The sequence below is a fragment of the Patiria miniata genome, unplaced genomic scaffold, assembly GCF_015706575.1.
Source record: "Patiria miniata isolate m_02_andy unplaced genomic scaffold, ASM1570657v1 HiC_scaffold_1, whole genome shotgun sequence".
NCBI lineage: Eukaryota > Metazoa > Echinodermata > Asteroidea > Valvatida > Asterinidae > Patiria > Patiria miniata.
The window spans coordinates 5,548,254-5,692,432 of NW_024037047.1; the positions used below are offsets into that span (position 1 = coordinate 5,548,254).

Here is a 144,179-nt window from a genome sequence, read left to right on the forward strand (position 1 = left end):
TTTTACCCAATACTGGTTAAATATCCGAATTTAACCATCCTTGGGTAAATTGACTACTTTTAACCAACTGTTGCTTAACAGGTGAACAGCCCAACGGTTGGTTAAAGAAATTAACCGTTGGGCAAAATATGCACAACGTTGGGCAAACGTTGGGCAAAATTGGACAGTTTTACACAACGTTGGTTAAAATTGTAAGCAACTTTTGTAACCAACAGAATTTTAACCAGCGTTTTGAGAGTGTTGTGCAAAATGGTCGCATTAGTTCCTTGTTGCAATTCGTTTGACCTGTGTTCGAAAGTAGGACTACTCATTCCATAACACTGTTAGTGTACGCCTATACTTAGTGCAGATTGGTTTTCAAACAATAATGCCAAATTGCCAGTAAGTCAAGTGTCGTGTGAGCCTAAGTTCACGTAAGATTTATTTTCACTTTCAAGTAGGCCTAACTGAGAATCGGTTTCAGATTTGTGAAATTGAAGGTGCTATCAAAGCATGCAATATTTTTTTTAAAGAGATGATTTCATGGGTATAGAGGTGTGGGGTTTTTTTGGGGGATAAAAAAGGGATGTAAAGAAAGACACATTATTTTATTTTACACATTTCCGAAAGATAACCTAAAATAGTGCTACCAAATGGGGGGGGGGGGGGAACATGACAAAAGAATAAGCCTATACGCCAGGAGGAAATTGACTTTGACAATAAAGTATCAACTAAAGGAACGCTATAGGCCTATTAGGCCTAATTGATTAATTGTAACACTAAACGAATTTTATAAAATCATAACGAGTTAATAAACAATGCACAAGTGTCTCAGGTGGTACATGCACACCCCCATTTCTCCACCCTCATTTCTCCAGCCTCAAAACCTTCCGAAAAAAAAAATGATCAGTCGTAAACTTAGTACAGAAGAGGAATGTACGAAAGCCCATTAGCGCTACTGCAAGTATATATGTTACAGATTGTGTAATTCGTTATTACGGATTATTAATTCGTTATAACGGATTATTTAATTCGTTATTACGGATTACTAATTCGTTATAACGGATTATTTAATTCGTTATTACGGATTATTAATTCGTTATTACGGATTATTAATTCGTTATTACGGATTATTTAATTCGTTATTACGGATTATTTAATTCGTTATTACGGATTATTAATTCGTTATTACGAATTAGGTCTGATGTTCTCACACGTGGAGAGCACGTGACCAGGGGCCTGTGTATATAGGGCCACTTTTGAAATTTATATGTTGCTGCCAATTGATTTTTTCCGGATTCAAATCAATGTAACCAAAGCGAGGCTGGAGGGGAAAATATTTGGTTCCTTTTTGTACAAAAACGTTTTTATTCCAGTACTGTTATTGCGGCAGCGTGAGAGTGCACACCGGTAAATAGGCTTAAAGGGAATATACATCATTTGCTTTTGCTGTAATTTTCAGAAATGGATGGAATTGGGGGGTTGGAAATATAAAGCAAATATAGTTACACTGACTTTTTGGAGGTTTTGGGTTCGAAAATACTATAAAAACCAAGAAAAACGATCATTTTCCTGTAGTCTGGTTCCCTGACTCCATATAAGAAGAAACAGAGCAGTTTACATACATTGGGGAATTGTAAGGTCAGGGAACCAGTCTAGCTGGCTCGTACCCGTTCATAGGTTTGTAATCGATTGCAAACAAGTACAATGGTCACTTGGGGCCAGTATTTGAAAAAAAGCCAGTTGTTTCCAACGCTGATCGGCCGATCAGCGTTGGAAATTGATAGAAAAATACCACTTTTCTTGAAAATGACAGTATACCAGGTGCCATAATTTTACAGGATGCTTTAGACTGTCATTTACCAACATCCTATTAAGGTATTTCGCAAAAACTTGGTAGTTTTATTTTTCGATGTTTGCAAATGTTGTATATTCCCTTTAAATCCACCCGCCGAGCTCATGAATAAAACTTATACCGTCCCTCAAGTTTAGACTAGAGAATTCTGAGAGCCATGAAATTGGGGAATTGAAGAGATATGGCAATGAACCTCTGAGCATTTTGGATGCAATTGTGCTCGAAAGTGGTGCTATTTTGCCATGTGGTGGAGGATTTTAATTTTCAATAGGCCTATGGCTTCTTTTCCGCTTTGGGGAAAAAGGGGTCGCGACGTCTTCTTTGGGTGCATGAGAATATCTCGAAAAGTCAATGGTCAACCCACCAAAAAATGAAAAGAAAATGAAGATGACATGTTGATCATCGTTTTTCTGTGCAGCTGAAAATACCTGTATTGAGTATTTTAAAAAGAATGTTGAAGTTTGGGCATTTAGCACTAGCGTCTATGGGAATTTTAATACAAGCTAGGTTGCATCCATGAAAAGTCCCGAACTCATGATCAGTCGTGAGTCGACATGCAGGTAAAATTCAAGGGACGGTTATTGTTAAGGGCGCCACCAATGGGCAAAGCTTGGATAGGCTGATTGTTTTGTAATTGCACAAAGCTAGCTGACGAAGGTACGGTACAGTACGGGTGGACGCGCACTTCCGTGGGACAGGTAAATTAAATGTCATTGGTTTACTACTTAAACTTACATTTGATGATTATGCTATGTTGGTATGCAGACCCCGTTGTGATGATTTGTTTTGTTCAGATCTATGGTATGGGGAGAAGTGTAAATTATGAAATGTAATTATGTATGTTTCACCTTCCTATGGATAATGGACGTAGGTTTCACCACACTGTCATGAATGTGGCTGTGTGACTGCTGCAATGCTGGTGGAGTGTCGAACATTGCCTAGGCCTACTAATAATAAGCCCCATAAATGTGGCCAATTTACTGCTGGACTACATGTACCTCCGTAAATAAAGGCCACACTTCCACCATGTACAAAAACATGTCGAACTTTGTCAAATTTTGATTTTCAATTTCACATTTAGGCTTATTTTGTAGTTTATTTTTGCTTTAGAAGCATACTCACCCTCTTTATAGTTTATTAGGCCTTTATTTACCGAGGTAGTCCAGTAAATTGGCCACATTTATGGGGCTAATAGCGTAACAACCTAACATTACAACACGTTTTGCATTCACCATTGTTCATGACGGCACTTCATAACTTGCCCTGGCATGCCTGGCATAAAGGCCATTTCACTCAGTCGTACAATGTGAATATGTGTCCTAACTAAGCTAAGTTGAAAAGAACGTTGCATCCTGACGCCAGTTTTATTTCATCATACATGTATATTAATCTCAATGAAGGTCAGTCAATGTGAGAAAAAAAATGTTGAAAAGACTTGAATCTTGGATTGAGAAACATTTCCAACTTTGTTAGAAAATACTTTGAGAAAAATGTGTGCACTATTAAACCTCTCCATAGACTTGGTACACAGCCAAGAAGTGGCATCTGGATACCACATTCTTTCCCCCAAGGGTTTGAGAAAAGAAATATTTTAGCAGAATGTACATGTAGCTTGAGTAACTCCAGCTGACATGCTCATATTCATTCACATGTAGCATGTGAAGGAATATGAGCATGTCAGCTGGAGTTACTCAAGCTAAGCAGAATGGACAACAGCCATTGTTACAATCATGACAGTAGGGCCTACACATCAATATAATCATAAAGACCCGTTTGTTTAAACTTAGAATGACTGATATGTCAGAGTGTAACGAAGATGTTGCCAGCACGCAACTTGGGCCACACGAAGTTCCTAATCCTGAAGGATCTCCAAATGCTCAAGATGTCTATGGAAATGTGCCTAAAAGGCAAAGAATGGTAAAGAATTCTTGTGATATTTTAAACTATTTCTCAACACTGCCCATTCCAAGGAACTGTGAGCAGATATCTTCTGTCATGTCTGTTTGTATGATTTCTTGTGTTCTCTTCTGTATCTGTAGGCCTATATCATTATACTTTCATAGTCGGTAAAGCATCCATGGGGAAACAGCACACCAACTTAGAAGACAATGAGAAGAAATTACAGTTTTAGAGGTTGGCATGGTGGGAGGAAAAGCCCAGAAGATATTCTGGGGAAAACCCACGGAATCAGTTAGGGACTGAAAACCCAATCCACATAAATGACCCAGGCGGGATTCGAACCTGGGTCACAGTGGTGGAAGGCGAGAAAAGTACCGCTACGCCAACCTGACTCCCCTTACTTCTCTTCTGTTCTTTCTAGTTTGTAGCCGGTAGCCCTCAAAATCACAGTGAGTGGCCCGTGACCTTGTGCTCAAGTGGCTGACACCTGTTACAAATTTTTTTTTAACACTATAGGGCCTAACATTGAAGGACCCACAGACTTTAGGCCAAATAACGACCGGCCGGGCTATTTTTCAAGGTACATGTAGCCGCCAGCTTTTTTTTTTTAATTGCCGCCACTTGGACTCAGGAAATGACATAACCAGCTTTATATGGGCTAGATTCAACAGACAAAGAGGCCAAAATGATGTCACTGTTTAAAATTTATCATTTTTGTGTTTTTGGTTTTTTTGAAAAAAAAATAAAAGGAGGCGGTCTCCAAAAAGGAAGCAGGTGGGACGTTAAACATGTTTTTATTTTTTTTATTTAGCCTGAACCCCTTGCACTACATTGCATTAGGCAGGGTTAGGATTAGTGAATGGAATTTCTTTTGTTTTCAATTACAGGATGGTAATGAATCAAACTCAAGCGAGCAAAACTCACAGTTTGTGTCTAGCAGCAATGCGCAGCTTTCCACGGACGCTGAGCAGACCTCATCCCAAGCTAGTTCCCAGTGGCAACAATGGCGGTCCCTCTTCAAGGACATTTTCATTGAGACTCAGAAGCCTACGCAGACGCAGTGTCTCGCGTGCGGGGACGGTGAAGGAGACTTGGTCCGATGTCTGGACTGTGGTCCCGGAGTGACGCGATGCATCGACTGCACGCTAAGCTACCACAAGGAGAGTCATCTGCTTCACAAACCAGAACTTGTCCTGGTAAAGATTTGTCTTTAAAGGGTTCATGCAATGCATTCCTTGGAAATGCACCTTTGTCTACCACTGAACCCTATTTTCAGTTTACTTTTTGCCATTTTCAAGGGTATTTTGGTGCCTGTTTGGTTTTTATGCTAATGCAAATTTCAATATATTCATGAGCAAATGTGTGATTTTATTTCAGGCAGAAACCTCTATGTTACAGCAGGTCCATGCAATGCATTCCTTGGAAATGCACCTTTGTCTACCACTGAACCCTATTTTCAGTTTACTTTTTGCCATTTTCAAGGGTATTTAGGTGCCTTTTTGGTTTTTATGCTGATGCAAATTTCAATATTCATGAGCAAATGTGTGATTTCACTTCAGGCAGAAACCTCTATGTTACAGCTATTTCAGCACCAATAGATAGATAACCCTTTAGTCACTGAAGTGCCTGAAACCGCCCTGCCTATTACTCACTGTTTGGCCTGAAACAATGCAAGCACTTTTTTATTGATTTTTCAGTGAATAAACTCAAGGTAATACAATGAAGTTCAGGGGCTAATGTTTCATGTACAATACATGTATGTTAACAGGCATGAAACTATTCCTCGGGTAGGCTGATTTCCTCATTTTTTACTCCTCATGAATGCGGAAACAAATTTAAAAAAATACTGTACAAACATGACAAAAGCTTGCGTGGCTTGCAGTTTCCTCATTTTTTTTCTAAATTCCCAGTTGCATGCTTGATATTACAGTGTTTTGTAGAATTTTATTCTGACTTTCACTACTTGGTTTCAATTATTTTAATTCCAGTGATCGACGTCAATTTTTTTTTCCACCCTCACAGGAGACCGGGGTCAGCCCTTTCCCTCTTCGCTCGCGTTTTGAAAGGAAAAACCATCAGTGTTTCACTACTCACACTAAATCCATACAAATCTTCGATGAAAAAGGTAAGCCAGTTGATTGTTGGTGAAAGGTTACAGGAATTAGATTTGAAAGTTTTGTTACTTTTGTGATATCATGCTTTCCTCTTTTTTCCAGAAATCCGTTTTTTAGGGGGCCTCAGAAGTCAACAAATGTAAATCCGTTGAGAAAATAGGGGGGGGGGTGTAGAGTGTACTAATTGATTATTCATATCGAGTTCTGTGTGCCAAAACTTACTTACGTGATGTTTTAATGCACGGACGAATTCAATGTCCAAGTACATTGTACTTGTCTCATTGAGAACATGGTTTAAGTAGCCCAATGGAGACTAAATATTTACACACACGTAGCGCGATCGTGTACTATGAACGCTTGGGTCTGAGGATGTGATTCTGAAAGTCTAGCTCCTGTGTCGGTAACCCACAGTTCACGCATGGCGCTGGTCAGAGGTCACTAGTTACGAACTCGGACTTCTTAATGGTGCCCGCTTTTGTTCAACATCGTACAGTCATGCGTTCCAGTAATAGTACAGTGCCATCCTCACTACACAGTTCAAAATGCACTGTCAAGATTCTAGGCTTGCGAACGTCGTTAGAACCGTGCTATTTACGTTAACCTCGCATTGACAAACTTTCCAGATTTTGACACCAAAAGCCACATTTTTAAAACGCCTTTGGACATAAAGAAGTGTTGTGTTGGTAAGTCAGGTGTAAGTAGTAGATTTTATGCGACAGCGATATAAAAAGATGACTTACGGGGTTGTTTTTTGCTTCAAGAAGAGAGGGAGGGTTTTCTGTGTTCTACATGCATGGGGTGTGTTTTGTAATTTCAGCTAGACAATTCACTAAATTTCGAGCATCGTGTAGATAGCAAGATTCGCTCTGGAAAATGCCAGATCGGGGGAAAACTTGGTAGAAAAGAACAAGAAGAGGGTGCTCTGGGAGATTTTGACACACCATCCAGTTCAGTATGTTTAGAGAAGGTACGGTAGCTAGTTTGAAGGGACGAATTGGAAGTCTTGAAGCAGAAATCAAATGACTTATGAAATTTGAGAAACATGTCAGTGAACAACTCGGGGTGGATGGTTCCATTGAGGTGCAACTGAAAAGTGTGGCCCGTCATCACATTGTCAAACATTCACAAAGTCAGAATGCAGACATACTCAAAGTTCAGGGCACAACCGTGTGCGTGGGAGTTTATGTTCGGGTTCCTGTAGCTGAGGTAGGAAGTTCTACTTGTAGTGAGAGAACACTCAGGAAGAGAAGCCAGATCATAGAGACGTTGGGTTCAGGTGGCAAATCTCTAAAACCGATAAAGTCTACTGCTTCCAAAGATGGAATGTGTTAATTGCTAATAGATTAAGCAATTTAACCAAAATTGTTAGAGTAGAATAATCTCAAATATTTCATTTCTTCATGATTCTACAGTGGTGATGGTACTATTGCATTTATTGCAAATGAGTAGCAAATCAATGATGATGCTGATGAACGGAAATAGAATACAGCAAAAGTTTAAAAAGAAATTAAAAAACTGGCAAAATATGGTTGCTCAAAAGATGTCCTGGAAAGGCCCTGATTGCACCACAGAGCATCTACATTTCAAAAATGTCCTTCCTCTAAGACTATTCGTCAGCTCTTGTCTTACATACATGTACATAGGTTTCTTCAGGCTTGCAAGCTGCAGTTATTTGGGTAGCCTTTACAGGTAGCCTTGGTTTGAACACGATCAAAGAAAGTTTATGAAAACGAAAACCACGCCATATTCTGCCCTTTTTATTTCATGGTCTCAGGCCGTTTACACAATTGCTGGTTCACCTCCTGTGCCTGCGAAGCCCCAAGTGCCACATTATTACGATGGAATCTGTGGCCGGCCACACCGGAGAAGCCTAGGCTGGCCTTCCACGAAGAGTTGCTGAGATGGTTCGAATCCCTTCTGGCGGAAGGCTTGTCTCTGAGAGCGGCCTCCGAGGCTGTGCGCAGGAGAAATTCACTCAAAACTCAAGAGGTGAGGGATAAGTACGGGTACTTATGATGGTTCACAAGTCACCACAAGTCATCATCCAGTCCCAAGTCACCACAAGTCATCATCCAGTCCCAAGACAACTCAAAAGTCATCATCCAGTCCTAAGTCAACTCCCAAGTCATCCAGTCCCAAGTCAACTCCCAAGTCATCCAGTTTCAAGTCAACTCACAAGTTATCCAGTCCCAAGTCAACTCCCAAGTTTTCCAGTTTCAAGTCACCACAAGTCATCATCCAGTCCCAAGTCACCACAAGTCATCATCCAGTCCCAAGACAACTCAAAAGTCATCCAGTCCTAAGTCAACTCCCAAGTCATCCAGTCCCAAGTCAACTCCCAAGTCATCCAGTTTCAAGTCAACTCACAAGTTTTCCAGTTTCAAGTCAACTCCCAAGTTTTCCAGTTTCAAGTCAACTCACAAGTCATCCAGTCCCAAATCAACTCCCAAGTTTTCCAGTTTCAAGTCAACTCACAAGTTTTCCAGTTTCAAGTCAACTCACAAGTTATCCAGTCCCAAGTCAACTCACAAGTCATCCAGTCCCAAATCAACTCCCAAGTTTTCCAGTTTCAAGTCAACTCACAAGTTTTCCAGTTTCAAGTCAACTCACAAGTTATCCAGTCCCAAATCAACTCACAAGTCATCCAGTCCCAAGTCATCTCACAAGTTTTCCAGTTTCAAGTCAACTCACAAGTTATCCAGTTTCAAGTCAACTCACAAGTTATCATGTCCCAAGTCTACTCCCAAGTTTTCCAGTTTCAAGTCAACTCACAAGTTATCCAGTCCCAAGTCAACTCCCAAGTTTTCCAGTTTCAAGTCAACTCCCAAGTTATCCAGTCCCAAATCAACTCACAAGTCATCCAGTCCCAAGTCAACTCCCAAGTTTTCCAGTTTCAAGTCATCTCACAAGTTTTCCAGTTTCAAGTCAACTCACAAGTTATCCAGTCCCAAGTCAACTCCCAAGTTATCCAGTGCCAAGTCAACTCCCAAGTTTTCCAGTTTCAAGTCAACTCACAAGTTATCCAGTCCCAAGTCAACTCACAAGTCATCCAGTCCCAAGTCAACTCCCAAGTTTTCCAGTTTCAAGTCAACTCACAAGTCATCCAGTCCCAAGTCAACTCCCAATTTTTCCAGTTTCAAGTCATCTCACAAGTTTTCCAGTTTCAAGTCAACTCACAAGTTATCATGTCCCAAGTCGACTCCCAACTTATTCAGTCGCAAGTCAATCACAAGTTATCCAGTCCTAAGTCAACTCACAAGTCATCCAGTCCCAAGTCATCCAGTCACAAGTCAATCACAAGTCAACTCACAAGACATCCAGCATTTAGTCAACTCACAAGCTTTTCAAAAATGAACTATGACAAAGGCATTCATTTGTTATTATTGTCCCGATACTTTTAATTGGACTTTTGTATTGACTTGTGATTTAGTTGCAACAGTACGTTTTAGTCCCTACCTGATGGTTGGGTTTGCTGGATAGTGTCTATTATCCATTCTCCTAGTCAGTGTGGTGGGAGTGCCACCATTAGGTACACCTGGTGATACCACTCACTGATCCTCCGAGTTTGTCTAATCTCCAAAAGTGATGTTCTCTTTCTCAAAGTTGGGACCAGAGAGAAAAAGTCAAGCTTTCTTTCTGATTCCGTCAAGCATTTTCATGCCAGTTACTACACTGTACCTAACCCTGCCTTTCATCTCTCCAAAGTATCTCCATTGCCGCTCAGTAATACTTAAGCCATAAAGAGTGCCCTCTGGAAAAGACCATGCACAGAGCTATTAAGGTCTCGTAACTTTTCATACATAATATAAATTATTTTATGTTCAACAGGCTGACATCCTCTATAGAAATCTAAAAAGTGGATGTTTTGAAGAGTACAAGTTCTTCAGGCGCCACTGTGCCAACCTCGGCTCTGAACCCTCCACGGTGAAAAATGGCTCCATGTATGTTGCCTCACCAAAGGTTTGTACATGTTTGTATACATGTATCTTTGTTTTAGTCTAAACGTTTTGGGGGTTATAGAATCACTGTTTGGTGGTGTTAAGAAGTGAGAAAGGACTATTTCAAGAAGAGAACAAACTTGGTATTACTGGTGACCATCATGTCATTATTTTTTTGTTAAATGTGTAGAGTTCAGTCAGTGAGTTGAGGCGAGAATCACATGTACCAAGCTCCGAGTCCATGAATGAGGATAGGATGACCCGCTCAGACTCCCATACCACTTTGCAAGGTCCCATCTCTACTGTCACGGGGATAGAACCACAGTTCCGTGTAGGATCTCCTGGTTCTTCCGATCCTAGTTCTATTGAGGAAGCGGTCAGGTCGGGAGTCTCGGTAGACCAGAACTGCCAAGAATGGAAAGTTGAACCATTGGATGGGGATGATGATTCGGAAGCCGAATACATCTTAGTCCCGGTGAATGAAGCTTCTGCTCCCAATCAAAATGGCTTGGATGTCAAACCAATCTTGTTTCCTGCTTATGGGAACGGGAGCAACCAGGCCGGACAAATAATCCCGTTTCCAGGAATGCCACCAAGAGCAGATCAGGATCTGAATCATTTTGATAATCTCGGCAGCAGCGACGTCGCAGTCATGCCCACAGCCAACATTGGCAAAACACGAGTCTGGGACAAGAGGCAGTACTGCTTGTACTGCCGCGAGTCCTTCGCTAAGCTGCCAAGACACTTGCGGCATGCACACCGAGACGAGCCCGACGTTATTTTCCTGAGTAGAACCCAGTGCCCGATCACCCAGCGTCGCTTGCTGTCCAAGCTTCGCAACCTGGGCAACCACTTGCAGAACTCAGACGTGCTTCGTCAGGGGACGGGCAAACTCATTGTGGTCAAACGGCCCAGCCCCGGCGAAACTGTTGCTCGGACCGCGGCCGACTACCAACCATGCCCATACTGCTTTGGATACTATGTCCTAAGGGATCAAACGAAACACAACTGCCATTTGAAGAATTTCAGGGCCGAGTCAGCTTTGTGGCTTAACTTGACTTTACAGCACTAAAACAACTCACTCCTTACTCACAGAGGGCACTCTTGATTATTAACTGTACTCTGAATCACATCAAGACCGACAACTAGTACTTTATAAAAATTAACCCAAGTCCCTTCTTCAGTACTAAACAAGACTTGCTGATAATGCCCAGTGCATTGAAGAGGAAGCTGTCTACTATCCTGGGTCGCCCTTAACAAACACGCAGTATATACAAGTTTGTTATGCGTAGTTGGTATATCGTATTTCTTCATGGTATCAAAAATGTACCTATTTGTAGGACAGGCCAAAATCCAATGATGACTTGATTATTGGGGTAGTCCTTTTGTTTTAAGTGAAAAAAAATACCCCAAGTGCAGACTGATGTTCGTTTCAAGTCCTGGCATGACGTTTTGGTAATCCAAGATGGCGGATCAGGTGCTTCATGGTGCATTTGCCAATTGGAGTGCATGTAGCATCCCAGACTGGGACCTTTAGTGCTGAAAAACATGCAAAACGAAATCAGGCCAACTTCATTCTTTGGCTGACACAGTTTTCCAAACTTTTCAAGAGGCAAATACAAGGTCCTTGGTATTTCACCAACCAAGTTTGAAGTCTCCATTCAATTTTTAAAGGAGACTTTACTGCAATATTTCGCACATGAGAGGGAAGTCTATTGAAATCAATTTGAGGCCAAAGCCTAGACTGGTGCATGTCCAACTGTTTGAAAAGACTGACTTCGTTAGGCTGTCATTAGTCTGGTGGCTGACTATGGAAAATATGCAGAAATCAAGACCAGTACCAGACATGCCAGATGTTTCTTTTGGCGCAGTTCATTGATGTAGTACTGAAAGGTTGTTGGACTGGTCGTTTCAGGTTGCCAAATCTGTTTTCTTTTGTTGCATGTTTTCAAAACCTTATGTTTTGGGACCCTCATACACAGTATTGACAGTCCCAAATTTTTGGACTAGTAGCATCCAGTACAGTTTAGACATGATGGACGAATCCATATAATGGATAATTGTAAACTCAGGAGGCCCCCTTCAATGGAGAAACCATTGTGCAAGCTATTGTACAAAGCAACTGCCTCATGGTGGATTATCTGAAAAGGATACTAGACTAGCACGAGCGGATTGGTCTATAGTGGTTTTGAGGTATTATGGCCTGAATAGCAAGGCCCTATTTGGTTTTATCAAACTCTTTTTTATTCACCTTTTGATACTTTTGTATTAAACCGAGCCGAATATTGCTCCCTCTATTTGCAGTTACGTGTACCATATCTCAAAAAGGCTAATGATGTATAACAATCAAAAGATTTAAATATTTTCTTTCTGATGATAACTCCCATTTCACGTTTAATTAAGACTTTAAATACTTGGCTTTGCAACTAGTATCATCATGTTTTGTAAAAATTCGGTTTTGTGTTTGCTTTTTTTTTTCTTTCTTCATTTAAATAAGGTAAAGGATATTTTACAAGTTTTATATTTGTACATTATGTACGATTTATTTTCCACTTTGTCGTTTCACAGGTATGATCGGTGGTAATCATAGTTTTTACCTATTTATACATATCTTTCAGTTTCAGTTAGTTTATTTATAACTTCATGTTATCGTTTATCTATTTCAGAAGTTTTTATTTTGTTTTAGATAGGTACTTAGGCCAAGTAAAAAACAAAAAACTTGATCGTCTCTGCCCGCCTGCATCCTTTTATGAAGCCGCATTCATTTTGAAAAAAAAAAATCCCCTCACCTCAATTGAAGGTAAATCGAGCATTTCAATTGCACAGGTTTTAATTTAAATACCGAACAGTAATTTCTCTCTCTTTATTGATATTTGCCAGAGACACTTTCGAAATCGGAAAAAAAAACGAAGCTCCGAATTGTACATTGGCGCGGCCTATATACATTGTACATGTATTACCATTTTGCAATAGGCTGGTTGCGGGCAAACATTAGTTACCGCTGTGAGTGTGATTTTCAATTCAGGAGGCGGGATTCAGACCTGTAGACGTCATGCATATCATTTGCATTCATCAGGGGGGGGGGATGCCTCTTGATTTATGCAAGATTTACCGCTAGCTACGTGTCCCCATAATATTTGAAGTCCGAAGGACAATGGGGACAGGGAACCAGATTTGGCCTACACCAAAGGTGGCACGTGCCTGATGAGTAGGCCTAATAGACCGCTTGCAGATGCGTTCGATAATCGACGCGCGAAGGCGCGCGACGCCATGTTGTGGGACAGGCGTATATCTATCCATGCACATTTTGTCCCATAACGTATAACATGGCGTCGTGCACCTTCGCGCGTCAATTATCGATCGCGTCTGCAAGCGGTCTATTATCCATTTGTGCATTTAGCTTTTCCAGCAAAATAAAAAAAGCAGATTTCACACACGCACACAAAAGCAAATATCCTACGGAGAGAGTTACGGCTTAAAAGCGAAAAATATTATTCGACCCCCCCCCCCATAAAAAATATCATTGCGAAGAAAAATGTGGAAATAGGCTTATTGTATCGCGGAAACGTTCAGCGAAAAAAAAAAACACGAAGGGAAGTAGGCATATACGGAGAGAGAAAAATGTGCGAGAAACTTAATTTTTATCCTAGAATACCATTGAAAAGTTCGTAACGACGTAATCAAAGTCAAAGGAGATTAAAAAGGCTTAGGGACCTAGGGCCTATCTGTTAAATTATAACTGCTGAACTTAAGAAGATCATGACGCAAATAACTTCAAGATGCCTTAGTGACTGCCAGAACGGAATTTGCATCTGTGTGGACAATTTTACAGATGCTTTATAATATATATACCAATCTCTTGACGTACGTTGTCGAAACAAATTTACATCCTTACCGGCGGATCGCGGGTTTTCTCCACTTCTTCGTTCGTATGATTATTCATTATGCGGGACTCACATGGGAATATGTCCGTTATGGGCCTTATTCACGAGTTGGCCATTTTTGTCGAGTTTCCTGAATGTATTTCATAAATTGTTATCTGTTGAATGGGATGGCGGCAGACTATTTATGCAGGCACAATTTTACTGTCAGGTTTTGTTTTAATATGGCTTATAAACATTGGGGAATTTAATTACAAATTTAAACTTATTTATTTGAGGCAGACTGGAATTGATTATAAATTAAGTTGCTTTCATTTCTCTTCGCAAGTTCAAAAAATTAAGATTTTACCTAACTCTCAATCCAATATGGCCGAATCGTGAATAATGCCATACAGCCAGCCACGTGGTGGTGTCTTCGTCGATTTCGGCGATGCCTTTGGCGGCACGATCGAGGAGCCTTAGAGTAAGTGTTTCCCGACCAAGCGCTGTCCCAAAGTTACATTTTTTTACCAGCTCAATGCATGCAGCAGTTCTTCATTTTCGTTTATAGGTATTTTACAACATTGTACATGATAACTGATTTTCATAGGCCTACTTTGCTTTCGATCGAGTGAAAATTCAGATAAAGCTTGAGTCGCTAAAAACCTATTTCCCAAAGTTCTTCGTTTCCGATCAAGCTTAGTTCTCAGTGATTTAATTTCCTAGGTATACAGCATTTAATACCTTAATTAAAAACGGCATTATTTGGCAAATTGTGAAATTGCAATTGTCGCGCCAACTGAACAAATTATTTGTGGCTGCATGTACAATACCTTGCTCAAAGATCGATGGACAGTTGTATACCCGCGTCCGTAATGTACTGATAAAACGACACGATATATTTTCAATTCAGTGGTTAAAGCAAGAAGTCCCGGTGGCCTGGCGGTAAGACACATAACTTCTGTTCCCGAGAGACCCGGGTTCGAAACCTGGAGGCGGTTTTTATCTTTTATTTCCTTAGTCGATTCTATAAGTTAAATATATGAAACGAGCGTTTTTCACTGGGGGACCCAGGTAGCGCACCCGGTAGAGAGTGCGGCGCAGAGGTGGGTGGACCGGGTTCGAATCCCGGCCAGAGAAAAGTCGATTGGCAGCAGGGAAACCTGCGGCGGGTCTGAGTTCCGTGGCGCTCGTCTACTCCAACTAGATAAAATAAAATAAAATAAAATATAATTTTGCTCTATTTTACAGTGAATAAGTTGAAGTAAAAATGTGTAAAATGCTCAAGTTGGTCCGAGCGGGAATCGAACCCACGATCTCCGGCATGAGCGTCAGAGTGCCTACCACTAGGCCAACACGCTCTCCTTACTTGGATGTGTTTGGAAGTAATATATAAATTTTCGATTTGAATTATCAATGCGAAAAAGAACTAAGTCGGCGCGCATGCGCACTGCTTGCATCTCAAAGCATAATTGCCTAGTTTTAATAAAGACTTCTCAATAGTTAAGTTTCTAATGTTTTCAGTCGTATCTTGATGAAGGCAAGGGAAAACTTCCCTAATTTGGTTCCGAACACTTGAGCATATATGTCGAACAAACTTTATTTTACACCTGTTCTAATAAATTACACAAAGAAAATGCAAAATCTCATGTCCATGTTTCATTTTCTTTCTTGAGGTAGGCACATTTATTCACTTGTTCAAACAAAATGCCAGTTAACAAAAAAAGTTAACAAAAGCTGCCTCGATTAACGAACAAATGTGAACAGTGAAACAGTACAATTATAAAATGCACACACAAACTTGACAAAAAATCAGTTACACAGATTTGTAAACCAAGATGTGACAATGAAACTAAAAACTCGTATAATTAGTTTCAAATTGCAAGATGAATCATAGAATCAAGCAATCTACTCTATTGACTCATGGTGCACAGGAACCCGCTCATAGTGACAAAGAGAGCATATATTGCCGCAATATAATGCTGGTAGTCATACACAAAGGCAATATAGTCTAGGCGATATTTCAAAAAGGGCTCATTTAGGGCCAGAAGAGGCATTTTGTTTAGTAGAGGTTGGTAACATAGCTATTTTACCTAATCTGCATGGGTAACTGTACCAATAAGCAACATGGTGAATTTGAAGTTCATCAATACTGAGGTTTGGCAAGACTGCTTCATGATATCTGGAGACAAGGTAAATGCGCGCAACTTTAGGGTATAATAATAGCCGTTCTGGAATGTGACTATGTCCTCATAAGTATTCAGTCACTTATATGCTTTAGAAAATGTTATTGAAGTAAGGAAGTGTATAAAGTAGAATCCCCAAAATAAACTTTTCAAAATAAAATAATAAAAACAATATACCCAAATATGGGAACAAATATATTACACGACAGGTATTAAAGATTTATGAAAATTAGGCATAAATGTATTTCCACTAAAAATCCAGCTTGGTAACCATCATTTTCGGATTCAGCACCCCACAATTAGGTAAAATAGCTATATTTATGTTGCCAACTTCTGCTCGGAAATGCCTCTTCGTGTAACACTTTTTGAAATATCGCCTAGACTAACATGACTAATGCAGGTTTGTTCAAAAATACAAATAAATTTCGTGTAATTCATGTAATGAGCCTGTGTACGTGCACTACATACACCCCGCCGAGGTCAGACCACTGATCTCTATATAAAGACTGGATAGCGGATATGCATACAACATTCACACAGTAGACTTCGCACATTGACCAATTCGCCCCCGGTCTCACGAAGATGGCCGCGTATAATACGAACGTTCTACGCGTAAATACGCGCGCGTTGTATCAACAGTTGACGCGCATTTTGGTCACGTACACATATTATGATGTTCTAAAAGGGACACATTTCCGTAGTGATTATTATTTCAAAACGCCGAAAAAGTTATATTTGCGGCATTTTAGTAACCACGACGTTAGAAAAATTGTAGTTAACCTTGATCAGTGATGGTGGTCAAAATATAAGTCAAGTGAACCGCGACGTTACAAAAGAAATCATGCTGTCTATAAAAACGGCAACATGTCCTTTGTAGATCACCAGCCGGTCTCACCAATATGGCGTCAAATTCGTACATTGTGCGGCTCTGTATTAGCTATCCAGTCTTTATATAGAGATCAGTGGGTCAGACAGACAAAGGGAGAGCAGCTTCTTTGTTGTCCTCGAGTGTTCAGCTTTTGTTGAAAACGGTCATTGATCGATCGTGCATTTGTGTGCTTGGTCAATAGGAGAGTGTTATATTACAGGACAAAGGGAACACAATGCCTTGTCCTCGGGAGTAAAAGTATGCCCTTGAAACCAATATAGGCTGGCTGTCCAGTACACGCAGCTCTATTACCAGTGATCACAAAGGGCCCTTTTTCTAGCTGTATCCGAGTCCATAGTGTCTAAAAATGCATCATATACAGTCTAACACCTTTATAACAATGTCCTTGGGACTTTGAGAATTACCTCGTATAACAGGTACCTTGTATTAACAGTGATGGAAAACAAAGAAAAACAAATACTTGGGATCTAAAATTGTTCTTGTTATAAGCAGTATCTTGTATTAACAGTGCTCTTCTGATCAGTGTTTGACTGTTACAATCTGTGTCCAACATCAATTTGTTTTCCTTTTTTTTCCCAAACATAATTATATACTTTACAAACTGTACATAACTGACGTGCTTATAGTTTTTCCATTTCAAAAAGGTGTGCAGCTGTGATTAAGCACAACGTGCAAGTATAAGAATAGCATATGAAGTCAAAAAACATTGCGTACAGGTAGAGCAAGGAATGCACAAAAAAATGGCAGGACACTGATTTGTTTTCTTCTAAAACAATTGAGGGCGCTGTACCATTTAGGTGTGTAAACTGACATGAATCAGTAACCTTTGAAAGGTTACTGATGTACCTTTAAATATTGCTACACCTCAAAAATTAGACTATAGTTTACCTTCCTTATTTTTTAGTCTTTTTATTAAAACTACATGTACTTCAATAAATATGATACCCACAAAATGCCGTCATCGCAGCACCGTCATTGTATTCCTTCACAAATGTGGCCTATTCGTTACTTCATGGTGTAAACATGCTCTTTTTTTCAGATTTTAGATATTCTAAGAATTTCCTGACTGTTATTTTTCTGCCCCCAATTTTTTTTTAATTGAAAACTTTTTTTATAAAGCAAAAGAAATAATACAATGTCACAAAAGGTACAGACATTTCTTGCTTTTAAGAAAAAACGTCAGAAACTTTAATTCTGTATAATTTCAATAAGTCAGGGTGTAGTAGTGTCGGGAGATCAGTGTGTCAAATATAGCATTGTGCTGACCAAACAAATAATGGGTTTACAGTAAACTTCAGCAATGCATGCTGGGAAGGGATATCATGACCTTTGACCTGCATTCTTGGCTTGCCAGGAGTTGAACTTGGTGTAGGCGGTGGTCAGCAGTTCCTCCATGTGTATGGTCATCTGGAAATTAATTTTACAAAAAGATAAACAGTTGAAAAAAAAGTAAAAGTTTTGGACTGGTATAGACTATAGAGGGCGCTTTGCAGCTTAGCAACATGAGCGAGTGATGATATTTGAAGGTTTGCATGGTGGAAAGATACTAAGACAAGATAAGTTTGCGGTAGCACCATGTTAATAAATCTCTATTTTGTGAGTATGAGCGAGTGAAAAAAAACGATGTTCACTGGTCGATCAACATACGCTTTTCACCCATTTACATTTGGAATCAATGTGCGCACACCGGGGAAGGCAAAATTTTAAGTTTCTACAGCTATTATAATTATTGTAATCCTATAGGTGTGCCTCAGCAGGTGAAACATCTATTCATTTGTGCACCTGTTTTCACCGGTGCCAGTGTTGCTATTCAGCACTCCAGACTCCAGAGCCATTGAGTTTCAAGAAAATTGGTTTGGGAGCTAGATAAGCCAATGTAAAATAATTCCCCGATGTCCGCGCTCAGCCATTGTGTTTACAATTTGGTTTAAAGGGAAAATACAACATTTGCAAACATCAAAAAATAAAACTACCAAATCATTTTGAAATACCTTGCTGGACTTTAGTGAATGACAGTGTAAAGCATCCTGTAAAATCATGGCACCTGGTATACTGTCATTTTCAAGAAAAGTGGTGTTTTTGTATCAATTTCCAACGCTGATCGGCCGATCAGTGTTGGAAAAAACTGGCTTTTTTTTCAAATACTGGCCCCAGTTGACCATCGCACTTGTTTGCAATCGATTACACACCTATGAACCGGTACGAGCCAGCTAGACTGGTTCCCTGACCTTACAATTCCCCAATATATGTAAACTGCTCTGTTTCTTCTTAAATGGAGTCAGGGAACCAGACTACAGGAAAATGATTGTTTTTCTTGGTTTTTATAGCATTTTCGAACCCAAAACCTCAAAAAAGTCAGTGTAACTATATTTGCTATATATTTCCAACCCCCCAATTCCATCCATTTCTGAAAATTACAGCAAAAGCAAATGATGTATATTCCCTTTAATGGTAACCATTTACTGACCGGAAAAGTCAACTCTGAATGGGTAGAGTTTCCTGACAAATTTTGGTTAAACGACTAACTGACACAAAAACTGATGAATAACCAGTTTTTAAATTAACCATAAACAAAAACCGATAAATAACCAGTTTTTAAATTAACTGTAAACTCCCAGCTCTAACGTGGACTCACATTAGCACCTATGTGCTGCTTCGCGAGCGACTCGCGGAACGGCTGCAGTTTCTTGGCTTGGAATTGCTCCAGCGTTCCCTTCATGCGCATCAGTTTTTCCTCAACGGATTTGTTGGCGACGGGGAAGCAGGACCAAAAGTGGCGGAGGATTTCCGCGAGAGCTGCGTAGAGACGTTTCAGCTCCTCATGGACTTCTTTGTTATAGAGAGCTAAAATGAAGAAAAGTAAGCCCATTAGTCCCTGTACTGTAGTGCCCAAACCTGCCCTCAGCACACTTTGGTTTTATGGATCCATCAGTGATCAAAGGCCATAAATTCGTTAAAAGCCATTTTCCCTTGAAATAAACTAAATTTTCACATATTTTCTAACATATTAAGCCACATTAGGTGCCCGTGAAAACACCCTTAAAAAAGTCCTTTGTTTACCCATGGAGATTTAATGACCCAGTGTACCGTTATGTATAACCAATGATAATCCTCAGTGGCCAGGGTCATTATAAAAAAGTGAAAATACCCTTACAGAATTAGTCCTATATAAACCCCATGTAAATATCCGTGAAACATCTCTTGAAGATTCTTTTCAAGGAGAAGTGGACTTTTAAGGAAAATTTAAGGGATCAGATGTTCATATCAGATCCCGTTCCATTGTAAGCAGCTCATTCTCATTTACATAACCGCAAACCCGGAAGTTACAGTTTAATCAAGGCCTTGCTCCTTCGGAGCACAGGTTTTGACTCCCACAACGGGAAATGCGCATGCATGTACAGTACAGTGTACACATACAGTATAATGTGGTCCAATTTGATCGACTATGTGATTACCTATGTGTATGGCTAGCAATGCGCAAACACTGATACAGCACATGCACAGCCTTGCATTCAAGGCGAGTGCTTAAGTCAAATCAATGAAATATAGGTTCAGTTTGTATGAGAAAGATTGTGAATTTTAATTTGCAAGCTTTTGTTGAATTCTGAGCATACTATCTTTAAAATTATGTCTTGAAATGATGCTACGAATATATTTTAACAACCAATTGCCAACTGTTAAGACCAATTAAACAGCCAAACTATTACACACAGATGCAAATTGCAGACCAATGCATGAAAATGTATTACTTAAAATTCACTGTTTTTTTTAAGTACAAAGATACATCATTATGAAGCTGCAAGATAGCTAATGCGATAACATGTTACATGTACTCACTGTGCAGGGGCTGTGTGGTATTGCGGCCCATTAGGGCGCCCCCTGGTGTCAGTTCATTGGTGACTGATCGCGCAACACCACCTCGCAATACCTGTGAATCAACCAAAAAAAATCCTTACAGCATGAACTAGCACCAAAAACTCATGCAGCTGGTAAATATACCAAATATCCAAATGTTGGATCATCCACCTAATATACAAAAAGCTTTGTATTAAATAGAACATTGGAAAAAAGGCAGTTGTAACAACATGACCAAGAAAATTAATCTGTGATGTAGCCTTATTCATATAAGTTCAGCAGTTTTATTCTTTGTCAAGTGCTAGATTTTTGTGAACAGCCACTTTAAATACATATTTTGAGAGCTTCGGTGAGGAATATTGACCCTAATTCAAATCTTAAATAACTGTCAAATATCATATACAGGTAGTCTGCTTCCTCAAATAAATACATCAATACATGCATAATACTTTTTTATCTCAATGTCAATGTTCAAATTTTTTAATATTCAATCAAATCCAAAAATAAATAAATAAATAAATTGTAATGCTTATAAAGCGCTTTCCATCGTATCAACAATCTCAAAGCACTTTACAATTATTCCCCCGTTCTTCAGGCCACAAGACCACGCAGCAGCCGATATCAGTGCGCATTACGAACTCCACCCTTACAGGTACCCATTTATACTCCTGGGTTGAGAGAAGCAATAGTAGTTAAGTGTGTTGCCCAAGGACACAAACACCATGTTCCTGGCAGGGTTCAACTCTACGTACCATCGTTCATAAGTCAAACACCATAACCAATGGACCATGGCATTCTACAAGTAATCAAAATAATCAATTATTTGAAAATGCACAGCACTCTGTTTCATGCGTTGCCTGCAACACCTCATCTACCGCCCCCTCCTTGAAAAGTCAACCACTAGCTAATCAATACTTTTTATTGCGGCTCGGTGAAATTGGGCCCTGATTCGAATCCAAAACTTGCCATAATATTCGTCAAAAGTTTTTGTTGCAATCCATGGGCTTCGTGCGCCAACGAAAAAGGGCGCCTATTTACCTAGCAACGAAGTCCCATGGGCGGGACTTTTAGCCGGTTGACGCGCACCGTTCCTTCTGTGTGCTGAGCGTACACCAGGCGATTTGTACTATGTACACGCAGTGGTACAGCCGCGCGTTGCGGCAAAATTGCAGTCAGGCAAGATGGCGTCGGTCGGTCACCCCCAACTGTACTTTCTTTGCCGGTGAGGGGGTACTTGTGAACGGAGCGGATAACAAAAATCACTACTTTTTATCTCTACCTTGGTCAAACTGGTCTGTTGTGCGCTAAGCTGCTGTTCCAATCGCTCCACTGCACCGACCACCTCACTGGATGAGCTGTACTTGGATAAGTTGACTGGCGTGGGTCCGTGGTAATACCTGAAGAAAATATTGAAATTTGAGGAAATTTGCTTCATGACCACTTTGTGAAGGCCCAGTCAGTGGATGGGACAGACCGTACATACACATGTTTCCTTATGGGGCAGTAAACACAATTAACCCTTACTCTCTGAGGGTAGTTTACTGCATGTCAGTTGGTTATGCCAATGCCCTCCAGCTGCAGTTTATTGGCAGATAGTTTGTCTTAACAGTGAAGGCTCCAATTGGCAGGAGTTGGAGGCCCTGGAGGGTGCCTGATACTGACCAGCTGGGGGCACTCACTTTGTTATCAGAGGACTCTCATGGTTCTCTGTGGCATGTATTGGAGTGCCTGTCCAGTTACCCTTGAAATGACATGGCAGATATTGGAGGGCCATGCAAAAAACATAGGAGATTTTCTTGAGGCACATATTGGCATGCGTTGGAGGGTCTAGTAGGGTAAGGGTTAACCTATCGCCGTTTGCGAGTTAGCCACGCCCCTTAGACAACCCTATGGAATTTTGTGTGTTAAATTTTGTTTGTCTCAGATTATGCGCGTTCTGCGTCCATTTGTACATCATGTAATTGGACATTATTTCACAAGCTGCGTTGACGTGATTCTACCGCGATAAGTTAACGGAACAAGCTCAAAATGATCTCGGAAGCTGCGGGCCAATGAGTTTGTGATATGTGTACCTTCTGCCCAGTCTGTATGAGATAGATGGCGCTCTTACATGTTTCTGGCATTGAAATAAAGGATTTCCCATTTGTTGAACGTCACAATGCAAACTTGACGTCAATAATGCAAGTCTGTCTGCCCTTCCTTGAGGGCCATAAAACTGGCACAGGGCCTCAAGCAGGAGCTGGGTAAAGTGAGTTATAGTCCACAGGTGCGCATTCCAACGTTTGTTACTTACTAACTAACCTACGGAGTAACGGAGAGACATGAGTACTTGTACAGCTGCTATCCGCAGCTAAAGGAAGTCTTTAGAAATCTATCTGCCCCATAAGAGAAACGCTAGGGAGTTTGGGATTTCAACAGGAACAAAAGAAGGGAAACAAAGGTCTTCCCACAGGTATATGAATGTAAGGCTGGGTGTGTGTACGTGTTCTACATAACCACCGAGGACCGATACACAAAGGGAGAACACAGATCCTTTCAGTCCTCGGGCGTTGGGTCCTTTGTTGAAAACGGTCCTCTATCATACGGTTGTGTGCTTAGTCTATGGGAGAGTGTTATATTACAGGGACAAAGGGAAACACAAAGCATTGTCCTCGAGAGTATAGTAAAACACGACTGTGTGCACATACAGGCTCATGCGTATGGCGCTACTAGCGTACTTAAAGTATACATGACTTATTTTATTCTGAATGTACACAGAGCTATAATAGCATCTATGCGTGAGCATCAAGTGTGTTGGGAACGTGTTGATTGTTCCTCCCAGTGGTCTCCCCAACCTCTGAAATCGTTGAGGGGGGTACTTGTGCATAGTGTCCATAACGCAAATTATGTGTATGTAAGATTAACAGGCAGGACACTTTTGGACAGAACACAGACTAATGGGTTAATTCTATTCTTAACCCTTACCCTACTAAAATGCAACAGAAAGCAACAAAGGGAAAAAAAGTTGTTGCATACTTTGGCAGGCAACTCAAGTTCCCGTGATTATTGCATCTTGTTGCAGTTAACAGGGGAATTGCTCATAGTGCCAAGGCAATACAAGAGAATCCACTGTTGCATTTGGTTGCATTTAGCACGGTAACTAACTGCTTGGTGCAAAGGCTTGTATGCACTGGGTTCACTGCACAATGCAACAGAATCCACTGTTGCAATTTGTTGCATTTAGCAGGGGTTCTATTTCAACCAAGTTGCATTTTGTTGCATTTGGCAGGGTGCCTAGAGAAAACCTGTTGGAGGTTAGAGTTAATGTGCATAAACCCATATCATCTTCACGTTAGTGCCAGGCATACAGCGACAATATATTCGAGTCCCTCCCAACAATCTCTGTGACTGGACTACAACACAAGAATTGAACATTCCCTTCCTAAACATGAACAGGTTTGTTCCACATGCCTACCTGTCTGTTCTCTCCAGTCTTAAGGTCACGGGCGTCGTGCTCGTGGAGGGAGCCAAGTCTTCGATCTCGATGGCTTCCTTGAGACGCGTCCGTTTTGCCGGCCGCTCATCGCTCTGAGTCGCTTCTCGGTGGTTGTTGGACGGTGCGGTTGAAGAGGATGATGGGATACCAGGTGGAAGACCGTTAGAGGAAGGTCCGCTTGAAATAAGAAAAAAGAGAGACAATTTTAATGGATGTTGTATATAAAGGGATTTGGGGAAATTGATTGCTTAAAGGGATCATCTTGATTTGTTTTTTTTTGTACGATCTATTGTAGCTGATTTTTCATCAAATCATCACAAGTTAATCACAAAGTAACACAAGTCATCACAAGTTAATTTCAAGTCTTCACATGTCATCACAAGTTAATCACAAGTCAATCAAGTCAATCAAGTGTCAATCGTAAGACATCGCAAGTGAATCACAAGTCATCACGGCTCAATCACATGCCATCACAAGTCAATCAAGTGTCAATCATACATACATTAAAGGGATCAACTTGATTGGTTTTTTTTGTTCGATCTATTGTAGCAGATTTTTTTATCAAATCATCACAAGTTAATCACAAAGTAACACAAGTCATCACAAGTTCATCACAAGTCAATCAAGTCAATCAAGTGTCAATCATAAGTCATTGCTAGTGAATCACAAGTCATCACAGGTCAATTACATGCCATCACAAGTCAATCAAGTCAATCATGTGTCAATCGTAAGACATCGCAAGTGAATCACAAGTCATCACAGCTCAATCACATACCATCACAAGTCAATCAAGTCAATCAAGTGTCAATCGTAAGACATCGCAAGTTAATCACAAGTCATCACAGCTCAATCACATGCCATCACAAGTCAATCAAGTGTCAATCATACATTGTAAGTCATGGCAAGTGCATCACAAGTCATCATAGGTCAATCACATGCCATCACAAGGTTTCACAAGTCATACGTCTTCATAAGTCAATCGATAGTAATCCAGTCTCAAGTCAAGTGACAAGATTATCAAAGGTGTTTCTCCAATTGTGAGAAACGCAAAGGGAATTCTCATTATGCTCCCCGAATTACATGTATTCTGACTTGTGATTTGACTTATGATTCGACATACATGTATGGATTGATTTTTGATCTGACGAGATTTACTTGGGAATTGACTTGTAATTTGATTTGTGATTGACTGAATAGCAGTCCATATTTCATAACAGTAGATAATGACTGAAAACTGTCAAAGAAACTGAGGTTTATTATATACAGTCGAACCCTGATAAGAAGGGCACTGTTAATACAACATCCTGCTCATAACAAGAAAACTGTTAGGCCCCAAGTCTTTGTTTTCCTTTGTTTTCCATTACTGATAATACAAGGTACCTGTTATAACAAGGTAATTTGTAAAGTCCCAAGGACGTTGTTATCAAGGTGTTTGACTGTAGTCTGGAAAACATTATCAACATTAAATACACCAGCTTGATACTTCTTTGTCTTCCAAATACCAGACCAAGATGGCCGATTTTATCTAAAGAACTCACCCTTCTTGTTGTGAGATACTCAAGACTCTGGCGTTGTGATGGTTGAATCTTTTGATGATTGACGCATTGACAAGGTGGTTGTTGGACTGCGATCTGGGACCATCTTTTTTTGAACCGTATCCCTGGAATTGTATATAAAAGATTCACTTTTTATGGGCAATAAGCCAAGGAATTTGGATAAATATCATCAGAAATAAGTTTTCATGAAGCTGCTAAACAGATATTAACCCTTACCTACCCAGCTCCATCAAAATCTATCTAACCCTCCTCCATTTTGGTAGGCAAGCCATGAGTACCAAATCCATCAAAATCCACCTGTAGTAGTGGTGGTCTTGTGGTGGATATCAGTGGATTTGGTACTAAAGCATTTTGTGAAGCAGGGTCAGTGATGGATTTTGGCGGACTTGGTCCAATACTCACTAAAAGACACTAGGGAGTTAGGGTTAATGAGCACATTGATGAACTATAAGCTCTGGACTATGGTGTCCAAATGAGATGGGATAGAGACTATTGTGGAGAGTATTTACTACACCTTCAGACTCTATACATAAGTTTTGCAAAAAGAGTGTGTTAGTATATTTAATATCAATGGATTAACAGCTACATTTTTATTTTGGAGACACCCTGTAGATCACCTGACATTGTGGCTAGCACCCTGTTTTTGCTGCCAGTGAATAGTTTTTGGTGTTAGCAATTTCTGTGTGTGTGTGGTTGTGTTTTAGTATTTGTGTAATTTTACTCTTTATGCCAAATTTCTAGCCATTTTGTGCATCTGTTTATTTGCTAGGGCTGTTTGTCAGTTTGCGGTAAGTAAATTTCTGTGCTTTTTGTGTGTGTTTTACAATTTGTGAAATTTTCTCTATTTATTTCTTGCCATTCTGTGAGTCTGTTTGTTTGCTAGGGCTATCTGTCTGTTTGCGGTTAGCAAACTTCTGTGCTTTTTGTATAGTGTGTTTTAATATTTGTGTAATTTTACTCTATGCAAAATTTCTTGCCATTTTGTGAATCAGTTTGTTTGCTTGTTTGGCTGTCTGTCTGTCACCGTGTGGGTCTGTTTGTCTGTTTAATTTTCGTGATTGTTTTTCGTGAGAGGTTTTGTAGATTTGATGTGTTTGTCTGTTTTGCCGGTGTTTATTTTGTTTTTGTCAAGTAGCACTAGAAGATCAACTAGACAGTAGTTTAGTTTGCTTTTTTTGTTTTCCTGCAAGGGTGCTTTTTGTGCAATTTGTGTGTGATTCTGCTTTTTTAATTATTATTGTAGTTTTAATGTATATGTAATTTTTGTGATTTTCTATGTCTTTTTTCTTGCAAAATAACTAAATGACAAATGAAATAAAATAAAATGCTTAGCAGCCTTGTAAAATTGTGCCCAGCTAGCTTTTGCATTGTATGGAAACATTAAGATGCTTACTTTTTTCTATAACAATAAAAATAATAATAATACTTATATAGTCTTATATAGCACACGTATCTACCAACAATTAGGTACTCAAGGCGCTGGTAATTATGTCTATCTTTTTAAAGACAGGTAAATGAAATTTATGAGAAATATGAGACCCATTATGAAGCACCTTTTTATATTGACTTGGTCAACTCACCTCGCCCAAAGTGTTGTCTGACATGGCTTCCATGTTCAACAGAGGATCGCGATTGTTAGCTTCATTCTTCATTTCTGTATCAAGATTAAAAAAAAAAACAAGGAAACAAAACTAAGTATGGAAGTATTACGGTAACACCATGTGAAGTTTACTTCTTTTGAGTTGAGTCTCCGGATGACGAACCGAGCAAACTATTCGAAGCGTCGAGTTAAAACAACTGGTTCTTCTCAGAACCACACAACTCAAAAGAGATAAACTTCACATGTGGTGTTACCATAGACCTTTCGTACTTAGTTCATGTCCACCATGCAAACCTACAAGTTTCAGGAAAAAAAAAAATGTTAGGCACAGTTTTATAGAGTGTTGTTTAGAAGTCATTTATATACGGTTGTTTATTAGGGGTGAGAAGCCGTCTTCAAAGCTGAGAGGATACAACCTCTAACGGAAAGCGTGGGTCTGCCTCAACTGCCCTAGCACCGTCTGGGGCAAGACGCGCTGCTTTCTGCACAAAATCGGAGCTGCAGACTCGGATAAAAGCTTGTGTCGCAGCCTGCAAATTGTTCACCACATTGCAGCTGACTGCCCGGTATTCAGCCCTCTGAATGGCATACAGGGACGTGTGGACCTCAACGATGCCACCCTCAACAGGTTGCTGACAGTGGACTTACTATTGTAAGGCCCCCCCCCCCCCCAAAAAGTCGGTCTCTGGTCAGCGCGCGCGTCGATTTTAACAATGCGCGGCAATTTTTTTTTTTCCAAAATGTTCCGCGGTAGCTCCAACAGCGCCCTCTATTGTCGCACCTCCTCAATTTTTTTTACCAAAGAGCACCAAGGAATGGAAAATTGCACCAAGGCAAATGATTGAGGGCACTAAGGCAAATTATGCAGGACACCAATGTAAATGAGGACACCAAAAAAAGCAAAATAATACCCAACCTTGTCTGTACAATCCAAGCTTGAAAAAAAAAAAAAAGCCCCCCCCCCCAAAAAAAAGCCGCGTCGCATCAATTCCGGAACTTTGGTCTGACCAGAGACCGAGTATTTTTTTTTTTTGGCCTAATGATCACAATCTTGATTCATATGAAAGCCGAAGATACATGGGTACTTCTCACTGCTGCAACATAGCCCTAACAGTCCTGAATCCTCCAAATTCAATATGATTTTGCACACCCCCTAGGGAGTTAGGGTACTATACCCTGCCTAATTAGGACTTGAAGCTTTGCATGGCGAAAGACATACAAAAGGGCAATTCCACGGTTACTCACGTTACATTTTCGTAACGTGAGTAACCGATTTTGTGCGTCTTGTTTATCATACATAACACATTTTTCTGGATGTCATCTTTGGTGCTTAGGTAGGTCTAGGTCCACTCTATCTACCATGGGGATAACAGTTACTAAACCTTTCCAGTGAGGTAATTACAGCCTAAGGAAACTCAAAAGTACATCAAAAATGTAACGTGAGTAACCGTGGAATTGTCCAAAAGACAAAATTGCGGGTAACACCATGTGGAAAAAAATCTCTTCTTGGAAGAAGTGTGGTTCTGAAAAGAATCGGTTGGTCGAGTGTAGAACTCTGCCTTGCCTATTTATTACTCATTGTAGTGCCTGCATGAAACTGCCAAGCATTCTATGGTTTTATTGATTCTTCAGTGAATAAACACGATGCAACACAATGCAGTACAGGTGCTAATAGGTCTCATTCAAATGACATCATTTTCTACAGACCATCCACGTGCATCAGCATTTTGAGCGTCAACTTGTATAACGCGCATCGGCTGCGTCGTATTTCGAACACATTTTGAGCAACAAGCGCGCGTGTTTGGAACATTTTCAACACTGCGCAATGCGTGCTTGGTTGCGTAAAATACGCAGTTGCAGTTCTCCTACAGAGTTGGCTGTCATTGAGCGAGCCCTATTGGTTAAGTGCTGTTAGCATCACAATGCTATTTTCTGTGTGAATTCGAATGATACACAATGCAGTGCGCCACCAAGAGTTTGCCATGGAGAGTCAACTTTTCAAGTTAACGGTCGACAAAACATGGCCCATTTGAATGAGTGTCAGTAAACACTTGAGCTAATTTGTTATAGATTGAGGCATAGCGTTCTGCCGCCTCACCAAAAATCACCATAGTGACACGAAGAAAAGAAAAGGGCAAACATATACTCGAATCATATTCTTACGAAACTACTGACCGGAAAAGACGAACATTTTCAAATGTCCCGCGGTGCAAATTTGTCGACCATCTCCCACAATGCACTGGGAAAAATGAACTCTCTGCGACAAACTATTGGTGGCGCTCTATATTGTGAATCGCCTGAATTGCATGTTGTTCAAAATGGTGACGTTCCAAACTGAACATTTCAAGAGTTTCAAGCTTTCTGACCTTTTTCGTCATCCTTGGCACATTCGGTGAAGATGTCTTTATTGTTGAGGTGGATCCTGTCCCGGTGGAAGTACTGCGACTGAAAGAATCGCGTCCAGAACTCCTTCTCCGTCATGTTCTGCGGAACGTTCTCAGCGTGCTTCTTCCTTACTGGAAAAAAATGAACGCAGAAAAAAAGCCTACATTTTGAAAAAGAATGGACCGCTCAGGTTTGGGCTACATGTACAGGCATGCAACTGGGAAGTCACAAAAAAAGAGGAAATTCTAATCTTTCCCAGACTTTGTACAGTGTTTTTCTATTTTCAATGGCACACATGGAAAAATGAAAAAAGAGGAAATCAGCTGATCCGAGGAAAAGTTGCATGCCTGCATGTATAAGGGCCCATGGGCAATTCCGTAAATTTGGACGTACATGTCAGACACTTTAAGGTAGCTGTTGTAAAAGTGAATGTGATACATCGCTAATTAATATGACGTCTAATAAGTAGAAACAATTACACACCAAACTAAGGCACTACCCCCTTAATGACCTTGTACATGAACATCATGTGGTCGGACGTACGTTGGATTTTACGGAATTGCCCCCTCCCCCTCCCCCTCCCCGCCCCTCTCAATTCATATCTGGAACCAGCCAGTTCCGGACAAGTTGCGGACATTGTATCGGTATATAAGTTGCAGGATTCTAAAGAACTTCCGAATACTCTTTCCATAATGAAGTTATCAGTATTGGTGAGCCAAGAAGTTGCTAATGAAAATGTCCATGGAACATGTCCACAACAAATGCAGAGCTTCATCTGTACAAAATGAATGATTTTACCCGCAACTTGTCGGAACTCATCCCGGATATGACTTGAGACGGGCCCTAAGTCTTGTTGGTTTGTGTGCATTTCACAAAGTACTTGTGACCATGTTTGACCAAGATGCCATGTTCACCTGACCAAAAGTCTGGATCTAATTGGTCAATACGTAATGTTTGATAAACAGCCAGGAAGGGTCAGTGAAAGATTATTGTCCCAATGTTGGATTATCTGAACAAAAGCTGACACAATGCTGTTGCCATTTAAGGCGGCATCCGTGAAAATGCAGTGATAGTGTGCTTCTGCTTGGATTGATCTAAAAAGTATGAGAAGCAGCAAATCTGGTAGAGTGAATATAGTTTCAAAATCGAAATATAAAATGAATAACCAGGGTTCCTGCATCTTTAGGACAAAAACATTTCTTGACTCTTCCACCACTTTTCCATGACCAAATTATGAAAATCCATGACCTAGTTCATCAAAATGCTGATCAAACTGTAACAATTGCAAAACAATTGAAATTAAAATGCTTGTATCAGCAAAATTTTGTCACATTAGGTCGGGTATAAAATCAGTTTTCCAATGCTAAATTTTGAATACAAAGTTTAAAATTTAAAACAAAATAGGTCCTCCAGGCATGCAACTTGGAAGAAACAAAAAACGAGGAAACTCCAATCTTTACAAGACTTTGTACAGTGTTTTTCAATTTTTAATGGCATGAGTGTGACGTGAAAAAGGAGGAAATCAGCTGATCCGAGGAAAAGTTGCTTGCCTGGTCCTCACAAAATTCTATGACTTTTCCATGTCTTCTGTCATTTTTACAAATTTCTGTGACTTTTACAGACCTGGACATAGAAAATAAAATTTCACGACTTCCAAGTCCAAACCACGGGAAGCCTGAATAACTTATCTACCTGTTGGGTATATTCTGAAGATGGCTTCGATGATGTCCGCCGTCAGGTTGTACTTCACTCCATTACACCCGTCTGTCTGAGGTTTGATGTCTGACAGGAAGGCCGCTGACACGCCAACATCCTGCTTGGCCTTGGAGTTGCTGATGCTGGGTTCTTTGGGAACAACCTGAAAAACAGAAGATCCAAGGAAGGAGTATAGGCCACAGGAGATGTTACATAGGGATGATGCTTGTGGGGTTTTTTGCTCCAGGGCCAAAAAAAAATGGATATGATCGCACTGCACCATACTTCTATAGCCCCGGTTCGATTCCTACCTGGGTCCATTTCTGGATTGGGTTTTCAGTCCCTTCTTGATTCCATGGTTTTATATTAACCCTAACTCCCTAGCGGTTTTACGGTTAACTCTCTAGCATCTTTTACTAGGAACTCGACCAAGTCCATCAAAATTCATCAATCACTGTGCGTCCAATACAAAACTGTACATGACATAATGGAATCCACCTCTGACGCACTGGTTGACATTCATGGACTTGCTACACATGGCTGTTATCAAAATAGCAGTACAGGAAGCAATAGGCAAAGTCAATCGGATACCCCTCGCACTGCTTCAGGCCATTAGGCCCAAGTCCATCATACTCCATCAATATTAAGTCACGCCAGGCCTTCTGGATCAAGTCCCCCAAAATCCACCAAAATGGGGGGATGGATTTTGATGGAGTTGGGGTGGTTTGGGTTAATAATAATAATAATATCGGTGCTTATATAGCGCAGTTCCAACTTAATGATCAATGCACTTTACGAAATAATTACAAAAGTAACAAACACAAACAATTACACTGCAAGCAAAAACTAGCGAGGAAAAGCAAAAACAAAAAACATACGAGATCAAGCAAACAGGTTTGTTTGGAGGAGACTTTTGAAAGTTTGTGGGCTAGGAGCCAGTCAGATGGTTGATGGGATGTCATTCCACAAGCTAGGGGGCACAGATAGAGAATGACCTCTCCGCAACCACCCCTTGACCTCTAGGCACCTCGAGCCGTAGATTGTCTGTGGCTGAGCGTTATCCATGTCGTGAAGACTTGTACGATGTAATGCTACCAGAGAGGTATATGGGAGTGAAACCATGGATTGATTTGTATACATAAAGGAGGATACAGGAGGATTTTGAAAATAATGCGTTTTCCCAGAATATTCTTCTTGGGTTTACCTCTGGCTTCTAAAACAACATTTCTTCAGTGTCTTCTCCCTATTGACTCCGGGCACAAATAGTAGATGGCGCTTTGTGTCTGGGCACTGGTTTTGTGCACTTATGGCACGTTAGTATTTAACTAATTTTATTCTGAATGTGCACAAACACATGATATATTTGCGCGAGTATCAGGAATCACCGGTATTGCATTTGAATGTCCCTTCTAGTGGTCTTCCCTAACTCTCCCTTTGTAACCGTTGAGGGAGTACTTGTGCATGGAGTTCGTATACGTTTCTTCAGGGTTGCAAGCTACAGTGCATGGGACATCTTTGAGGAATCCATGTTTTTTTCACCAGAAATTAAAGTACTTTTAACACTCACTGTTGCCTTTCTGTTAGCCCAGAACTCGTCGGCGGTCATGACCTTACTGATGACCAGGTCCTTGTAGAGTTGGAAGAGTTCCGGATCCTCCTGCAGGATTCGGTTCTTCTCCTCCAACTCCTTGTTCACCATCAGCCTGAAGCGGGGCAGCAGCTGCTGAAGGAGCTCCTTAGCGGTGGCCCGGTCCCGCATCTGAGCGGCATGGCCTTCTCGGCTGGCGAAGTGGAACTTGGAGTTGCGGCCGTCGTGAAGGACCACCTGGAGCTGGACTTTGATGCTGGTGTCCTGGCTGATCTTTTGCTCTGCAAAACCGATCGAAAACGAAAGACATCAATCGAAGTTCCCTTGCCCACAACAGGGAAGTACTACTCAAGACCTTTTTCTTTTGTGGCCTTACACAAGAGATCGTATACTGAAACATCAGACATGTCAGATTTGTGTTTAAAAAGTCAAAAGTGAATTTGCAAAGACTCGAAATGGTTTGACTTTCATTATTTGATCCAGTTTGGGTCTTGAGGAGGTCTTGGTTAGATTGCGGCTCTGGAACTCCCATTTTACATGTACATGCACCTTGCAATGAATGTTGAAACAAATGTCAAGTGTCAGTTACAAGTGATAAATATCACATGCAGTGAAGCATTTTCGGCAAATATATGTACATTGGTTTGTTAGCTTAATTTAGCAAATATTTTCTGTGCTGAGCAAAATTATTTTGATTAGCAGCTCAGTAGCAACTAACTGTGGCTACTTTCACAAAATGAGTTACAAATATCAAGTACTGGGTGGCATGGGTGGCTCGTGCGTAAAGCACTCGCCTCTCACCACTATGGCCCTGGTTTGAATCCCGTCCACAGACCACACATGCCATGCATGTACGTCAGTAGAGTTGTGCGTTGATTCTCTCCAGTGCCACGAGGGTTTCGTTTCTCTCTGGGCCCTCCAGTTTTCCTCCCTCCGGAAAAATAACACACTTTCGATCACTGGCTGTGCTCCGTGATCATATACATGTATGGGTCGATGTGGCTGGCTGCCATAGGTGCCTTTACATGCCAGCAGCTCGACCACGTTGTAGCCGCGTCCTTCGCAATTTAGCTTCTCAGCTGCCAGTAAGGATGATTAGCCTCCCAAATTATTATTATCATTATTATTATTAAATATCATTGAATGGAACAGTAAAAACAAAAACCTTTTTCAGTTCGTGTATCATTCTAACTAGTAATCTTACGTTTGATGTCCCTGTAATGCTGACTGACAGTGAAGTGATCTTTATTATCATCCTGCCAGGCCAGACGTTCAGTCATGAAATACAAAGAGCCGTCACTCTTGTGCAGACGAACCTGGTTGATAATTAACAGCACTTCCTCCGAGGATGTCGCCATTTTCCCTGCCATTTGAGAGAATAAAATATGACTGTTAGTGTTACCGATTATTTTCAAAAATTCAAATTCAAAGGCACCATTTATTTTCGTACTTTCCACAAATAAGTCAAACTAAGTTTCAAATAAAAAGATGGTACATTTTCGCCACAAACACATAGAAAGACAACATATATTGCAACTGTTAGATAAAAAAGGGAGAAGGGTGGGCCGAGAACTGAAAAGGAATTGGGCTGGTACAAAAAAAATGGTTTATTTTATTATTTTTTGGCTTTATTATTTAATATTTAGGAAAGAATTCCATACACGGCCTCCACTCAGACCTCCTACACAAAGTCTATGGGCCATGACAGAAAAAGTTTAAAGTATTATCACAAAAATATCAAAGAATTTTTGCACTCCTAAAATAGTGTGTCTTCATCAGATGTACAACTTTAGGTACTCTTCAGGTCATATTAAGGAATATTAGTGGAGGCTACTCCTAGAAGTAGAACTATGGTACGTGGAGCCTCATAGTTCTAGGAGTAAGTGGAGGCCACGTATGGAACTCTTTCCAATATCAAAATTAAATGAAAGAATGCAGAATTGTTGTATTGGCCGCAAGGATCGCTTTACCTCACGTCGGGGTGTGTCTCGATCGTGCACAATAACATGACAGGACAGAACGGAAACGTCTTCACTGAATGATTTATTACACAACACATTACAATATTCAGACGCCACTTCGTGTGTCATACTCATGTTGTGTACAAAATCACCATAGATGGAATAGGACTTTGTCTATGTCTTTAATACTACATGTACTAACTCAGGAGTCGAGTGATTTTCAAAGTATTTTCTAACATAACAAAAATTGGAAATGTTTCTCAGTCCCAGATTCATGTCTTGTCAACATTTTTGCGATGACTGACCTTCACTGAGATAATATATATCATGAAAAAAGTGGCATCAGGATGCAACATTCTTTTCAAATTAAATTTGCCCTAGCTAGGGCTAGGGGGTAGGGGCTAGGCCTACACTACACAAAAACAAATTCTCTGAAATATTTGTAGCCGGGCATAGGCCCTATACATGCTATAATGCTATATTGTTTAGCATGTTACTGTTAGTACTTTTTCAATGTTGTAATCAATAGTATGTTTTTCACCAAGTTCCCCTTACTAAAATTTGAAGAAATGGCCTCCCCCCCTCCCAACCAACCCAGGCCCGCCCACCCCCGGCCATGCCGGTGCGTGATGACCACACTGCCACTGCACTGCGTGCAAGTGTAATGTCAGTCATGAACGTGGCACTGCCACTGCACTAGCGGCAGACGTGAAAGAGTTGCAAAGCGCCTATAACATTTTAAACACGGCACATACTCGTCCGATTCACTATGATTCAGATTTCGCCTTCCAGGAAACGGAAACGTGGGAATAATCATGTGAATAATGACGTATACTAGTGCAGTGTTCACGCAGGTGATACGAAACGTCGACGACATGTCTAAATTGTAGCGCCCTCCTTCGGCCGGCTGGAGTTCACGCAGACTACTATGGATCGCCCTCTATTTATGTAAAATGACAGGAACCTTTGTGAAAATGTTAATAAAATGTATGTCTTACGGATTTATGATATCATAATCAATGTAATTTGGTATAAGAATCACTAAGTGTATATCGATCAAGCTTATTTGGATTGTAAACGTTCAAAAAAGTAGCAATACTGGAAACTTTATGGCACTTTTGTTGTCTCCATGACAACACCATAAACTCACCATGCATGCCATGTGTATGTAAACGACGAACGGGCCATACATATCGAAGAACACGAAGCGAAGAACTGTATCACGAATTGTTGAACTGTTTATTCCCTGTTTTAAAACATTTGATGAAGATTTATTAGCGATTGGAATTGTCTCTCCCCGTCAGTATGACAACCACATTGCCATCGTTAGACGGTAAGTACAATTCTAGCCTTATTTTCTACTCCGTTTTGCCTGGTGAGTGAGTGACATCGACACAGTCAGCAATCGCCACATCTGCACATGCAGCGGCCTGCCGCGCCGCGGGCAATTGGTCTCGCGCCGCGCAGTAAATGGCCCCGCACTGTAGGTGGAGTAGACTTTGTGCCATAGTGAGTCTACTCCATGTAGGGCCATAGACTAGGGCTACTCTCGCAGCTGCCGCGCAAAAATTTTCAGTAGCAGTTGGACTCGGAGGTATATAGGCCTAACTAACTGTCCTAGCTAGGTGACGAACATGACACCGACAGTTATAAAGTTTTTAAGTGGCACAAAATAACATTTCAAAACACAGAAAATGAAAGAAAAATTGGAAAAATGTTGCAACCTAACGCCACTTTTTTCTTCATGTACTCTCAATGAAGGTCATTCGTTGCAAAAATTATGACATTAATCTGGGACTGAAAAACATTTTTCAATTTTGTTAGGAAATAGGCCTAGGCCTACTTAAAAAAAAATTCTTGACTCTCCATAGACAAAGTCTAAATCCTTATGTTACAGACTTTGTACACAATCGCGGAAGTGGCGTCAGGTTGCAACATTTTTCGGAAAACATATATATAGTTTAATTTTCAATAGATAACTTACTGTTTTTGATTTCATTATTCTGTTTAGTGTTTAGGCCTACTCAACATGCTTGATCAAATTGAAATTCTTTTTCAAATTAATTTTTTTTTTCTTCCATAGCTCTCCTCGGTAAAGAGAAAAAGAGCAATGTCTCGTTTGGGACGACTAAAGACAGACCACTCTTCCCCGGAAAACTCCCACAGAACCGGATGGGTGCCGGAATGGGACTGGAAAATGCCCCCCACAGAGCGCCATGTAGCTATGACAACGATGAGGTCAGAATCCACACCCTGGTGTCGCTCATGGCTAAGGGTGTTTTTGAAATCTTGATTTTGTATATATGGTTTTGGCTTCATATTTTTTTAGGCCCCTGACTTGAGGACTGTGGCTCAGTGTTGGTCAAACTTTTAATCCTCGTGTAATGCGCCTATCAATTGTATCAAAAGTAGTGGGGTTTGTATTTTTTGAGGGAGTACGATATTTTAGTTTTTGGTAGAGGTACGATAAAAAGTATGAAAATGATACTTTGCAATTTTGCTTTATTTTGATTTAACTTGATTTTTACTTGTTTCATTAATATTAATTTTGGCTCAGATTTAAATATGGATCACTATCCAATATTGCTTCTTTTTGTAATGTCATTTATTTTACTCTAACAGAAAACCACATTCCTGTATAGTATCGACAAGCAAGTGACAAGCAAAAATGGGTACACTATGGGGGCGAGGACAGGACCACGATTCAGAAAAGAGTTTGCGGTAAGTTCTCGGGCAGATCTCTTTAAATTCTCACTTTCAAGGTTGGTTTACTTTAAAGTAATTTACGCAGAAAGCAAATCACAAACCCTTTTCTTTGTGATAAGTGTTACTGGGTTCTTTTACGTGCGTTGCATTACACAACACACGGGACCTATGGCTTTACGTCCCATCCGAAGGCCAAAGCAGATATGTGCCTTGCTTACGGGCACAAGTGTCCTGACCCAGGCTCAAATCCACATTCTGCTGCCTCTGAAACACCAGAGCACGAGTCTGGTGCGGTCATGACACTCCTTTGCTGGGTTCGAACCCGCATCCAACACTCTTAAACATTTCAAATCTTACTGATTATCTTTCCTACAGACTGTGACACCGTGCCCGAGCGCCTACCAGACCAGACACACAGAACCTACCACCTTCGAAACTAGCAAGAAACCATTCCATGTTGGTGCCAACAGATTCTACCGAAACACGGTTGATCCCGAGCTAACACCTGGGTAAGTCAAAGCTTTTTTCTGCAGTTTGTTTTCATTTATGAAATTATAAGTGTTGTAAAAGGGGTCACAGAAGGTTGGTGTGCACATCCAGGAACTTCTGAAATTTCCTTATCCTGTTCGCAGACTTATTTTTCTGTAAACTGAATGGCTCTTTAATGCTGAATGGCAACACAGCATCTGATGAAGACTGTTGGGGAAACTAGACCATCGGTCCTATCTTAAAGCTGGGATCGTCCAACTGAAGAGTTCCACTTGAAACACTTTAGTTGGGACCGTCTTAACTTACGTTGGACCGATGGTCTAGTAGAGGTATAACAAATACCAAAATGTTTTTTTATTCTCACGAAAGAAGTGTTTTTTTTTACTGTATATCCTATTCTTCCACTACCCCCAGTGCTGGAACCTACGAGCATAACGTGCCCAGAAACCGCAAAGTAGCCTTCCATGGGACCTTCGGGGGTCCCCAGCTCCTCAAGATCCAGCCTGATGAATCGGTCCTCCTCCCTGAAGACTGCAAAGGAACGACCACCAAGAGCCGCCTCATGACGTACAAGGACAAGAGGAAGTTTGCTATACGAGAGGCCTACTTAAGTCTTTACTATTAAAAAAAAAAAAAAAAATCCATCAAAAAAAACCCAAAACTAGAAAATGGTTCTTCACACAGGCATGCAACTTGGAAGTCACAACAACTAAAGAGACAATTCCGAGCTTGATATACAAGACTTGCTACATTATTTTTGCAGTTCAAAGGGTATACAGGAGGAGTTAAAAAAAAAAGAACTAGGCTGATCCAAAGAAAAGTTGCATGCCTGACTGTTTGATAAAGGTTCGTGCTTTTTTTTTGTATCTTAAAAGTGTTGTCGTCCAGAATGGATGAAAAGTATAATCTATATGGCATGGGAACAGACCAATCCATATCCGGTTGTTAGTTAACATGTCATACACGCGCACACCACTGATTACTAGCGTCCATTGGATATGCACTCAAGTTGCATTAGCATCCGGTTCCAATGCTACTTAATTGCCAGTGGGCGTGGTTTAAAATGAACCGACGTCACACTAACGAACCGGATGGTGTTTTGACCAATCACAGCTGTGCTTGATGTCCTACATGTATGCACAAAAGTCTTATAAGTGTGCGAAACACGCACTGATGTCCTCTGTTAAAGTTTGTGTGCTTAGTCTATGGGAGAGTGTTATAATACAGGGACAAAGGGAAACACAAAGCATTGTCCTCAAGAGTAAAGTTAAACAGGAGTGCGTGGATCATGCAGTGTGGTATAGGCGAGCCGCATGTGGTGTTGCAGTGGTGTGGTCTTATGGATCGGTCTGTTCTATTGAGGCACATTACAACGTCCACATTTTGAGATTTTTTTTTTTTTTTAAGGGGGTCTGAATTTCAAAATTCAAATTTTCAAGAAATTCTGGGATATTTTGGTACATTAGAGAAACTCGTGAATGGAAAACAAAACTGTACATACATAAAATGGATGAAATTATGGTGAAACTGGCTTCCATCTTTTGTAAATCCTGAGGTGAACTAAGATGAACAATGCATCATGATAGAAATTGTAACCGAGTTTCCGATAAAGCCAAACTTAATTTTCTTCATCAAATATTGGAATGCTTGAAACATTCAGATTTGAGCTTGAGAAATTCAAGCTTGGTTCTTATTACAATATTTTTTGGTAACATGCACCTCCTGTAAGCAGCATTTCAAAGAAAAGGTGCCGACTTTCCGTCCATTTCTAAATTTACATGTAAATTATGAATTTTTGCTTCAAATAATGTGTACAAAATTTGTGTAAATAAGTGGAAAAAAAAGCATGTCAATAAATCAAATAAAAAAGAGACCAAATGTGTACAAGTGTTTCGTTTTATTGAATGACTGGATTTCTACATTTGTCAGATACATTGAATAAGAGGTTTATGCTTTCTGCTATGTTGAACAACCAAGCTTGACATCACCAATAGTTCATGTGAGCTTAAAAAACTTGTGAGATAATGTGTGAAATGAAATGGTTGAGGATACACCAGGAGATAAGGTATTTTAAAGCTATAGTCCATCATTTGTAATTAGTGCATTTTGTTCGTTTGAAGCAACAAAAGTGTTCAAAATCTAATGAAGGGTGCTGAACAACTTACTTGATGAAGTATCGGCTCAGCTTCAGCTTTATATTCCGAGAAAAACAGCATTCTAGGATCTCAATTTCAAATCAAAAGTTGCTAAATCATGTTTCGAATTGTTTTGAATTGCAGCTTTATGCGATGTCGCGCACTGATCCGACGAATTATAGCAACCGCGCGTGCCTGTGCGTCGTTCCAATGCTTGTGCGCGCTGCGCCGAATAACACAGCGAACTACTAATTTAAATTTTCCTACGGTGCTTCTGAAGACGCACCGTTGGAAATGCCTTCTTTCGTTGATTTCTTCAAAATGAGAGGTTGCCAGAAAGGATAATTTCACAGGGAGTTTAGTCCCCTTACTATCTTTCAACCAGTATGTTTTTCAACAATAATTACGCCAGTTACTTTTTTTGATAGCTGCAAATGATGGACTCGGGCTTTCATACATGTAGTTCTATTTCCTGCAAGGTTCTGCAGACGCAACTCAAAAGTTGATACTATGGGTAAGACTGCCCACACCTTGGGTAGGAGGCACTTGAGAAAATATTGAAAAGTACTGAACCTCCAAGTTTTTGTTTATCAGGGGCAACAAATAAACAGGTTTAAATGGTTCAATAACTGAAAACAGCTGTCATCAGAGAAGTGCTTAACCTCACAGTATATATGATGGAAAACAAAGTGAGACTGTAGAATGAAGGGAAGGCCTTAAAAATATAAAGAGTTAAACAGTGACCGGGAAAATAACAAACAAGGTTTCAATAGGGTTACACAAATCAAGAATTTAGAGCTGTTTGATGTGTGAGGTACTGTACCTCACAAGTTTGATATCTATTTGCAAGAGGCTTGAGTAAGGATTGGTATTTAATCAGTGAGAGGTCATAACCTCACAAATGCCTTTGTGAGGTTTTGAGTGATATCTGTGAAGTTTTGCACCTTGCAGATGATACACCTGTACTGATCCATTAAGCCCCGCCCACGGTCTGTATTGACCAATCACAGCCTTGGGGCCTAATGGATTGGTCTATTAAATAATGGGTAGGATAGGATTGAACCATTCATGGAATAGGGATGGGCACAATGTTCTCCATCCGTGATTGGACGAGGCCGAGGTTCTCCTGCCAGTCGACGAGGTGCTCCCTCAACTGCTGCCACTGCTGCTTACCGAAGGTACGTAATGTCACATAGCTGGCAATACAAAAGGAACATGTCAACATTGAAAGGTTTTAACCTATAGGAAACTCATCTTTAGTATTGATGCTGAACCTTAAAAAACCTCAGAGGTAAGGTTTAACTGGTTCCCTTCTGCAATTTGGATGACTGTTTTTCTCAAGAACTGATGGGTACCAGTGCAGCATCATTCCTCAACACCAACTGGAAATGTTTTGATCGCAGGAGGGCCACAATATGCACAATGGGGATATCAATTGATTTTTTTTACAGTCTGAAAATTGATGAAATGTCTGAAAGATGCATTTGTTTCTTTTACTAATGTCTTTCTCTAAGATTCAAAAAGTCTGATTTCAGACAATAGTCTGAAAAATCTCAAGCCTGACAATAGCTGACGCAGATACTGAAATGATGCCCATAAATCCAAAAGTCCCTTTTTTAAAAGCTGGCTCATTTTGACTACTTCCAATAAATGCATGCATAGCAAAAGCAGCCTTTCCATGTGCCAATGTTCAGTTCATCTTTAGTCTGTAGTTTAAATATTGGCAAACGTGCAATGAACACAAAACATGTACTTAAAATGAAAGGTGGCTTATTAACATATCCCTTAAAATTATCTTCATTATTTTAGTCTCATTTCATCCTCTCTTTTTGGTTTCAATTCAATTAATAGTTGTGAAACAAAGTGCACAAGAATGAAGGAGTAATTCAGAAAAAAATATCATGAACATAAACTTTCTAGGTAAACTTACTTGATGGTGACTTTTTTCTGCAACTGATCGATCCGTGCTCTAACCATTTTGGTTTTAACAACTGTAAAGAAGAAACAAAATTGAAAGATAATGCTCACTATTGAACTCCCCCTACTACTGGTCATATATTTGGTTGAATTTCATCACAAAAAGTTACCAAATTTGGCCAATTCACTAGCTCTCCCTTATAAACTAAAGTGAAATAGAAATATATATGTACATGACATTTGCATCAAGTGTGAACTAGATAGGAACAGGTATTGTGTGCATGCCAGTCAGACACTATACTATTCAAGGATCACCAAAACATTAATTAACATGGTTTTGTGGATTACGGTGTGCTGTATAAAATATATTGACTGGCATATCAGTCACTAGTCCACAACTATGCCACTCGGGCCTGTGGGTTACTACAAAAGGGTCCTACTTCCCTAGGCCTTTAGTCTTGGGAAATAGAAGCCTTTTATGGTCACTGACAATCCCTTGGGTGTACAGTATACACCTGGCACAAAAAGAAACTAAATAGTTTTTATAATCATCCTTGTTTGGACATTTCTCGGTCATCAAAAAATCCGGAAATTTTCCGGTTCAATTTGATACCTCATTACCTTGCACTCTCATTATTTCTTTAAATAATAATAAGTGAGGAATCAAATTTAACCGGAAATTTCTGTGACAAAACGTTTAATACTTCAGAATTTTTTTACTGAGAAATGTCCAAACAAGGACGATTACAAAAACTGCTTAGTTTCTTTTTGTGCCAGGTGTAGATACATATATGCACTACTGACCTCATTGCCAGTCAATATTTGTATACTATAACATGCCAATACATCAACCCCATAAGTAAGGTTTATTTTTAGAGTAGGAGGCAAAATAAGGCCAATAACAAACAATAGTTCTTACCGTTAATAATAAATCCTTCGACCTGATCCGACGTGATATGGAGTTCATTCTCGATTGTTGCGAATGGGATTTCCTTCTGTTCAATAGCCATGCTCACAAACGTCAACACACGCATTTTCTGCATGTTCTGATCATGTGACAGTCCTGTGTGCATAAATTAAAATAACGACTATGATATCATGGCATGCAAACACTGAGAATAAGTAAAAATTGAGGTTTGGTTTAAGTGGATCTGAATATGTCTTTGCATTTTCTAGCAGGTTTTTAATGTGTACATTAACATTTAAGAACATGTATACCTGACACGAAGCTTTGCATGACGGATGGTATAAAATAAACACAATTTTGGGTAACACCATGTGGAAAGAAATCTCTTTTTGGAAGAAGTGTGGTTCTGAAAAGTGTAGAATCCGTACAGTTCTACACTCAACCAACCGGTTCTTTTCAGAACCACACTTCTTCCAAGAAGAAATTTCTTTCCACATGGTGTTACCCGCAATTTTATCTATCATGTAGTTCACATCACAATCATCTGCATTGTGTGGTACAAAATTTTATTAGCGTTTCCTCAACATGAACTACATGTAGTTTGACAAGTGTAACTTTTATACAGACTTGGCCACTATCTGCCGTGACTTTTATGGGTCAAGGCCCAGTCTCCGGTGGCACAAATCAGCAATAAACCACAAGGCTCAAAAACAAAAAAGCTTACACGATAACCTGTTGGTACCTCTAGTTCCCCCTTTCCCTTAACTTGTCCCTCTCAACACCAGTAACATAAATCTTACCCAGTGTCTTGATGAAATCTTGATTACTCTTGAAGAAGTTTATGTAGCCTTCCAGTTTCCCCGACACAAAGATGTTCAAGAGCTGAAAAATAAAACAGGGAGGGGAATCGAGGAATCAGCAACAATCTGACGCTCTGTGTTATTGTGTAACAAACTTCGTTGATCTACACAGGCAATTATAAGAACCAGGACAAAGGAAGCCTAGGAATGCCGGTCACAGATTGTACAAAATTCTCATCAGTTCGGGCGATTCACAATGCAGTGCGCCACCAAGACTTTGACATGGAGAGTCCATTTTTCAAGTTTACGGTCGACAAAACATGGCCCATTTGAATGAGTGTCAGCAGACAACTTGAGCTACTTCTTTATAGATTGGGGCATACCATTCTGCCGCCTTACAAAAAACACCATATTAGGAAAAGGAAAAGAAATTGGCAAACATGTACTCGAACCATACGCCTATGAAACTACTGACCGGAAAAAAGTAACAATTTCAAATGTCCCGCGCTGCGAATTTTTTGACCATCTCCCACAATGCAATGGGAAAAATTAACTCTCCATGGCAAACTCTTGGTGGCGCACTGCATTGTGAATCGCCCGAATTGATTCAGAATGGCTATTCACTGGAAGTATTTCCATGCATAAGGCCTACACAATGAGCCGGAGTAATCCCATTCATTAGGGCAATTCCACGGTTACTTACGTTACATTTTTGAAGTACTTTTGAGTTTCCTTGGGCTGTAATTACCTTACTGAAAAGGTTTAATAACTTATCCCCATGGTAGATAGAGTAGACCTAGACCTACCCAAGCACCAAAGATGACATCCAGAAAAATGTGTTATCACTGTTATGTATGATAAACAAGACGCACAAAATTTGTTACTCACGTTACATTTTCGTAACATGATTAACTGATTTTGTGCGTCTTGTTTATCATACATAACACATTTTTCTGGATGTCATCTTTGGTGCTTAGGTAGGTCTAGGTCTACTCTATCTACCATGGGGATAAGTTATTAAACCTTTTCAGTACGGTAATTACAGCCCAAGGAAACTCAAAAGTACATCAAAAATGTAACATGAGTAACCGTGGAATTGCCCATTAGCGTTACAGGGTAATGAAAATGACAGACTGAACCTCTGAACCCCTGAAACCCCCCCCCCCCCTTCTCTCTCTCTGGTCCAAGTTTCACAGATTCTATTCTTTCTACCTCATGGATCAATTCTCCTTCCAGAAACCGGACAGGCCTGAGGGTGAGCAAGTGATCAAACAGAAAGGCCTTGGGGTCGGCCAGGGTGTTGACGATACATCTCTGGGCTTCGTCGCGCGCCTGGGAAGCGTTGTCCTCCGTGTAGGTCCCCAGAAGCTCCACCATGACTTTGTTGGAGGCCTCGCTGTACGGAAACCGAAACAGAAAGGGTGCACTTTTCCTCAGAGAGCACCAACATTTTAAGGTTTCATATTGGGAACTAGCCATATTTAAAAGATCGTGGTCACAGAATATCTGCATAATCAGCCATGTGGTTGCGAAGGCCAAAGCATCGCCGTTGTTCAACAAAGTTAACCCGATGTACTAGGATGCTATAACAGCGCAGCGAAATTCATGCACCCCCAAAAACATGGCTTTTTGAACGTTGTGTTTCAAATCAAACTTTGATTTTCAAACATTTAGCCCGCGAACATCTACATGTCTGTGTGCATTGTTGTTTCATTCAAAATAAAGTATTACGTAGCCTTTAGAAATCGGCCTTCGCATCCACATAGCTGTAATGTCTTATATTTTACATTTATGGAGAAAATTTTGAAAAAAAAAAAACCTGTTTGTTTACATCTAACATGGCAGTAAGTTTTTTTTTACATTGCCAACAGTGTTTTAGCTAGCGAGCCGTGCAGCCGTGATTTGCACGGCACAATGTCTGGAAAACACGTCCAATTTTTCCAAGCAAGATCCAAGGCATCTGCAAGATTCTTTGCTGTTGAGTAAGAAATTGAGTGAGGAATTGTGAAAAAAAATGCAAATAGGCCTAAATTTGACCTATCGCCGTTTGTGAGTTAGCCACGCCCCTTAGACAACTCTATGGAATTTATGTACACTAAGTTTTGTTTGTCTCAGATTTTGCGTGTTCCGTGTCCATTTGTATATCATGTGATTGGACAATATTTCACTAGCTGTGTTGACGCGATTCTACCGCCATAGGTCAATTAAAATCATTGTCAAGGCATCATGATAACGCCAAAGGTTTATCGCGTTTAGTATTTTGTCTTCAAGTAGTACCTCATTTTGCTTTCTTTGAGTGCGTCGTAGAGCAGCCTCAGCACAATGATCATCTGGTCCCTGTTCAACTCCCACTTCTTGGTCCATTTCTTCACCTGAAAGAAAGGAAGAACACAAATCAGAAATCAGTGTAAGTTTAAATGTTTGCTTTTAATTATTTAGTTGAAAAAAAAATAAAAAGTAATTGGAGCAGGATTGTGAACCTGCAACGTCCGGTTTACCGTACCAACATTCTACCAACTGAGCTATCCAGCCCTACATGTATGTTGGTGCATGGTTTAAAACTGCCATTTGTACATCAGTCAGCCATGTTTAAGACCAGTCATGATACGCTGCACTCCGCGCCACATGCGCGTAGTACACGACATGCGCAACTTCAACAAGCCGCAGGTGCTTGTATGCTTGAGAATCACTGACTGTGATCTCCAAATTGTTGAGCGAAACACCAGCATGATGCACCATAGAAGTGGTCTGAACATGGAGTAAACTAGTTGAACAAAACATCGTCGGAATTTCATCAACTTTTCAACGTTTCACTTTTTGACTGAAAAGGTATTTATGAATGGAAATAAACACGGTGTTAAACTGGTTTTAAGCCAGACGTTTAAAACTGCTCTGCCAGATTATTATTCCCTGAACCCTAACCCTGCTAAATGCAACAGAATGCACCAGTGGTAAAAAGTTGTTGCAAGTTGTTGCATTTTAGCATTCTCCCGATCTGTTGCATTCCAAGCCTGCATTCCGTTGCATTTGGCAGGTTTAAAACTGTAGTTTAAAACTGCTCTCCCAGATTATTATTCCCTGAACCCTAACCCTGCTAAATGCAACAGAATGTACCAGTGGTAAAAAGTTGTTGCAAGTTGTTGCATTTCAGCATTCTCCCAATCTGTTGCATTCCAACCCTGCATTCCGTTGTATTTGGCAGGGTAGGTACTTGCTACCAAGGCATTAGTTCACTGCGTTCTGTTGTATTTGGCAGGGTGCCTAGAGAATACCCCGTGGGGGGTTAGGGTTAATAATAAGATTCCAAGTGGTTTCCTCCAACTCTTTGTAACTGACTGGGGGAGCAATTGTGCACAGACTCCACTGATTCATCAGGTACAAAATGTAGTTAAGGGAAGTGTGGCCTAGCGGATAGGGTTCGTGACTCATGATCAGAGGGTCAGGGGTTCGAATCCAGCTGCTGGCCATACATTGTGTCCTTGGACAAGCCACTTCATCCCCACTTGCCTCTCCACCCAGGAGTATAAATGGGTACTGACATTAGCTGGGGAGTAATCCTGCGATGGACTGGCATCCCATTCAGGGGGAACAGAAATATTCTGAGTCGTTTCATGCCACTGAAACCGGAGATAAACGCCGGCCTGATGGGCCATATTGGCTCAGGACAGACTTTACTAGGAGCTGATGGGTTAAAAAAATCCAGAAATTGATAAAAAAATTGTCTTACGACTTCTAGGTCTGTCTCGACGTTTTCCGTGTTCTTGCCCTGGGCGGCTACTTTCAGCATGCAGGTGTAGATGTGATGACACAGGATGTTCTCCACGCCGACTCCGTACAATAAATTACTGAGACTGTGAGGATAAAGCACCAAAATTATATGGCTCATACTTTTTTGGAATTACATTTTTTTTTTAAATGTCAACGGATCCATTACATTAAATTTTTTTAATATTTACATAGAAAAAAACATAAAAATAATGTGTCCTTATAAAGTGCATGTACATGTATCCACCAGTATTAGTTCTTAAGGCGCTACATCATTATTACCCTGCTCATTGGGCCAATGAAACATTCTAAAGACAAAGAGAAGCAACAAACATGACAGAACGTTAACCCTAACAGAACTCAACCCATCAAACCCCAACGGCACGTTTTATTTGAATCTGTCAGGATGGGTACAGTACCCCTAAACTGACAGTCTTTTACATTGGGTAGGCACAACCCCACAACCAAAGTCAGAAATATGTGTGTGCAGTTTCCCATATGGTGTTGGAATTTGCCAGGATGGGTATGGTTCCTAGTAAATCATGCTAGGGAGTTAGGGTTAATAGAAGGAGGTTCTAGGAATGTTGCCAGGTCCAGTCCTACCAAATTAATAGCCCGTTGATGGATCCTATCAGGAACGGACAAGTAGCAGACCGAAGCACTAGCCCAGATATGACAGCAGTATTCCATGACTGGTCGTACAGTGGTATTGTACAGTTGGAGCATGGCAGTTGGTGGAAGATATCGACGTACACGATACTGAGACACTGAGATGGTCTTATTGAAAATAATCCTACATTCATAAATACCTAAGACAGTTTACCCATTTCTATTGGTCGAGAGCCCGTCACATGCCCGGTCTTAAACGGATGATAAAGACATGGCTAGCTGGTCTTAAACACTTTTCCAGTGTCACATGAAATTTGGATTCCTAAAAATCCAGTGCCTCTTACCGTTTTATTGGTTGAACGTTCACAATCCTCACGTAGGCATGCACAATACTACCAGTGAGTCAGAATTTTATAACCCTAAATTCATAACGCAATGCCCCAGGTGCATTCTGCACGACATCGCGCAGTACGCGCCACGCGCGCGCCAATCTATATAAAAGGAGTTGTTTACATCTTACTCGCCAGCTGGACACTCCATTATTTAGCTAGAGGGGTGTTTAAAAAAAAACATGAAGTGAACTTGTTGAACAAAATTGGGTTTTTTTACCTTTGTCTCGGGTAATTATAAGCACACAGACTCCAAGCGGTCTTAAATAGAGTGATTAAAACCTGCCGAGCACACATGTATACCCTTAATCAAATATGGACTCCATGAGTCTGAAGGGACTCTTGAATGCATTGCTACCATACAACAGGTGGATACAGCGTACTTAGTGCTACATGTATGCACACCTGCGAATTGCGCATCAGTGCACAATTGTAGTGTGTTTGGTAATCCTGATCGTTAGGGCACCTATATTTTTTAAGAGTTCTGTTCAAAACTGACTTTTGCAGACGACTGTCCAGTACCAAAGTGACTTTTGCAGGCTGAAGCAGTCTTTTTTCTTCAGATGAACTCATGTTTGTTGTAATATTGAAAGCACTTTCAAAGTAAATGTGACTTTCCTACCTTTTTTTCACGTTTGCCATCTTAGTCAGGTTGCTTTTTGAGTCGTTTTCTGGTTGTTATCATCGTCTTTTACTCCTTAATTTCCCTCATAAACCTAGCCCTGCCCTCTTTCCACAAAATGAAACCTGCTGATATCCAAGAAGGTGTCATTACCAGCTGTTCAGATATATCAAGAAATATCAGAATGTCCTTTTTGAGTGTTATTTAGTCAGCTGTTTTGGTGAATCTTTTAACCTTATATAGGAACGGGGCCCTAAAGATAAGGATTACAGTATATTCTGCACATGGAGCTCTCATGTCGTTGCGTCAGTGCAACAAGGTCGTACATGTATCTCCTAAAATGGCATGAATGACGCAAAACGCAAGTTTTAGAATGTCAAAAGGTCGTATCTCGCTTAAAATAACCCGGATGTACACGCGAAGTCAATGGACGTCGAGATACGACCTTGTTGCACGGAGCGTATTCGCGCGAGATACGACTTTGTTGCAGAATGGAGATATGAACGCAAAACGCAAGTTTTAGAATGTCAAAAGGTCGCATCTCGCTTAAAATAACCCGGATGTACACGCAAAGTCAATGGACGTTGAGATACGACCTTGTTGCACGGAGCGTATTCGCGCGAGATACGATTTTGTTGCAGAATGGAGTTACGACCTTGTTGCACTGACGCAACGATGTTTGATCACAGCGCGCCATCTAGTGCTCATGCAATGAGTCCCTGCGTCCCTGCAGAGCATTTCACGTGCGCAGACTTACACGCGTATCTTGAGTGGGGCGTGTTCTTCCTTCCCCGCTGACACTAAGAGGTTGCTGAGCATCTTAGCCAGGTTGTCCAAGCATTCCGGAGGCTGGTAGATGAGGAGGGAAAGGATGCTGTTGAGGATGCCTTCAATCTCTGAAAACATCAAGGAGAAAATTAGGTTTACAACAGTTGTTTTGTAGAGCGCTGTGGTCCAATGGTTACTATGAACATAGTATTCCTGTATTGTATTACGCTCGAGGACAGACAACGCCGGTTTGTGCACTAAGTCTATGGGAAAGGTTTAGATCAGGGAATAAAGGAAAACACAAAGCCAATCCTCGGAAGCATAGCAAAAAACGACCGTGTGCTTGTGTTCTTGAGCAAGACACTTTACTACATTTACCTCTCTCCACCCAGGTGTATAAATGGGTACCTGAGAAGGTAGAGACCAGAATGCGCTGATCACGAGCTGCTACAAATAATGGTCTCATAGCCTGATGAACAGGGGTAATAATTGTGAAGCGCTCTGAGACCTTGGGTATAAAACGCTATATAAGCACCAAATTATTGTTGTTATTATCTCATTGACACCTTGTTGTTGGCCCCTTTTTTATAATGAAAAGAACAACAGTTGCCAAATTTTGTTTGTCAATTCAATTAAATGTCAATGAAAGACCACCGCATTCCAGAAATTTAACCCTAACCCCATTGAGTTGAGTGATTTACTCGGAACCTTCCTCAAATTGTGCAAAATCCAACACCATGTGGTAACTCAACACCCTAACTGTTGGACTCCGATTATGGTGGCATGCCTAACCCCTTGTAAAGCAGTCAGTTTACTAAAGCAGTACTCACTCCAACAGAATCAAGCAAAACATGCAGTTGGATTTTGAAGGGTTGGAGCTGGTTTAAAGGGATTTCGAGAACTCGGGTTGCCAAAAGTTGAGTAAAGTGGACTGAAATCTAGTAGGGCTGTCCCGAATCTACTAGGCCATCAGCTTGGGGGTTTGGTCAGTATCAAATCAGGGCATTAACCCTAACCCACCTCACTCCTCCAAAATCCTCCTGGCGGTTTTGGAGGATTCTAGAGGATTGAGGATGAATGGTGATTGAATCAAATGAGGATTCTGGAGGATTGAGGATGAATGGTGATTGAAGCACATGAGGATTTTGGAGGATTGAGGATGAATGGTGATTGAAGCACAAGAGGATTTTGGAGGATTGAGGATGAATGCATTTTGAGGCAGGACTGTCTGATGATTTTGAAGGATTTGGCGTTGGTTATCCTTCATTTAAACACGAGTGCAAAGTTTTGGGATGAGGAGGATTTTGGAGGATTGAGGATGAATGCATTTTGAGGCAGGACTGTCTGACAATTTTGAAAAATTTAGGCGGAGTTGCCAAAAATCGCGATGACGATTATTCCCCTCATTTGATGCCAGGTGCCAAAATTTTAGACTGAGGCTGATGGCCTATACCAAGTATTCGATCATCATCCAAATATTCATAGCTGTTTGCCGGTTTGAATATTTGAAAACAAAAAAAATGTGCACATACATGTACACATACGACTATCCATGTTACTTTATCGTAAAGTTGCGGTGCTTTATTGTCAGGTGCCACTTTTTTTGTCGACGGGGGTTCAATGTCCACATCCTTTTAGCAGCTTAACCCTCCTTCTATAAGAGGTCACCAATGGTCAAAATATTTGTATCTCACCTCCTGGCATGATGTGTGCAAACCAATGGGGGGCTGGACTCTTGACCAATATTGACCCAAGTAATAACCAGGCTGATAATGCATGTTTCCATAGGAGGGTTAATTGCCTTTACAGTTATAAAATACTTACTGCAAAACACTCCAGCGCCCTATATCGATCACTGTAGGGTTCAAATTCTATTTCCCCACATTTTGCCACAGGCCGCCGATTTCCAATAATGCGATCTCAATCGGACCTATAGTTTCTAGAATTATCGATGCTAGAAACCTGTCTATATGAGTAACAGTTGGTTTATTGTTCATACTGCAGGTGTCATTACATACCTCAGAACAAGCATCACAGATGTACATGTAGATTCAACTTAGAAAATAACAACTCAATGAAAATGAGAGAGAACAATAGAGAACGGTAAAAGAAAATTGTTGTCTAGCTGGCCGTGGCGAACGAACTGAAACAAGTAGTTGCCACGCGTAACATTTGAAACTGATTAAGAATGCGTAAGTGCGCGCAGTACGCAAACCAGAAGCGCGCAGAAGACTGGCCTCAACAATCGCTGTACGCATATTTCAACTGGCGCACTTTTTGTGCAACTTTGTACTCGCGCATCACGCAGTTGCAGCTGGCAGTTTCGAATATCCAAATATTCGGTCAAATCCAGTTTCGAGTAATCCAATACTAAATTATTCGAAAAATGGACAGCTCTAAAATCGTCAGGTGCCCGGAAGAAGGGCATATGAGCGTTCCGACGCAAAAATCATTTTCAAGAAAATTGCATTGAAAGGTTTCATTGTTCCCCTGCGCGCATTTTGAATCATATGTTTAAATTTCATTAAAATGGATGCAGTTTTCTGCATATATATGCCCTTTTGCTGGGAAATTTTGGTCATTACGCACTATTGCATAAGGGTATATGCACATATTCATGTATGCCCTTCTGCCGGGCGCACGACCATATATAGCTATTTTCATAATGATATGTATTAATGTCTTCTCTACCTGCTGGATCTGAGAGATCCCAGATGACTTTTGCCGCCCGGATAATCTTCTCCAGGTCATCATGGATGCCTTGTTCTGAGTTTTCCTCGGATATCTCAGCTCCTCGAGACTTCAGGAATCCCCTAAGCTCACTGGCCTAAAAATATTTTTAAAATAAAATAAAAATACGACAATACAGATGTAACTGACTGCAATAAAAAGATGGTTATTCATGGTTATCTTTAAATTTCAATTTAGAATGTGAAGATTTAAAAGACACTTTGTAGGCCTCTTTTTAATTATTAGGCCTACTAACATGTAGGCTAACTACCAAAGTTATTCAAATCAAAGACAAGGGTGCTGTTCATGTGATGACAAATGTTCTGCTTAATACTGCAAATTGTGATTAACATTTCGCTTTTTAACCCTAACCCTGCCAGACGCAGCACAGTGCATCAGGTGGAAAAGTCTGCTGCACTTTGATGGAAAATGCTACCAACACCAGTGCATAAACCGGCCACTTCTGAGACACTTGAGGGCTAGTCCCATAGAACAATGCCCGAGTTGTATCCTGCTGCGTTGGGGGACCACAGACTCTGAGGCAGTTTGGCCTTGAGACTTTTGACCTGATGGATCTTGCTACACTGGGCAGGCTTGTCACTTAGACAAGTGTTGCATGTTGCTGCGTTTGGCAGGGTTTCTAGCCAAAATACCCTGGAGGGTTAGGGTTAATTAAAGCTCATGTTTAGTGTTCCATACACTGTGCACTAAATTCAAATATCAGAATTTTTGATGATTGACGTCTTAGTGTCTACCTTTTATTCATTTAAATGATAAGGCATGAATAAAGTTGAAAGATTTGGAGAAAGTGTGAGATTTACAATGATTTTCATGTACATGTTATTGTAAGTATTTATTTAGTCTTAATAATCTGCATTCTAAAAGTCCAATTTATATGCAAAATAATCACACTTGACTCTGCATTAACCCTAACGATCCCCATCCAGCCCAACTCCAACACAAGGGTTTGGTGCTTAGTATTCTTATTAACTACAAAACTTAACTATTATACTTACATGACTTACAAAACATGTTAACTTAAACTACGGCCCCTGAACTTGTAACTTAGCTCTAGCATATTGACAAATGTTTTGATCATGTTCATATCAATGATCATCATTGCTTTTCCTTTGCATTTAATATCAGCATGAATATCAGCCAACACAGACAGATCTCCTCTGTTATAATTACTAAAGACAGACAGAAACAGATTGTAACCGACTAGGCCTACATCATAGATGAAAGCTGTAGCCCCATAAGTGTGGCCAATTTACTGGACTACCTCCGTAAAGGCCACTCTTGGAACATGTACCCGAATATGTAGAACTTTATCAAGTTTTATTTTCACATTTACTATTTAGACTTTTGTTTGTAGTTTATTTATGCTTAAGAAACACACTCCACCTCTTTAAAGCGATAGAAAATTATTCCCCCCTTTTTCAGACGTCTCCATTTCGTGTAATTTCCAGGTTCATTTGCACACGTTAGCGTATCTAAATTCCAACACGAAAAATAGACGTCTGAAAAAAGGGCGGAATGTCTAATTCTAAATGTGAAAATGAAAACTTGACAAACATGACAAAGTTCTACACATTCGGATACATGTTCCAAGTGTGGCCTTTATTTACGGAGCCGGAGGTAGTCCAATATTAAATAATTAGACACATGGTGCTAATGAACATGATGAAAGCTGATTATGATGTTGCATTTATTTCGTGAGAAACATTTCAAGTGCCCTAGAGTAAACCCGCTGTTCGATTGTAAAACATTTTTGTGACATTTCTGTCATTTAATTCAAATGAGAACACGGTAAATTCTCACCTGTTCAGACTCAGCAACATCAATAAACGCCGGAAGACTCATTTTCGGCACACAATCTTGGAGAAATTTCGGCAGAGTAAGGCAACACGAGGGATTCCTGTTCTAAACAGCGCCCTCTATTAACTGAGAAAAATAATCGCCTTCTTGCTTAACTTTTTTTAACTGCATTGTGTGACGTCAAAGAGATCAGAAATGCTGATTATGACGTCACAATTAGTTTTTTATAAATTAATTTTTTTCTGTTTCAATCAAACATAAAATCATAACTACATTACTACATTCTGAAACTACCAGGAATTATTTTGTCTTAAAAAAAGCAACAGTTTTCCACGGTGTTAATTATTTCTGTGAACTTCATTTCAATAAATTAAAAATGTCCGCTTTCAGTGCTACGTTTTGTAATGATTTTCGCAAGTGAATAATGTCAAATAACTTTGAGGATTATAACATAGTTGCAATTGGAGATAGTGATGCCTGGCAGAAGTTAGGATGTGAAGTGTCGAAGATAAGAAACTGCAGACTTCTACAAGTAAGCGTACAATATTTGTCCTATATTAATTCGCCCTTGCCCCACTGTACAAACATGGAATCGGTAGTTCATCTCTAATATTTTACAAGTTCCGTTCATAAATCAAAACCCTGCCCCTTTCCACAAAATTCTCTTTGCGAACTACATATTTAAACCTTCCTCCATGCATGGAGTGACTAAATTCCTGCTTCTCAGCTCATCGCGCCACTGGTGTTTATTGTTTAGGTACGTGCGGTCCGGCCGGCCCATAACAAAACATTAATGTCTTTTCATTCCTTTTGGGACGGGCATGACGGGGTCCTAAACTACACGATGACCACATGTATATAAACTAGACATTAAAGGTCTTTTTGCTGGTCCCGGCCGCGACCTCTTAAATCTGAGTGACTTACTTAACTGACCAAGGGCGGATCCAGAACACAATTTTTTGGGGGGCCAAAAAAAATTTTGGTCCCCCAAAAAGTGGGTCAAACAAATTACGGCGTTTTTGGATTCTAGATGCTCTGTGGTGCGATCTGAGGCAATTTCTGATCACTTTAACCAATGTTTTTTGAGGAAAAGATTGTGGTGTACTCATTGCCTGCCTTTATTGCGATGTCACATAAAAAAAAGAAAAAATTGGTTTCGTTTTTTTTTGGGGGGGGGGGGGGCATGGCCCCCTTTGCCCCCCCCCCCCTGGATCCGCCCTTGTAACTGACTGACTGAGAGGATAGCCAGAAAGTGCTATCGTCAGGATCGTATGATGATTATAATACAAAATGGGTTGAATCTGGCCCACTTATTATGTATGGCCTACAACAGATGCATATCACATGAACAAATCGACTGCCATGTAGACTAGCCATCATGTTTGTTAGCCTTTATAGTCGAGGAGCTATACCCGGACACGTGGGACCCTGGATGTTACAGCACGAAAAGACCACGCACGCGTGGTGTCATGTCGTTGGTACCCGCAAACCACCGTTAGATTGGTATGGTTAAAATATATCTCCGTAATTATATGCATGATTTATGGTACTTGGATATTAATGAATAAGTGATTACTCACGAGATAGTAAAGGCGCAATTCGCCACTCGCATCTTTTTTTTTTTGTGCCAGCATCCGGGGCGCCACGCGTTCGGGTAGCCACGCGCGCCTTAACTAAAGGCTATCATGTTTGAAGAAATTAAACACTAAAATACACTACTTTTTTGTCTCGTGTTTTTTTTTTTCTTTTTCCTTGACCGTATGTTTTCATGTTTATTCTTACTGTCTGTGTATACTGTACTGTATTGTCCGTTTATGTGTTAGGTTGTCCTCTACAAGCCTCGGTTTATATGAACAGTCCACTAGGCCTATACTTTTCACCCTCCTTTAATATAATTATTTAGTCGTTTGTAATTTCAGATAATTTTTATGTACTATTATTATTTATACACTTAATATAATACCTTCTTTTATTTGAAAACTTAAGTTGACTTTACTTGTGGAAAGTGTGGAAATAAATGTTGCCTTTCAATTGAATTGAACTACTCGCATATCACGGGCGCCATGTTTTTGTTCTTCATAAATACATTGATTTCAATGATTTTTACAGTCAGTTGTGTTTTTTTTACCAGTCTTGAATTTCCCCCTAATTCGGGTTTATCATCATCTTGTCTTGCTGATACCATTTCTATATTGCAGATACCAACCTTACAAAACCCGTACAGTGTTACCGACAATTATATGCTAAGGACTATTTTTCTTCTTCCGGATGCGATCACTGTATACCAAGGAGCCTGTAACGCATGGATACAACGATTAAGGTAATCTTTAAAACAAAACGTCAGCCGGGATGTAAACACGACTTAAAATTACAAGCGCACAAAGTTTTATTATGATCTCACGAAATAGCACAGGCCTAAGCCATCGGAAAATCAACACAAAACGTTGAGCTGAGGTTTAGTCTAGTTTACTTGTTTACATTATTTAGTCTACATAATGCACAAGAAAAAATAAACGACAGAAGCAAAACCCCTCCTATATTATTTCGTGTTCCATTTTTTGTTCTCTTTTTATTTTTCATATAAGGCTTGGACCGAATGTTAATACACCGATCATATGCATTGTCCAAGTTCCTGAAAGAAACAATGGTAAGTGCAGGGTGATGAATTTTTGGTAATTTTATTGATCAAACTTTAAGTAGGCCTCCATGAGACTATAATACAGTAAATTCATAACTAAGCTCCTCTAGCCTCCTTCGCGAGGGGGTGGCCCATTACGCGGCCTAAGTTCCCACGTGATAATGCAACTCGTGAACAAACGCGCGAACGCGAATTTGTGGCGTCACGGGTAGTTTTCGAGCACCGAAAAATTAGCAAAAGTTCAACACATTTTCATCTCCGGCAAATTTTGCAGCGAATGTTTCGTGACGTCAAATTCGCTTCTCATTCGCATTAAATGCCAGTTCCTCACACTATCGAAAACGAAGCGAATGTCATGACAACAACTGAAGTTTCACTGTAACCTCTGGTATTACCTCAAACGAATTTGCTGCACATCGACATTCGCTTGCATAAAAGAATGAACTCTGGTACTCTTTAGTACGAACCAGTGTCACATGAAAATCGGACTCGTATGAAAATCGGACTCTTTTTTCCTTTTTATTGGTTAAACCCTCTCACGTGACCGGTCCCTCTCCTAATTATCTATGCATGAGCATGCGCAATACGACCAATGAGTCCGTATTTCATAAAACCTAAATTCATGCTACACCTGCCTTCATAAGTGACGCGAATGCGAAGATAATTGACGTCCGGAAAACATTCGACAGGCAGTTCGCCGTAGTGAAATTTCGCGTTCAACTTTGGGAATACATGTGCTTGCCGTGATGTCACAAATTAATATAATTCGCGTTCGCGTTTGCTGTATTGCGTTGACATTATAGAACCTGCCAGTACACACCCTTTGCGAACTATTCATCGTTTGAGCTGTGGGTGTAAAGGCCATTGCCAAGCGACCTTAGGGCCTGTTTAAAGTCGTCTCAAACGGGCTTTCAGAGCTACGGCTGAGCAATGCGCATTGTAAGTATGTTCCATTTTCTACCACGTCATTTTCTGCGAGCAGACAGTACACCATTAATTGAAGCATTAACACATATAGGACATAACTATCTGAAATAGGACTTATTCTAGAGCGAATGACAGTGATATGATGAACTGTTTGAGAAGGGGGGGGGGGGTGGTATAAATAGTCGTAAAATCATTGATGTAATGTACCGATCCAGTAAGCCCCTCCCACTGCGCACTGGGCAATTTTATTAACACGTGCTCCTTTCCAATGCCACACTGCATTTTCCTGCTGCGCGCATCATACGCGCGTGCACGCATGTCGGACTTTTGTGCACGCATGTTGGACTTTTGTGCACGCATGTCGGACATAAATCACGGCTGTAATTGGTCAGAATACCATGGGGCAGTGCTTACTGGATCGGTTCATCACAACCGTAACTAGCTTCTTCAATTACTGCAGCAGCATTGGTGTAATTATATTACGATTTTATTTTTTTAATGTTGGTAGGCCTATCCATTTTTTAAGCGGAGGAGCTAAAGCAACTGATGCAGGCAAACATCATCAACTGGATCATCACAACTCAGGAGATCTCTGCCTTGAACCTCGTGCGCATCATCCGATGCAGCCAAACCAGCATACAAAAATGCTTGGACACATCAGCAGGGCAGATAGTCGGCTACGCGACATGGAGAGCAGAGCAACTCCGGGAAAGCCGAACTGCGAGCGTAAACGCTGACGGTGCGGTGCCCGAAGACACGCGCGAAAGGACGGGTGAGTTTCGCCGGTTTTCTCGCTGATTTATTCAAACTTGTAAAACATCATTAGGGTAGATTATGGATGTCATGTTTGATAAAGCAGCGGTGCATGATTAATGGTGCCAATCAGGCAAATGTACGGGGTTTTGGGACTTGCGAGACGGATTTTCGTTGTATTTTATCACTTTGCATTTAGAATTAGCAATTATTTAAATTTGAATATTAATTTAAAGGTATACACAGCGGCATTCAAATAAAAATAAGCCAGCTTGCCAGTAGGCCTAGATAAACTAAATTTTAACAGCGGTTTTTTTTTTTAACTATTCCATGCGAAGATACTACACAGGAATCAAAGCGGGACAATAAAGTTGCTATGACTCCAACAATGACGTCATCCATAACCCCGCCTACGCGTAAACGTCTGCGCGATGATTGCGCCAATCGCAGTCCGAAATGTACGCAGACTCAGAGAGATGCAAACAGTGATGAAATAACACAAAAGTACGTTTTCACCATATTCATGTTGTTGAAATTACATTTATTTTCAATAAAATTATTTCACATAATTTGTATTAAATTCGCCAAAGATAAATGCATAAATTAAACAGGTCAATGTTTTGTTAATCACCTGAATTTGAAGACACCCGTACTGACTTTTACAAATATTACGTGATTTTCATATTGCATTGGTCTTAAACTCTCAACAGAAAAATGTCCCAGCCAAACCCATCGCAGAGAACCAAGCGAGCTAGACTCCAACACAAGGCGAATGTGTTGAACAAGAAGCTTGACCGAGCACTGATCTATATCTCGCGAGTGCAAAGCCTCCTGGACAGAAAGACTAATCATGATCAGAAGCATTTTGTAAAAAAAGACATTCACAAGTCTTACTGATTACCAGTGTTTAAAACAATACATATATTATTATCCTGAGGAAATTCAACTTCTAATATTCTTGTTTTCAATTTAATTTAATTCAATTTCAATTCAAAATACTTTATTTATCCTTAAAAAGGCAATTACATATGGTTGGACAGCTCATTAAGATACTTAGTAAATTACAAGTCGAGTAAATATAAGAATATAAATATATAAAACTTACATCAATTACAAACAACATGTCCTTTTCTCAAGTGAAATTGATTGATGTAAAAACTCATCACATCTAAAAACACTTATTGTAATTTAAATGTACACCTGATGAATAACGTTAATTTTTAAGACAATGATCTCTAGTTCCCCAAAATGCAAATAATATAGATATTTGCATTAAATAAAAAACAAAATGGAAATCCATGTTGTACCCGTTTGTGCAAAAGTTGACCTTACTAAAAAGACTGAACATTCCCAAACATCAGTATAAGGAGGCTGATTCAAATGGCCGAATTAAGCTTAAGTTTGTTGTGATGTAAAAAAAACTAATACTAAATTATAGTAGAAATATTTCAGGGGCCAAAAGATGAAAATAGTGGTAGTGCAATTAGATGGATTCGGCGCTAATAAGAAACTCTTTTGAACAATGAGATTGGTTTTTGTGGCTAAATAAGGTATTTTCTAAGTAATATTATGGTCTCTTTATATTGTCCGTTTACCTTTGAACATTATGCAATACAAATTCTCTTACTTTAATATAGGTAGAGCTTATAATGTCAAAACCATGTTAAGATGGTGAGGTTTATATCCAAATAGAAGTGTTGCTGCATACATGTAGCACTTACAAATGTGTAGAATAAAATAAAGATATTAAAATGCTCACCGATGATAACATACAGGGAGCAAAATTCTGTCCTAAATTCGTTGTTTGCAACTGTCGCGACAGGCGGATGGAACGTGTTAAATTCTACACGAGGCGTATACTACCGGTATGCATGGTTTGCAATCGTGCATACAAAATATAACGGAGCAAAGTTGAATACTACAAGGCTGAATGTAGCTCAGGTTCACGGGATCCAGAAGACTTCAGAAAGGCAAACTTAGCTTTGATGGGCAGGTGGTCGGAGGGGAATACGGCATTAGGGCAGGCATGGAGAGGTAGAATCAGGTCTTCGTCAATCATCTTGAGAACGGCTTCGCAATGCAACGAGTCAGAGCTGTACCACACGTAGTCCAGGGCTGACACATACTTCTCTGATCCGTAGGCTTCCGGGTCAGTTTTCCTGACCTGATAAAAAAAAAACACACACACACAATAAAAAGCTAGTCCCAGAACTGCGAATAAGATTCTATTCAATCGATTCAGTATGGCTATGTATTTGAAAAAAGCCAGTTTTTTCCAACGCTGATCGGCCGACCAGCGTTGGAAATTGATACAAAAATACCACTATTCTTGAAAATGACAGTATACCAGGTGCCATGATTTTACAGGATGCTTTACACTGTCATTCACTAACAGTCCAGCAAGGTTTTTCAAAATGATTTGTTAGTTTTATTTTTTGATGTTTGCAAATGTTGTATTTTCCCTTTAAGCAACTCTTATTCACACGTGAAATCAGTGAGTGAATCAGTGAGTCAGTAAGGTACAATGAGCTGCCCCCCGAGCCCCAGTGAAAATTAGGCCAAATGACAGTTATCGACTAAGCACTTGAATAGTGATGTGTTGCCAAGCAAGTTTTATTTTCTGCAACCAACTATTGTCACTAATCATAATGCACATCATCGCTTGATAACGAAATTGTTGTACAATTTTTGTTTTCTTTAAAACTAATTCTTCCAGAAACCATGAATCGGAACTAAAAGATGATTTCATTTAAAAAGTGGACTTGATTAAACATGATTTAAGTAAGGAACTACATTTTCTCCAGTTGGACTTCTAAAAAGTAAACCTACTAGCTTAAACCACTAGGCAGTATTGCTGCGGTATTTCTCGAAAATCAACCCTAAATAAGTCATCTGAAATCCTGTGATGTATTATTCCAATGCTTCATGCATGCGTAATATGGTAGGTGACTATACTTGGTTAGAAAAAGAAAAATTGGTGGACCGGCCTTCTTTCCCAGGAGGACCCAAAATCTGGAATCAAAATCTGGTCCACTCGTACGTGAAGCACGCACGGAGTTCACGCGTCTGCTAGTATTAAAAAAAAAATGATGGACCTACCTTAGGATGCGTTGGTGTTCCATCAAACAATGCCTGTACGACCTTACTGAGTTTGTCCCTCTTGGGAATATTAAAGAAGGCCGAGGAATCTTCGAAGTTGGAGAATGGTACGTCATGTCCCTTAAACAAAACAAAAAAAGAGCAAACGATTAAACAACGATTGACCACAGAAACTATCGGTTGTGTTGGCTGAATCAGCCTCGACTCCACAGGCGCGTGCGCCTTCCTTCGTCAAGATCGCGCAAGGCATGATGGGAACAATCAACATGGCGCAGCAAGATCGTACCCATGGAAACGAGGTTGTGGCTGAATAGAATGATCCCCATTATACACGTGTAAAAGGTCGGCACCAATCAAAGTCGTGATTAATGTTCAACACGCGTGCACAATTGACCTATCGCGGTAGAATCGCGTTAGAATCAAGTCAACGCAGCTTGTGAAATACATGTATTGTCCAATTACATGATATACAAATGGACGCGGATCGCGCAAAATCTGAGACAAACAAATCTTAGTGTACAAAAACCCCATAGGGTTGTCTAAGGGGCGTGGCTTACTCGAAAATGGCGATAGCTTAATTTAATCCCGAAATGCATGCGGGTGCGAGTAAGACGCGCGCGTCTGGAATGTACAGTGTGACGTTGGAGAGACGCACGTGTCGTTGCCCACATGCGCAGTGATCGGTCCATTGCAGTTTTAGTTAGTGAATTTTTGTACATTCTTGTAATACTTTTAGCTCACAAAATCACATTATTTTAATTTGAAAATCAGGCTTGAGTCCAAGTGGCCAAGTTTCCGACACCAAAATTGTCGCATTAATCTTTATATGTTTTCAAGTCACTTTGTATTTTTTTCTCTCGTGATTTGATAGATATAGATTCTTCACTGTTACCACAATTGCTTCATAAGCGCTCTTTAGGTTCCTAGAGTTGTGCTTGAAACAAGAAGGAAATACATCCACCAACGAAGGCACCTGCAAAAATGATAACAAGTGAAAACCATGTGACAAAGATAGACAAAATGTGGCATGCAATATATTTGTTGAGCGTGATTGGACACTGTGCGTGATCGGTCAATCGCACTGCGGTATCGGTCGATTCTGTAGGATATCTCGGATTATATTTACCTTTTAAAAGAAATCCTCCAGAGCCATGAATTAAGCCCGGTTCATACTTCACGCGAAAGCAAGTGCGAAGCGAAATCCATGTCGTCGACAATGGTGGATGCGCTTTGAATGTATTGTTGACGTCACAAGTTTCGCTTCGTTTCGCTTTCGCGTGAAGTATGAACCGGGTTTCAGAAAGAAAAATTGTGTTGGCAACGCGATCGACCGATAGCGTCATGATCGACCAATAGTGCAATCGATCCATCGCGCACATAGACCGATCGCGCCCAACATTATATTTATCAACGTAAATGGGATGAAGCACACATCTTAACCATTATGTCTGATGCAGAAAAAGGCACATGTGTTTCCCTAAAGCTTTGTCCCTATACATTGTAATAATTATAACACTTTTCATAGACTAAGCACACAGAATTTGGTTTGAAAATTAACCGTTCTCAACAAAAGATCTGTTGTTCTTTCTTTATGTGTTTGTAATCAGGATGTATGTATTACAAGAGCATCCAGTGAACCAACAAAAACCCAATTTGTCTTAATTAGGCAACTCAATGACCCCGCAACTTTTTCAACAAAGAGCTAAAATGGTACCTTCCCGTTTTCTCCAGACTTGAAGTCGCGCAAGTACGTTGTCATTGTTTTGTTTAAACTCCCATCATGCAAAAGCTGGTACCCCGGATGGTGTGGTTCCTGATTGAAGTCGCCGCATAGGATGTGCGGGGTACCAACACCACCGGCGAACTCAACCAGTCCGTTTATAGCAAACGCAATCTGTGAATTAATCGAATATTTCAAAAAGAATCTTATTTTTAAGTTGTTACGGGAGCCTCCACAATATGTTCCATTTCCATCTGCAACAAACAAGATTTGTTTTGGTTTTGCATATTGAAGAGTAGGTCAACATAACAACTAAGTAACTTACGTTTTAAAAACAAAAGAGAAAAAAGAGAGACTTGTTGCGAAAAACATTATCCGAAGCTGTTTTCTCGAAGTTTTTGTCATTATGCATTTACCCCCATCAGGAGTAGATGATAACCTTTTTTTGAATGTAGACAATTTATAGGAACATCTTGGAAATATTGTGTTTTGAGTGGTGTGAGATTGTGGTACTGATGAGAAGAACACGGACCATCAGCGTCAGCATGCACCGGTTGAATTCAGGAGGAAAAAAACTTGGATCGGGAGTGGATGTTGGTTGTAAGAAAATTATTACAGTCACTTCTCCAGCATACAAGACGGTCCTGGAAAGGACTGGAACTTCAAGACATTTCGTTAACTTTCAGATGGCTGGCCAAGTTTCCTGTGATGAAGCTACATGTACTTTCTCGAACATACAGGGTGAGTCAAAAAAAGCGGAACCCAAACCCCAAAAATTGTATTTTCATATAAAAAAAAATATGTAGCATCAAAAATAATAATGACTCGAAAGCCAATTTCATAAGCTACTTTTAGATGAAAAAAAAGTACTGAAATTGCTCAATCCGTTCAAACAATATCACCATTTAAACGCAATGACCCCAAAACCTGTTTCGTCCAAAAAAAGCAATTTATTGTGTTCTTACTGTTTGGAACAACTAAAAAAACTGACAAAGAATACTTGTATCAACAACTGTAGTACACAATATCTTTATTAACAACCCTGGTTAGGCAAACAATATGGTTTGTAAAATCCACTTTTTTTCAAAGACGGGCCTTCAAAATGACTTTGTTGAACATTTTAAACTTTTAAACTGAAGTTTTATCGCTGGTGATGTTTGAAGACAATTGTGATCACTGTTCTTGAAATCCCATTTTTGGACGAAAGATGTTTTAATGTAATTGTGTTTAAATGGTGATATTGTTTGAACGGATTGAGCGATTTCAGTAATTTTTTCATCTAAAAGTAGTCTATGAAATCGGCTTTCCGGACATTATTATTTTTGGTGCTACATATTTTTTTAGATATGAAATATAATTTTGGGGTTATGGTTCCACTTTTTTTGACTCACCCTGTATATGTGGCATTTCATCCACGTACCGATAGAAAGCAGTTTATTGATGCAGACAGATTGCAACAGGTAAACATTGAAATCATGCCATACCTCCAATGTTGTCAAATCCATCTTCGTGAAGAAGTCAAAGCTCGTGTGAATGTTTCCAACTGCAACACGACTCTTCGTCTTCAAACAACGCAAAAGGGTGAAAATATACACTCTAGAACTGTCTATCAGATTGGGTAGTGAAACGGCCGCATCCTCCGGCAATTGACAGTTTTCACTTTCCTGTATGTAAAAACAACACAGTTTAATTGGTTTTTCAGAGAAAAATTAGACCAGAAAAGAGCAGAGGCAGAGCAGAGCAACACACAGTAGAGCAGAACACAGAACAGTAGAGCACACCACAGCACACCACAACAAAGTATAGCATACCAGAGCACAGGACAGCCGAACTGAGCAAAGCAGAAAAGAGCAGGGCAGAGTAGATAACAGCAGAATACACCACGGCATGCAGATTAAATACAGCAGAAAAAAGAAGGACAGAGCAAAGCAGTGCAGAGCACAGCAGAGCAGTTGCTGTTCTCTGCTCTGAGCAGGGAAGAGCAGAAAAGAGCAGGCTATGGCAAAGCGGAGAAGCAGAGAGCAGTGTGAAGCAGAGCAGCGCAGTGCAGAGCTTAGAGCTCGGCAGAGCAAAGCGGAGCCGAGCAGTGCAAGACACGGCAGGGCAGAGCCGTGCAGTGTCGAACAGAGCAGAGCAGCACAGTTCAGCACAACAGGGCCCAATTTCACGGCGCTGCTTAAACAGTTAGCAGAAAAGTTGTGCTTAGCATAGTGGACATATTTGCTAACCTTCAGCACTATTGCACGGCGTGGATGTGGTAATGGTCACGCGCAAGTTAAGCAAATTTTTCCTCTGAAGTAAACGTGCCTTTTGCTGTGCTTATGCTTACGGTCTCCATGAAGTAGACGGAGGCTCTGTTAGCAGTAAATCGTGTGCTTAGCAGCGCCGTGAAATTGGACCCGGAGCAGAGCAGAGTACATAGGCCTACAACACAGCAGAGCAGAACCTAGCCCCATAAATGTGGCCTATTTACTGGACTGCCTCCGTAAACATAGGCCACACATCCACATGTACAAAAATCGTGTCGACTTTGCCAAATTTTGATTTCCACATTCAGGCTTAGTTTGTAGGTTTGTTTTGCTTTTGAAGCATACTCACCCTCTTTATAGGCTAATCAGAAAGTGCTGCCTTTTTCAGATGTATATTTTTCGTGAAATTTCCAGATTCATTTTTACACGTTTGCGTATCAAAATTTCAACATGAAATTTCACAAAAATTAGACATCTGAAAAAGGCAGCACTTTCTGATTAGCCTATAAAGAGGGTGAGTATGCTTCTAAAGCAAAAAAATCCTACAAACTAAGCCTAAATGTGAAAATCAAAATTAGGCAAAGTCGACACGATTTTTGTACATGTGGATGTGTGGCCTATGTTTACGGAGGCAGTCCAGTAAATAGGCCACATTTATGGGGCTAAGCAGAACCCAGCTCAACACAACGCAGCAGGCAGAGCAGAGCAGTGCAGAGCAGGAAAGGACCAGGGCAGGGCAGAGCACAGCACAGCAAAGCAGAAAACACATCAGAGCAGAGCAGCGCTGCTCTGCACTGCTCATGAGCAGTGCAAAGCACATCACATCAAAGCACAGCACGTCAGGGCAGAACAGAGCAAATACACAGTGCAGAGCACTGCAGTGCAGCAGAGCAGAGCACCACTGTGTACATCAGAGCAGAGCACAGCGAGCACAACACAGCACAACGTGACACAGCAGAGCAGAGCGAAGTCTGCATACCCAGCCTCGAACCTATGGCGGACAGTGGATTTACATTACGCGTGTTAACACTATCATGAGCAGAGCAGAGCAGAAAAGGGGAGAGTAAAACAGAGCAGTATGCAGAGCAGATCAACAGTTCATACTGGAACAGAGCACCACAGACCACAGCAGAGGACAGGAAAGCACTGCAGGTCGAGTTGGGCATGCAATGCATAACAGAGCCTAGTACAGCGCAGCAATATACCACAGCACACCAGAACACAGCAGGGCACATCACAGCACAAGAAAGCGGCACTAGATATATTTTACCTTCTCAAACAGGTGTTTAAACTGACCACACTCCTCCTTCACTAACTGAAACCTGTCATCTCGGTAGAAGGTGGCACTACCATCCGTGTTGTCCTTGTCGATATCAACTGTGTCGTCTTCTGGCCTCATAAAGTAACAACCGGCGTAGCCTCTCCTCTGCATATCCTGCCTAAGGACATCGTCGTAGTATCGAGAGTTAACCTGTCAATAAAAGCAATTTCAGATGGGCCTACTTAAATTTAACCTTAAGGAATTCCAGCACAAACACTTACTCAACACTTTAAAAATTCATATGATTTTGAGCCATGCTGTAGTTGAGTTTAAACACAACTTCCTCATAGGCAATGTGCGGGATTGCAGGGATGGGGGGGGGTTGTCCTTGCTCCCCCCCCCCCCCCCCACAAAAAAGGGCAGTGAACACCAATAGCGATGTCCCTACGCAATCATTTATACCAGTATGCGTTTAGATTTTCACACAGTTTACCTAAATTTGCACTGTATTTTGTTCCAAAATGGTGTTATAGCTGTAAGACATTGTGCTTGTGCCCCACACTTTTCACATGAAATTGCACAATGGGCAATTCCGTAAATTCGGACGCACATGTACTGTACATGTCACACACTTTATAACGAGCTGCTGCTGGAAAGGTGAATATGATTCATCACTTATGCGCCTATCAATTGTTTCCCCCACCCCTCTCTCTCCCCCCCCCCCCAGGCTACCTCACCCAAGACGTGGGGAGTCACTTTTGACTGAGTGACAAAGTCCCCACCCTTCGGGCAAAATTTAAGTGACAATCCCCGACCATGCCCCGACATACATACATGGGGCGCACTAGTGATTGCCTTTCCATGTAGTACACCAATGGTAGCAATGTAATTTGAGTGACCAAAATCCCCACCCTGGGGCATAAAAAAACGTGACCAAATCCCGACATCGGACTTAGTAAATGCATTAATTGGTGAACCGGTGTCACGGTCTCACTTCTCCGGCGTACTAGCTTCTCCGAGAGGGAAATTTTGCTTCAACACGCATGCATGCGCAAAATTGCGCAGTAGTGTAAATTTTCGCCAAATTTATTTGTGTGCCGAGTTCTTTGGGGTTGTAATGGTTCACGTAAGATCTTAGGACATTTGTATCGTGTGTACGTTACATGGTACCAGTCGAATCCATAATTTTCGTGGCGCGCACAACTCCCAATAACCAAAAAAACTTAATCCTTTTTAGATACTATTTTCATTAGTAATGAATATGGATACTACGACCCTGCCAATATTGGCCAATGAGGAATCAAGATGTCAAGCTCACGCCTCAAACTCTGACCAATGACAATCGTTCCTCTGGGTCTGACGACTAGTAATAGCTGGTACCTGGAAAGGAATTTCAAGATTATTTCTTCTTTTATTTCTAAAGTTTAAAAACTAACTTTTATTTACAACTTATATTTGATTTTTCTTAATAGATGGATCGATGATCAGTTAATTTTAGAAAAATGAAGAGAAAAATAATTTACAACTTGATTGGTTCACTGCCCCCATAGGTTTGTGCATAAGCTGCACTGCTTGTTTGTCATGGGTGCATATGTTTCCCAATACGTATGTCCCCCAACCCTAACCCTAAGGATTTTGGGGAACATAAGGTATAGGAGAACATACATGTATTGGGGAACATCGGGTAGACCCTGTTTGTCATCCATACGTAATGCAATTCAAATGACCAAAAGGTTTACAATGTATTAGTACAGAGGTCAGTGATGGTGACCAATGGCCATGTTAGTTGTTATTATACAACACCTGAATATATCCCCGTCATCTGATTGGTGGATCGTTGATCACATGTCATTGAGTTATTCGTCCCAACGCACGGCGCGCGCGCAGCGCACAGTGCACACGGTGAATAGAACGTCCATTGCACGGTGTCACTGCTGCCGGTGTGGTGGTGTCGCTGTTTTAAATCGAGATCAATTGAAAATGATGGTTCTCAACCTGTTGAATAGTTTGCATAACTTAAATATGATGAACTTGTCGAACTTTTTTAAACAGTTTTTAACCTGAATAAATTGGCTATTAAAATTCAACCAATCAGATGACGAAGATTTATTCAACTGTTATATAAAACAAATAGCGTCGTCTTAATCTCGCTGGCCACTGTGTCCGCCACCCTGAGCTTGCTGCCCACCCAACCATACTGTGGGAGCCCACCCAGGGCACTGCCTTAAGAGGGAGAAGAAGTCTGACCTTTGTGGACCAGCTCAAGAGGGACACTGATCTCACATCTGCGGAGGAGCTGCGCACCTGCATGGTAGATCGAGACAGCTGGAGGAAGGGGACTCAGGGACTGGCTCGTGATGTCGTCACTACCCAGGCGATCCTGACATGATGATGAAAAAAAATAATGAATGTTTCATGTTCGTGCAATGGAAAGAATAATTTCATTCGGTGACAGATGAATGTTCCATTCCACATCTGTCACCTCATGAAATTATTCTTACCATTGCACTCACAAACATTCATTATTTGTATAATATACCTCTTGCATGCAGATAACATCTGCATCCTTGTGATGGTCAATCTCCTTCATAAGCAGAGGGTGTCTCCGACCAGTAGTCAGCAATTCGTCCGGACAGGACGGGTAGATCCCCTCCGGACAAAAGGCCTTGTTCAGAATGTTGTAAGTCATCACCACCAAATCTCCAACGGCGTGCTGCGGGCCTGGTCGGTGTCCGCTCCAGACCCATTTGCGTTGTAGATTTGGCGGTACATGTAGATCCATGGAAGAACCTATTTTCTCGACCACAGCAAGAACTGGACTTAGCGTTGGTTCTGTTGGAAGTTAGTTACGGCAGCTTTGAATACCTGCCTGTGATTTTTGTTCGATCTTCGATGGTAAGCACGTCACGTGCACTGCATGTGAGGAGTTACGGAATAGTATAATTAATAGCGGAATAACGTGTGAGATAGCCTTCAGCTCTACAACGTACATGTAAATGAAAGTATAATACACAGTACTTTATCTTATTAAAGCCATGGGTACAATGATCACAGTCCAAAGATCACGACATCACACGGATGTCAGACAAGTCGACCGTTGAGACAACTCGACTCGGGACAAGTCGACCGTTGAGACAACTCGACCGTTAGACAGGTCGACCGTTGAGACAACTGGACTCGGGACAACTCGACCGTTGAGACTGCTCGACTAAATGGAAATGAATGCACGTGGATCAGAAAAAGTTGCACAAATCTGTGGCAAGACCGATCACGGGCGCGGCGCGGGCATACTCGATGTACAGAGGGCGCTCCGATCCGGTGGCCGTCGCGTCGGGCCGGTGCGCCCCGCCCGGCCGCGAGGACCGGGCCGTTCTCGGCACGCGGGCACGTCGACCGGTGCGGCAAGTGGGCACACAGGCCAGGCAAAAACGATGCCACCGTGCACGGTACGGCCACGTTGATCGGGGATGCGCGCACGTGGCCCAGAACAAACGAACGATGTGCACGGCCAATCACGCTGCGCTATATCGGCTCTTTTAATGCAAAAAAAAACCTTCATATGTCATTACTCCCAAACGGCGACCAGCCGCCGTCAAAATCCCCGGTACTTTCCCCAAACCTAGGCCCAAAACATGCGAGGCGACTTGTCTCAACGGTCGACTTGTCTTTCCACTTATCGCACATACGGTCGAGTTGTCTCAACGGTCGAGTTGTCTCAACGGTCGACTTGTCCCGAGTCGAGTTGTCTCAACGGTCGACTTGTCTGACCCCCCATCACACAACCAGCCGTTTGGTTGCGAAGGTCACACACAACGGTGCATTGACCCGGCGACCCGCACAGCCCCACTGCGTTGACCGGACTATACATAAACAGCAGATCGATCCTGCGTGTTTCAGCAGCGCGCGTCATGCGCACGTGCACGCACGTCAGACATTAACCATTGTGAAAGGGGCTTTCACACTAGACGAATTCCCCGGCAATTCCCCGGGAAATTGCCGGGGAATTTCGGTCGGTCTGTTCACACTACAAAAAAATCCCCGGGGAATTCCCGGGGAAAAGCTTTTCCCCGGGAATTTTTTACCCCTGCTCGGGAGTAGGGTTAAAGGAGAAATCCCCGGGGTTTTACGTATTTCCCGGGGAAAAGAAACTAGTGTGAACATCGGCGGGTTTGAACTTACCCCACCTTTTTTTCCCCCTGTATCGATCGCATTTTGCGACACAATATTCAAGTGCTCCGAACTTTTGGAAATAAATCGCAACTTGCAAACGGTGTTCAGTTTGTCGATCGGGCCGTCGCGTGACTGAAATACTCACAACTTCAGTTCGCAGCGCCTGGAAATGCAACTTTTATCCTCAAAACATAACCATTTTCCAGCAACGTTTGAACGAACATGTAGGCATTATCCATGATAATTTTCCAACTGAAAGACTCCCAACTAATTCGCGTACGCTGCGCCTGGAAAATCTCACCCACTTTTATCCTCCAAAACAGACAACTGTCATCCAACAACGTACGTGTACATGCATTTTCCATGAAAATTTCTTCGACGCACGTGCTGAGCTGCAGTACTGCGTCACCAATGTGGATCACACCATTTACTTTAGGGGTGTACCATATTCTTTTTTTTTTTTTAAGAATATTTACCAGCATTTCCAAAATTATACAAAATTCTCTTTATGAAGTTCGAAACATTTCAATGTTAGAAAAGAAGCTCCTCAACATCACAATGTAATTTTTGTTAAGAATTTATTCGAGAAACGATCGGTATCATTGAATGATCCGTCCATATGATGCGAGGCGAATTGCCGTATGTTTTCCGAAGAAGAAAAGTTGATTTTTTGACGTTGCAAAGTCGTTGCTAAAAATAAAAATTTGATAAGATTGGTAGTAAAAAGAGGCCTGTTTGTTCTTATGGCATGCTCCCGACAATGCATGCGGGAACATTTCATCGGCCCGGCTCGGAAGAGCGGGTTAATTGGCCGGGCGCCGGGCCGGCTCCGTGTCCGTCGGGGGATAGGTAGGTAGCAATTCTCGATGCGTATTTCTCAACGTCATCATCAACGAGAAACTGAAAGTTTTCTCGAAATTAATAGCCGACTGTCCGCCTGAAAACTTTTGCACAATTCCCGGGGTTTGATTGCGAGTGTGAAACGATCGTGCATATTCCCGGGAAATAGTGTCCCCGGGAGTTATCAAATGTGTCTAGTGTGAATGGTTGCTGGGGTGTTGGTGGGGTAAAAAATCCCCGGGAATTTCCCGGGGATTTATTTCCCGGGGATTGGCTGTGCAGTGTGAAAAAGCCTTCATGATTTGACGAGAAAAGACGGTGCCCCTTGTTCTTCTCAACCAATCAAACGGTTGTTACATGAATGGAAAGCTTATTGTGTTATCTTTCAGAAACCGTGCGAGGTAATTGTATGCGACCGGGTTGCGTAATTTTTATTCCTAGGAGGGTTAGGGGCAATGTCATGAATAATTCATGTTTATCCATGAGAACGGACAATGACATCAACAGCATTGTTGTTAGTTACTCAACTAGTTACAATACATTAAAGCATTTTAAAGAACAATGGTCGTCGAGCTACCACACAGTAGCCTAGTGGATAGCGAGATGAGCTATGGATACAAAGATCCCTGGTTCGAATCCACGTCGTCGCTGCTCATTTTCATCAGCTATTTTTCTTCTCCAAAATTATCACTGAGATAATTTTAAATTAAGGGGAAAATAGAACGAGAACCTAAGTCTTGCAATGATTCAAAGGAAAAACTGAATTATTCATGACATTGCCCCTAACCCTCCTAGAAAAAAAAATTCGCGACCGGGTTCACACGTGTGCTGTTCGAAGAAGTAAACCCGCACCCTCAAAAATCGGGGAAATGTGCCGTGATCTCCATAGGAAACGCGAAATTTTCACTGAGTTACCCGCGTTTTTCAATGAAAAAGTGCACATAATTATTCGCCTTTAACAATGAAGAAATTATATTCATGTGAAAGAGGAAAACCTATATTTTATGATGCGATGCGAGGAAGTAAGTTTAACGTACCAACATTATTATTTAACTACATTTATTTATATTATATTATGTGAACTGTTGCTTATGTATATACATGTATGAATGGAAATAAAACAAACAAACAAACAAACATACTTTCCGCATATTAACGAAAGTTTGCTGAGAGCGCCTAGATATGAGCCAGTCTTCCCACGTAAACAGAGCTGCACTAGTGGCGAGTGAGCAAATGCTCCCTAGTTCTCCATATATCGTTTGTCAGTTAGCCCATGGAGGTAGAACCATATTGTGTTTTATTCCTAGCTTGAGTAACTCCAGCTGACACGCTCATATCATGGAGGAATAAAAACACACATATGTGAATGAATATGAGCATGTGTCAGCTGGAGTTACTCAAGCTACTTTATTCCAGACCCTGCATTCCTTCACATACCACAGATTCTCGCCAAGGTGTATTTAAGTCATTCAATGTGATAGAATAGTCACTTCAGGTTCAGGCACTATGTCCACGCTGTAATATTAGTGCCGTCCATCAACTACAGTATAACTGGCACATAATGTCGACCGAACGAGACCAGTCCACAAATCCGTCAGTGACTTTCAAGAATGCTCATTACGAGCGAACCCATACCCTATACAAAATACAATCGAGATTGTATACGACTTGATAACGTATGTTATCAGTCATCCAGTAGTAGTTGATGATTTTTCTTAATTGAATCAAATACTGGAACTTACTTAATTTTTGCAACTGTGCGACGTTGCGTCCGAAACCATCGGACTTCGTCAGGCAACTGGTGACCCGTGGACTGGTCACGTGAGAGACGGCTAGGAATCCCTTGAATGGCCCGGTCCCAGGCATGTGATAGGTTGAAGTGTATAGCCCCCCTCTTTTGTTGAGTGTTGGTTGTTCGACCCTTTCCCGGATGGCTTCCCACACCATATGAAAAACACCAAAGAATTCGCCAATCAGATCAAAGACATCTGTCTAAAGGACGATGAGACAATAACATCTTTCGACGTCAAAGCATTGTTCACTTGTATTCCACCTGACGTTGCGATCCAAGCGGTCCAGGAATTTCTTCAGAAAGACACTACCCTGAAGGAACGTACAGCATTGAGCGTCGAGCAACTCATTGAATTGGTGGACATTTGTCTGAAGACTACATATTTCTCATACACTGGAAAATTCTACAAACAACAACATGGCTGTGCAATGGGTTCTCCAGTTTCTCCAATTGTAGTCAACCTTTGCATGGACATTTTCGAGCAAAGAGCACTCAACACCTACAAAGGACCTAGACTGTGTTTAAGATACGTGGACGACACTTTTGTCATCATCGAACACAACGAACAGGCACCTTTCTTTGAACACATCAATAACATTGATGAACACATTAAGTTCACCCAGGAGCCCTGCAAGGAGAACAAACTTGCTTTCCTAGATTGCCTGGTCACCCGCAATAGCGACGGTACCCTCTCTTCTGACATATACAGAAAACCCACACACACAGACCAGTACCTGGAGTTTGATTCTCACCACCCCTGGTTCATAAACTAGGGGTCATCAGAACTCTGCAATATAGGGCAGACACCATCATAAGTGACGAGGACCAGATCCCCAAGGAGAAGGACCACATCCAAACTTCACTCCATCAATGTGGATATATACCCCGACTGGGCTTTCCACAAAGTCAAGAAGAACAAACACCAACGTAAAGACAAAGGCGGGGCGAAGCCAGTAAAAGCCCGGGTCACCATCCCCTACGTTGCCGGACTGTCTGAACGGATCAAGAACTCTTTCAAGTCACGTGGCATTGCCACTTGCTTCAAACCGTGCAACACCTTACGGGGGAAAGTAGTTCAAGTGAAGGACAGACAGCCCAAAGATACACGTTCCAACGTGGTATACGGGATCATCTGCGGGGATAAAGACTGCTCGGAGTCTTACGTTGGGGAAACCAAACAATCCCTAAAATCCAGGACCTACCAACATCGGCGGCCTAGCACAAACGAGGCACAAAACTCTGTTGTCTTCTTACACCTACGAGACTCTGGTCACACTCTCAGAAATGAGGATGTTGTGATCCTTGATAAGGAATAGCAGTGGCACAAAAGAGACATCAAGGAAGCCATCTGGGAAAGGGTCGAACGACCAACACTCAACAAAAGGGGGGGGGGCTACGCTTCAACCTATCACATGCATGGTACCGGGCCATTCAAGGGATTCCTAGCCGTCTCTCACGTGACCAGTCCACCGGGTCACCAGTTGCCTGGCGAAGTCCGATGGTTTCGGACGCAACGTCGCACAGTTGCAACAATTAAGTAAGTTCCAGTATTTGATTCAATTAAGAAAAATCATTGTATACGACTGTTTTATGTAATACTTTGATATGGTCCCCTGCCGTGTGTTGTGATTTGGTATGGCCGGCAGATGGAACAAATTATATTGCAATTACAATATTATGGATAACATCAATTGTTGGAATACTCATGTGTCGAAATAAAGCCTTATTGGCAGTTTCGTGTGAGCGATGAATTATGGGAAGTTTGGATTACACGCACGTGATGCTGAAACTAGTATTTTTGAGCATGCGCAACTGCTTATTTTGACCTACAAGCGGCGTTATTCCCAATTTATTTATTAATTTATTTATTCATTTTTCAGTAGTAGTAGTACATTTATTTCAATGCTGTCCTTGGATGTAAAGTGTTTTCAATAAGTTGATACAATATTACAGTTTAATATCAAATTATTACACAAAGAACAACATTTAGGTTTTGGTGAAGCAAAAATTGTTTTTGTACCCCTATAACCTAGGACAATGAGACAGACAGGGAAAGGACTACAATAGCAAATGAGTGTGCATGCAGGTACTAAGACATAACAATACGACATAATTTTCGCATTGCATCAAGAAGTTGTTTTTTTTTTGACAAATACAGCCTGTGATGGTGATTTTTTCATATATAGATTTACTAAGACTGTTCCAATAATTTGCACCACGTTGAATAAGACTGTTTTTAAACAAGGACGTTCGACTGTAACAAACATGGATATTTTTTTCTAGAAGCACCTCGAGTATTGTGTGAATAAATGTTTGATGATAACAAAAAGTATGAGCTAAAACAACCAGGTTATGCATTATTCATGTACTTATACATACATTTACCTAAATTTAAGTAGTAGATTTCTTTAATTCGTAACAGTTTTATATTTACAAATAAGTTGGCGGTATGAATACAGTGTCCAGCATTAGAAATGATGCGAACAGCTCGTTTATGTTACAACAAAATTTCATCAAATTTACTGAGGAACTACTCCAGTTAAGAACTGAATAGTTTAAATATGGGAGAACCAAAGAGTTATAAAGCATAACTAAAATGTTGCTTGGAATGAAGAATTTTAAGCGATTCATTATACAAACAGATTTTGATATCTTGCTCGAGATATCACTGATATGTTTTTTTCCATGTAAGATGTTCATCCATTGTCACACCAAGGAATTTGGTAATCGTGACACGATTTAAATGTTTATCATTTAAAACTAGTGGAACAGATTGGGTATACTTTTGTTGTCTTAAAGAAAATATCATATAGTTAGTTTTCAACAGATTGATACACAATTTGTTTGCTAAAAGCCAAGTACTAATTTTTGAAGTTCAATATTAATAATCCGAATAGCTGCATCCACATTGTAATATGGCTGTACACCAAACTTGTGTCATCCGCAAACAGGCAGAAGGATAGGATGTCATATAATAGATATATCGTTAATATACAGAATAAATAGTACAGGGCCTAACGTAGAGCCATGGGGAACACCACAGTGGATAGATTGCTGGTTTGAATTTACAGAGTTATAAGAAACAAATTGTTTGCGTTCAGACAAATAACTTTGAACCAGTTTAAGGTTACAACACGAATACCATAGTTTTCCAGTTTACAACATTAACTGCATCGAAAGCCTCTGAAAGGTCCCAAAAAATACCAATAGAAAATTTACTCTCGATGGCTTTGAGCAATTTATTAACAAAATACGACGTTGCTACTTCAGTTGATCGCTTTTCTCTGAAACCGAATTGCGATACTGACAAAAGGTTATGTTTATTTTATAAAAGTAGTATAAGACGGCAGTATATTATTTTTTTTCAAAAACTTTTGCGAATGTATATAATACTGTAATAGGTCTTTAATTACCAATATTGTTTGTCGCCAGTCGCCACTCTTATATATTGGCGTGACCTTTCCTATCTTTAGACCATTTGGAAAAACACCTGTAACCAGACCCATTGAAGATAAAAGCAAGTGGCGTTGCTAAAACATACTTAGCCTGCTTGATAACACAAACACTTAGGCCATCAAAGCCAGGGGGCTTACCATTAGGAATGTGTCGTTAAGAATGAAGAAGCTAGAAATGCAGCCAGGTCTTGGACTCATAACCCTTTGAAGCGATGGAGAAGAAATACCAGGAATTACGTGAACGCCACCCGGGATTCCCGGAAAAACTGCGTGTGAAACAATTGGAAATTCTAAGGGCACTAGCAAACAAGGAGACTGTTCTCTGGGTCTTGCCAACGGGATATGGTAAAACACTTACTAGTTTGTGCCGTCACTTTTAGACGAGGGTATAGGACTAGTGGTGTCGCCTTTAAAAGCACTCATGGCTAATCCGAACTGGAGTGGGCTGCAAGCCGAAATATTAGGGCAATAGAGCTCTGTAACAAAGCAAACATGGCGCCAGAAGACATATTGAGTGAGTATATTGCCATTTCGTATAGACCAAAACATTTTCAGGTGTCATAGGCCCTAATCACTTTTCCTAACATTTAATATAGAATTAAACCTTCATCAAATGTAATTTTCAGAACTCGCCAATTTATCACCATAATAGTCCAACTTTAGAATCAAAATTAACAGCTTCGCTTCTTTTTTAAATTTTTTTTATAAAGGAGTCAACAGTGGGGACCTTGATGTTACCCCAGAAGCACTGGATTATTAGCTGACAAATCTACCAACAGCTTTTGTAAGGAAATTGAGGCTGATAACAATAGATGAAGTGCACCTTGTTCCTGAATGGTAACATTTGAAATTAAACGAGAAAAACAAACGAACCCTTTTCTCTTCTTTTATAACAGCGGCGTATCTACACAGGTTGAAACTTGCAAGGGGCACTGTTACTGTTGGGGTCCATTTTTTGTACATGGGGCATTTCATGGGGGGGGGGGGGCGACAGGGGATCGGAGTGTGTATATATCGCCCCCGGGATTTACGCTCTTGCTTGTAGTTACACTACTGTATACCATTATAATTTGGTAAACGGACTAATTTAGTGAATTTGTATAATTTGCATGATTTATAGTCTGCTCTTATCGTCGGAAATCGTGATCTCGCAACTAGCTATGACAAGAGTTCGTATTTCCATTTAACCATTTCGAATTTATTAAGTTCCGAAAAACACCATTTTTGTTTTGAATTTATTTGTAGGGGTGATTCCTTCAGACCCGCTTTCATCAAATTGGGTAGACTGCGGAGCCAAATGGATGACGTGCCCATTTTGATGTTAACTGGCACAGGCTCAGCAATTCGGGCTGTTATAAGGTGCTTGAATGTCTACATTTAGTACCCGAGGATGTGACAGAAATATATGCATCGCCAGACAGGTATTTCGGTCCATTTGAGTTACACATTATCATTATCAATATTTTTCTACCAGCACTTGTCAGGGAGCATTTTATATTGTCATATGTTCTTTAATGTACACTTTCTGCAGGCCAAACATCACCCTGTATTTTAAAGGGAAGGGTGGTATGAAGTTTGATGAGGAGATTGCCTGGTATGCCGAGATGCTAACAGAAAAGAAAGCCGACGCACCAAAGTGTGTGGTGTTTGTCAACAGGTATACAGTACATTTGGGCCATGTTTAACAGGGCGTGTTGAATATAAAGCTAAAAGTATTGTCTTTCCCAACATCCAATTACAACAATTTCTTCCCCTAGAACCCCTAACAACTCTGTCTCTCTCTCTGAAGAAGGTCACGGTGCTTCGAATTTTTATCTCAACACAAAGTGGTGATCATTTAAAATAAAATTGTGCTTTTAAAGTCTGGATTTTATTTCCAGTACAAATTATTAAACTATTTTTTTATGTTTATATTTCCAGCTCTTTATCCTCGCTTGGCAAGTTGACCGCTAGCTTAAGACAAACGCTAGGAAAGTGTGCGTTTCGTTAAATTTGGGCGAAGTAAAACGCGATGAATTGCTTGATGAGTCGTTCAAGGTAATCTACCAGATGTTGATAAAACACGAATCCTGAAGGAATTTTCACAACCAACTTCAAGAATCCAATGTCTCAGCTGCACGATGCATTTGGGATGGGCGTTGCAAGAAGTAGGCCGCATCGGTAGAAATGGGGAGCCTGCCGAAGCTTTCGTATATTTCACGGCCAGCACAGTCATGTCATCCAGGAGAGATCCAGGCGTCAAACGCATGTACAAGGAAGTAAAGGAGCACAAAATTAATTGTCTCACGGGCAGGGAATCATCCGCAATATAGCGTGTTATCCATTCTCTTTGGAAGAAAGTGAAAGATGCTGTGTAGACTTGGATAAAAAATTCCCTTCATAATTAGAAAGAGGTAGGCCTACAGGTATTCATGATATTGTGTCGCATTTCAAATGAGGAATCAGACCAGGTTTTTGAGTTATGGGCAAAATCATTATACAAATTGATAAATACATGTACATAGTATGGCAAATTAAAACAATTCATCAATACCAAGTTATTCATTCCCTTATTCTATACATGTTTCTAATTTATCATCACACGTTCAGTGTCCAGTTTCTTACTGTACGTTCTTCGACGTCCAAGAAGTTTGCGGGAATTGGGGATATTGTACTTCATGCAGAAAGGAGCTAAATGCAGGATGTTTTCGAGATGCAACAGTGCTGAACAATTTATCTGTCGCTAAATCGCCCACAATTTTGTTGATGTCTTCCCTACGTATTTCTCGGTGAGCTGAGTGGTCATTATTTCCTGTAGGGATCTCCCAATACTTCCAATGCGGTGGACATGAGCCTCAGAATAATTTTCATGGTTGTGCTTCAGTGTCGCTATAAAAAAAATATCGTTACTGAATTAAGTTTTCCTTCCCCAATTCTAAACGGACTTTGGACAAACAGCACAAATAATGTACATGTATTATAATTTGATATAGAAACATAATTTATAAATCACATTTTCCTAGATGATTAAAAAAATTATGTAAAGCTACGCGGATTTTCTTCCAACACCATTTTTCAATACTTACTTTTTGAACTCTAGATTTTCAAACTCATTTACTAAATCCAATGCTAAGTTGTTGCCTGCACCACCTCTCAAATTCGATGTTCGATTCCAAATGATGTCGTGTTTCACTCTTGGTTCGAGCCAGCCATTTACACCTGCCGTGTAGAATAAATGGGTAGAAAGTAGAAACGGTCGACAGATGAACGGTTATTATGACGTTTCTGTACACCGAAGTTTCCTATACGCGCTCTGTGCTTCCTGCATTCTTCGATAATTACAATTATGACACGTTCAAGACGTGGACACATTTCTATGGGTATACATTTCAGTTTTTCTCAACACCTTTTACATGAGGTGTTGTGTGTGTGATCAAGAGGTATATAATAAATGTTAAATAGTTATAAACAAAACAAATTCATTACCTGCCAATAACCGATGGCCTAGTATGAGGTACTTGTTATGGCCCCTAGACCAAAACAGAGGGACGCATAGCTTCCACAGTCGGATAAGAAACGGCCCATCATTTTCACGTTCTGCATCATTGTGGACCAGTTGAAACATTTCATGCCACGCAAGAGCCCGCTTATACTCTCGAAGAAAGTCCGGCTTCTTGTTGGTCTTCTTCGTTGTTGCCTCGCACTTTTCGGAACAATACCAATCGTTCCCTAAACAACGAAAGGGGTTAAACATTGAGTCAGTTGCGATTACACAAAAGTGTATTTATTGTGTTAACATAACCAGGGTTACTTAACTAAATTAATTTTATTGAGCAATGTGTATCCGGGGCTTACTATTGGAAAAGAGGTTTGAAATAAAGTAAGCACTGGGGACGAGGTTGGTTATGCACGGCTTTGAAAAAAAGACACGCATTGCGCCGCCAACGGCAGTGAAAAACGTTCTTCAGATTTTTCTCTTTTGTCTGTATTTTTCGATTACTCAAAATAAGGTTTTGGGGGACATTCCTCATTTTGCCTCACTGTCACATATGCATCTAAAGAATGATGCATCTCTTGTGGAACTCTTGGGGCGTAGGCTTGAGGCCACAAAACCTGTCAAGTGGTGAGGACGCCGACGATTGTACTAGCCTTGCCTCTACCATCCTCTCCACCGACAGTTGGTCACCATTGCAGATGATGGGATATGGGTTTCCATCAGGTGTTAAAGGCACTTACTGAGATAAGGCCAAAAAAAAAATATTTGGTCTCTGGTCAGACCAAAGTTCCGGAATTGACGCGGGGACGCGGCTTTTTTTTTTTTGCTTTATTTGTTTTTTGTTCAAGCTTGGATTGTACAGACAAGGTGGGGTACTATTTTGCTGTTTTGGTGTCCTCATGTACATTGGTGTCCTCCATAATTTGCCTTGGTGCTCTCGATCATTTGCCTTGGTGCAATTTCCCATTCCTTGGTGCTGTTTGGTAAAAAAAAATGAGGAGGTGCGGCAATAGAGGGCGCTGTTGGAGCTACCGCGGAACATTTTGGGGAAAAAAAGATTGACGCGCATGATTAAAATCGACGCGCGCGCTGACCAGAGACCGCCTTATTTTTTGTTTTGGCCTAATCGTGACATTATCCCAAATACCCCTTTGGCACTTGATGGATTTTCGTTGATAACGCCGAGATTGATCTAAGATAGAGGTACCACATAAAAAAAGTCAACTCTTCATTATTCTCACACGCATTTTTATCGAAATCACTTATCACTTTCAAGACAAGAAACATTCCACACTTTCCATCATTATCGTGTAAATATATTATTGAAAATCAAACCCACCAGTGTACTTTTTTGGCAGGATTCCTCTGTGTACTCATGCGCAATGTGTTCAGTTGTAGTGCCTTCCCCAATTGCCTCCAGACCTGTCAAGGATCCACGTGTGATGATGCGTGCAACGAGAATTTCCATTCTCCTTCGCAAGGCGAGCCAATCCTCTGCTTGGGGAAGAAACGCACTCAAAGGTAGAGACTGTGCGTGTATTGTGTTCATGCCGGTGTTGGTCTCTATGACGCAGTTGATACGATTTTATCGCTGCGAAGGCGAGACCCCACTGTAAGAGGCGGTTTTGGAAGATTGACGTACGATGCCGCCTCTCAACAGACACTTGGACGTTGTCCCAGCAAAGTACGTATCCATGTGGTCCATCTGCAACATCCAAACCAAACTAATCAACGACAGAAATATAACTAGAAATGAGTTTGTGGAGAAAAACCTGCAAGTGTGTGTTTAGCTTCAATCGTGGACCCCCTATTGTCCCTATCCTGATTCCTTTGTTTGTGCTCAAACTTTTTAGTAACATCTCTCATTGGTTTTGTACACGAATTTCAATCGTGGAAGAACTTCTTCGGATAAATATGATCAATATTGCTAGGGCGTCTATGTACCGTCAGTGCTGGTCATCAGGACCATCGCTTTCACCGTCATCCGCTCCTGAGCTATCTTCCGTCCGAGGAATCTTCGTTCGAGTCAAACTCCTCAGATTCTGATGCTTCTGTCATTGCCATCGGATCCGGAATGGATGATCCTAGTTCCAATGCTACCTGTGATTAAAATAAGGCTTCATCATTGGTTCATACACGTTAGCTATTTGCAAGAGGTTAAAACAGTGATTACAATATTCGCTGTTTGTTCATTTTGTAATACAGAATCGAGCCATTGATTAAAGAAGGGTATGGGCTGTACCTCGATAGCTTTTTTCATCCTTCGGATTTCATCGTCATATCCGCGACCATATCTGTCAATGTATCTCGTGGAATACGACCCGTTACACAGGCCAGTTGTATGAAAGGCACCAGGGGAACCTGCAAGAGGAGGTTATAAACAATAATTGTGGCAGCATCCATTTGAGATGGGTCAAATGAGCCTATGTACTGATGTCGTAACACTTTGTTTACAAGTGCTTTTTTGTAAGGGACTACAAAGCAGTGTCCCGAACTGGCTCCCATAAGAAAGCGTACATGTAAACAAAGTGTGAGGTAATTAGTACGAAGGCTTATTTTAGCCAAGTTCGGCAGTTTCAGTGAAACTCCGTTTATTTTGCAATATTGAATTTTGAAGAAAAAAAATTACTCTGCTTACTGCCGAACTGAATCCATTTTTGTAGAAAATCAGTCCAATCAATGCGGGCACCATGTTGAACTTCTTGGGTCGACGCATTTTGGCATCTTGATAGGACGAGCCCCGTACCGGGTATGAGGCTTCCCGTCTTTTCACCTGTAGAATTGACAAAAAGAACACCAAATATTAATGTCAGGGTATAAAAGTTAACATAATTTAATCGCACCTAAAAGACGATAAAGCTACAATGTTTTGGCCACGTTAGGTCTTACAATGATGGAAAGTTATTTCATTCAATCTAGCTTTTGGTTTTACCATTGGAGCTTCTCTTGCAGCTGTACACTTCTGCTCACACATCCCTTTAAAACTGACCAAAGTAGTGGCAGTGCTGACTGATATACCTTGATAAGGATGCCAGCTAAATGCCTCTGCTGCCTCGCGGGAAATGTTTTCACTGCACACAGATCGCTTTTTGCAGAAGACGTCTATTTCCTTTCTTGCCTGGTTCTCTAGCATGGCTCTGTCCTCGTTTCTTGAAGACGTCTTGCTAAGTGCCAAACGAAAAGCGCGTCCATATCTGCTCATCTGAACATAGTTTATCATCTTCTCTTTCACAGACCGCTTCTGTAGAATAAAAATAAAGATATATATTTAAATAAATGATGCATTTAACCCTGAAATGATCTATTATTTAGAATTGACTGTATATGAGACAGGGGTAGGGGTTGGAATCAATGTCACATACATGTTGTTCGTGAACTGTTATCGACGAGGCGGGGACATTGATGGCGTCTTTTCATTTAGAATATTGTCCAACTTGCATCGCCCTATTATCAGAGTTGTAACGAGTCACTGATTTTTGTGACTCGAGTCGAGTCGAGTCATTTTAAAGAAGTAACTCGAGTCGAGTCGAGTCATTAGGTCAACAAGGTCGAGTCGAGTCGAGTCGAGTCACAGAGTGTGGTCGAGTCGAGTCGAGTCGAGTCGAGTACTTAGCTCGAGTCAATTCGAGTCACAAATATTTGAACACTAAATTACAATAAAAAGCAACAAACACAAGAGAGAAAGAATACGAGGCACCAGTCTATTACGGAAATCCAAAGACATAAAGTATGCTGTATGGTACCCAACCAACAGTTTCCATTGCTAGCTCACGTCACAGATAAGAAGATGTGAAACTTCGGTCTTATAACTGGTTTGGTCTAGATTTTGTTGTTCGCTGATCGTTGACAACGTTAAAACCTAAATGCATTATACAAAACTGTTTCTGATTATTTAAAGGTGGGCCCGTCCGTATCCATTTTTTTGTGTGAAATCGGGACATGAATTTAGCCAGCGTTCCACCAAGAACTTCAAAATCGCCCGAAACCAATGATGAAACCACGGATTGAGAAATGCGTTTTAAGTCTGGTTCCGGGTTTAGCATTGCATGCTATAGAACCACTAGGTGGGAGTCCGCGACACGGTGTATGTTTGTTGTTTCATTATGGAGGAAGGAAACAGACTGCCGCTGTATTTAAACGTACATTATTCGCGAACATTAACGTGACGTGAACAAAAACTGGCAACGCGAACGGCGCAGCGTAAGTCATTGCAAATATTTTTCACAAGTAAGTTTTGCTTTTATTTTGGGACTCGAGTCTTATTAGCCTTCCTCGAGTCGAGTCGAGTCATTCTGATGAGGGACTCGAGTCGAGTCGAGTCATTTGCTCGCAGTGACTCGAGTCGAGTCGAGTCATTTACCTGTCGGGACTCGAGTCGAGTCGAGTCGAGTCGCCAAAAAATGTGACTCGAGTCGGACTCGAGTCGAGTCATTGACTCGAGTCATTACAACTCTGCCTATTATCCATTAATTAACTAAAACGGTGACTCTCGCCAATACAGCAATGAGTTCAATTCGAACCAATCGTGTTCCGCGGTAAAAAGTTGGTTGCATCCGACTTAAGCGGAGGCGCTACCCACCTCTGGTCAGTGTGTTACGTGCGCAAAATTCAAACGACTAAATCGAACTAAGGCACGGCAGAAACAACGAAAGGAAAGACAAAAGTGAAAACCAGCAATTAGATTTGAACAATTAATTTAATATTTACAAGAGAAATGATACCCAGAAGATTACAATTAAATGAATTAATACAATCATAAAATGTGTTATTAAACTTAAAATACCAAGGCGTGACGAGCTGGGGTCCTACATGGGCGTGGCTAGGCGGCTACGGACGCCTGTGGGCACGGGAGTGGACTCCTAGGGAGAACAATGGGCTAGTCTGGGCCAAGCCACCTACGGAGAGCAATGGGCTAGTCTGGCCCAAGCCATCTACGGAGAGCAATGGGCTAGTCTGGCCCAAGCCATCTACGGAGAGCAATGGGCTAGTCTGGCTCAAGCCATTTATGGAGAGAAATGGGCTAGTCTGGCTCAAGCCATGGAGAGCTCTTGACTTGGAACATCGAAGCTGACCACCAGAGAAAGTGAGCTAAAAGCGGGTTCACTATACCAGCATCGTCTTGACTTGGTTTTTGGGACGTTTCGGCGTTGACTAGCGAAACATTACAGCTGCGGGGCGACACACAGAACAGCAGCGAAGGGAAGTGGACCGAAGCCTCCGGCTGACCCCGTGGTAGTAGTTTGGCGTGTGCGACACGAGGGGAGTCGAACCCAGCCTTATATCCTCGTCGAATCCCAAAAATACAATACAATGTGCAGCGATTAAGGCCGCTAGAATGTTAATACCTGTGCATACTCAAGGTGTGCCTAATCCTCAGGTGGACTTCTTTTTAAAAGCCCATCAGCCATTAGCCCGTTGGCTCGGGGTTTTGTGCGTAAACCTTATCAGTCAGCCGATCACGCTCAATTGACTTCGGCCAAACCGCAGTCCCATCATAAGAAATAAGTTAACAATGTTAACCGGACCATTTTTTCCAAGAGTGTGTCTCTAATGGCTGATGGGCTTTTAAAAAGAACTTTTGTAAATGGGAAAGACACTTTGGAAACATCCAATCAGTTTAAATATGCTTCATGAATTTCTGAATAAACGAGCACATTTTTTAAACAGTATTTGATTACTATTATTTTTCGGTGTGGTGGTGGTGGTGGGGGGGGGGGGGGGCTGGGGGGGCTAGACAGAAGATATATCAGATTGGCGCAATAAGACCGACAGCGGGCGCAATAATTTTGATTAGGGTTTCAAAAATTTCTACGCGAGTCGTTAATTTGCATAAAAAGTGCCCCCCACAATTTTTTGTAAAATTGTAAAAAACGAGACCGTCTAGTTTAAAAATCGGTGGAATCGTGCGAATATAGCCGAGAATCATCTCCCTAGCTTTTGGGCTATTATCTAAGAGCAGATTTGATAAAATTAGGGTCCAAAAATGGGTCCTATTTGCACGAGAAAATGTAGGGATACCATTGGTAACTTTGGCAGTATGCAGGCTCAGCATTACCGGCAGGCTTCAACCCGGCTGATGGGCTTTTAAAAAGAACTTTTGCAAATGGGAAAGACACTTTGGAAACATCCAATCAGTTTAAATATGCTTCATGAATTTCTGAATAAACGAGCACATTTTTAAACAGTATGGAGGGATCTATGTTTTTTTTTCAAAACGGCATTGTGGACAGGGGGGTTAGAGACTGTAGCCGGTGCGGTTGTCCTTTTAGGCATCATTCCACGGACCCACTACATTAGAGACCCCCAAAATTGGAGAAATGAAGCTCAAGGTGATAGCATACGCAGGTGCAGGGATGCAACGATCTGTTCCGGTCACATTGCAACACAAGTAACAATTAAAAGAGTCAAAAGACTGCGTATCGGGCATTCCATCAAGCACGACTATCGTGAGAACTGGCATATTAGGGCTCCAAACACTGGATCAGATGGCGTCACAGGGGACAATCTACATGGTAAACTTGGCGTCAGATGGCGTCACAGGAGAAAATCTAAGTTTACCTGGATGGGCGTAATAATTACAATGAGGATTATTGATAAGCATAGATGGGCCACAAGCAATGAGAAGCGGATCCAAATTGTTGCTGCGGCGAGTTACCATTTCAGTTCTCGCCCCATGTCGAGGTTGTAGCTCGCCACGGCGGGGGACATCCCCCTCCCCCTCTCGCCGCGGCGAGTGTCCCCCCATAAAAATGTTCCTTTGACATCTCTGCTTCCCCACCGTAGATATGCAATAATAGAGATCAAATGGCATCACTACAATGCGATCGTTGGTTCAATTATCATGTAGCTTATTTCTAATCGTGTGCGAAAAGTTCATGTAAAAACAGTCAATTAGTATTTTGTCACTTGCCCGTCAGTCGGTGAACCACGTGTTTTTTTTTTTTTTTTTTTTTTTTTTTTAATAAACTCAATAATGAAAGGTTTGCGGAAACACCATGTGTGAATAATTTCTCAACTAAGAGAATGGTTCTCAAAAGAACCAGAGGTATAAACTCGACGTTCCGGTCAGTAGGCCTATGCTCTGACCGTCTTCAGGAGAATGCCTAAACTCTGAGAAAGTAAACACTTATGTGGCAGAAGCGAAGGCATTCTCCTGAAGGCGGTCAGAGCATACTGACCGGAACGTCGAGTTTATACCTCTGGTTCTTTTGAGAACCATTCTCTTAGTTGAGAAATTTATTCACACATGGTGTTTCCGCAAACCTTTCATTATTTAGTATCTCCACCATGCAAAGCCTCAAATTTTACTTAAATAAACTCATTATTTCGAGAAGCGCCACACAATCTGTAAGATTGTGGCACGAAATACCGAACGAAAAAAGTCACACTGCTCTGCAGCCGAGTATTAAATGAAGGAATACAAAAATAATCCTCCATCAATACATGCAGTATGCATGGATCCCTATATAAGGATATACTGTGCAGCAAATGGAAGCTCGTTTTGTATAGATCTGCAGTTTGTAAACAATGTCATGTACCAAAGTCCAACCTGATATCGCTACGTGACAGTGTAAAGCGGGACAAAGTATTTTGGAGTCTCTATTCTGCGGGAGCCATTTTGACAATACAAGGCCACACTCTAACTGAAACTGGTTTTGAAAAACAGGTGCCTTTCTTTACTTATTATATTAACTGTTAGGTTTAGTGGTAAGTTGACATTATTGTAATCCATGAATTTTGATAACGTAATCATAAATAGACCGTTCACCGTGACCGCGTTTCAGTAAGGCACGTCATGTAGCTTCCTCACTGTCCACCATATACAAACAAATTTACTGTGCCGGTCCTCATATCAATATTTGCCGTGTAGCATTTTAATAATCTTCCTGCAGTACCACAAGCTTAATTCAGCATGGTTACAGTAGACCTACATAACTACGCACACTTTGTGCATATATTCGGTCATGGTCACGACATGGAAAGCCATGCTGGATAACTCTGATTTATATCTGACATAATTCCAGTTTATGTCTGACATAATTCGACTTCAAACATATTTCAGGCCTGACTGCTCATTTTATTGTTATATTTAAAAAAAAAAAAGGAAAAAAAAGAGAGAATGAAAGCAAACAAGACAAGCCTAGTAAAATGGTCCCAACAGCCTCTGTGCACAAAAGCCTCTGTGCATTAAGTAGCTAAAAAAATGCGTAGCTTCTAGTTTTAAAATATAAGTTAACCTCACATTTACATGGCGATCGTGTGCTTCGGTTCTGTCTTTGCAGCTGCAAGGTGGTTTGTCACAGCCAAATACAGCGATGTCTCAAGACGGATTTGGTTGTCTGCCAAATGAACTTGTGGAGAAAGTTTTCGGTTATCTGACTGTTGATGATCTCTGTCACGTGACGTTATGTGGTCGTTCTTGGAGAGAATCGGCCAACCAAGATGCCCTGTGGCGCCCTTTTTGTCGATGGAAAGGATGGGAGCACTACGGTACCATGTCAGATCTTTGCAAAGAGGTTCCTTTAAAACCCAATTCACCAGAGCAGAAGACTGGCGAAGGGGGCGCTCCTACATTCCCGGTCGATGCTGTTGTCACTGGTTCAGACTGGCCTGGACTGGTTGATACATGTAAATGGAAGGAAGTCTACATGAAAGCACGCCACCTGGAAGGGAATTGGCGGAACAATCGTTATCACGTTTCCTCGTTCGAATTCGGCTCAGCTGGTTACAGAGAGTGGCTCTTCGAATACATTGGCCCTGGTCCTGAACCACTCGTCTGTAACATGGCTGGCGAAGGGGACTGTCTTGCTGTTGGTATCTCCATTGGCACGATGCAAATCTGGGATGTCTCCAACTGCAAACGCCGTCATCTCATCCAAGTAAATGTCAGTGAAGCTCCAGACGCTCTGAAGATGAAGGATGGTATCATAGCTGCAGGATGCAAGGACGGTAAGATTCGTACCTTCTCCGCCCAGACTGGAGAGCAGCTGCAAGTCATGTCGGGGCATCGTCTGCCTGTGCTTCGTCTCTTCTTCGATGGAAACACAATCGTCAGTACTGCCTACAAGGAGTACAGGAAGAATGAAGTGTACGCAGACAGTGACATAAGGGTCTGGAGTGCTGCAGACGGTTGCTGTCGTTACAACCTTCAGAGTGGCTCTGTAGGACGGCGCCTTGATGACCTGGATTACAAAGACAAGATCGTTGCAGGTGCATACAACGACAAAACCATTCGAGTGTGGAATGCAGACAGTGGTTCCCGTATACAACAATTCACCGTCCAGGCGAGAGATTTGCTTTCGTGTCATCTCGGGGATGGTATCGTCATCGGCGCCTACGATGGCAATGTCGTCATGGTCTGGAGCCTTGAATCTGGGGATTGCATCAAGACTTTTGACGTGCCAGGAAATTACTCTGAAAAATATGGCAAACTCTTGGATAGAGCAAGGTCGTACACGTTCAACGGCGCGCTACTCCTGAGCACCTCTTGTAATAACCACATGAGATTACTTGATCTGAATGGGAAATTCCTCGGGGACTCTCGCCCATACAGCAATGAGTTCAACTTTGAACCAATCGTGTTTCGCGGCAACAAATTGGTCGCAGCCGACTTAAGCGGAGGCGCTAACCATCTTTGGTCAGTGGACCAAGACGGATTCCACTACATTAAGGAAGTAAGGCGCATAATGTTTGATGATGAAGTAACAGTCAGGTACTCGGTGGCCTGGATGAGCGAAACCAAACTGGCCTTCGTGACGTACGTTGATTTCGAAAGCTTTGAACAGGGAATTACTGAGCAAATTCCCATCATTATCGTTCACCATTATTGGTGAAGATGAACAAATTGAAGAGATTTACCAGCCCCGATTGCGTTATCAATCGGAATGAAAATGGCACCGCTGTCTTTATTATAGAAACACGAGTTATTACAAATCTTGTCCCATATTACAAATACAAATTATTTCGAATTTGGCTCATTTGTTCATGAGTGATTAATTGAATAACAGTGATTATTTCCGTTCTAAAACATGAATTCGGATTTGTTTGGACAATCATGAAGGTTATTTCTATACATCAACTTCACAATTTTGTTAAACTTTCGCTTGACACAAACTCGTCTTGTGTTATCATGTTTTAGTTAACAAGTATATATCTTTATACGCACTCACTGGTTAATAATCTCGAAGCAAGTGACCCGATTCGCCATTATCATCAGTGTTGCCTTTATTGTGCTTGTACTGTACTTGACTTTTGTACACACATCGCAAATTTAGGTTTGATCGGGACAAGTGCGGGAGATGTCGATAAATAATCTGGAGACCAGAGCAAAATTAGGAAAAACTATTTTTCCTATCTTCTTTTTATGAGACCAGGAGCAAGCGAAACACAAACCACATGAAAATATCGGAACAAAGACAGTATTGAACCAGATATAAATACGCTGCTTAATATTTTTATTACATACATGAAAATGTAAAGTAAATGTTTCTTTTTAAGCCCTTACGTTTGATCTGTCGATGGGGGCGCTGTTCAAAACCGACAATTATGCACACAAAGGGCCAATATATGGTGCTTTTCAGGGCGATACATGTGCGCAACTCTGACAAAGGCACCCAAAACGGCAGATGCCACAAAAAAGGGCACCACTTCTTTTCTGAGAAAGGTCACTTGTTCAGAAAAAAATGTCACTTCGTAAAAAGGGCACTCTTTACAAATTATAGGGGGGGGGGGGTTGGGGGTAAGCACGTTGAAAAAGGGCATTGAAATGGGAAAAAGGCAGTCTTTACAAAATATTGGGGGGTAAATATCCCCTTACCTCCCCCCCCCCCCCCCCCCCCCCCCCCCGCTTGCTACGCCTATGCAGATTGTCACTACTGTCAGGCTCCCGAAAGGTAGGCAGTTATTTTTATTTTGTAATTCCCGGGCTCAGCTTTAACAGTCATTTATTCCAAATTGGTTTTTCTTTCTGTAATTGATTATTTAAATAACACTGATTATATTCAAATGACTTGTATCTATTGCATCTGGGAAAACACTTATTTCTTTGAGACCAGGAACAACAGAAACACAAAACACATGAAAACATAAAAAAAAATTAATGGATTGGATATAATACGCAGCTTATTTTTAATCAAATGCATGAAAAAGCCAACACCTTTCATTTTTGTAATCACATGAGTTTAATCAGCTAAGAAAACTTTTTATTAAGGCTGAACATTTTAGTGTATTTGAAATTTGAAAGGAATCAAAAACGCTCACTTTGTGTAGCCTGCTAATAATATTCTGGGTTTTAAAATGAAATTTGATGAGTAAAGGCTATGCGGCTTTGAATGAAAAACTTCGCAGTATTAAAATTGTAAGCTTTAAAACTTGAGTATATAGATGCATCCCTTTAACCCAATAACACTTATAAATCATAACAATTGAAACAGGCTTTTAACTTTTAGAATATAAGAGGAAATGGTTCTCGATCGTGTCATGGTGCAGTTCCATTTGTAACGGAGTTTGACCCTGATAAGTGGTTGTAAAAAAGGAAATGATGAGAGGAATATTAAATTTCTTCGTCATTGATATAATTTCAATCATACCACAGGTATCTTTTAATAAAGAGGGAGAATAGGGTTTAAAGCAATTTGTACTTCACTGACCTACTCGACCGAGAGCCATCTGGAATTAATAGTACACCCAATAACTCTTCATTCAGCTTGTCCACTCAAAAAAAACTTAAGCAATAAATTTTAATCAAGTGCAGAAGGCCATGGTTGTAGACCAGTACAATTCATGTGTAGGCCCAAAAATTGGCCACAGTTGACAGTTCACGAATGTCAATTTATCAATTGTCAATTGGTATAACATTGTCAATTTCCCAGCTCTTTGCGAAATTTTGATGAAAATTGAAGCCGCAAGTCGCTCTAATTTGGGCTTCGGGACTACATGTACTGACTTTTAGGCGTGATCATCGTTGAAGGGGAAAAATCCCCAAATGCCATCGATGAAGTATAAATGTAAAAAACACTTCAATATGATGTACGTCTTTTTAAAAAAAAACCTTTGAATTTCCCCGATTTTTTTCGAATGGGGGTATTTATACAGGGTGAGTCAAAAAAAGCGAAACCCAAATGTCGGGACAATTGTTTTAGTGAAGTTCTGCATGTATAGCACATTCTAAATCTAGGATAGGAAAGCCCAATTTATAAGGTATTTTTAAGTACAAGATTCTTTCAAATCACTCTTGTACTTTTAAAGTTACGGAATTTTAAACACAACCACCAATTTAAAGTTCTGTCCACGGATCACAAAAAAACGTGTGCGTTCTTTCAGCAAAACGCACAGCCCTATGTGATTTGTTTTCGTTTTGCTGAAAGAACACGTACCTTCATGTGATCCGTGGACAGAACTTTAAAACGGTGGTTGTGTTTAAAATTCCGTAACTCTAAAATTACATAAGTGATTTAAAGGATTCTTGGACTAAAAGAAGCTTATGAATCGAGCTTTCATATCCCAGATTTTGAAAGTGCTACATGTAGAACTTCACTAAACTAATGGTCCCGACATTTGGGTTTCGCTTTTTTGGACCAACCCTGTAGTTCATGTCTACTGGATGCACTGACTGGTCTGCATTCCAATGGTCCATATTCCCGAGACGGCCATTTTACTTTTTAAGATTGTGCTTCCCGAATCTAATGTATTCACCTGTAGGCCTATACCCTTGATAGGGAGGATGCCAGTTTATTTTACAATAATTGTAGTGATAAGTCTGACTTTCAAAAATATAAAATTGCTTTCGTGCCTTACGGCTTTTAATCCACAATGTCAAATTATTCATCAGACCAAAGGGATTCATCTATAGGGGGCCTATAATTTGACTCCTTTGCATCACCTTCATTTGTTCTCGTCTGAAGAGTAGCTTGCGATAATAATGAGGATCCTGTTTGATTCAAATGGCCGACTCGTGAAACTTAATGATCAATTACTCTACATTGTTGTTTAGTATAAGCAAACTTGTAAGCAAAAGTTAAAGCTCTGAGTACAAGTACGTATAGTTGCATATTATAAGTCTTGCTTCCAGTAATTACCAATAGGTCCTAGTTATCATGTAACATCAACTTTAACAGTGCTGACGTAAGACGGTATACCTCGGCAAACCGAGTCCATATCTTATATTTGATCTCCTGTGATTAACGATTCATGAACACTTCCAACTAATTATGGACTGACATAATTTCTGACCAATCAGGTCGCTCTTTACAAAAGCTGACCTAGATTATTGTTGACCTCCTACTAAATAAAATGGCAGCGCGCTGTGCAGTCCTGAAAAGCGCTCTCCTATTGGCCAACAAATTTGACCTTGTAATTCCATACCTGAATATACAGTGTGTAGGAAAATGTCTTGACGTCTACGCAGGGAATTGGATTGGCTGACGATGAGTGTCAAAATAGTAAAGATTAGAACTCGGTTTGCCAGGGCGTCTTGCGACGTAAGACTGCCTTGGCTAACGAGGATGAAAGGGAAATGGTTAAGGACCTATCGTGACCAGAGACAACATTTTAAGTTTTACTTCGGAGGTTCCAGAGGGTCATCCTCCTTTAATCCACCCCAGGCCTGATTAAACTCCACAAGTCCTTGGAGCGACACGAACAGAAGCACGTGGATGAAATTGGTACCACCAACGTTGATCTAGGATAAAAGAAAACAAAAGAAAACAATTGAATGGCTATTCAATGGATGTCTTTTCAGCACGAGTATACACATTGGGCCGGACTTAAACCATTCACTGGAGCTACGGGGTACTATACGATAGCACTGCCCGAAACACAAGTGACAGTCAGTCAGTCAGTCAGTCAGTGACGTATAAGGGGGACTATAGGCAGGCCTTCTCTGGGACCAACAAATATCCTCAATTATCTTACCTTGATTTTATAGTTCATCCCTGCAACAACCTGCTCAATGTACAACACAGCTTTGTAAACAGCGAAATCCTTCCCGAGAGCCTCTTGCACTTGGGGTTTTACCTATATCCATAAATGAACGTGTAAAGATTGACAACGGATACCGCGAATGAATAGAAACACAATCGAAAAGATCTTGAAAGCTGCGGCCCAACTGAAGACCTGCTGTAGCCAAATAAGTCATGTACATGATGTAAAAGTCTGTTCTTATTATGCACAATTACTCACGTGGACGTGACTGTCAATTGAAAAGGATTCCCATTATTTTGTTGTACGTCAGTTGGTGCATGGAGTGTTTTATAGCGTATGCGTGAACACTCAATTTGTGTGCAGTACAGTGCCAGCCCCGATGCGAAATGAGTGATCTCGTGACCAGTGTTGTAGTCGAGATCGGATAGTCCGAGACCGAGACCAAGACCAAGACCTGAAGATTCGAGACCGAGACCGAGACCGAGACCAGCCCCTTCAAGGCGGACCGAGACCGAGACCAATATGGTCCGAGACCGAGACCGAGACTGAGGATAATAAATAACAATAGTCGAAATAAAAAAAAACAAGACACGTTATTATAGTTGAAAAATGTAACCTTTCTATTCACAAAGAATACAGACCAAATTTTGACCAGTGGCAATGTTTACAAATTGATACATGACACCTTACTTGAGCAAAAAGTAGTTACACTTAAGAAATATGGGCTTTGACATGTTGTCTACACCCAATTGTGACAAAAGTAAAAAGTTCAAGGTAGAGATGTTTCATCTGTTATAGGAACTCGGATCCTAAACTCCACAGTCACCCCCTTGGTTTCAGCTATGACTTCTAACGGATATTTAAAGATGCAATTTCAATTTTAATTTTACATTGTGCCTCTTTTTTCCTAAAATAAATATAGGAGTTAACTTCTAACAAGAATTGTGTACTTGATTTTAAATAATGGAGCTAGAAAATGTTGAATTAATTTTTAAATTTTTGTCACAGAATGTGGCGTTGTACATGTAGACCCACAAGTTGCGAGGTGGTAGCCAGAATGTGCCAGATATGGATTTTTAATTTTTTTCTGAACGGGATTTTTAATTTTTTAGGAATAATGGGGTACTTTAAAATGAGCAGCCAGAAAATGGGGTCTCATCATACACTCTCATGGCAACAGTGAGTGGTAACATGGTAAGGGGCCATTCAGAATTTTCAATGTTTTAAAATTTCGATCTTTTTTCCAAATTGTGGGTGGGTGGGTCAAGCTAAATAATTGAAAATCGAAATTCACTTTCTATGGAAACAAAAATAAAAAAACAAAGAAAGATAGATCTTTTGACTTGCCTGAACTACGCGCAAGCGTTCCGATATCGCGATGCGTGTTTCTTTTCCAACTTCGTCCCCTGTATGTAATGTCAGTGGCGTAGCCAGGATTTTGTTCGGGGGGGGGGGGGGGGGCGGCGCTCGGGGGGCTGGAACATTTCATGGGGGGGGGGGTCATGTAGATCAATGATAATTTTTTTAGAAACTCAAAATCTCAGTGGGGGAGGCGACTGGTGGGGGGGGGGGCGACAAGGTTTCACGCCCCCCCCCCTCCCTGTAATGCTGTAATGTTTACTTTTAGGTACCTTCAATGGTACTATGTTTAATTAACCTGTTCATTTGTTTAATTAAACTAATAACGCACATATAGTTGCCAAATATGGCACTAACAAGTTTGAGGTCGGCAATTTCGTCTTTAAAAATCTGGGTACGTCGGGTTACCGTACAAACAATTGTCCTGGAAACAACAGTACCAAAGTTCAGAAAGTCGTACGCAAGAGCTCCCCAGCAAGTATCGCTGACGCCATTATGATACCAAAATTTGTCACTGTGTCACACAGTGAAATAACTAAACAGCGTCGTTGTATTGTGAACACATAAAAGCATTCAAGTCGTGTTCTTGCACACTTTTTGCAAGTCGACATAGATATCCTTGAACCACTGCCCCTGCTTTGCATAACAAGTGCACATGAATGAACGATTCGACTTTTATTCAAAGAAATTTCTATGTACAGTCACCAGACTCTATTCAGTAAAGTCCCCGTCAAAACGAAAGTAATCAAAGTGCATAACGCACGGCTACACCATCGTACAGTGTGGCATGGACACCAACAAGTTACACAACTAAAAATGTTTAAACAAATTGATAAATATTCTGATTGAATTTCGTTAAAAGATACTTGTTGGTGAGGTATCACATATTCTAGCAAATTGATAAAAATGTACAATATTGCAATATGCAATTTTGAGGGAAATGGGCAAAATAGTGCATATATAATTTCACTTGATCATATTCATAATACACAAACCGACAATTTTCATGTTCAGACCCACAACGAGAAATATTGTTAACACTGGGCTTATTGTGAGGAGTTGTGCTGGGAATCCATGAAGATGTTATTTTCAACATAAGTTTTAAACAATTTAATGGGACATTACGTGACATGAGCCTTCCAGATCAAATAAATAAATACGAACTAATAAATAAATACTCTTACAACCAACCAACCAAACAAACAAACAAAATAAACAACCAGACTCAATAACGGAAATGAATGCCAAACGGGCTAAAAAGATTATTACAAACGAAACAAAACAAAACCGAGAAACAAAAGCAATCCCATTCCCCAGAGAGAAAAATGCAAACCATAAAAACAAACAACCTAGTTGACATACATAGGTCTACACTCACATTAAATACACACACTAAAGAAACAACAAGAAAATACCCGAGAAAAAAATGAAATAAGACACAATTTTACATTGACGATAAAATAAATATGACTGCAATAATTCTTCCCTCAGTTTTGAAAGAAAAGATTCACAACCTTCCATAGTTAAAACTTTTTCTAATTTTAACACGGTGACTTCGGAGAACATCAATGAGGCAATTGAACAGTTCTCTTATCTTGTAATCCATGTGTCTATCAGTTCTAAGTTTCAAGTGGTCGTTAAAGGCTGTGCGACGGAGCTGCCCTGCAATTCATTCCTGAAATTATTGTTGCATTCCCTATTAGTTCATTAACTTTATATTAGAATCAACATTATTATCTATGATAACGAATTTGGCGGGAAACAGAGCTTTTTCACAGTGACTTTACTGGTTTATTTAACTTCGTGGGGATTCCTCCAACGTCAGGCTTTTCCTTGGTTTCAACACCGGTGTCGGAGTCTCACAACACTAACTGCATGGGGGAACCAAGTATGCCAAAGATTCTAGCTGAACCGAGTGGGCACGGTACGAGCTTTCGCTTCGCAGAGACGGCCGGACTGAAGCGGGAGCGGACCGCTACAGTGACGGGGAAGCAACAGCTGGACGGGGCCAGCGAGTGTACCGGATCACACTATAGTTCGAGCCATGGTGTGCATGGCCAACCGGAGCCAGTGGCGTAGCCAGGAATTTTTCAGTGTGGGGGGGGGGGGGGGGGGGGAGGAGGAGGAGGCGCTGGAACATTTCATGGGGGGGGGGGCGTCATGTAGATCAATGATAATTTTTTTTAGAAACTCAAAATCTCAGTGGGGGAGGGGGCGACAAGGTTTCATGGGGGGGGGGGGGGGCTGTCGCCCCCCTCCCACGCCCCCCCCCCCCCCCGTGGCTACGCCACTGTGTACTGTACATGTACGTCATGTAGGCCTACGTGTATCCAATCGCTATAAAAACTGGACTATTCAACCACTGGACTCCACGACTACGAGGACCGCAGCCTGTGGGGGGGGGGGGGGGGGGGGGGGGGAGGGGGTTCTCAGCTACCTCACGTGACAGGCACAACCTCGTATGTCACATGTCATCCACCTCATCCAGAAAACGACAAAACCACGGTCATCTTTGTGGCTTCCAAAACTGCAACCTGTCATTCCCAACAGCATATCAGCTGGCAAAACACAAGAATACTGAAGGTCACCAGTGCAAAAGAGGAAGACCGACAACTAACTTCACGCCGTCACTGAACTAGACACACATGTACATGGTGTTCAAGTACTTGTACATGCAAGTGCATGTACATGTACATGTTAAGTTTTTTATTAATCGAAATTAGGGGTGGGTGGGTGGGTCAAAATAATTTGGAAAAAAAGTCGAAATTTTATAACATTGAAATTCTGAATGGCCCCTAAGAGTGTGTGAGTTCAAAGCTGGAAAATCAGGTAGAAAAATTTACTTTTTCTTCAAAATACTGTCCCAAATTAAAGAGAACATTGTGTGGGGTCGAAAATATAACTAATTTGAAGCACCTCATTTATTATCAGAATACAAAATGCAAGTGATTACGCCCACAGGGGTGGGCTAAACTACACAATCCCCAAAAATGGTTGACCCTTATTGCATAAATTGTTACAAGTTTATACTTTGCTTTATGTGGCCGACTCAACAGATAAATGCCGAACTTGTTCCAAATCGTTCAGTGACTGGTACTGCTGCAGTTTTACATGTACTTTGGGAACTTTCCAACGTGCAGTCGAGTCCAAACCGACCGCGATATATAACAAGTTTGATCTACGGGCTAGCAAATGTTTTAAATAACAACGGTACTGAACGAAGTGAACACAAAGTAATCGATCGAGCTGTAAAAGCTACATATTGCCGGTCTCGACCCGAGACCAGCCAAAATATCGAGACCAAAGGGGACCGAGACCGAGACCAAGACCGAGACCACAGCTTCCGAGACCGAGACCGAGACCGAGACCAGCAAAAAGTGGTCTCGAGACCGGTCTCGAGACCGAGACCGGTCTCGAGACCTACAACACTGCTCGTGACCCTATTTTCCACGACTGCAAATATTGGTAGCTGGTGGAGACCTGAAGCACGTCTTGTTGCAAGGGCTAAAGGGGCAAGGTGATTGATGGCCAACAAAGGTATGTGCTGACATTTGTTACGAACTAACCAACCAACCAGCCAGCCAATTAAGCAACGGAGAGACGTTACTACCTCCAGAGCTGCTCAGCCGTAGCTAAAAAAATGCATGGTACAATCAGGATGGCATATTTTATCCAGGTCAATGGAGAGGGCTTCAGACTATTTGCAACCCCCCTCCCCCCCAAAAAATAAAATTGCACGTTTTTATTTAAAAGTGGTTTTCATGCATAGATTTAGGGTGAGCTTATGTTCGCAAAATGGGAGCCGTCCATCAAGTGCACGTACATCCTTTCCGTGCTGCACTTGAATAAGGAAATCTACAGGGAACTTTTCAGTCCAACAAAATTGTGTGTTTACAGTAACCCAACCAACCTGGATTGTTTTCGGCCACAATATATAGCGCCTCGAACTTTTTATTGCCACTTTTGGCAGTAAAATAATTTTAAATAAAGTATAAGACTTTATTTTTAAATTGTGAATTGATCCTTACACGAAAGGTATGACATAGACATTTCTGCCTCGAATGACGTCAACATTTCGCTCGAGAAAATGAAAATTCAGATTTGCATAAAAAATAACCGTAACTCTAATTGTTTAATGGTACAAAATGGGTGCGTTTTCAGGGATTACATTTTTAAAAATCCTACTTCATAGGCTCTTTAAACTACTCCTCCATACCGCGTCAGCGTATCCTTGGATTTTTGGGGTTGCCGGCATTGGATCTGACCACCCTCCAGGTGTACCTTTAGTGTTTGCCATGGTCCGTTCAAATTGTTTGCAAAGCTGAAAAAAAGACAATTTGTTATGCTTAAATTCCAAGGAAAAATTGCATTCTATGATTATTAATTTCAATTCACAGGGAGAGAGAGAGAGAGAGGGGGGGAGGGGGGGGGGGAGAGAGAGATTAAAGATTCTTGACTTACAATTCTTGATGAAAAAAAACCCGAAGTTTTTACTGTGAGGTTTAGGTGTAGTAAAGCTCAGGTGTCACGGAGCGTCTGTATGCTTTAACCAAACGACAGAAGTGTCCCAATCGAGAAAACGTCGCTTATTTTATAGAGATGGGACAGTGACAGCTTAGCTACGGATATTATTTTTTGCACTTGCGCTGGGACATTTTGTGTTTTTAACACCAGGATGTAACCTGGGGTTTGATTGGCCGTTAGTCAAGGACACGCGCTCTGATTTGTAGTGGAATTTTACGTCATGGGCCAGATTTGGTGTTGAATTATGATTGGGTAAATTAGGATAGGCCGTGCCTCCTTAGACGTTGAGTCATTTCGGAGCTCTGCAATTGGCTGAATTCCTTGTCCCAGGCAAAACTGATCACGTATTTATGTTGTGCCATCTTCCCACGCATCTCTGCCCTGGTTATGGCGCATCTCATTAAAATATTCAGAAAACAAACATCAGTGTGGGAGACTTACAGAGCAACAATGTACAAACCTATCGTGCGTCTTGGTCGCACGATGCCAGTGGCACTCAAGTCACATATGTATCTCTCTCAAGTTACCGTAGAGGGGGTACTTGTGCACGGAAATGTATGACCAACGTATTAGTTGGACTGCAGTTCCTCGTATCCAGGTACCTCAGTATACGCCTGGACTACTGGATGAATAAACTGTCCCTTCCTCATAAACTTCTAGGAATATTTGGTCTCTTCCATGTGACTGTGAAACGGAATTATTTGCGTGCAAGTTTCACGAGAGCAGATAATATTAGCACGCAACAACAAGTGGCAAAAATAAAAACCAGGCAACGTGTACAATTTGTTTTACTTGTACTTTAACAAGTACGCGTATTACATGTATAGGCCTACATAATTCTACCCAATTGTACTCGACCCCCTTCAATAGGCCTAGCTTAAAGGAAAATACAACATCAACAAATAAAACTACCAAATTTTTAAATACCTTGCTGGACTGTTATAGTGAATGACAGTCTAAAGCATCCTGTAAAATCATGGCAGCTGGTAAACTGTCATTTTCAAGAAAATTGGTATTTTCTTATCAATTTCCAACGCTGGTCGGCCGACCAGCGTTGGAAAAACATGGCTTATTTTCAAATACTGGTCCCAAGTGACCATATTTCGTAGTCCACAACTGTGTGCAATCGATTGCACACCTATGAATGGGTATCAAGCCAGCTAGAGGTGGTTCCATGATCTTACGATTCCCAACGTCTATAAATGTCCCTGTTTCATCTTAAATTGAGTCAGGGAACCAGACAACAGGAAAATGATTTTTTTTTTCTGGGTTTCTATGGCATCTAGGAACCAAAAACGTCAAAAAGTCAGTGTAACAATATTTGCTATATATTACCAACCCCCAAAGTCAATCCATTTCTGAAAATTACAGTACAAGCAAATGGTGTATGTTCCCTGTAACTAGGCCTATAGACCGTGACATTGTTACTGTCAACAAAAGACTTTTCATTGAATTTTGCACAAACAGGTTTATTTTTGGCAGCACGACCCGGATCTAAAATCAAAATACTGTAAACAACAGGTAGCATCTAAAAGTACTAGGGTTCTTTGCTATGATTCTAAGCTATTGTGGCGAATCCCGTCCGGGTCAAGTTTGACTCGGTACTGCACAGGCGAGCGGCAGCCCTACAGCACTGTGGGGGAGGTCGTTTGGCAACCATATATCGCCGCGCGCAACACTTTTTCCCGGGGACCCTATGGAGCGGAGATAAATACCAGGCAGAGCAGCGCAGGAACCCAATAATCTGACAAAGAGAGATCACTCAAGAGCCGCGGGGTTTTCCCTTTATTATAACTAAGACGCCTTAATCACTTCAGTTATGTTGCAGATTCCTTAAGGGATTGCTGTTCCTTAAGGTATAGCCTTGAGGTTCCTTAAGGGTTTCCTGTATCCTTAAGGGATATAATCGAGTTTCCTACTGAGCCTTAGAATTACTGATAGAGAGGTTTATTACTGAAGGCACTTAATAGAAATTATTACTGAATGTGATAACTTGTGGGGAGGTTCAACAATATCGGTCCTGAACTGTGCTCGTCACTAACTTTATCAAATACGTCAGCTTGACATACCCCGCACTATGAGCTGCTGCAACTAGATTCGGCAAACCGCCGCCGCCACGGACTCTCTGACACGGCTTCGACAGTCCCGCTGTCTCGGACACTCCGATCAGCCTCTCTCACGCTGCTCTGGGATCCGGCGGTCGGTCGCTATACCGCTCCGCCTCGCTGCTACCAGCTCCCACTACACACCAACAGCGACGCTGACGCACACAAGCCTAGCGCCCTACAACAACTCTCTTAGAGCTCCGCCGTCACACGTCTCTTCAGTCCGCTAGCTCCACAGCAACTCCCGCCACGTACACACCACTGATCTCTATAAAGACTGGATAGCGGATATGCATACAACATTCACACAGTAGACTTTGCATATTGACCAATTCGCCCCCGGTCTCACGAAGATGGCCGCGTATAATACGAACGTTCTACGCGTAAATACGCGCGCGTTGTATCAACAGTTGACGCGCATTTTGGTCACGTACACATATTATGATGTTCTAAAAGGAACACATTTCCGTAGTGATTATTATTTCAAAAACGCCGAAAAAGTGATTTGCGGCATTATAAAAGTAACCACTACGTTAGAAAAATTGTAGTAAACCTTGGTCAGTTGGTCAGTGGTGGTGGCCAAAATATAAGTCAAGTGAGCCGCGACGTTACAAAAGAAATCATGCTGTCTATAAAGACGGCAACTTGTCCTTTGTAGATCACCAGCCGGTCTCACCAATTTGGCGTCAAATTCGTACATTGTGCGGCTCTTTATTAGCTATCCAGTCTTTATATAGAGATCAGTGGTACACACACGAGGCACAGCGCGCGCAAACAGCTCAAGGTCACCTAAGCAGCCCACTGCGCATGCTCAGCAAGTATGGCACGCCTCAGTGCTATGACGCGCGAAAGCTACAAGCACTCAGGCCAATTTCGTTACACTATGAACCCCTTTTGTTCCTGTAATAATAAAGTAGTCGTTATGGTAACGTGTAAAGAAATCTGTTCTTAGATCCAACCAATCGGCCTTATTAGGATGGTGGCAAGGAGTCGACTTGACCCTGAGTCCACCTTTAAATCTGTTGAGTAATCAGCGTTCGATCATGATGGTCTCCCAAACTTTCGCTTTCTTATCGTTAAGGGGGTACTTGTGCAAAGAGCCTATACCATGTGTTTCAAACAAATGGGGGAGTAACAAGGTCAAGCCAAGCTGACATTCTTATGCAAGAAAACAATCGATCCGTCTGATTGGGATTACATTTTTAAATAATAATGAAATGCGGGGTGTACAGTATTCAATTTCGCTGAATATGTGCAACGTCGGGTATATCTTGTTGACTTGTTTTCAGCTGAATCATTGATTTGTCTTTGTGCCGAGCAACTAGAAGTCTCCACAGCAAAGGTATAGCTTCAAAAAGGGCTGTGAAATTGGTTCTTCCATACCCAAGTGAAGCTTGGACTTGTACAGAATATTTTGTACTTGGAAAAACTGAGGTTCTTTCTCCACATCTCTTTTGCTCGCCCTGTGATTGTTGCTTTGACATTTAACAGACTTTTTTCACAGAAACGGCACGCAAGCAGTAATGAATTGCAGGCCAATATAATGGCCCATTCAAACCGCCCGATCAGGATCTAGAGTGATCAACATTTTGTCAACACGTTGTAGCAAACAAGAAAATCAAGCAGAGTTTAACTTTTCACTCGCGGGGGCGTTTCCTTGATTTTTTTCCTACCCTTTCCGAACAACTTTTCAACTGAGTTGTTATTGTCATGGTTACGCTTCATGTAGTAATCGTGCGTGTTCATTGTGTTAATGCCAACATAAATTAGTAATCACATGCTTATTTTAATGGGGGATAAACAATTCCTAATGTTGAAGTAACCAAAAACTTAATTAAAACTTCATATCGGATTTTTACATTCAGCTTATTGGACTTATTGGAATTCCCCCCCCCCCAAAAAAAATATATATGTATATATGTTTAACAAAGGATCATTTTCCTGCAAAAATATCAATACAATATCCAGACTTGCTGCTTCTTCTTAAAACAGTTCCATCAGACTAATTTTGATGATGAGATTTCTTTCTATGAGTCTTGTAGGGAACAAGAGACAAACAAAAAAACCATGTAAATAGTAGGTAAAAAATAAAGTAGGCCCACTGCCCTCTTAATTCCAAAGACTGGGACTATTATACAGAATTGAAAGTGACGTTTTTAAACTCTAAAAGTGGATTGACAAAGTGTGAAAATATCAATCCAGGGGAAACTCGATTGAAAACTCAATCTACACGATTAAGTGAATACAATTTATTATCGCTAGTTTGAGTCGGTGAGAGTAAATTTCTTGTTGAAATTTGAAAGAATGAAAGGAAAGATCAAGGAAATTTGAGCAAGCTTGAAACTTAGAAGACGTGCACTAAGTGTAAGGACACTTCGGGTTACAAATTAAAGAGGTTGTGGAATGCTCGAAGACATTTTCGTCATTTTTGGGTATATGTAGCCTAAGGTGTGATGAAATAAAAACGACTATTGTTTCTGTCATGAAATGAATACAAAAGGTTCTTTTGAGAGTTGTTTTTCAGGTCCTGTTTTGACCCGAAAGTGTAATTTGTGTAAAAGTCGTCGTTGGGGGCAGCAAACAAAACATAGTAAATCGTGATGTAATAAACAGGTCTCCCTATGCAGCCCTATTTTTCTGATTTTACGAAAACCCGCGACTGTTGATTTCAATTATGCGCTCGCTGACCAACAAATTACTCGATGAATTTCAGTTTTATAAACATATAAACGCACATTACAAAAGATTAGGAGTTTGTCATTATGATATATATGGGTCTACTCTACAACAAGAAAATATAAAAAACAAAACGACTTCAGCATTCGACAACCTCTTTAAGATGACATTTGTTGAGTATAAGCCACGGTTCCAATATGGAATTGTCACCAAACCACACGTGAACACAGTTTTTTAGTCTGTAGCAAATTTAAAACCTGACAACTGTGAAATGTAATTGGTAAAACTCCTGCGTGTAATAGCAGGAATATGCCTACCCAAGTTCAACCCTGCTGTATTTACTCTCTTTCACTACCGACTCTGACCTTGCTTTTTTTTTTAACATAACTGTTTGCTTGGAATTAAGGCATCTAAACATAATGTTTACTTTCAGCGGAACAATAACCCGGATCTTGAATCGAAATGTTGTCCACAGGACTGAGGATCAAACCGAAAGTACGATTTAGCATCCTTGTTATTATAAAACTACTGCGTTTTCAGGCATGACGATTTCTTTGATCTGAGGTTTTTTTTATGCATTGCTTTTCTTCCACGAAAGAAATTAAGATTGTTGTCGCGAAGTTTTCAGATTCACACACGTGGCAAAAGATCCTTCTTAGACAACACGTACGTGACCCTTTTGAAAAACGTTCCGCGCCTGATTATAGAGGCAAACAGTGCATGGGCCGTATTATTTGGTTGATGGCATCTATACGAGGCATGAAACCTGGATGCGAGCTCAGTGAGTTATGATTGCTTATTAGTTGGTCGGATCGTCGAGAAGGTTGTTGCCAGTAATTGAATCTCAGGAACTCCAACCACCTTACCATGCCTCGTATCAATACTCAGAGATATAAACAATCTCCTGTCTCCTCTATGATCAGATTAATTAATTCTCAGTAGTTGTGGTTTTTAGGTGTTCATACAATTGTTTCTCCTATCTTGTTTTTCTTTCATTACTCAAATTTTATCTGTAATGTTAGTCACCTTTATTGTTTTTGTCTGTTAAAGCTTTATTGTTTACATGTATGTAATGCTTAGCAATCATTGTAAATGTTAATTATTACTGTAAGCCAAAATTATTCTTAGTCCTTGGACTTTTTCTTTGGTCACCATCTTTTTCAACAATAAAACCGAAATGAATGAAATGAATGAATAACGAAGGAATGAATCGCGGAATTTTCTTCCAATCGAAGGAATTTTCTTCCAAAGTTTCTAATTTGTCTGAGCTGTACACCATCGGACTAGAGAGGGTGCTATTACAAGATTCGCATAACAACTATAGCACAATTTTGGAAAACTACAGGGCAGCTTTGGGAAATCTATACACACGGATTATAGGGGGGGGGGGGGGATAATGACATTGATACCCCGCCTTCAAATTATTGGGTCAGATAGAGGAGACCTGCGTCTCCCACCCCCTCACCGGGATCGCCGCCCATGATGTTGGTGAACTTACCAACTGCATACACACGTACACTCTTGGGCAAATTCTTTCCAATAAACCTATAGTTGGCCCATTTTAATACCCAAATTAACCAACAAAAGGCAAATTCAAACCGAAGTTGGGCAAATAACATTTCATCCAGTGTTTAACCCACCTTTTTTCTTACAGTTTACGACAACCAATTATATAACAATGATGCAAATAAAATAAGTGATTAGTGAGCTTTACACTCGCTAATGTTCAGTCATTTTGTTTACACTTTAATCCTGTATCTATAGATAAACAAGATGAATGTTAATGGGATCAGAGTATTTAAAAATAGTCTTTCTTTAAAAGAAAGAAAGTGCCTTCATCTTCAATATTATTTGTTAAAATGAAATTCCGTGTTTTTTTGGTGGATTCGGTATGCAAAAGCCACTATATATCACAAGGCTGGAAAGTAGGCTTGAAAAGTTAAAGCTATGAGTATAAGTATGTAGTTGCATATAAGGCTTGCTTCAAGTAATCGCAAATAGGTCCTAGTCATCATGTGACGTCAACTGAGCATTGCGCGCGCATTGAATGAGCATTGCGCGCGCACAGGTTCTGCACACGAGCGAGGTACCACTTATGCGCACATGACTGTAATGTCTGATGGTAATTTTTGTCCCAGTTCATTTCACAGGTAAATTTAAATTCTGCCACAGCATACTGTTAAAGCACCTGTCGTGCATGGATTTCATCATTATATCCATCGTATTTTCATCAGGTATAGATCCTTATTATTTTTTTTTTTAATTTTCAATCACGACTTGACCGTTGGCAGCAATCTTCAGTTTCTTTAAACCTGCAAACAGAAAAGTCTTTTAATTTTGATACACGACATTACCAATACTGCAATGGATCCGTAAACGCTTCAGTGATTGAAAACCATTGGCCGAAACTGGCTGATCAATAGAAACACATAACAGTGTGTAATTTTCATTTGTTACGCCAAAAAAAGGTAAAACATTTTTCCATAGTCGACATATATCGAGTTAAACCACTCAACTTATTACAGGAATGATATAGTCAATTTAAAAGAATGTTCTGATAATTTGATGAAAGGTCTGAAAGATGAAATTGAATCGGAGATAAATATATTATCACTATTAAGAAAGAATTCTTAATAGTGATAATATATTTATTTCCGATTCAAAAAGTCTGACAAATCTTATGCTTGTCATTATGATTGTTGATATTTCATATCGATAAGAGAAAAAACGCCATGCGTAGCCATCAGCAGTCGTAGCTGAACTATGGGCATATACTCATATTTTCACTAAGGCTTTTATCAGCAACACAAATTTAGTCAATGATGGCATAATAATGCTAAATCCAAATCGATCATCAATTTAAGCTCGATGGACATACATGTACAGTGTTTTCAGGACTGAAAACAATACCCTTTTCAATCTCGTTTCCCTTTTGGAATGGACTAAACGATACGAATACGCAAAAAAAATACAGATCGAATCAAGACCACAATTCGAGCCACCACTTGAAATCGTCAGTGGTTGTCAATAGGCCTAACGCGTGCCGGACCCTCTCGCTTAATAAATCAACGATAGCAACTTCACTATCAACATTTAACAGAATGTGAATACAACAGTTCTGATCCAGGACACTCATTCCCGTAAAACCTTCCTTGGCAATCAACCAGCCACGATCGATTGTCGATATCATGAAACTTAAACCGTTTTCGGTCAATGACACATTTTCCCTAACTAACCGACAGTTTTCTTGATGTTATATTTTTACACAATATGCATCGTTCCAATTATTTCAACTCTTCAATTATAGCAACTAAAACAAACCACACAAAATCAACAACTATCAACATTTATCAGTCTTGATATCACACACCACAGGGGCGGATCAAGCTTTCACGAAACAGGCAATTATGATAGGGGGTGCTGGGGGCAGGAGTTGAGTCAAAGATGTGCCGAAAGCACGCCCTGCTGGTGGGGTTCGGTCACGGGGCACGCCTCATACACGCACGGAATACTTTGAAATCTACGTTGCTTTCTCCTTTTTTCTAAGATAGGCCTAATTCAAAAATACAATTTGAGACTTTATCATTCCATTTATTATTTTTGGCCCCATGTTACTAGTATCACAACATTAGTTAGCGGCTGAACGGGTTTGGGGTCTGATCCTGTTGGCATTACACCATAAAACAAATGAATCACGAAAAAAAAAACGGCCTCCCATCTCCCCTTATAGCCGTCCTGTCCACACCATTTTCTACAAACATTACAACCAATTTCAAATCAATTAGACCTCGGTAATCTCAAAATAAAAATCAATCTAGGTACATGCTTCAATAACAGATACTCTTACCCGCACTGATCAATCGATCCATATCGTACTAACAATGATGTAGACCTATAATTATGACCGAGGTTTTTTTTATTTATATTTTTTTAAATACGCAAACCATCATTGAACATGTTCATCATTTAATACCATACATCTCCCGCAACTGTCGAATCAGCGTAACCGAACCACAGTTCATTTGCAATCACCAATCATTATCATTAACTCTTCCCCCTTTTTTTTTATAATAGCGAAATAATCGATTTACACCTCAGGGATCAATAACTATAAGTTATTACTCGCACTGATCAGTCAATATGAATTACAATTGGAAAAAAGAACGTAATTGGTTAAGCAACTTTTATTATGATCATTCCTACCACACATCATTTTCCGTAATGGATTATTATTGTAACCGTTTCACCCATTATTTCTAATCACCAGTAAATATCCGTTTTTTAATAATCACTTTATGACAACTTTTACTTCGCAATCCGAATCGACTGGTGGCATATGCAATAGATTATACATTTATATTTCCAAAATGTGTGTCTATAAAAACCAATAGTTTTGATGTACCCATCGATACATGGCTACCTCACCAATACAACATCATTTTCCCAAATGGATTATTGTTACCGTAGCACCCTTTCATTTCCAATCACCAGTAAATATCTGTTTTTTTAATAACCAATTTATGACAACTTTTACTTCGGAAACCGAAATCGATTGGTAAAATGCGATATAAATTATACATTTATGTTTCCAGAATGCGTTTCTATAAAAAAAAACACAATAGTTTTGATGGACCCATCAATACATGGTTACGTTACCAATATAACGTCTATGGCTAATCAATAAAGTGATCATTAAAACATGCTGACATAAGTCATTTCGTGACAATTTTTTTTCGAATCTTAACGCATCTTTCGTGTTGCCCTCTCCCAAACCAAGTAATTTTTAATGATCGTCATATACACAATCATATCACAATCTTCCTCCTGGTCATACTATTCATTCTTGGTACAAAACATAGTTTTCTCTGGTTTATAACCTCCCAAATTATATCAAGATGTCATTTATATATTATCGATATGAGCGGGCTTAATTAACGATGGAGCAACAGTTTCTGATTTTGATTCTGTCTCGGATACGAAGTTTATTCTCTAAAGACGAAGACGGAAAAACGTGTCTGATGAAATTTTGCCAAACGTTATTTTTTTACATGAAACAATTAAATGAAACGTCAAGATTCAATACACATAACACCACGTATTGCCGAGAATCAACTTCAATTCAATTTATACAAAACAAGCGTTACAATCGGACTTGTGCATGCGTCTTGCACTCTTGACTCAAAATATCAATTAGCACATGCAGATTTAATACATTTGTGTAATCTGGAAAATAGGCATCCAACTCAAATCGTAACTATTAAAAACAAAAGTTGATTTACACACTGAAATGAACATTCCCTTCAGCAATTACTGGGAATGAGAGTGGCCTTCAGCTTCATGTTGTACTCACCTGAAGACAGAAACTTGGTGACCAGGTAAGGTCTGCCCAAGTACTTTGTGTCAGGCGATGGCCTGATTTGTGGAGTCTTTTGGGCCTAGATTGAAGGGAGTTGTGCGACATTGCCTTCTTCTTGGGTTGTTCTAAGCTGACCGATTTTTCTGATGGAGATGGAGGAGAATCTGGAGTGGTCAATATCGTGCTAACTATCTGATATAACTGGTTGGACCGGAGACAGCTGCGGAGGGATTGCATCTTAATTTAGTCCTGAGGATTTTGGTGTTTCTACAACGGAATGACTGGATCAAGGATGGCGATCAATATGTGTGAAGGACACAATCTTGATGGACAATTCTGCAGTTTGATTGTGATAGATAATACATGTTTAATTAAAAATTAATCTAACATGTTTAAACAAACCTGTGGCAATTAAGCATTGTGCCTAATTATCAATAGATAAAAAGTACAAATAAAACAAACGGCCTCCCTTCTCCCCTTACAGCCGTCCTTTCCACACCCCATATTTATCAAATAAGTATCGCAACAGAAATCTGAGGCCAGCTCTTCGTCTTACTCTGGCCATGTCATTTCCATTTGTTCATGTATCTTTCACGCATGCAGCCTTCACCTTCATTCTGTGCTCATCTGAAGACAGAAACTGTATTAGTGACCCGTTGTTGCTTAGTCTACCCGAGTACTTCATATGTATGGCGATCAACTAGATTGTGGAGTCTTTTGGGCCTAGATGGACGGAGGAAGTTCTGCCCATTTTGATCTTCTTGAGGTAATTCTAAGATGTTCTTTTTGCTCTGATGGAGATGAAGGAGAAACTGGTGTGTTCAAAACACGCAGCTAGTATCTGATGTAACTGGTTGGTTCAGAGACAGCTGCAAATTGTTTGAAACTGCCGAATCCTGAGGGGGTTAGCTGTTTCTGATGATGGTGTTTGTCGAGTCTGTTGGGCCTGGATTGAGCTATTAATGTGACTCCTCAATCTTCTTGGGTTGTTATTAGCTGACAAAGTATTCTGATGGAGATGGAGAATCTGGAGTGGTCAATATCCTGCTAACTATCTGATGTAACTCGTTGGATCGGAGACAGCTGAGGGAATGAAACTTAATTTAGTCCTGATGAGTTTGGTGTTTATGAACCGAGATGACTGGTTGAAGGATGGAGATCAAGTTCTGTGAAGTGCACAATATTGATGGACATTCCTGCAGTTGTTGGGGACGAAGTGCATTTTTTTTTTTAAAGGTGGTCTTTCCAACTCCTTCAATTCCATTTTCACCTTTCCTCCTGTACTCATCTGAAGACAGAAACTTTAAAAGTGACCCGTAGTTGCTTTGTCTGCCCGAGTACTTCATATGTAAGGCGGTCAACTAGATTTCGGAGTCATTGGGGCCTAGATGGACGAAGGAAGTTCTGGACATTTTCATTCTCCTCAGGTAATTCTAAGATTTGCTTTTTTACTGTTGGAGATGAAGGAGAAACTCGAGTGTTCAAAACACGCAGCTTGTATCTGATGTAACTGGTTGGTTCGGAGACAGCTGCAAATGGTTTGAAACTGCCGAATCCTGAGGGGGTTAGCTGTTTCTGATGATGGTGTTTGTCGAGTCTGTTTGGCCTGGATTGAGCTATTAATGTGACTCCTCAATCTTCTTGGGTTGTTATTAGCTGACCGAATATTCCGATGGAGATGTACAATCTGGAGTGGTCAACATCCTGCCAACTATCTGATATAACTCGTTGGATCGGAGACAGCTGAGGGAGTTAATCTTAATTTAGTCCTGATGAGTTTGGTGTTTCTGAACCGAGATTACTGGTTGAAGGATGGAGATCAAGTTGTGTGAAGTGCACAATATTGATGGACTTTCCTGCAGTTGTTCGGGACGAAGTGCATTTTCTTTTTAAAAGGTGGTCTTTCCAACTCCCTCAATTCCATTTTCATGTGCCGGGATAAGATGAGGGTGCAAAACGTGCCCTGTAAGTGAATGCTAGAAACCATACTGAACATCACCTTGACGATTGTGGTCCTCCAAATGATCAAGAAGACGCCGGTTAATCAGCCATTCCAACACTTTAATCATGAAAACATTAGGCTGACAAGCCGATAGTAAGTGGGATCAGACATCTCCCGAGAATCCATCAACACAGAACCAACAAATGCCAACTTCCAAGTAGAAGGAAACACAGAAGTTGGTAGACGTAGATTTCTGACTGGATGACTGGATAATTGGATGATTGGATGACTCAATGATTTGATGATTTGATGACTGCGTGATTGGGTGACTGGATGACTGGATGATTTGATGATTTGATGATTGGATGATTGGGTGACTAAATGACTGAATGATTTTATGATTCCATGATTTGATGATTGGATGACTAGATGATTGATGGTTCGATGATTGGATGACTAGGTGAGTGGTTGATTGGATGATTGAATGATTGGATGATTTGATGACTAAATGATTGGGTGACTGGATGATTTGATGATTTGATGATTTGATGATTTGATGATTTGATGATTTGATGATTTGATGATTGGATGATTGGATGATTTGATGATTGGATGATTGGATGATTGGATGATTGGATGATTTGATGATTTGATGATTAGATGATTCGATGACTGGATGACTGGATGATTAAATGATACGATGACAGGATGATTCGATGATTTGATGACTGCATGATTGGATGATTGGGTGACTGGATGACTGGATGGTTTGATGGTTTGATGGTTTGATGATTTGATGATTTGATGATTTGATGATCTGATGACTGGATGATTGGATGATTGGATGATTGGGTGACTATATGACTGAATGATTTGATGATTTGATGATTGGATGACTAGATGATTGGATGGTTCGATGATTGGATGACTAGGTGAGTGGTTGATTGGATGATTTGATGATATGATGATTGGATGACGGGATGATTGGATGATTTGATGACTGGATGACTGAATGATTGGATGATTGAAAGACTAGATGATTGGATGACTGGTTTGACGATTTAAAGGTAGACGCCCTTCACAAGCCCGGAAGGCCATTCAAGGTGCGGGCGACTACGGAAAGTATAGAGAAATAGTTTCGGAAGAAAATATCTATTCACATTACTTTCAAAACAGGTATAGATTTTACGTTGGTGAACAACAGAATTCAGTTAAAGAAGTTCCAAATTGCAGCAGTACGAAGAAAAAAGTGAGAAGAATATCTCCCATTACTTGGATGTCCTCTTGAACAGATAAAGTGAAGGGATGAGATGAAGGTGCAAAAAGTGCCATGCGAGTGAATGCCGGAAGCCATACTGAACATCACCTCGAAGATTGTGGTCCTCCAGATGATCCAGAAGACGCTGGTTGATCAACCATTCCAACACTTTTCTCATGATGAACATTTCTTTAATAAGCCGATAAGGTGGATCAGACTTGTCCCGAGAATCCTTTACACAAAAACAAAAGATGCCAACTTCCAAGTATCAGGAAACACAGAAGTTGATAGACGTGACGTAGATTGTACAATTTTGAAGATTTGATGATTTGATGATTTGATGATTGGATGATTGGATGACTGGATGAAAGGATGATAAGATGACTGGATGACTGAATGATGTGATGATTTGATGATATAATGATTTGATGATTTGATGATTGGATGACTGGATGAAAGGATGATAAGATGACTGGATGACTGAATGATTTGATGATTTGATGATATAATGATTTGATGATTTGATGATGATTCGATGACTGGATGATGTCATGATTGGATGATGGGTGACTGGATGACTGGGTGATTGGATGATTGCATGACTCGATGATTGGATGATTGGATGACTGGATGATTGGATGACTGATTTGACTGATTTGACTATTTATGGGAAACGCCCTTCACAAGACCAGAAGGCCAATAAAGGTGCGGGCGACAAAGGAAAGTATAGACAAAAACTTACAGAAGAAAATATCTATTCACATTACTTTGAAAACAGGTATAGATTATACGTTGGTAAACAAGAGGGTTCAAGTAAAGGAGTTCCAATCGTTCCTAATTATCAATAAATAAATAAATAGTAAAGATAAAACAAACGGCCTCCCTTCTCCCCTTACAGCCGTCCTTTCCACACCATATATTTAATAAATTAGTATCGCAACATAATCTGAGGGCAGCTCTTCGTCTGACTCTGGCCGTGTCACTTCCACTTGTTCATGTATCTTTCTTGCATGAAGCCTTCGACTTCCTCCTGTACTCATCTGCAGACAGAAACTTTATTAGTGACCCGTTGTTGCTTAGTCTGCCCGAGTACTTCGTATGTATGGCGATCAACTAGATTTTGGAGTCGTTTGGGCCTAGATAGAAGGAGGAAGTTCTGCCCACTTTCATCTTTTTGAGGTCGTTCTCAGGTGTATTTTTTTTCTGATGGAGATGAAGGAGAAACTGGAGTGTTGAAAACACGCAGCTAGTATCTGATGTAACTGGTTGGTTGGGAGACAGCTGCTAATGGTTTGAAACTGCCGAATCCTGATATGGTTAGCTGTTTCTGATGATGGTGTTTGTCGAGTCTGTTGGGCCTGGATTGAGCTATTAATGTGACTCCTCAATCTTCTTGGGTTGTTATTAGCTGACCGATTGTTCTGATGGAGATGGAGAATCTGGAGTAGTCAATATCTTGCCAACTATCTGATCAAACTCGTTGGATCGGAGACAGCTGAGGGAGTGAATCTTAATTTAGTCCTGATGAGTCTAATTTAGTCCTGATGAGTTTGGTGTTTCTGAACCAAGATAACTGGTTGAAGGATGGAGATCAAGTTGTGTGAAGTGCACAATATTGATGGACATTCCTGCAGTTGTTCGGGACGAAGTGCATTTTCTTTTTAAAAAGTGGTCTTTCCAACTCCTTCAATTCAATTTTCATGTGCCATGCGAGTGGTAGTAGATGCTTCGCTACAAGGGGCGGTGGTAATAATGGTGATAGATACATTTTTAATTAAATATTAATTCAAAATAGTAACACAAGCCTTTGGCAATTAAGCATTGTACCTAATTACAAATAAATACAAAGTAAGAATAAAACAAACGGCCTCCCTTCTCCTCTAACAGCCGTCCTTTCCACACCATATATTTATCAAACAAGTATCGCAACAGTAATCTGAGGCCAGCTCTTCGTCTTACTCTGGCCATGTCACTTCCATTTGTTCATGTATCTTTCTTGCATGCAGCCTTCACCTTCCTCCTGTACTCATCTGAAGACAGAAACTTTAATAGTGACCTGTTGTTGCTTAGTCTGCCCGAGTACTTCATATGTAAGGCGATCAACTAGATTTGGGAGTCTTTTTGGCTTTAAATGGAAGGGGGAAGTTCTGCCCATTTTCATCTTCTTGAGGTAGTTCTCAGGAGTTCTCTTTTTTTTTCTGATGGAGATGAAGGAGAAACTGGAGTGTTGAAAACACGCAGCTAGTATCTGATGTAACTGGTTGGTTCGGAGACAGCTGCAAATGGTTTGAAACTGCCGAATCCTGAGGGGGTTAGCTGTTTCTGATGATGGTGTTTGTCGAGTCTGTTTGGCCTGGATTGAGCTATTAATGTGACTCCTCAATCTTCTTGGGTTGTTATTAGCTGACCGAATATTCTGATGGAGATGTACAATCTGGAGTGGTCAACATCCTGCCAACTATCTGATATTACTCGTTGGATCGGAGACAGCTGAGGGAGTTAATCTTAATTTAGTCCTGATGAGTTTGGTGTTTCTGAACCGAGATTACTGGTTGAAGGATGGAGATCAAGTTGTGTGAAGTGCACAATATTGATGGACTTTCCTGCAGTTGTTCGGGACGAAGTGCATTTTCTTTTTAAAAGGTGGTCTTTCCAACTCCCTCAATTCCATTTTCATGTGCCGGGATAAGATGAGGGTGCAAAACGTGCCCTGTAAGTGAATGCTAGAAACCATACTGAACATCACCTTGACGATTGTGGTCCTCCAAATGATCAAGAAGACGCCGGTTAATCAGCCATTCCAACACTTTAATCATGAAAACATTAGGCTGACAAGCCGATAGTAAGTGGGATCAGACATCTCCCGAGAATCCATCAACACAGAACCAACAAATGCCAACTTCCAAGTAGAAGGAAACACAGAAGTTGGTAGACGTAGATTTCTGACTGGATGACTGGATAATTGGATGATTGGATGACTCAATGGTTTGATGATTTGATGACTGCGTGATTGGGTGACTGGATGACTGGATGATTTGATGATTTGATGATTGGATGATTGGATGATTGGGTTACTAAATGACTGAATGATTTTATGATTCCATGATTTGATGATTGCATGACTAGATGATTGATGGTTCGATGATTGGATGACTAGGTGAGTGGTTGATTGGATGATTGGATGATTGAATGATTGGATGATTTGATGACTAAATGACTGGGTGACTGGATGATTAGATGATTTGATGATTTGATGATTTGATGATTTGATGATTTGATGATTTGATGATTGGATGATTGGATGATTGGATGATTTGATGATTAGATGATTCGATGACTGGATGACTGGATGATTAAATGATAGGATGACAGGATGATTCGATGATTTGATGACTGCATGATTGGATGATTGGGTGACTGGATGACTGGATGGTTTGATGGTTTGATGGTTTGATGATTTGATAATTTGATGATTTGATGATTTGATGATCTGATGACTGGATGATTGGATGATTGGATGATTGGATGATTGGATGATTGGATGATTGGATGATTGGATGATTGGATGATTGGATGATTAGATGATTCGATGATTTGATGACTGCATGATTGGATGATTGGGTGACTGGATGACTGGATGGTTTGATGGTTTGATGGTTTGATGGTTTGATGATTTGATGATTCGATGATTTCATGATTTGATGATTGGATGACTAGATGATTGGATGGTTCGATGATTGGATGACTAGGTGAGTGGTTGATTGGATGATTTGATGATTGGATGATTGAAAGACTAGATGATTGGATGACTGGTTTGACAATTTAAAGGTAGACGCCCTTCACAAGCCCGGAAGGCCATTCAAGGTGCGGGCGACAACGGAAAGTATAGAGAAATAGTTACAGAAGAAAATATCTATTCACATTACTTTCAAAACAGGTATAGATTTTACGTTGGTAAACAACAGAATTCAGTTAAAGAAGTTCCAAATTGCAGCAGTACGAGGAAAAAAGTGAGAAGAATTTCTCCCATTACTTGGATGTCCTCTTGAACAGATAAAGTGAAGGGATGAGATGAACGTGCAAAAAGTGCCATGCGAGTGAATGCTGGAGATGAAGGAGAAACTGGAGTGTTGAAAACACGCAGCTAGTATCTGATGTAACTGGTTGGTTCGGAGAAAGCTGCAAATGGTTTGAAACTGCCGAATCCTGAGGGGGTTAGCTGTGTCTGATGATGGTGCTTGTCGAGTCTGTTTGGCCTGGATTGAGCTATTAATGTGACTCCTCAATCTTCTTGGGTTGTTATTAGCTGACCGAATATTCTGATGGAGATGTACAATCTGGAGTGGTCAACATCCTGCCAACTATCTGATATAACTCGTTGGATCGGAGACAGCTGAGGGAGTTAATCTTAATTTAGTCCTGATGAGTTTGGTGTTTCTGAACCGAGATTACTGGTTGAAGGATGGAGATCAAGTTGTGTGAAGTGCACAATATCAATATTGATGGACTTTCCTGCAGTTGTTCGGGACGAAGTGCATTTTCTTTTTAAAAGGTGGTCTTTCCAACTCCCTCAATTCCATTTTCATGTGCCGGGATAAGATGAGGGTGCAAAACGTGCCCTGTAAGTGAATGCTAGAAACCATACTGAACATCACCTTGACGATTGTGGTCCTCCAAATGATCAAGAAGACGCCGGTTAATCAGCCATTCCAACACTTTAATCATGAAAACATTAGGCTGACAAGCCGATAGTAAGTGGGATCAGACATCCCCCGAGAATCCATCAACACAGAACCAACAAATGCCAACTTCCAAGTAGAAGGAAACACAGAAGTTGGTAGACGTAGATTTCTGACTGGATGACTGGATAATTGGATGATTGGATGACTCAATGGTTTGATGATTTGATGACTGCGTGATTGGGTGACTGGATGACTGGATGATTTGATGATTTGATGATTTGATGATTGGATGATTGGATAATTGGGTGACTAAATGACTGAATGATTTTATGATTCCATGATTTGATGATTCGATGACTAGATGATTGATGGTTCGATGATTGGATGACTAGGTGAGTGGTTGATTGGATGATTGAATGATTGGATGATTTGATGACTAAATGACTGGGTGACTGGATGATTTGATGATTTGATGATTCGATGATTCGATGATTTGATGATTTGATGATTTGATGATTGGATGATTGGATGATTGGATGATTTGATGATTTGATGATTAGATGATTCGATGACTGGATGACTGGATGATTAAATGATAGGATGACAGGATGATTCGATGATTTGATGACTGCATGATTGGATGATTGGGTGACTGGATGACTGGATGGTTTGATGGTTTGATGGTTTGATGATTTGATGATTTGATGATTTGATGATTTGATGATTTGATGATCTGATGACTGAATGATTGGATGATTGGATGATTGGGTGACTATATGACTGAATGATTTCATGATTTCATGATTTGATGATTGGATGACTAGATGATTGGATGGTTCGATGATTGGATGACTAGGTGAGTGGTTGATTGGATGATTTGATGATTTGATGATTTGATGATTGGATGACTGGATGATTGGATGATTTGATGACTGGATGACTGAATGATTGGATGATTGAAAGATTAGATGATTGGATGACTGGTTTGACAATTTAAAGGTAGACGCCCTTCACAAGCCCGGAAGGCCATTCAAGGTGCGGGCGACAACGGAAAGTATAGAGAAATAGTTACAGAAGAAAATATCTATTCACATTACTTTCAAAACAGGTATAGATTTTACGTTGGTGAACAACAGAATTCAGTTGAAAGAAGTTCCAAATTGCAGCAGTACGAGGAAAAAAGTGAGAAGAATATCTCCCAGTACTTGGATGTCCTCTTGGACAGATAAAGTGAAGGGATGAGATGAAGGTGCAAAAAGTGCCATGCGAATGAATGCTGGAAGCCATACTGAACATCATCTCGAAGATTGTGGTCCTCCAGATGATCCAGAAGACGCTGGTTGATCAACCAATCCAACACTTTTCTCATGATGAACATTTCTTTAATAAGCCGATAAGGTGGATCAGACTTGTCCCGAGAATCCTTTACACAAAAACAAAAGATGCCAACTTCCAAGTATCAGGAAACACAGAAGTTGATAGACGTGACGTAGATTGTACAATTTTGAAGATTTGATGATTTGATGATTTGATGATTGGATGATTGGATGACTGGATGAAAGGATGATAAGATGACTGGATGACTGAATGATTTGATGATTTGATGATATAATGATTTGATGATTTGATGATGATTCGATGACTGGATGATGTCATGATTGGATGATGGGTGACTGGATGACTGGGTGATTGGATGATTGCATGACTCGATGATTGGATGATTGGATGACTGGATGATTGGATGACTGATTTGACTGATTTGACTATTTATGGGAAACGCCCTTCACAAGACCAGAAGGCCATTCAAGGTGCGGGCGACAAAGGAAAGTATAGACAAAAACTTACAGAAGAAAATATCTGTTCACATTACTTTGAAAACAGGTATAGATTATACGTTCGTAAACAAGAGGGTTCAAGTAAAGGAGTTTCAATCGTTCCTAATTATCAATAAATAAATAAATAGTAAAGATAAAACAAACGGCCTCCCTTCTCCCCTTACAGCCGTCCTTTCCACACCATATATTTAATGAATTAGTATCGCAACATAATCTGAGGGCAGCTCTTCGTCTGACTCTGGCCGTGTCACTTCCACTTGTTCATGTATCTTTCTTGCATGAAGCCTTCGACTTCCTCCTGTACTCATCTGAAGACAGAAACTTTATTAGTGACCCGTTGTTGCTTAGTCTGCCCGAGTACTTCGTATGTATGGCGATCAACTAGATTTTGGAGTCTTTTGGGCCTAGATAGAAGGAGGAAGTTCTGCCCATTTTCATCTTTTTGAGGTAGTTCTCAGGTGTATTTTTTTCTGATGGAGATGAAGGAGAAACTGGAGTGTTGAAAACACGCAGCTAGTATCTGATGTAACTGGTTGGTTCGAAGACAGCTGCAAATGGTTTGAAACTGCCGAATCCTGATGGGGTTAGCTGTGTCTGATGATGGTGCTTGTCGAGTCTGTTTGGCCTGGATTGAGCTATTAATGTGACTCCTCAATCTTCTTGGGTTGTTATTAGCTGACCGAATATTCTGATGGAGATGTACAATCTGGAGTGGTCAACATCCTGCCAACTATCTGATATAACTCGTTGGATCGGAGACAGCTGAGGGAGTTAATCTTAATTTAGTCCTGATGAGTTTGGTGTTTCTGAACCGAGATTACTGGTTGAAGGATGGAGATCAAGTTGTGTGAAGTGCACAATATCAATATTGATGGACTTTCCTGCAGTTGTTCGGGACGAAGTGCATTTTCTTTTTAAAAGGTGGTCTTTCCAACTCCCTCAATTCCATTTTCATGTGCCGGGATAAGATGAGGGTGCAAAACGTGCCCTGTAAGTGAATGCTAGAAACCATACTGAACATCACCTTGACGATTGTGGTCCTCCAAATGATCAAGAAGACGCCGGTTAATCAGCCATTCCAACACTTTAATCATGAAAACATTAGGCTGACAAGCCGATAGTAAGTGGGATCAGACATCCCCCGAGAATCCATCAACACAGAACCAACAAATGCCAACTTCCAAGTAGAAGGAAACACAGAAGTTGGTAGACGTAGATTTCTGACTGGATGACTGGATAATTGGATGATTGGATGACTCAATGGTTTGATGATTTGATGACTGCGTGATTGGGTGACTGGATGACTGGATGATTTGATGATTTGATGATTTGATGATTGGATGATTGGATAATTGGGTGACTAAATGACTGAATGATTTTATGATTCCATGATTTGATGATTCGATGACTAGATGATTGATGGTTCGATGATTGGATGACTAGGTGAGTGGTTGATTGGATGATTGAATGATTGGATGATTTGATGACTAAATGACTGGGTGACTGGATGATTTGATGATTTGATGATTCGATGATTCGATGATTCGATGATTCGATGATTTGATGATTGGATGATTGGATGATTGGATGATTGGATGATTGGATGATTGGATGATTGGATGATTTGATGATTAGATGATTCGATGACTGGATGACTGGATGATTAAATGATAGGATGACAGGATGATTCGATGATTTGATGACTGCATGATTGGATGATTGGGTGACTGGATGACTGGATGGTTTGATGGTTTGATGGTTTGATGATTTGATGATTTGATGATTTGATGATTTGATGATCTGATGACTGAATGATTGGATGATTGGATGATTGGGTGACTATATGACTGAATGATTTGATGATTTCATGATTTGATGATTGGATGACTAGATGATTGGATGGTTCGATGATTGGATGACTAGGTGAGTGGTTGATTGGATGATTTGATGATTTGATGATTTGATGATTGGATGACTGGATGATTGGATGATTTGATGACTGGATGACTGAATGATTGGATGATTGAAAGATTAGATGATTGGATGACTGGTTTGACAATTTAAAGGTAGACGCCCTTCACAAGCCCGGAAGGCCATTCAAGGTGCGGGCGACAACGGAAAGTATAGAGAAATAGTTACAGAAGAAAATATCTATTCACATTACTTTCAAAACAGGTATAGATTTTACGTTGGTGAACAACAGAATTCAGTTGAAAGAAGTTCCAAATTGCAGCAGTACGAGGAAAAAAGTGAGAAGAATATCTCCCAGTACTTGGATGTCCTCTTGGACAGATAAAGTGAAGGGATGAGATGAAGGTGCAAAAAGTGCCATGCGAATGAATGCTGGAAGCCATACTGAACATCATCTCGAAGATTGTGGTCCTCCAGATGATCCAGAAGACGCTGGTTGATCAACCAATCCAACACTTTTCTCATGATGAACATTTCTTTAATAAGCCGATAAGGTGGATCAGACTTGTCCCGAGAATCCTTTACACAAAAACAAAAGATGCCAACTTCCAAGTATCAGGAAACACAGAAGTTGATAGACGTGACGTAGATTGTACAATTTTGAAGATTTGATGATTTGATGATTTGATGATTGGATGATTGGATGACTGGATGAAAGGATGATAAGATGACTGTATGACTGAATGATGTGATGATTTGATGATATAATGATTTGATGATTTGATGATTGGATGACTGGATGAAAGGACGATAAGATGACTGGATGACTGAATGATTTGATGATTTGATGATATAATGATTTGATGATTTGATGATGATTCGATGACTGGATGATGTCATGATTGGATGATGGGTGACTGGATGACTGGGTGATTGGATGATTGCATGACTCGATGATTGGATGATTGGATGACTGGATGATTGGATGACTGATTTGACTGATTTGACTATTTATGGGAAACGCCCTTCACAAGACCAGAAGGCCATTCAAGGTGCGGGCGACAAAGGAAAGTATAGACAAAAACTTACAGAAGAAAATATCTATTCACATTACTTTGAAAACAGGTATAGATTATACGTTCGTAAACAAGAGGGTTCAAGTAAAGGAGTTTCAATCGTTCCTAATTATCAATAAATAAATAAATAGTAAAGATAAAACAAACGGCCTCCCTTCTCCCCTTACAGCCGTCCTTTCCACACCATATATTTAATGAATTAGTATCGCAACATAATCTGAGGGCAGCTCTTCGTCTGACTCTGGCCGTGTCACTTCCACTTGTTCATGTATCTTTCTTGCATGAAGCCTTCGACTTCCTCCTGTACTCATCTGAAGACAGAAACTTTATTAGTGACCCGTTGTTGCTTAGTCTGCCCGAGTACTTCGTATGTATGGCGATCAACTAGATTTTGGAGTCTTTTGGGCCTAGATAGAAGGAGGAAGTTCTGCCCATTTTCATCTTTTTGAGGTAGTTCTCAGGTGTATTTTTTTTCTGATGGAGATGAAGGAGAAACTGGAGTGTTGAAAACACGCAGCTAGTATCTGATGTAACTGGTTGGTTCGAAGACAGCTGCAAATGGTTTGAAACGGCCGAATCCTGAGAGGTTAGCTCTTTCTGATGATGGCGTTTGTCGAGTCTTTTGGGCCTGGATTGAGCTATTAATGTGACTCCTCAATCTTCTTTGGTTGTTATTAGCTGACCGATTATTCTGATGGAGATGGAGAATCTGGAGTGGTCAATATCTTGCTAACTATTTCATGAAACTCGTTGGATCGGAGACAGCTGAGGGAGTGAATCTAAATTTAGTCCTGATGAATTTAATTTAGTCCTGATGAGTTTGGTGTTTCTGAACCAAGATTTACTGGTTGAAGGATGGAGATCAAGTTGTGTGAAGTGCACAATATTGATGGACATTCCTGCAGTTGTTCGGGACGAAGTGCATTTTCTTTTTAAAAAAGTGGTCTTTCCAACTCCTTCAATTCCATTTTCATGTGCCATGCGAGTGGTAGTAGATGCTTCGCTACCTGGGGCGGTGGTAATTATGGTGATAGATACATTTTTAATTAAATATTAATTCAAAATAGTAACACAAGCTTTTGGCAATTAAGCATTGTACCTAATTACAAATAAATACATAGTAAGAATAAAACAAACGGCCTCCCTTCTCCCCGTACAGGCGTCCTTTCCACACCATATATTTATCAAATAAGTACCGCAACAGTAATCTGAGGCCAGCTCTTCGTCTTACTCTGGCCATGTCACTTCCATTTGTTCATGTATCTTTCTTGCATGCAGCCTTCACCTTCCTCCTGTATTCATCTGAAGACAGAAACTTTAATAGTGACCTGTTGTTGCTTAGTCTGCCCGAGTACTTTATATGTATGGCGATCAACTGGATTTTGAAGTCTTTTGGGTCCAAATAGAAGGAGGAAATTCTGCCCATTTTCATCTTCTTGAGGTAGTTCTCAGGTGTGTTTTTTTTTTCTGATGGATATGAAGGAGAAACTGGAGTGTTGAAAACACGCAGCTAGTATCTGATGTAACTGGTTGGTTCGGAGACAGCTGCAAATGGTTTGAAACTGCCGAATCCTGAGGGGGTTAGCTCTTTCTGATGATGGTGTTTGTCGAGTCTGTTTGGCCTGGATTGAGCTATTAATGTGACTCCTCAATCTTCTTGGGTTGTTATTAGCTGACCGAATATTCGTGTGGAGATGGACAATCTGGAGCGGTCAATATCCTGCCAACTATCTGATATAACTCGTTGGATCGGAGACAGCTGAGGGAGTGAATGTTAATTTAGTCCCGATGAGTTTGGTGTTTCTGAACCAAGATTACTGGTTGAAGGATGGAGATCAAGTTGTGTGAAGTGCACAATATTGATGGACTTTCCTGCAGTTGTTCGGGACGAAGTGCATTTTCTTTTTAAAAGGTGGTCTTTCCAACTCCCTCAATTCCATTTTCATGTGCCGGGATAAGATGAGGGTGCAAAACGTGCCCTGTAAGTGAATGCTAGAAACCATACTGAACATCACCTTGACGATTGTGGTCCTCCAAATGATCAAGAAGACGCCGGTTAATCAGCCATTCCAACACTTTAATCATGAAAACATTAGGCTGACAAGCCGATAGTAAGTGGGATCAGACATCCCCCGAGAATCCATCAACACAGAACCAACAAATGCCAACTTCCAAGTAGAAGGAAACACAGAAGTTGGTAGACGTAGATTTCTGACTGGATGACTGGATAATTGGATGATTGGATGACTCAATGGTTTGATGATTTGATGACTGCGTGATTGGGTGACTGGATGACTGGATGATTTGATGATTTGATGATTTGATGATTGGATGATTGGGTGACTAAATGACTGAATGATTTTATGATTCCATGATTTGATGATTCGATGACTAGATGATTGATGGTTCGATGATTGGATGACTAGGTGAGTGGTTGATTGGATGATTGAATGATTTGATGACTAAATGACTGGGTGACTGGGTGACTGGGTGACTGGGTGACTGGATGACTGGATGACTGGATGACTGGATGACTGGATGACTGGATGACTGGATGACTGGATGACTGGATGACTGGATGACTGGATGACTGGATGACTGGATGACTGGATGACAGGATGACAGGATGACAGGATGACTGGATGACTGGATGACTGGATGACTGGATGACTGGATGACTGGATGACTGGATGACTGGATGACTGGATGACTCGATGACTCGATGACTCGATGATTCGATGATTCGATGATTCGATGATTCGATGATTCGATGATTCGATGATTCGATGATTCGATGATTCGATGATTCGATGATTCGATGATTCGATGATTCGATGATTCGATGATTCGATGATTCGATGATTCGATGATTCGATGATTCGATGATTCGATGATTCGATGATTCGATGATTCGATGATTCGATGATTCGATGATTGGATGATTGGATGATTGGATGATTGGATGATTGGATGATTGGATGATTGGATGATTGGATGATTGGATGATTGGATGATTGGATGATTGGATGATTGGATGATTGGATGATTGGATGATTGGATGATTGGATGATTGGATGATTGGATGATTGGATGATTGGATGATTGGATGATTGGATGATTGGATGATTGGATGATTGGATGATTGGATGATTGGATGATTGGATGATTGGATGATTGGATGATTGGATGATTGGATGATTGGATGATTGGATGATTGGATGATTGGATGATTGGATGATTGGATGATTGGATGATTGGATGATTGGATGATTGGATGATTGGATGATTAGATGACTGGATGACTGGATGATTAAATGATACGATGACAGGATGATTCGATGATTTGATGACTGCATGATTGGATGACTGGATGGTTTGATGGTTTGATGGTTTGATGGTTTGATGGTTTGATGATTTGATGATTTGATGATTTGATGATCTGATGACTGAATGATTGAATGATTGGATGATTGGGTGACTATATGACTGAATGATTTGATGATTTCATGATTTGATGATTGGATGACTAGATGATTGGATGGTTCGATGATTGGATGACTAGGTGAGTGGTTGATTGGATGATTTGATGATTTGATGATTGGATGACTGGATGATTGGATGATTTGATGACTGGATGACTGAATGATTGGATGATTGAAAGATTAGATGATTGGATGACTGATTTGACAATTAAAAGGTAGACGCCCTTCACAAGCCCGGAAGGCCATTCAAGGTGCGGGCGACAACGGAAAGTATAGAGAAATAGTTACAGAAGAAAATATCTATTCACATTACTTTCAAAACAGGTATAGATTTTACGTTGGTGAACAACAGAATTCAGTTAAAGAAGTTCCAAATTGCAGCAGTACGAGGAAAAAAATGAGAAGAATATCTCCCAGTACTTGGATGTCCTCTTGGACAGATAAAGTGAAGGGATGAGATGAAGGTGCAAAAAGTGCCATGCGAATGAATGCTGGAAGCCATACTGAACATCACCTCGAAGATTGTGGTCCTCCAGATGATCCAGAAGACGCTGGTTGATCAACCATTCCAACACTTTTCTCATGATGAACATTTCTTTAATAAGCCGATAAGGTGGATCAGACTTGTCCCGAGAATCCTTTACACAAAAACAAAAGATGCCAACTTCCAAGTATCAGGAAACACAGAAGTTGATAGACGTGACGTAGATTGTACAATTTTGAAGATTTGATGATTTGATGATTTGATGATTGGATGATTGGATGACTGGATGAAAGGATGATAAGATGACTGGATGACTGAATGATGTGATGATTTGATGATATAATGATTTGATGATTTGATGATTGGATGACTGGATGAAAGGATGATAAGATGACCGGATGACTGAATGATTTGATGATTTGATGATATAATGATTTGATGATTTGATGATGATTCGATGACTGGATGATGTCATGATTGGATGATGGGTGACTGGATGACTGGGTGATTGGATGATTGCATGACTCGATGATTGGATGATTGGATAACTGGATGATTGGATGACTGATTTGACTGATTTGACTATTTATGGGAAACGCCCTTCACAAGACCAGAAGGCCATTCAAGGTGCGGGCGACAAAGGAAAGTATAGACAAAAACTTACAGAAGAAAATATCTATTCACATTACTTTGAAAACAGGTATAGATTATACGTTGGTAAACAAGAGGGTTCAAGTAAAGGAGTTTCAATCGTTCCTAATTATCAATAAATAAATAAATAGTAAAGATAAAACAAACGGCCTCCCTTCTCCCCTTACAGCCGTCCTTTCCACACCATATATTTAATGAATTAGTATCGCAACATAATCTGAGGGCAGCTCTTCGTCTGACTCTGGCCGTGTCACTTCCACTTGTTCATGTATCTTTCTTGCATGAAGCCTTCGACTTCCTCCTGTACTCATCTGAAGACAGAAACTTTATTAGTGACCCGTTGTTGCTTAGTCTGCCCGAGTACTTCGTATGTATGGCGATCAACTAGATTTTGGAGTCTTTTGGGCCTAGATAGAAGGAGGAAGTTCTGCCCATTTTCATCTTTTTGAGGTAGTTCTCAGGTGTATTTTTTTTCTGATGGAGATGAAGGAGAAACTGGAGTGTTGAAAACACGCAGCTAGTATCCGATGTAACTGGTTGGTTCGAAGACAGCTGCAAATGGTTTGAAACGGCCGAATCCTGAGAGGTTAGCTCTTTCTGATGATGGCGTTTGTCGAGTCTTTTGGGCCTGGATTGAGCTATTAATGTGACTCCTCAATCTTCTTTGGTTGTTATTAGCTGACCGATTATTCTGATGGAGATGGAGAATCTGGAGTGGTCAATATCTTGCTAACTATTTCATGAAACTCGTTGGATCGGAGACAGCTGAGGGAGTGAATCTAAATTTAGTCCTGATGAATTTAATTTAGTCCTGATGAGTTTGGTGTTTCTGAACCAAGATTTACTGGTTGAAGGATGGAGATCAAGTTGTGTGAAGTGCACAATATTGATGGACATTCCTGCAGTTGTTCGGGACGAAGTGCATTTTCTTTTTAAAAAAGTGGTCTTTCCAACTCCTTCAATTCCATTTTCATGTGTCATGGGAGTGGTAGTAGATGCTTCGCTACCTGGGGCGGTGGTAATTATGGTGATAGATACATTTTTAATTAAATATTAATTCAAAATAGTAACACAAGCTTTTGGCAATTAAGCATTGTACCTAATTACAAATAAATACATAGTAAGAATAAAACAAACGGCCTCCCTTCTCCCCGTACAGGCGTCCTTTCCACACCATATATTTATCAATTAAGTACCGCAACAGTAATCTGAGGCCAGCTCTTCGTCTTACTCTGGCCATGTCACTTCCATTTGTTCATGTATCTTTCTTGCATGCAGCCTTCACCTTCCTCCTGTATTCATCTGAAGACAGAAACTTTAATAGTGACCTGTTGTTGCTTAGTCTGCCCGAGTACTTTATATGTATGGCGATCAACTGGATTTTGAAGTCTTTTGGGTCTAGATAGAAGGAGGAAATTCTGCCCATTTTCATCTTCTTGAGGTAGTTCTCAGGTGTTCTCTTTTTTTTCTGATGGAGATGAAAAAGAAACCGGAGTGTTGAAAACACGCAGCTAGTATCTGATGTAACTGGTTGGTTCGGAGACTGCTGCAAATGGTTTGAAACTGCGATCAACTAGATTTTGGAGTCTTTTGGGCCTAGATAGAAGGAGGAAGTTCTGCCCATTTTCATCTTTTTTGAGGTAGTTCTCAGGTGTTTTTTTTTTTTTCTGATGGATATGAAGGAGAAACTGGAGTGTTGAAAACACGCAGCTAGTATCTGATGTAACTGGTTGGTTCGGAGACAGCTGCAAATGGTTTGAAACTGCCGAATCCTGAGGGGGTTAGCTCTTTCTGATGATGGTGTTTGTCGAGTCTGTTTGGCCTGGATTGAGCTATTAATGTGACTCCTCAATCTTCTTGGGTTGTTATTAGCTGACCGAATATTCTGATGGAGATGGACAATCTGGAGCGGTCAATATCCTGCCAACTATCTGATATAACTCGTTGGATCGGAGACAGCTGAGGGAGTGAATCTTAATTTAGTCCCGATGAGTTTGGTGTTTCTGAAACGAGATTACTGGTTGAAGGATGGAGATCAAGTTGTGTGAAGTGCACAATATTGATGGAGTTTCCTGCAGTTGTTCGGGACGAAGTGCATTTTCTTTTAAAATGTGGTCTTTCCAACTCCCTCAATTCCATTTTCATGTGCCGGGATAAGATGAGGGTGCAAAACGTGCCCTGTAAGTGAATGCTGGAAGCCACACTGAACATCACCTTGACGATTGTGGTCCTCTAAATGATCAAGAAGACGCTGGTTAATCAGCCATTCCAACACTTTAATCATGAAAACATTAGGCTGACAAGCCGATAGTAAGTGGGATCAGACATCTCCCGAGAATCCATCAACACAGAACCAACAGATGCCAACTTCCAAGTAGAAGGAAACACAGAAGTTGGTAGACGTAGATTTCTGACTGGATGACGGGATAATTGGATGATTGGATGATTGGATGACTCAATGATTTGATGACTGCGTGATTGGGTGACTGGATGACTGGATGACTGAATGATTTGATGATATAATGGTTTGATGATTTGATGATTCGATGACTGGATGATTGGATGATTGGATGATGGGTGACTGGATGACTGGATGATTGCATGATTTGATGATTGGATGATTGGATGACTGGATGATTGGATGACTGGTTTGACTGATTTGACTATTTATGGGAAACGCACTTCACAAGACCAGAAGGCCATTCAAGGTGCGGGCGACAAAGGAAGGTATAGACAAAAACTTACAGAAGAAAATATCTATTCACATTACTTTGAAAACAGGTATAGATTATACGTTGGTAAACAACAGGATTCAAGTAAAGGAGTTCCAATCGTTCCTAATTATCAATAAATAAATAAATAAATAGTAAAGATAAAACAAACGGCCTCCCTTCTCCCCTTACAGCCGTCCTTTCCACACCATATATTTAATAAATTAGTATCGCAACATAATCTGAGGCCAGCTCTTCGTCTTACTCTGGCCGTGTCACTTCCACTTGTTCATGTATCTTTCTCGCATGAAGCCTTCACCTTCCTCCTGTACTCATCTGAAGACAGAAACTTTATTAGTGACCCGTTGTTGCTTAGTCTGCCCGAGTACTTCATATGTATGGCGATCAACTACATATTGGAGTCTTTTGGGCCTAGATAGAAGGAGGAAGTTCTGCCCATTTTCATCTTCTTGAGGTAGTAAGAATTTTTTTTTCTGATGGAGATGAAGGAGAAAATGGAGTGTTCAAAACACGCAGCCAGTATCTGATGTAACTGGTTGGTACAGAGACAGCTACAAATAGTTACAAACTGCCAAATCCTGAGGGCTTAGCTGTTTCTGATGATGGTATTTGTCGAGTCTGTTAGGCCTGGATTGACTTCTCAATCTTCTTGGGTTGTTATTAGCTGACCGATTATTTTGATGAAGATTGAGAATCTGGAGTGGTCAATATCCTGCTAACTATCTGATATAACTGATTGGATTAGAGTCAGCTGAGGGAGTGAAGATTAATTTATTTCGGATGAGTTTGGTGTTTCTGATCCGAGATTGTTGGTTTAAGGATGGAGATCAAGTTGTGCCATGTGCCATGTGAGTTGTAGTAGATGCTTCGCTACCTGGGCGGTGGTAATTATTGTGATAGATACATTTTAATTAAATATTAATACAAAATAGACAAACAAGCCTTTGGCAATTAAGCATTGTACCTAATTACAAATAAATACATAGTAAGAATAGAAAAAAACGGCCTCCCTTCTGCCCTTACAGCCGTCATTTCCACACCTTATTATTTATCAAATAGGTATCGCAATAGTAATCTGAGGCCAGCTCTTCGTCTTACTCTGGCCATGTCATTTCAATTTGTTCATGTATCTTTTTTGCATGCAGCCTTCGCCTTCCTCCTGTACTCATCTGAAGACCGAAACTTTAATAGTGACCTGTTGTTGCTTAGTCTGCCCGAGTACTTCATATGTAAGGCGATCAACTAGATTGTGGAGTCTTTTGGGCCTAGATGGACGGAGGAAGTTCTGCCTATTTTCATCTTTTTATTTATTCCATTTCTTTTAGGTAGTTCTCAGGTGTTCTATTTTTTCTGATGGAGATGAAGGAGAAACTGGAGTGTTCAAAACACGCAGCTAGTATCTGATGTAATTGGCTGGTTCGGAGATAGCTGCAAGTGGTTTGAAACTGCGGAATCCGGAAGGGTTAGCTGACCGATTTTTCTGATGGAGATGGAGAATCTGGAGTGGTCATTATTCTGCTAAGAATCTGGTATAATTTGTTGGATCAGAGACAGCTGAAAGAGTGAATCTTAATTTAGTCCTGATGAGTTTGGTGTTACTGAACCGAATTTACTGGTTGAAGGATGGAGATCAAGTTGTGTGAAGTGCACTATATTGATGGACATTACTGCGGCAATTTTTTTTAAAGGTGGTTTTTCCCACTCCTTTAATTCAATTTTCACGTGCCTGGATAAGATGAGGGTGCAAAACGTGCCCTGAAAGAATCCTTGAACACAGAAACAACTACTTCCAAGTAGAAGGAAACACAGAAGTTTGTACATGTAGATTTGTGACTGGATGACTGGATATTTGGATGACTGGATGATTTAATGAGTCAATGATTTAATGAGTCAATGATTTGATGATTTGATGTTTTGATGATCTGACGATTTGATGATTCGATGACTGGATGAATGGATGATTAAATGATTGGATGACTGGATGAATCCATGATTCGATGACTTGCAGGTTTGCAGGTATGCAGGTTAGCAGGTTTGCAGGTTTGCAGGTTTGCAGGTTTGCAGGTTTGCAGGTTTGCATGTTTGCATGTTTGCAGGTTTGCAGGTTTGCAGGTTTGCAGGTTTGCAGGTTTGCAGATTTCGGGTTTGCAGGCTTGCAAGTTTGCATGTTTGCAGGTTTGCATGTTTGCATGTTTGCAGATTTGCAGGTTTGCAGGTTTGCAGGTTTGCAGGTTTGCAGGTTTGCAGGTTTGTTTGCCTGCAGTTTTGCATGTCTGCATGTTTGCATGTTTGCATGTTTGCAGGTTTGCAGGTTTGCAGGTTTGCAGGTTTGCAGGTTTGCATGCTTGCAGGTTTGCAGGTTTGCATGTTTGCATGTTTGCATGTTTGCAGTTTTACAGGTTTGCAGGTTTGCAGGTTTGCAGGTTTGCAGTTTTACAGGTTTGCAGGTTTGCAGGTTTGCAGGTTTGCAGGTTTGCAGATTTGCAGGCGCAGTTTTTGGGTTTGCATGTTTGCAGGTTTGCTTGTCTGCAGTTTTGCATGTCTGCATGTCTGCATGTCTGCATGTCTGCATGTCTGCATGTTTGCAGTTTTACAGGTTTGCAGGTTTGCAGGTTTGCAGGTTTGCAGATTTCGGATTTGCTGGTTTGCAGGTTTGCTTGTCTGCAGTTTTGCATGTCTGCATGTCTGCATGTCTGCATGTCTGAATGTCTGCATGTTTGCAGGTTTGCATGTTTGCAGGTTTGCAGGTTTGCAGGTTTGCAGGTTTGCAGGTTTGCAGGTTTCAGATTTGCAAGTTTGCAGATTTGCAGATTTGGTGATTTGGTGATTTGGTGATTCGATGACTGGATGATTGGATGATTTGATGATTGGATGACTGGATGAATGCATGATTCGATGACTTGCAGGTTTGCAGGTTTGCAGGTATGCAGGTTAGCAGGTTAGCAGGTTTGCAGGTTTGCAGGTTTGCAGGTTTGCAGGTTTGCAGGTTTGCAGGTTTGCAGGTTTGCAGGTTTGCAGATTTCGGGTTTGCAGGCTTGCAAGTTTGCATGTTTGCAGGTTTGCATGTTTGCATGTTTGCAGATTTGCAGATTTGCAGGTTTGCAGGTTTGCAGGTTTGCATGTTTGCAGGTTTGCAGGTTTGCTTGTCTGCAGTTTTGCATGTCTGCATGTTTAGGTAGTTCTCAGGTGTTCTATTTTTTTCTGATGGAGATGAAGGAGAAACTGGAGTGTTCAAAACACGCAGCTAGTATCTGATGTAACTGGCTGGTTCGGAGATAGCTGCAAGTGGTTTGAAACTGCGGAATCCGGAAGGGTTAGCTGACCGATTTTTCTGATGGAGATGGAGAATCTGGAGTGGTCATTATTCTGCTAACTATCTGGTATAATTTGTTGGATCAGAGACAGCTGAAAGAGTGAATCTTAATTTAGTCCTGATGAGTTTGGTGTTACTGAACCGAATTTACTGGTTGAAGGATGGAGATCAAGTTGTGTGAAGTGCACTATATTGATGGACATTCCTGCGGCAATTTTTGTTAAAGGTGGTTTTTCCAACTCCTTTAATTCCATTTTCACGTACCGGGATAAGATGAGGGTGCAAAACGTGCCGTGAAAGAATCCTTGAACACATGATTCGATGACTGGATGATTGGATGATTGGGTGATTTGATGATTCGATGAAGTGATGCGTTCATGATTTGATTTTCCTCCTGTTCTCATCTGAAGACAGAAACTTTAATAGTGACCCGTTGTTGATTAGTCTGCCCGAGTACTTCATATGTAAGGCGATAAACTAGATTGTGGAGTCTTTTGGGCCTAGATGCACGGAGGAAGTTCTGCCAATTTTCATCTTCTTTAGGTTATTCTCAGATGTTCTTTTTTTCTTATGGAGATGAAGAAGAAACTGGAGTGTTCAAAACACGCAACTATTATCGGATGTAACTGGTTGGTTCGGAGACAACTGCAAATGGTTTAAAACTGCCGAATCCTGAGGGGTCAGCTTTTTCTGATGATAATGTTTGTCGAGTCTGGTGGGCCTTGATTGAGCTATTAATGTGACTCCGCAATCTTCTTCGGTTGTTATTAGCTGACCGATTTTTCTGATGGAGAATCTGGAGTGGTCAATATCCTGCTAACTATCTAATAAAACTCGTTGGATCGGTGACAACTGAGGAAGTGAATCTTAATTTAGTCCTGATGGGTTTGGTGTTTCTGAACCGAGATTACTGGTTGAAGGATGGAGATCAAGTTGTGTGAAGTGCACAATATTGACGGACATTACTGCAGTTGTTCGGGACGAAGTGCATTTTCTTTTTAATTAAAAAGTGGTCTTTCCAACTCCTTCAATTCCATTTTCATGTACCATGCGAGTGGTAGTAGATGCTTCGCTACCTAAGGCAATAGTAATTATTGTGATAGATACATTTTTAATTAAATATTAATTCAAAATAGTAAAACAAACCTTTGGCAATTAAGAATTGTACCTAATTATCAATAAATTAATAAATAGTAAGAATAAAACAAACGGCCTCCCTTCTCCCCTTACAGCCGTCCTTTCCACACCATATATTTATCAAATAAGTATCGCAACAGTAATCTGAGACCATCTCTTCGTCTTACTCTGGCAATGTCATTTCCATTTGTTCATGATCTTTCTTGCATGCAGCCTTCACCTTCCTCCTGTTCTCATCTGAAGACAGGAACTTTAATAGTGACCTGTTGTTGCTTAGTCTGCCCGAGTACTTCATATGTAAGGCGATCAACTAGATTTGGGAGTCTTTTTGGCTTAGATGGAAGGAGAAAGTTCTGCCCATTTTCATCTTCTTGAGGTAGTTCTCAGGTTTTCTATTTTTTTCTGATGGAGATGAAGGAGAAACTGGAGTGTTGAAAACACGCAGCTAGTATCTGATGTAACTGGTTGGTTGGGAGACAGCTGCAAATGGTTTGAAACTGCCTAATCCTGAGGGGGTTAGCTGTTTCTGATGATGGTGTTTGTCGAGTCTGTTTGGCCTGGATTGAGCTATTAATGTGACTCCTCAATCGTCTTGGATTGTTATTAGCTGACCGATTATTCTGATGGAGATGGAGAACCTGGAGTGGTCAATATCCTACTAACTATCTGATATAACTCGTTGGATCGGAGACAACTGAGGGAGTGAATCTTAATTTAGTCCTACTGAGTTTAATTTAGTCCTGATGCATTTGGTGTTTCTGAACCAAGAATACTGGTTAAAGGATGGAGATCAAGTTGTGTGAAGTGCACAATATTGATGGACATTCCTGCAGTTGTTCGGGACGAAGTGCATTTTCTTTTTAAAAAGTGGTCTTTCCAACTCCTTCAATGCCATTTTCATGTGCCATGCGAGTGGCAGTAGATGCTTTGCTACCTGGGGCGGTGGTAATTATTGTGATAGATACATTTTTAATTAAACATTAATTCAAAATAGAAAAACAAGCCTTTGGCAATTAAGCATTGTACCTAATTACAAATAAATACATAGTAAGAATAAAACAAACGGCCTCCCTTCTCCCCTAACAGCCGTCCTTTCCACACCATATATTTAATATATTAGTATCGCAACATAATCTGAGGCCAGCTCTTCGTCTTACTCTGGCCGTGTCATTTCCAAGTTCATGAATCTTTCTCGCAAGCAGCCTTCACCTTCCTCTTGTACTCATCTGAAGACAGAAACTTTAATAGTGACCCGTTGTTGCTTAGTCTGCCCGAGTACTTTATATGTATGGCGATCAACTGGATTTTGAAGTCTTTTGGGTCTAGATAGAAGGAGGAAATTCTGCCCATTTTCATCTTCTTGAGGTAGTTCTCAGGTGTGTTTTTTTTCTGATGGAGATGAAGGAGAAACTGGAGTGTTGAAAACACGCAGCTAGTATCTGATGTAACTGATTGGTTCGGAGCAACTGCAAATGGTTTGATACTGCCGAATCCTGAGGGGTTAGCTGTTTCTGATGATGGTGTTTTTCGAGTCTTTTGGGCCTGGATTGAGCTATTAATGTGACTCCTCAATCTTCTTGGGTTGTTATTAGCTGACCGATTATTCTGATGGAGATGGAGAATCTGGAGTAGTCAATATCTTGCTAACAATCTGATAAAACTCGTTGGATCGGAGACAGCTGAGGTAGTGAATCTTAATTGAGTCCTGATGAGTTTAATTTAGTCCTGATGAGTTTGGTGTTTCTGAACCGAGATGACTGGTTAAAGGATGGAGATCAAGTTATGTGAAGTGCACAATATTGATGGACATTCCTGCAGTTGTTGGGGACGAAGTGCATTTTCTTTTTAAAAAGGTGGTCTTTCCAACTCCTTCAATTACATTTTCACCTTTTCTCCTGTACTCATCTGAAGACAGAAACTTTAAAAGTGACCCGTAGTTGCTTTGTCTGCCCGAGTACTTCATATGTAAGGCGGTCAACTAGATTTCCCTTTCATTGGGGCCTAGATGGACGAAGGAAGTTCTGGCCATTTTCATTTTCCTCAGGTAATTCTCAGTTGTTCTTTTTTACTGATGGAGATGAAGGAGAAACTGGAGTGTTCAAAACACGCAGCTTGTATCTGATGTAACTGGTTGGTTCGGAGACAGCTGCAAATGGTTTGAACTGCCAAATCCTGAGGGGTTAGCTGTTTCTGATGATGGTGTTTGTCGAGTCTGTTTGGCCTGGATTGAGCTATTAATGTGACTCCTCAATCTTCTTGGGTTGTTATTAGCTGACCGATTATTCTGATGGAGATGGAGAATCTGGAGTGGTCAATATCCTGCTAACTATCTGATATATCTCGTTGGATCGAAGACAGCTGAGGGAGTGGGACTTAATTTAGTCCTGATGAGTGTGGTGTTTCTGAACCGAGATTACTGGTTGAAGGATGGAGATCAAGTTGTGGGAAGTGCACAATATTGATGGACATTGCTGCAGTTGTTCGGGACGAAGTGCATTTTCTTTTTAAAAGGTGGTCTTTCCAACTCCCTCAATTCCATTTTCATGTGCCGGAATAAGATAAGGGTGCAAAACGTGCCCAGTAAGTGAATGGTAGAAGCCATACTGAACATCCCCTCGACGATTGTGGTCCTCCAAATGATCAAGAAGTCGCCGGTTAATCCGTTCCAACACTTCACTTAAGAAAACATTAGGCTAATAAGCCGATAGAAAGTGGAATCAGACTGCTCCCGACTATCCTTGAACACAGAAACAATAGATGCCAACTTCCAAGTAGAAGGAAACACAGAAGTTGGTAGGCGTAGATTTGTGACTGGATGACTGATTAATAATTGGATAATTGGATGATTGGATGACACAATGATTTGATGATTTGATGACTGCATGATTGGGTGACTGGATGACTGGATGACTGGATGACTGGATGATTGGATGACTGGATGACTGGATGACTGGATGACTGGATGACTGGATGACTGGATGATTTGATGATTTGATGATTTGATGATTTGATGATTTGATGATTCGGTGACTGGATGACTGGATGATTAAATGATTGGATGAAAGGATGACAGGATGATTCGATGATTTGATGATTTGATGACTGCATGATTGGATGATTTGGTGACTGGATGACTGGATGATTGGATGACAATATGACTGAATGATTGGATGATTGAAAGACTGGATGATTGGATGACTGGTTTGACAATTTTATGGGAGACGCCCGTCACAAGGCCGGAAGGCCATTCAAGGTAAGGGCGACAACGGAAAGTATAGAGAAAAAGTTACAGAACAAAATACCTATTCACATTACTTTAAAATAGGTATAGATTTTACGTTGGTAAAGGAGTTCCAAATTGCAGCAGTACGAGGAAAAAAGTGAGAAGAATATCTCCCAGTACTTGGATGGCCTCTTGAACAGATACAGTGAAGGGATGAGATGAAGGTGCAAAACGTGCCATGCGAGTGAATACTGGAAGCCATACTGAACATCACCTCGAAGATTGTGGTTCTCCAAATCATGAAGAAGACGCTGGTTGATCAACCATTCCAACACTTTTCTCATGATGAAACATTTCGCTAATAAGCCGATAAGTGGGATCAGATTTGTCCCGAGAATCCTTTACACAGAAACAAAAGATTCCAACTTCCAAGTATCAGGAAACACAGAAGTTGATAGACGTGACGTAGATTGTACAACTTTGAAGATTTGATGATTTGATGATTTGATGAATTGGATGACTGGATGAAAGAATGAAAAGATGACTGGATGACTGAATGATTTGATGATTTGATGATATAATGATTTGATGATTTGATGATTCGATGACTGGATGATTGGATGATGGGTGACTGGATGACTGGGTGATTGGATGATTGCTCGACTCGATGATTTGATGATTGGATGATTGGATGACTGGATGATTGGATGACTGGTTTGACTGATTTGACTGATTTGACTATTGATGCGAAACGCCCTTCACAAGACCAGAAGGCCATTCAAGGTGCGGGCGACAAAGGAAAGTATAGACAAAAACTTACAGAAGAAAATATCTATTCACATTACTTTGAAAACAGGTATAGATTATACGTTGGTAAACAACAGGATTCAAGTAAAGGAGTTCAAATCGTTCCTAATTATCAATAAATAAATAAATATAAAAGATAAAATAAACGACCTCCCTTCTCCCATTACAGCCGTCCTTTCCACACCATATATTTAATAAATTAGTATCGCAACATAATCTGAGGCCAGCTCTTCGTCTTACTCTGGCCGTGTCACTTCCATTTGTTCATGTATCTTTCTCGCATGCAGCCTTCACCTTCCTCCTGTACTCATCTGAAGACAGAAACTTTATAAGTGACCCGTTGTTGCTTAGTCTGCCCGAGTACTTCATATGTAAGGCGATCAACTAGATTTTGGAGTCTTTTGGGCCTAGATAGAAGGAGGAAGTTCTGCCCATTTTCATCTTCTTGAGGTAGTAACATTTTTTTTCTGATGGAGATGAAGGAGAAAATGGAGTGTTCAAAACACGCAGCTATTATCTGATGTAACTTGTTGGTTCAGAGACAGCTACAAATAGTTACAAACTGCCAAATCCTGAGGGCTTAGCTGTTTCTGATGATGGTATTTGTCGAGTCTGTTGGGCCTGGATTGACTCCTCAATCTTCTTGGGTTGTTATTAGCTGACCGATTATTCTGATGAAGATTGAGAATCTGGAGTGGTCAATATCCTGCTAACTATCTGATATAACTGATTGGATTAGAGACAGCTGAGGGAGTGAAGATTAATTTAGTCCTGATGAGTTTGGTGTTTCTGATCCGAGATTATTGGTTAAAAGATGGAGATCAAGTTGTGTGAAGTGCACAATATTGACGGGCATTCCTGTAGTTGTTCGGGAAGAAGTGCATTTTCTTTTAAAAAAGTGGTCTTTCCAACTCCTTCAATTCCATTTTCATGTGCCATGTGAGTGGTAGCAGAAGCATCGCTACCCGGGGCGGTGGTAATTATTGTTATAATTAATTTTAATGGTAATTACATTTTAATTAAATATTATTACAAAATAGTAAAACAAGCTTTTGGCAATTAAGCATTGTACCTAATTAGAAATAAATACATAGTTAGAATACAACAAACGGCCTCCCTTCTCCCCTTACAGCCGTCCTTTCCACACCATATATTTATCAAATAAGTATCGCAACAGTAATCTGAGACCAGCTCTTCGTCTTACTCTGGCCATGTCATTTCCATTTGTTCATGTATCTTTCTTGCATGCAGCCTTCACCTTCCTCCTGTTCTCATCTGAAGACAGAAACTTTAATAGTGACCTGTTGTTGCTTAGTCTGTCCGAGTACTTCATATGTAAGGCGATCAACTAGATTTGAGAGTCTTTTTGGCTTTAGATGGAAGGAGGAAGTTCTGCCCATTTTCATCTTCTTGAGGTAGTTCTCAGGTGTTCTATTTTTTTCTGATGGAGATGAAGGAGAAACTGGAGTGTTGAAAACACGCAGCTAGTATCTGATGTAACTGGTTGGTTCGGAGACAGCTGCAAATGGTTTGAAACTGCCGAATCCTGAGGGTTAGCTGTTTCTGATGATGGTGTTTGTCGAGTCTGTTTGGCCTGGATTGGACTATTAATGTGACTCCTCAATCTTCTTGGGTTGTTATTAGCTGACCGAATATTCTGATGGAGATGTACAATCTGGAGTGGTCAATATCCTGCTAACTATCTGATATAACTCGTTGGATCGGAGACAGCTGAGGGTGTGAATCTTAATTTAGTCCTGATGAGTTAGGTGTTTCTGAACCAAAATTACTGGTTGAAGGATGGAGATCAAGTTGTGTAAAGTGCACAATATTGACAGACATTCCTGCAGTTGTTCGGGACAGAGTGCATTTTCTTTTTAAAAAGTGGTCTTTCCAACTCCTTCAATTCCATTTTCATGTGCCATGCGAGAGGTAGTAGATGCTTCGTTACCTGGGTCGGTGGTAATTATTGTGATACATTTTTAATTAAATATTAATTTAAAAAATTGAAACAAGCCTTTGGCAATTAAGCATCGTACCTAATTATCAATAAATAAATAAATAAATAGTAGGAATAAAACAAACGGCCTCCCTTCTCCCCTTACAGCCGTCCTTTCCACACCATATATTTATCAAATAAGTATCGCAACAGTAATCTGAGGCCAGCTCTTCGTCTTACTCTGGCCATGTCATTTCCATTTGTTCATGTATCTTTCTTGCATGCAGCCTTCACCTTCCTCCTGTTCTCATCTGAAGACAGAAACTTTAAAAGTGACCTGTTGTTGCTTAGTCTGCCCGAGTACTTCATATGTAAGGCGATCAACTAGATTTGGGAGTCTTTTTGGCTTTAGATGGAAGGAGGAAGTTCTGCCCAATTTCATCTTCTTGAGGTAGTTCTCAGGTGTTCTATTTTTTTCTGATGGAGATGAAGGAGAAACTGGAGTGTTGAAGACACGCAGCTAGTATCTAATGTAACTGGTTGGTTCGGAGACAGCTGCAAATGGTTTGAAACTGCCGAATCCTGAGGGGGTTAGCTGTTTCTGATGATGGTGTTTGTCGAGTCAGTTTGGCCTGGATTGAGATATTAACGTGACTCCTCAATCTTCTTGGGATGTCATTAGCTGACCGAATATTCTGATGGAGATGGTCAATCTGGAGTGGTCAATATCCTGCCAACTATCTGATATAACTCGTTGGATCGGAGACAGCTGAGGGAGTGAATCTTAATTTTGTCCTGATGAGTTTGGTGTTTCTGAACCGAGATTACTGGTTGAAGGATGGAGATCAAGTTGTGTGAAGTGCACAATATTGATGGACTTTCCTGCAGTTGTTCGGGACGAAGTGCATTTTCTTTTTAAAAGGTGGTCTTTCCAACTCCCTCAATTCCATTTTCATGTGCCGGGATAAGATGAGGGTGCAAAACGTGCCCTGTAAGTGAATGCTGGAAGCCACACTGATCATCACCTTGACGATTGTGGTCCTCCAAATGATCAAGAAGACGCCGGTTAATCAGCCATTCCAACACTTTAATCATGAAAACATTAGGCTGACAAGCCGATAGTAAGTGGGATCAGACATCTCCCGAGAATCCATCAACACAGAACCAACAGATGCCAACATCCAAGTAGAAGGAAACACAGCAGTTGGTAGACGTAGATTTCTGACTGCATGACTTGATAATTGGATGATTGGATGACTCAATGATTTGATGATTTGATGATTTGATGATTTGATGATTCCATGACTGAATGACTGGATGATTAAATGATAGGATGACCGGATGATTGGATGATTTGATGACTGCATGATTGGATGATTGGGTGACTGGATGAATGGATGGTTTGAATGTTTGATGATTTGATGATTTGATGACTGAGTGATTGGATGATTGGGTGACTATAGGACTGAATGATTTTATGATTCCATGATTTGATGATTGGATGACTAGATGATTGGATGGTTCGATGATTGGTTGACTAGGTGAAAGGTTGATTGGATGATTGGATGATTTGATGACTAAATGACTGGATGACTTGATGATTTGATGATTTGATGATTTGATGATTTGATGATTTGATGATTTGATGATTTGATGATTTGATGATTTGATGATTTGATGATTTTGATGATTCGATGATTCGATGACTGGATGACTGGATGATTAAATGATAGGATGACAGGATGATTCGATGATTTGAGGACTGCATGATTGGATGATTGGGTGACTGGATGACTGGATGGTTTGATGGTTTGATGATTTGATGATTTGATGATCTGATGACTGGATGATTGGATGATTGGGTGACTATATGACTGAATGATTGGATGATTCCATGATTTGATGATTGGATGACTAGATGATTGGATGGTTCGATGATTGGATGATTAGGTGAGTGGTTGATTGGATGATTTGATGACTGGATGACTGGATGACTGGATGATTTGATGACTGGATGACTGAATGATTGGATGATTTAAAGACTAGATGATTGGATGACTGGTTTGACAATTTAATGGGAGACGCCCTTCACAAGCCCGGAAGGCCATTCAAGGTGCGGGCGACAACGGAAAGTATAGAGAAAAAGTTACAGAAGAAAATATCTATTCACATTACTTTCAAAACAGGTATAGATTTTACGTTGGTGAACAACAGGATTCAGTTAAAGAAGTTCCAAATTGCAGCAGTACGAGAAAAAAAAGTGAGAAGAATATCTCCCAGTACTTGATTGTCCTCTTGAACAGATACAGTGAAGGGATGAGATGAAGGTGCAAAACCTGCCATGCGAGTGAATGCTGGAAGCCATACTGAACATCACCTCGAAGATTGTGGTCCTCCAAATGATCAAGAAGACGCTAGTTGATCAACCATTCCAACACTTTTCTCATGATGAACATTTCGCTAATAAGCCGATAAGTGGGATCAGACTTGTCCCGAGAATCCTTTACACAGAAACAAAAGATGCCAACTTCCAAGTATCAGGAAACACAGAAGTTGATAGACGTGACGTAGGTTGTACAATTTTGAAGATTTGATGATTTGATGATTTGATGATTGCATAACTGGATGAAAGGATGATAAGATGACTGGATGACTGAATGATTTGATGATTTGATGATATAATGATTTAATGATTCGATGACTGGATGATTGGATGATTGGATGATGGGTGACTGGATGACTGGGTGATTGCATGAATGCATGACTCGATGATTTGATGATTGGGTAACTGGATGATTGGTTTCACTGATTTGACTATTTATGGAAAACGCCCTTCACAAGACCAGAAGGCCATTCAAGGTGCGGGCGACAAAGGAAAGTATAGACAAAAAGTTGCAG

At 40.6% G+C, this 144,179-nt stretch overlaps 8 protein-coding genes and 1 long non-coding RNA gene across 15 annotated transcripts; 4 read left to right on the plus strand and 5 right to left on the minus strand.

The window, feature by feature from the left end:
* Nucleotides 1-2,443: 2,443 nt before the first annotated feature.
* On the plus strand, nt 2,444-15,756 carry LOC119745009. Its single transcript, XM_038221263.1, has 7 exons — nt 2,444-2,532; nt 3,622-3,751; nt 4,621-4,929; nt 5,756-5,858; nt 7,622-7,836; nt 9,676-9,807; nt 9,976-15,756. Exons 2-7 carry the CDS (start codon nt 3,623-3,625, stop codon nt 10,855-10,857), a joined length of 1,770 nt encoding a protein of 589 aa, XP_038077191.1. The 5' UTR covers nt 2,444-2,532; nt 3,622; the 3' UTR covers nt 10,858-15,756.
* A 1,424-nt stretch (nt 15,757-17,180) lies between these two features.
* On the minus strand, nt 17,181-35,738 carry LOC119745107 (general transcription factor IIH subunit 1-like). 2 transcript variants are annotated; one of them, XM_038221365.1, is made up of 12 exons: nt 35,591-35,738; nt 34,079-34,237; nt 32,854-33,155; nt 31,284-31,449; nt 29,573-29,722; nt 27,187-27,260; nt 25,589-25,710; nt 24,030-24,227; nt 21,855-21,972; nt 20,558-20,648; nt 19,356-19,564; nt 17,181-18,127 (listed from the first exon to the last, which is right to left on the minus strand). In XM_038221365.1, the coding sequence occupies exons 2-12, from the start codon at nt 34,230-34,232 to the stop codon at nt 18,041-18,043; spliced, it is 1,671 nt and encodes a 556-aa protein (XP_038077293.1). In that variant the 5' UTR covers nt 34,233-34,237; nt 35,591-35,738; the 3' UTR covers nt 17,181-18,040. The 2 variants fall into 2 exon arrangements, with proteins under 2 accessions (XP_038077293.1, XP_038077359.1); XM_038221431.1 differs by lacking the exon at nt 35,591-35,738 and adding an exon at nt 35,391-35,464.
* Nucleotides 35,739-35,787: 49 nt separating this feature from the next.
* LOC119745528 (protein pitchfork-like) lies at nt 35,788-40,006 on the plus strand. Of its 2 annotated transcripts, none has more exons than XM_038221957.1 (5): nt 35,788-36,210; nt 36,919-37,073; nt 37,458-37,556; nt 37,917-38,050; nt 38,445-40,006. In XM_038221957.1, the coding sequence occupies exons 1-5, from the start codon at nt 36,141-36,143 to the stop codon at nt 38,653-38,655; spliced, it is 669 nt and encodes a 222-aa protein (XP_038077885.1). In that variant the 5' UTR covers nt 35,788-36,140; the 3' UTR covers nt 38,656-40,006. The 2 variants fall into 2 exon arrangements, with proteins under 2 accessions (XP_038077885.1, XP_038077978.1); XM_038222050.1 differs by having other exon boundaries at nt 35,794-36,168.
* A 542-nt stretch (nt 40,007-40,548) lies between these two features.
* LOC119745448 (eukaryotic translation initiation factor 3 subunit M-like) lies at nt 40,549-54,645 on the minus strand. Its single transcript, XM_038221836.1, has 10 exons — nt 54,494-54,645; nt 52,634-52,769; nt 49,932-50,070; nt 47,517-47,640; nt 46,067-46,161; nt 45,002-45,185; nt 43,790-43,871; nt 43,002-43,145; nt 42,096-42,156; nt 40,549-41,361 (listed from the first exon to the last, which is right to left on the minus strand). Exons 1-10 carry the CDS (start codon nt 54,533-54,535, stop codon nt 41,232-41,234), a joined length of 1,137 nt encoding a protein of 378 aa, XP_038077764.1. The 5' UTR covers nt 54,536-54,645; the 3' UTR covers nt 40,549-41,231.
* A 269-nt stretch (nt 54,646-54,914) lies between these two features.
* Nucleotides 54,915-60,578, plus strand: LOC119745633. Its single transcript, XM_038222179.1, has 6 exons — nt 54,915-55,022; nt 56,689-56,810; nt 57,076-57,137; nt 58,582-58,827; nt 59,147-59,312; nt 59,519-60,578. The coding sequence occupies exons 1-6, from the start codon at nt 54,915-54,917 to the stop codon at nt 59,703-59,705; spliced, it is 891 nt and encodes a 296-aa protein (XP_038078107.1). The 3' UTR covers nt 59,706-60,578.
* Nucleotides 59,802-70,193, minus strand: LOC119745272 (CCR4-Not complex 3'-5'-exoribonuclease subunit Ccr4-like). 3 transcript variants are annotated; one of them, XM_038221714.1, is made up of 8 exons: nt 69,677-69,804; nt 69,442-69,517; nt 67,147-67,347; nt 65,112-65,291; nt 63,622-63,801; nt 62,800-62,880; nt 61,908-62,027; nt 59,802-60,972 (listed from the first exon to the last, which is right to left on the minus strand). In XM_038221714.1, exons 2-8 carry the CDS (start codon nt 69,445-69,447, stop codon nt 60,727-60,729), a joined length of 1,014 nt encoding a protein of 337 aa, XP_038077642.1. In that variant the 5' UTR covers nt 69,448-69,517; nt 69,677-69,804; the 3' UTR covers nt 59,802-60,726. The 3 variants fall into 3 exon arrangements, with proteins under 3 accessions (XP_038077642.1, XP_038077563.1, XP_038077480.1); XM_038221635.1 differs by having other exon boundaries at nt 69,385-69,517; XM_038221552.1 differs by lacking the exon at nt 69,442-69,517 and having other exon boundaries at nt 69,677-70,193.
* A 10,069-nt stretch (nt 70,194-80,262) lies between these two features.
* Nucleotides 80,263-83,637, minus strand: LOC119745715. Of its 2 annotated transcripts, XR_005273653.1 has the most exons (4): nt 83,112-83,637; nt 82,209-82,969; nt 80,860-81,102; nt 80,263-80,592 (listed from the first exon to the last, which is right to left on the minus strand). It is a non-coding gene; the product is annotated as an uncharacterized LOC119745715 (long non-coding RNA). The 2 variants fall into 2 exon arrangements; XR_005273651.1 differs by lacking the exons at nt 82,209-82,969; nt 83,112-83,637 and having other exon boundaries at nt 80,860-81,676.
* Nucleotides 83,638-89,184: 5,547 nt separating this feature from the next.
* Nucleotides 89,185-90,702, plus strand: LOC119730558 (F-box/WD repeat-containing protein 7-like). The gene has a single exon (XM_038203571.1). The coding sequence runs from the start codon at nt 89,185-89,187 to the stop codon at nt 90,700-90,702; it is 1,518 nt and encodes a 505-aa protein (XP_038059499.1).
* Nucleotides 90,703-93,262: 2,560 nt separating this feature from the next.
* LOC119745785 (leukocyte cysteine proteinase inhibitor 1-like) lies at nt 93,263-103,029 on the minus strand. Of its 2 annotated transcripts, none has more exons than XM_038222504.1 (4): nt 102,742-103,029; nt 100,365-100,469; nt 94,781-94,882; nt 93,263-94,547 (listed from the first exon to the last, which is right to left on the minus strand). In XM_038222504.1, the coding sequence occupies exons 2-4, from the start codon at nt 100,443-100,445 to the stop codon at nt 94,425-94,427; spliced, it is 306 nt and encodes a 101-aa protein (XP_038078432.1). In that variant the 5' UTR covers nt 100,446-100,469; nt 102,742-103,029; the 3' UTR covers nt 93,263-94,424. The 2 variants fall into 2 exon arrangements, with proteins under 2 accessions (XP_038078432.1, XP_038078355.1); XM_038222427.1 differs by lacking the exon at nt 102,742-103,029 and adding an exon at nt 100,610-100,751.
* Nucleotides 103,030-144,179: the final 41,150 nt, after the last annotated feature.

Coding starts and splice junctions, on each gene's coding strand:
- LOC119745107 (XM_038221365.1), bottom strand. CDS start 34,232: ATGGCGACATCCTCGGAGGAAGTGCTGTTAATTATCAACCAGGTTCGT. Junction 24,228..25,588: donor AGTATCTCACAACAAGAAGG/GTGAGTTCTTTA, acceptor TCTTATTTCAAG/CGGACCTTCCTCTAACGGTC. Junction 21,973..24,029: donor AGACTGGAGAGAACAGACAG/GTAGGCATGTGG, acceptor TATTTTCTTCAG/GTATTACCACGGACCCACGC.
- LOC119730558 (XM_038203571.1), top strand. CDS start 89,185: ATGTCTCAAGACGGATTTGGTTGTCTGCCAAATGAACTTGTGGAGAAA.
- LOC119745785 (XM_038222504.1), bottom strand. CDS start 100,445: ATGGCAAACACTAAAGGTACACCTGGAGGGTGGTCAGATCCAATGCCG. Junction 94,883..100,364: donor TCCAAGGATACGCTGACGCG/GTATGGAGGAGT, acceptor TTATGGATATAG/GTAAAACCCCAAGTGCAAGA. Junction 94,548..94,780: donor GGATGAACTATAAAATCAAG/GTAAGATAATTG, acceptor CTTTTATCCTAG/ATCAACGTTGGTGGTACCAA.
- LOC119745448 (XM_038221836.1), bottom strand. CDS start 54,535: ATGAGTCTTCCGGCGTTTATTGATGTTGCTGAGTCTGAACAG. Junction 43,146..43,789: donor AGATTTCATCAAGACACTGG/GTAAGATTTATG, acceptor TTATGCACACAG/GACTGTCACATGATCAGAAC. Junction 41,362..42,095: donor CAGAAAAAAGTCACCATCAA/GTAAGTTTACCT, acceptor TTGTATTGCCAG/CTATGTGACATTACGTACCT.
- LOC119745272 (XM_038221552.1), bottom strand. CDS start 69,919: ATGGATCTACATGTACCGCCAAATCTACAACGCAAATGGGTCTGGAGC. Junction 65,292..67,146: donor TTAAACACCTGTTTGAGAAG/GTAAAATATATC, acceptor TTTTACATACAG/GAAAGTGAAAACTGTCAATT. Junction 60,973..61,907: donor GAACACCAACGCATCCTAAG/GTAGGTCCATCA, acceptor TTTTTTTATCAG/GTCAGGAAAACTGACCCGGA.
- LOC119745633 (XM_038222179.1), top strand. CDS start 54,915: ATGTCAAATAACTTTGAGGATTATAACATAGTTGCAATTGGAGATAGT. Junction 55,023..56,688: donor GAAACTGCAGACTTCTACAA/GTAAGCGTACAA, acceptor TCTATATTGCAG/ATACCAACCTTACAAAACCC. Junction 59,313..59,518: donor AGTGATGAAATAACACAAAA/GTACGTTTTCAC, acceptor AACTCTCAACAG/AAAAATGTCCCAGCCAAACC.
- LOC119745528 (XM_038221957.1), top strand. CDS start 36,141: ATGACAACCACATTGCCATCGTTAGACGGTAAGTACAATTCTAGCCTT. Junction 37,074..37,457: donor GTAGCTATGACAACGATGAG/GTCAGAATCCAC, acceptor TTACTCTAACAG/AAAACCACATTCCTGTATAG. Junction 38,051..38,444: donor GATCCCGAGCTAACACCTGG/GTAAGTCAAAGC, acceptor CACTACCCCCAG/TGCTGGAACCTACGAGCATA.
- LOC119745009 (XM_038221263.1), top strand. CDS start 3,623: ATGACTGATATGTCAGAGTGTAACGAAGATGTTGCCAGCACGCAACTT. Junction 3,752..4,620: donor TGCCTAAAAGGCAAAGAATG/GTAAAGAATTCT, acceptor TTTCAATTACAG/GATGGTAATGAATCAAACTC. Junction 9,808..9,975: donor TGTATGTTGCCTCACCAAAG/GTTTGTACATGT, acceptor TTAAATGTGTAG/AGTTCAGTCAGTGAGTTGAG.